Here is a 144179-nt window from a genome sequence, read left to right as displayed (position 1 = left end):
TTATAGCGCTTAACCTGTCACGTGTATGACAGTCTCATCAAATTCTGTCATATTTACAACGATGCGTGAATAAAACAGACATAATAGGTAAAATTTTCAAAATATGGGTACAACAGTCTAATATTAATACTAATCGGTACTAATATTGATTTAACAAAAACACCGCTATGATATTTTAAAAGTATCGCATTGATATTTTAAAAGTATCGTATTGATATTTTAAAAGTATCACATTGTTTATTTATGTATATAAGAAAAACACAGCACTTCAAATTTTACACGGACATAAACTTTAGCTTCTCCCTAACTTCTGAATGTATATTTAGACTCAATTGTTGTTTATATTTGAACAATAAGTTTTAAAGTTAGTATTTTCTTAATTTTTCGTTGCCGAAAACAGCATTTTCCGCATGGAATGTCTGCATATTTACATTTGATATTAGACAATATCGCTATGTGATATAAGAAAAGTTTTTATCGATACGCTTCTTCCATAGACTGAATATGTTAAGTAGCAATTTCATAATAATGTAAAATACATAATGGATTTGGTGGATCCTACATTTATATAGAACTTCTAAGAGTAAAATAGTACACTTTAAAGTAATAATAAAAAAAAATCTTTTTAAATAAGGTGGTTTTGGATGTTACCTGTGAAGATTTTTTTATTTCTTTCATTTTACATATTTAGTTTTTATATTCACTTTATTTAATTATTGCATTAATTATAAAATAATTTGGCATCAGTAGTGAGTTTTAAATGAGATTGAAATAGATTGAAAAATATATGTACTTAATTTTGTTTCTTTTTCTTTTCTTTGTTTGCACATTATGTACATTTATATATTTTATGCTTTATATTTCATATTTCAGACTCGGTGCCGGGCTTAATGTCTATATGTATTATATTAAGGCACTATATTCTGTTGACTGAGTTTCCTCATATTGTCCTGATCTATGAATACTGTTTGTTATGGAATTATTCAAGCAATAAGTAAGTACATGTAATCACTAATTCGACTAGTAATTACAGGTATTTACTGAATTGTTTAGTAATTACGTGTAATTCCCAATTTCACCTATAGATAGATAGATAGATAGATAGATAGATAGATTTACACTATATATTTTGAATATCAAACTAGCAGTTTCAGCCCTCCGTACACATAGAAGACAAGAAGTTTGCTCAAATTCCTTCTAGTGTTGTTTATATCTTTGTATTAAGTTACTATATGCATAATATTAGAAAGATTGAGAGATCAGATGGGTCTCAACGTCTTTCTAGCAGTCTCCTGTAGGTTTTCACTTTACATTTCTTTTCATTTTGGCTTTCCATAATTATTTCTATTTATACTTTAAAGCCGGATACAAGTGTGGACACAGATAAGAGTGGATAGTATGTTTGGATTTTGACAAAGAGAGTTCTGGTTTGCCCATAGAAATCGCATGTTGAAATGTTGAGCGCAGTGACAGCCAGGCTGTACCAAACACTGAAAATAGCAGTGTATTTTATTTGATATTGACTTTTAATGTTCAAGACTGACTGTCATGGAGAAGACATTACTTTAAATCAGCGCCGACCGTTCATAGATTTTATTTAGTTAGACATTGCTTATTATATTTTAATAGCAAATCTACATATTGACCAACGTACTATGAGTGCTTCGTGAATATAATATTAATATTCCTGTAAATAAGTTTTGTGCATGTGCAACGTTTCATCGGAGGATTTCTTTTCAACATTTTAACTTCTAAATAACTTCCATGCGCATGTAAATATATAGACAATATATAAACTGTTTAGTGTCTTTAAATATCAGCTGTATTTGTACGAGGCTAGAAAACAAGGTGTATGCGAGCTTTTAGCGAGCTACTACACCTGTTTCGAGCCGAGTACAAATACAGCTGATATTTAAAGACACTAGACAGTTATTGTCTTTATCCTGCAATTATTTCTGTATATTGGTTGTGTTTTGAAAGACACAAACACTAACATATTTAGCATTTATTTTCGATTTGTAATCCCTTGAGGCCCGCGTAGTAATATCAAAATCACACATTACGCTGAAGACGGGTTCGCAAAAAAGAATCTCGAATGGTCAACAATAATACATCGCTCAAGGTGAATAATTATCTATTTTAACATAACAACTAATTTCAACAGTAAAAAGAAATAACAAAACATTGTCAAATTTGAAACAGAAGTGTACGGGTTGTCCTACGCTTCAGACTTGACATTCACTAAACATGCATGCTGAAATTGACATGGTTGATTTTGTAACACAATCATACACATTCAAGGTTTTGAAATCGACAATTGTCATCGTCATTGGAATGCAACTGGAATACACATTCTGAGGTCACACAGGTTCAAACAATACTCAGTCCGGCAGTGGGCGGAGCTTTAAAGCGATATCTGTATCTGTATAGTATACAGATACAGCATAGCGATATCTGTAGGGCTGTATCTGTATATTAGGACACCCAATTGCAGGATAAACATTTTTAAATGTTTAAAGAGTCATGTTGGTTTTTTTTACATTTCTAGAAAAAGTATATATACAAGTACCTCTTTGATGTCGTTTTGTTGATAAAAATCTATATTTCATAACGATAAATGTGCGATTTATATAAGGGTTTGTATTTGAGGACAACAATAATTTAAGACAGCTTGAAAGAGTGGTATCACAATTTCCTATTAATCTTTTCACTCCTTTTAACTTTGAGTTTCATGCTTTTAATGTTTGTTAATATGATTTTTAATATTGATGATTTTTAACTAAATTTGAATATCGAACCGACTGCTAGTAGCCGGTGAACCCGCTGCTTACTTCACATACATCTCCCCAAGTGACTTAAAAGATTCCGGATGCACAAATACGCATTTAATTCGTCTGTCACAGTACTTAACATGTATAATTGTCAAATCGGATCTCAAATCCTATTATGTTATGTCTTGCGATTTAGGTATTAATAAGTCAATGGATCAACTCTAAATAGTCTACATTGAAGGTAAAAATATTTACATAAATTCAAAATATATCGAAATGATTTTACAGCTCCTTTTAAACAAGGGGAATTCAGGACGTGCAGAGATGCAAATCAATGCTTTAAAAAGATCATTCTATTATTTTTCAGTGGATTTTTCTCTGTAGATTTTATGCTTATGCACAAAATAGATCCACTTGGATTTTTGAATCTGCAACAATCGACTGTTTTATGAAAATTTGTCTATAATTTAAAAATTTACAAATATCTTTAAGCTCCATACTATAATTCAAGTAAAACAACGTATATTAGATGCATAAAATTCTAAATTATGCACCTTTGTGTAACTTTTAAATCTCATAGAAACAGATGTAAACACTTCAAATATATCAATTTTGCTTTTTTACCTACTCTAACAAACAGTTCAATTTCTTTTGTTTAATTTCAACTGGGTTTCCGCCTGGGATATCCTATTATTTGTGGACTGAATTAGTCTTATTTTTTTCTCTCTGGTGGCTCCTCTGTTTCATTTTCAAAAGAAGCGCCTGTTTCTCCTCTACAAGACCTATAGTCATACCCCGTGACACCCCTCATTATTTTTCTCTAGAAGCCCTTGAATAGGCCGACCCCCCTGTTTTTTGCCATTTTTTTCAAATTTGAGCCCTAGTTTCAGATTTTTGAACATAGCGCCCTTCGATATCTTGCGCAAAAGAAGCGCCTGTTTCTCCTTTTCAAGACCTATAACGTCATACACCGTGACCCCCTCATTATTTTTCTCTCAAAGCCCTGAAAAAGGCCGACCCCCCTGTTTTTTTTGCCTTTTTTTTAAAACATTAATCTCGTGACACCTCCCATTATTTTTCTTTAGAAGCCCTTGAATAGGCCGACCCCCCTGTTTTTTGCCATTTTTTTTCAAATTTTGAGCTCCAGTTTCAGATTTTTGAACATAGCGCCTTTCGATATCTTGCGCAAAAGAAGCGCTTGTTTCTCCTCTATAAGACCTATATAGTCATACCCCGTGACATCCCTCATTATTTTTCTCTAGAAGCCCTGAAATAGACCGACCCCCCTGTTTTTTTTGCCATTTTTTTTCAAATTTTTAGCTCCAGTTTCAGATTTATGAACATAGCGCCCTTCTATACCTTGCGCAAAAGAAGCGTCTGTTTCTCCTCTACAAGACCTATATAGTCATACACCGTGACACCCCTTATTATTTTTCTCTAGAAGCGCTGAAATAGGCCGACCCCCCTGTTTTTGCCATTTTTTTCAAATTTTGAGCGCCAGTTTCAGATTTATGAACATAGCGCCATTCGATACCTTGCACAAAAGAAGCGCCTGTTTCTCCTCTACAAGACTTATATAGTTGTTCCGGACCATATGCGTATTTGGACCATACGCGTATGGTCATGACCATATGGGTATATACTCATATGGTCCGACCATACGCGTATGGTCGGGGTAATTAACACTCTGTTACACTCTTTTACAGTTTACTTTTTAAAGTTATAAACTATTCATATGGTATGACAGTTCATTAAAAAGACGCTATCATATAGATGATTTTATTATTATATTATAATAAAAATTAGCTAAATAAAAATTAGAAGTTTCACATAGTTAATTTTATTTTTTTTACTATCCCGTGCGAAAACTATGATAAACACATTTTAAACCAATGGTCAAAACCGATGGTCATTGCCGATGGACATATCGGAATGGCCCAAGACCTCGATGATATCACTGTACGCAGCTACAAAAGGCTAGCTTTTCACTCGCAAACAAAAGGTGTATATGAAAAGGATCGTGCACAACCAAGACTTGCAAATGCAAAAAAGCTATGATACCGTGTGGAAGTAAATATCACCCCAAGCCTACATACAAGAATGTTCTTAGAGATGAAAACTAACTATGGTATCAATGTTTAAATTTTAAAAATAATACACTGTCATATAAGTAAACCATCATTGTTTTTTTAGATAAATTTTTTGTATTATTGAAACTTTTAAATGTAATTAAAAAAAATACCTATATGGTCAAAATACTCATATGGTCCGGCCCGTTAATAACCAAACGAGTATTATACTCATATTGTGCGACCATATGCGTACGATCGGACCATACGCGTATGAGTGATCATATGAGTATACGCATATGGTCATGACCATATGCGTATGGTCCAAATACTCATATGGTCCGGAACATAGTCATACATCGTGACACCCGTCATTATTTTTCTCTTGAAGACCTGAAAAAACCCGATCCCCCTGTTTTTTTTTGGACATTTTTATCAAACATTAAGCTCTAGTTTCAGATTTTTGAACATAGCGCCCTTCGATATCTTGCGCAAAAGAAGCGCCTGTTCCTCCTCTACAAGACCTATATGGTCATACCCCATTACACCCCTCATTATTTTTCTCTAGAAGGTCTTGAAATAGGCCGATCCCCCTGTCTTTTGCCTTTTTTTCAAATTTGAGCTCCAGTTTCAGATTTTTAAACATAGCGCCCTTCGATATCTTGCGCAAAAGAAGCGCCTGTTTCTCCTCTATAAGGCCTATATAGTTATACCCCGTGACACCCCTCATTATTTTTCTCTAAAAGCCCTTGAACAGGCCGACCCCCCTGTTTTTTGCAAATTTTTTTCAAATTGTGAGCTCCATTTTCAGATTTTTAAACATAGCACCCTTCGATATCTTGCGCAAAAGAAGCGACTGTTTACCTCTACAAGACCTATATAGTCATACCCCGTAAAATCCCTCAATATTTTTCTCTAGAAGCCCTGAAATAGGCCGACCCCCTGTTTTTTTGCCATATTTTTCAAATTATTAGCTGTAGTTTCAGATTTTTTAACATAGCGCCCTTCGGTACCTTGCGCAAAAGAAGCGCCTGTTTCTCCTCTACAAGACCTATATAGTCATACCCCGTGACATTCCTCATTATTTTTCTCTAGAAGCCCTGAAATAGGCCGACCCCCTGTTTTTTTGCCATATTTTTCAAATTATTAGCTCTAGTTTCAGATTTTTGAGTATAGCACCCTTCGATACCTTGCGCAAAAAAAGCACCTGTTTCTCCTCGACAAGACCTATATAGCATACGCCGTGACACCCCTCATTATTTTTCTCTAGAAGCCCTGAAATAGGCCGACCCCCTGTTTTTTTGCCATTTTTTTTCCAAATTTTAAGCACTTGTTTTAGATTTTTGAACATAGCGCCCTTTGTTACTAGTGCAAAAAAAGCGCCTGTTTCTCCTCTACAAGACATATATAGTAATACCCCGTGACACCCCTCATTACTTTTCTCTAGAAGCCCTAGAATAGGCCGACCCCCCTGTTTTTTGCCATTTTTTTTTCAAATTTGAGCTCTAGCTTCAGATTTATGAATATAGCACCCTTCGATACCTTGCGCAAAAGAAGCACCTGTTTCTCCTCTACAAGACCTATATAGTCATACCCCGTGACACCCCTCATTGTTTTTCTCTAGAAGCCCTGAAATAGGCCGACCCCCCTGTTTTTTGGCTATTTTTTTCAAATTTTAAGCTCTAGTTTCAAATTTTTGAACAAATCTCACTTCGATATCTTGCGCAAAAGAAGCGCCTGTTTCTCCTCTAAAAGATCTATATAGTCATACCCCGTGACGCCCCTCATTATGTTTCTCTTGAAGCCGTTGAATAGGCCGACCCCCCTGTTTTTTACCAATTTTTTTTCAAATTTTGAGCTCCAGTTTCAGATTTTTGAACACAGCGCCCTTCGATACCTTGTGCAAAAGAAGCGCCTGTTTCTCCTCTACAAGACTTATATAGTCATTCCCCGTGACCCCCCTCATTATTTTTCTCTAGAAGCCCTTGAATAGGCCGACCCCCCCCCCCCCCCCCCCCCCCCCAGTTTTTTGCCATTTTTTTCAAATTTTAAGCTCTAGTTTCAGATTTGTGAATATAGCACCCTTCGATACCTTGCGCAAAAGAAGCGCTTCTTTATCCTCTACAAGACATATATGGTAATACCCCGTAACACCCCTCATTATTTTTCTCTAGAAGCCCTGAAATAGGCCGACCCCCCTGTTTTTTTGGCTATTTTTTTCAAATTTTAAGCTCTAGTTTCAGATTTTTGAACAAAGCTCACTTCGATATCTTGCGCAAAAGAAGCGCCTGTTTCTCCTCTAAAAGATCTATAAGTTCATATCCCGTGACAACCCTCATTATTTTTCTCTAGAAGCCCTTGAATAGGCCGACCCCCCCTGTTTTTTACCCTTTTTTTCAAATTTTGAGCTCTAGTTTCAGATTTTTGAACATAGCGCCCTTTGATACCTTGTGCAAAAGAAGCGCATGTTTCTCCTCTACAAGACCTATACAGTCATACCCCGTGACACTCCTCATTATTTTTCTCTAGAAGCCCTTGAATAGGCCGACCACCCTGTTTTTTTGCCATTTTCTTCAAATTCTGAACTCTTGTTTCAGATTTTTGAATATAGCACCCTTCGATACCTTGCGCAAAAGAAGCACCTGTTTCTCCTCTACAAAACCTATATACCGGTAGTCATACCCCGTGACACCCCTCATTATTTTTCTCTAGAAGCCCTTGAATAGGCCGACCCCCCTGTTTTTTTTTTTGCCATTTTTTTCAAATTTTAAGCTCTAGTTTCAGATTTTTGAACATAGCACCCTTCGATACCTTGCGCAAAAGAAGCACCTGTTTGTCCTCTACAAGACCTATATAGTCATACCCCGTGACACCTCTCATTATTTTTCTTTAGAAGCCCGCCCTGAAATAGGCCGATCCCCCTGTTTATTTGGCCATTTTTTCAAATTTTAAGCTCTAGTTTCAGATTTTTGAACAGAGCGCCCTTCGATATTGTGCGGAAAAGAAGCGCCTGTTTCTCCTCTACAATACTTATAGTCATACCCCGTGACACCGCTCATTATTTTTTCTCTAGAAGCCCTTGAATAGGCCGACCCCCCTGTTTTTTTGCCATTTTTTTTTCAAATTTTAAGCTGTAGTTTCAGATTTTTTAACATAGCGCCGTTTGATATCTTGCGCAAAAGAAGCGCCTGTTTTTATTCTCTCTAAAAGCCCTTGAATAGGCCGATCCCCTTTGTTTTTGCCATTTTTTCAGATTTTGAGCTCTAAATTCAGATTTTTGAACATAGCGCCCTTCGATACCTTGTGCAAAAAACAGGGGGTCGGCCTATTCAAGGGCTTCTAGAGGAAAATGATCAGGGGTCAGTGGTGTAGCTAGGCTATTTTCAAGCGTAGGCCCAAAACCTCAGCGAGGGGTAAGAGTCCCCCATCGGGTCCAGGTTAAAGCATCCACTGGTAGCGGGTTCCAGGTAGGCGAAGCCCCCTGAAGCAAACGAGTCATGGAGAAAGACAAACCCTTTCTGTCATTAAAACCTCATCAATAGCCACATAATTTAGAGTCTGATTTATTTATCTCTTAAGTGTAATTTATTCATAGTGTGTTGATTTTGGAATCTAATGGTCATTGGGTTAAAGAATATGTCCAAACCAGTTACTTTAAAATGTGTATAAAAGGATTACAGAAATCAGGTTTTAAAAAAATCAAACATTTTCTTAAGATATTTTTTTCTGACCTGGAATATTGACTTCTATCCATGTTTTATGAAAATCTCTGAAGGTTTTCAAATTTATCATGTAAAAAAAATCATATTTCCAGACCATCTTCTAATTGCGAAAAGATAAGTCCGTTTGCAACTGAAAAATGAAAAAAAAAAATACTTTCAAATATTCATAAAATTCTATGAAGGCCGGTTTGACAAAGTAATTGATGTGTAACAAACTTTTACCATAGCCTGTATCTACTTGTTAACTTCAAAAGAAATTCCTTTTTATCAGTTAAATAGGGGAAAATTAAAAAAAATATTTCATCATTTTCATCATTATGCTCTGGATATTCTATGTCTTTTGATCACAAAAAGCTCCTGTCCAACTTTTGAAAATTTCATGAAGGTTTGACAAAGTCAACGATATTAAAAAAACATCTTGAAACACATACTTAACCTATGTGGTGACGACGCCAACACAATCTATAATCGCTATGTCTCGCTTTCGCAAAATAATGTTGCAGGCTCGATAAAAATGCAAACTCAGCAGATAATGAACTGCTTTAAACCAAGGGAAAATAAGTACACAGTAGATTCAGACTTTGACAGAAAATGAACAAAATATTACACGGTACCATTTGATTCAGTAACTGTCTGAAGAAAGATTTACAAGAACCATTTTTTTTCAATTTATTTAGATTAAATTATTTTTTTATCAAAATTCAAGTGTACGCCCGGGCGTTTTGACGTAAACATAGCTACGCGTCTGGGGGTGTCACGGGGTATGACTATACAGGTCTTGTAGAGGAGAAACACTTCCACTAGTAACTCAAATTTAGCTTGAACGGACATTTAGAAAAAGATTAATGAAAATTGAATAGAGATTGTCAAAAATTAAAAACTATTTTTAATGCATTTCAATCAATATCAAATCATTTAAATACCAGTCAAGTAGATTTCCTAGCGGTAAAACAAGATAATTTGAGATGTGGTTAAACTGCGTCAAACTAATTAGCCACGGCCCCGTTAAACGGAATCAAACTGATGTTAAGTCCATTAAAACTGTAAAGTGTCCGCTTTCTTGTAAGGTTAATCGTTCAAGCAGAACAGCATCCTCGTGTATCTATCATTAATCCGCCCCGAGCGTTATCGATATTTTTAAACTAGGGGTTAGTTTTATATATGTTTTATATTATTCCGAGATTACTCTGACGTCTAACGGCTGTTTTACCAGACAAGCTGGGGCCGTGGCACGTGGGACGGCCCCAGCTTGTCTGGCAAAACAGCCGTTAGACGTCAGAGTAATCTCGGACGTGGGACGGCCCCAGCTTGTCTGGCAAAACAGCCGTTAGACGTCAGAGTAATCTCGGACTAGTTTTATATATGTTTTCCAATATAATATACGTATATGCATATTGGAATGTATAATGTGATACAAGGGGTAAGACTTTAATAAAATTCTTAATCTGAATACATATAAACGGCCAGCGACATATCAGAAACAGGAGCGATGAGAGATCGGTTTTTAATTAGATTGATAAACGGCATGCTTCACAATTAAAATAAACGAATGAACAATCATGTCAATCTGTTAAAAATAAAATAGCTCTTTATATCAAATTATTCGTTTTCAATATCGCTTACTAAAATGAAAACTCGTGACATGTAAGTAAGGTATGGTCTTTTAAATAGACTTGCGAAAAAAGGTCGTAATTGTGCTCTTACAAACCTATAACTCAGTGGCGTAGCTTGCATGTATGCTCAGATATGTTCGCAGCAGTTAAACTCGGAGGTATAAAGTAAAATCATCGGAGGTATCCATATGTAACAAGGGTTAGAACATGAGGATAACATCCAAATATTTCCGATGAAGTATGCGTGGTCTTTCATTAAGGATAATTTAGTTCATGTAATAAAACAAGATGGATAAATCGCAGAAAAGTGTTCTCGATTTTTTTTCGTAAAAAGACTACGTCGTCGGCTACGGCAAGTGCAGAGGATGATGCACAGATCATCGGACATGTTTCATCTGAATTTGAGCCTAGCGCAGCGATGGCTTCCACAACTGACTAACAACATAACTGACAACTAAACCACCATAATCTGATATCGTTTCCTAAAAGGCTTTGACTTTTAAGTTTAAAGGGAAATTCCGCGATTTTTTACTTATCATCTAATTATGTTCATCTTAACATAAAAAACACATTTGCAAAGTTTTAAATTTATATTCCTTCTAATAACGGAGAAAATCAAGTATTTGAAACTTTTTTGGTTGAATTCTCGAGTGGGTCGTGACGTATTAGCCCGATTTATTGAATTCTGGGAAAAAATAAAATCTGTTTAACTCTTATAGATTATCGACAATATACGTAATTAAAAGCGCACAGCTGACGAATGGTCGTAGTCATTAACCACAATACAAGAATGAACGAAAATGAATATGCATATACCGTTTTGTTTTGATGAATTAAACTCCTATTAAATTATCTCTAGTAAATGTTTTCGAATAAATTTCATTAATTATTGTTGAGAATTTTTTCATAAAATATTTATTGAACATTTTTACTGATATTGAACTGAAATTATTTCAGTTCTATTTACCGTTATTGTTTTGATAATCATTTCAATGCAACTAAAGTGTGAGCAGAGTGTGTATATTATTTTGTAAAGGTCACTGTATATTTCTCGGCTTGAGGTCAATTTGTTTACCTTGTAGCTATTTAGCCGCAGGTGTGAGTTCAAGCGTACACAGGTATAAATGTTGTTATTTGGAAAGGATAAACAGAAAGGGTTAGAAAGAGTATGCTGTCACGATTTTAATACACTAAGAGTTTAATACACGATGAGAATAAAGATACAATAATTAAATTGTGTAAATTAATTGAAAATAAAATTTCAGATTCGTAATTCCGAAAGTGTATAAAAATAAAAGGAAACAATTTTTGATTACTTTCTTGGCGGTAATTGGCGTAAATGAAGTAAAAAATGGTAGTTTTAATCTTTAATAAAAACTAAATGCAATATTACCCAATTTGTTATACCATTGCCAATCTGTTTGATATCATTGACTTTACCGGAATTTTTTAACTTGTATTCAAATCTGGCTGTGTTTAAATTCTTATAAAACTATAGCAATTTTAAAGTTTTTAATTGAAAAATGCATGATTTTTTTGTTTTAGTTTCTTTTTAACATTTTATTCTTGCATAATTAAATTCATTTGACAATCATTTACACGAACTTTTTATGAAAAGAATACCAATTATCTAAGCTAAGGCATTATTTTTTTTGACAATTTTTTTTTTTAAATTCTATGATAATATTTTGTGCAATGTTGAACATGATAGCCGTCATTAATCCAAATAAGTAATACAGTAGTTGTAATAAAACTTATATCTTAGTCATGCATAACTGATATTGACGAATTTAGAATAGTTTGTCCATACATCGTTGTTCTTGCAACAATCATTATTAGTATACATACACGTAAGTTTCCTGACGTATAAGCGCCACTGAGGATGAGCTCCAGAGAAAGCAAAATAGTAGCGTTTCGTTCGTTTGTTTGTTGGGAAAGGAGAGGAAATGCAACCACTTGTACAGATAAACGACAGAATTACCATACAAGCATTTATAGTCAATACAAACAGAAAGAGTTCCCATCGTTGGACAGGGAATATGAAGGCTTCCAAGAATGAACTAGTGACATGTCTAACTCTGAACAGTTAGAAAACGGACTATCGACATCGACCGCTTGTTCTTGATATTTGAAACTGCATGCATATATACGTATACGTTTATGATTGTGATGAGTTCTTGCGACTGACAAAAACTAAATTCCTTCATGGTTATATCTTGCCATACTTTTATATTGGTTTGTAAGGTGATTACTCAAAATCATTATTTGAAAATCCTGTTTGTGAGATGTAGATTCATTTCAATACAGAAATTTCGTCTATGAATTAAGTTCCACAAGTGTATAACACGGAGAAGCTCTGAGGGTCCATTACTCCCATTTTGTTTGGGTGTGAACCATCGATGTTTACAGCAATATCAAAGAATAAGATGATGATGGTAGAAAGATCTATGGGCGTTATGTGGCAAATAGTACATGCATATCGGACCATGAGTTGTCAATTTGTATGAAAAGATTTCCGATACAACCATATTATTGAGAAGCAAGGTTTAAATGCTATACTCTCGTACTAGTATTACAGGGTTCTTGTCTTGTGGCGTTCACCTTAGACACACATCTTTTTAACGATGTTTAAAAAAACGACAGAACCAATTTAATGTCATATTTCCATATTTTTTTTAAATGTAACTAAAAGTCTTTTATCTGACAAGAATACCCCTATTTAGCGGACAAGTAATTTATTCTTTTTTCTGTTATTGAATACAAAGAGAGAAAATAAATCCCGAAATTAATTTGAAACTTTGATACTCAAAAGTTTGCCAGCAAAATATTCACATCCCTTGGGGATAATTAGTGTTCGTCCAGTGGCATATATTACAATTGTGATGACGAATTCCTTCCTTTGTTCGAGAACAATCTTATTGAAATATAAATCTGTGATTTTACTATTTCCCGTGACAACTTCAATGAACCAAAGCAAAAGTTATACATCGACCTTATTTAAATCAAATTGGTTCTCTTCTTCTTCTGGTATACAATAGTCTATCGACATTCGATGATTACCTTCTGTTGGCATACGTGGACTAGTCTATTTACAAAACTTTTATCCCAATTTATTCAAAATATATGTTTTTTTTTCTTATGTTTAATGTATACATGTATATATTTTAAATTGCGCTTTAGTTCCATAACTTTCAACCCAGTCGTATAAACGAATCATCGGCAAGTGCGTACATTTTATAAATCAATATTTCTGGTATGTTCCAATCTGTCCTTCACCATTGACAATGAGTATATATTACATTTTCCCAAATTCACCCTTGGAAAAAATATTTAAATAGATTTTAATTCCATCAAATCTTATTTTTTGGGTATTATTTATATTTTTATGAATAATATTCTTTACACCAGAAATGTTATTTATAAACAAGCGTATGAGTTTAGTAATGACAAGTAAGACAGAGTTGTATATCATACATCTGATAGTTCAAAATGGAAAGTTATAAGTTATCAGCCGTGTACACTGATCAATACATGCAGAAGTGAAACGATGCATGAACTTGCAAGCCCGACAGGAAATCGCTTGAATACCTGGACGTGTCACCTCACACCCCTCCCAATACCTTTGAAAGTAATACCTGTAGCCATGCTGGTGATCAGATGAGGGAAGATTAAAAGTTATTTGAAAAAAGTTTATTACTTTAAAGAATTATGAACAAATTAGATTTTCGAAAACAATTTTCACGGATCACTTATTTATGATTTCAACTTTGACTTTTTACCTAATTCCAATATCAACAGTTTAAAAACAAAAGACCGTGGTAATTTAAAAAAAATAAGAATATTTTCCGTATCAACTTGAAGTTAGTAAGTCGGATAAAACAACCGTACGATTGCCAAGATATCGACATGCAATTACGACTACATCGGTTACTGTAGTTTTGTTCCTTTTGGGTTTATAGACATATCGATTTTATTATCCGGGAACGAAGACAAAATGGCTGAACGGATGGAAATGATTCTCTAAATTTAAAATCGATGGTGATCGCTTATCTAGCGGAATAAAACTATAATATCTATAAATTTGAGCATTTTTATGCCTAATGAACATAATATCAATTTTTGATTTTTTTGCGAAGTTTCCCTTTAATGGAGAAATAAAAGCTTCAGAGAAAATGCAATGGGATTTCCGTGATAATTTATATTTCAAAAGGTCAAAGCTTAGGACTTATTTTCGAAATTGTCATTGCTGATGATATAACAATCTGGCAAGAATTATACACATGAGAGTGCAAACAAGACCGGATGGACGGACACCAGGTATTTCGATTATGTCCCCTGCGACGCGTTAATGGGGTCACTTCAGTTCCTATATTCCGAAGTGCCGCTGTGATGGGGCCGATTTTTGAGAAATGCTAGGAAAGGGGATCACTTCAGTTCCTTTATACAGAAGTGCCGCTGTGATGGGGCCGTTTATGAGATGTCAAATATAAGATTGATTGGAAACTTTTACATCAAATAAATAAACTATGAATTACATTCAATTTCGAGAATTTCGAGAAAAACATTAAAATTTTGTTTGAAATATAATTATATGGATTGGTGGGTATTTTGAAATTAAACAAACATTTAACCAATGTCGGATTCTAGGGGAGTGCATGTGCTTACAGGAGCAATGTCTGAAAAAAATATAATTTTCTGCATAAAATAGTCCAAAAAAATGTTCGCCTCGCTCCGCTCGGCGAAGGCATCCACATCATTTCAACCCTGGCTACGCCAGTGTCTGCCTTGCGTGTCCGATAGTGATATATACTAGTCATTACTAAACTCATACGCTTGTTTATAATTCACATTTCTGGTGAAAAGAATATTATTTATAGTAGTCTCAGACGATAGATACACGGGGATGTTGTTCTGCTTGAGTGATTTACCTGACAAAAAGGCGGACACTTTAAAGTTTAAATGGACTTAACATCAGTTTGATTCCGTTAAACGGGGGCGTGGCTAATTAGTTTGACGCAGTTTAACCACATCTCAAATTATCTTGTTTTACCGCTAGGGAATCTACTTGACTGGTATTAAAATGATTTGATAATGATTGAAATGCATTAAAAATAATTTTTAATTTTTGTCAATCTCTATTCAATTTTCATTAATCTTTTTTAAATGCCGGTAAGGCGTTTTTGTCCGTTCAAGCTAAATTCGAATTACTAGTGGAAGCGCCTGTTTCTCCTCTACAAGACCTATATAGTCATACCACGTGACACCCCTCATTTTTCTCTAGAAGCCGTTGAATAGGCCGACCCCCCTGTTTTTTGCCATTTTTTTTTCAAATTTTGAGCCCTAGTTTCAGATTTTTGAGTATAGCACCCTTCGATACATTGCGCAAAAGAAGCGCCTGTTTCTCCTCTATAAGACCTATATAGTTATACCCCGTGCCACCCCTCATTATTTTTCTCTAGAAGCCCTTGAATAGGCCGATCCCCCTGTTTTTTGCTATTTTTTAAATTTTGAGTTCCAGTTTCAGTTTTTTGAACAAAGTGCCCTTCGATATCTTGCGCAAAAGGAACGCCTGTTTATCCTACAAGACTTATATATTCATACCCTGTGAAACCCCTCATTATTAATTTTCTCTAGAAGTCCTTGAATAGTTCGACCTTCCTGTTTTTTGCCATATTTTTCAAATTTTGAGTTCCAGTTTAAGATTTTTGAACATAGCACCCTTCGATGCCTTGCGCAAAAGAAGCCCCTGTTTCTCGTCTACAAGACCTATATAGTCATACCCCGTGACACCAATCATTAATTTTCTCTAGAAGCCCTGAAATAGGCCGACCCCCTTGTTTTTTTGGCCATTTTTTTCAAATTTTACGCTCTAGTTTGAGATTTTTGAACATAGCGCCCGCCCTTCGATATCTTGCGCAAAAGAAACGCCTATTTCTCTTCAACAAGACTTATATATTCATACCCTGTGACACCCCTCATTATTTTTCTCTAGAAGCCCTTGAATAGGTCGACCCCCCTGTTTTTTGCCATTTTTTTCAAATTTTGAGCTCTAGTTTCAAATTTTTGAACATAGCACCCTTCAATACCTTGCGCAAAATATGCGTCTGTTTCTCCTCTACAAGACCTATATAGTCATACCTCGTGACACCACTCGTTATTTTTCTCTAGAAGCCCTTGAATAGGCTGACCCCCCTGGTTTTTTGCCATTTTTTCAAATTTTAAGCTCTTGTTTTAGATTTTTGAACATAGCGCCCTTCGATACCTTGCGCAAAAGAAGCCACTGTTTCTCCTCTACAAGACCTATATAGTCATACCCCGTGACAACCTCATTATTTTTCTCTAGAAGCCCTGAAATAGGCCAACCCCCCTGTTTTTTTTGCCATTTTTTTCAAATTTTAAGCCCTTATTTCAGATTTTTGATACCAACTACTTTGCTTAGACCAGTAAGGGTTCACTCGATTTAACAAAATTGTCAGATACCAAGAGAACACCTATTCTTTTTATGTCAAAAATGGGGGTTATACTTTTTTTTAGTTAGATTTTTTTTTCGCACAAAGAAATTTATGAATTTATCTTAAGTTTTTCGACGCACTATCAATATTTTTTTTTCTTCAAAATTTAGCACTATAACTATAATTAGGAAAAAAACATACCCCTCCCCTTTTGAAGTTAAATGGTTTCCATAAGTAGTAAGGCAAGTTGACGCTAGATGGAGATGTCGCAACATACACTTACACTGTGACTGTTTTAATAATTATCATTAAATCTGGAAGTCTTTCTGGATCCTTTTCTCAGTACGAGCTTAAAGTTTACATGCAATTTAATACCTTCACTTAGTGGTGCACTTTGCGTTAAACTAAATATGAAGGTGCTGACACAAAACTAATCTTCTGTTAAATATACCCATATTTGCCAATCGTTCCGTTGCAAAATTCTTATATCAAGATAATGATTTTTTTCACTTTTTTTTTTTAGCTTTTATAGGGACGGACCATGTTACCAAGAAAAGGTCTTACTAGGATGGAATTAAAATATATCAAATTTGTCATCGTCCTATTTGCGATCTTGTTTTTATTCCAAATAAGCTTGAAAGTACGAACATTCATGGGAAAACAAATTGTTTCCAATAGAGATACAGAACAGAAGCCTCTTTTTGTAATTGGAATTTTAACAACTGACAACACTGCTGACCGGAGGGCGGCACAAAGGAAGACATGGATTTCGACAATGGTTCAATATGCAGACCAGCTACCTTTCCGTATTGTTTATAAATTTGTTTTTGATTATCCGTCTAATGCATCAATTCATGAAAATTATATGTATAACGATATTGTGTATCTAAATGTGACTACCCATGGATGGGCTGTTAGTTTCGGTGAGAAACTATACAAATGGTTGCAATATATCCATACGAACTACCCCGATGCTTCGATAGCAGCAAAGATGGACGATGACGTATTTTTATGCATTCCTCAAATAACAACGCGGTTGCATGAACTCTTAACACCAACATTATTATATGGTTGGAGACGAACAACGTCGAATGCACCTGAAATTGATGAAATGTTTGTAGTTCTTGGAACAGATTTAGTAAAAAGAATTGTGGAAAGGAAATATTGCGGTAAATCAAACTGCGACAGTCATACAGATTTAATTGGTGACAACTTTGCCCACATAGCGCTGTACGATTGGCTTTCAATATACAATGACGTTGACACACATGCGGATGACAAAAGAATTGTAATGGTATGGAGACGCAAAGATCGAGAACAAGTTTTTGCAAGATACATTAATAAAGATTCTTGTGTAGATAATGTTCTCCTTCACAAAGCTCTCCCGTTAGAAATGTACAAATTGCACGAGCAAACCAGTCCAGTAAAATTCCCACAAAATATAGATCCAATGAATTATATTCAAACAAAAGACGCACACAAGAAAACAGTCTATGATTTTAATGGTACGCTAGCTGGTGCTGTTACTGGTTCCCTATTTTCTGGAAATGTGATCAGAAGTATACCAGTAGTTCCCCTGAAAAATTATTGGTCGATAACTCCTAACCCGACAGAGAAAACATGTAACAACTGGGCAGTAGTCACAACGATATTTCCTCCATCAAAAGCTGTACAATATATAGATAAACTACATGATTGGTGTCTTTTAGTTGTTGCTGATATTAAAACACCACCGAAACACATATATCTCAAACATTTGTCAAATCAGAACACAAAATATTTAACAATAGTCGAACAGAAACATCGTTATCCAATGTTAGCCGAAGCAATACCATTTAATCACTTTGGTAGAAAGAATATTGGTTATATCTATGCCATTCAGCACAAGGCAAAAATGATATGGGATTTTGATGATGATAACATTGGTATAGTAGATACAATGAAGTTTAATTCCATCAGCACTGCTACCGATTATGCCGAGGTATGTACTAAATATGTGACTAAGATTGTTAGTCCATATCCATATTTTGGAGTTAACGAGACATATTCGTGGCCTAGAGGATTTCCATTGCAGTTAATTAAAGACAACAAAACAATACCAAAAGCATGTTATGTAGAAAATCAAAAACAAGTTGGAATAATGCAAGCACTTGCAAACGAACAACCGGATGTTGATGCTATTTATAGACTTACAAGGAAAGTTCCCTTTAATTTCAGTAACAACAATAAACAGGCGTTGTTAATTCCAAGACACTCGTATACACCATTCAATGCACAAGCTACCTTGTGGTTCTCATCGTCATTTGATTTGATGCCGCTTCCGGTTAGTGTAAATGGGCGTGTGAGTGATATTTGGAGAAGCTACATTGCGCAGTTTTTCCTACATAAGAAAAATATTTATCTAGCCTTTTTACCGCCTTGTGTTTTCCAGGAACGAAATCCACATAACATACTCAAAGATTTTAATGCTGAGATGGATTTATACGAAAAAAGCAATCAGCTGATTGAGTTTCTAAGCAGTTCGGAGGCTAAGAATTTAAATACGATCAGAGAAGTTTATGAACAGTTATATGTCAGAAACTATATAGATATAAGTGACCTGCTCTTCATACAAGCCTGGGAAAAGACTTTGTTATCTGTCCAAAATAAAAAATCATAATAACCATATGGTGAATGCATATATCTTGTTTATTAAATAAATATTTATTTTGTTAGTTTACATTTTATTAATCCTTGTCGTTGTACAGTGATTTGAAATTATATTCTCAGCTTTCCTTTCGCCTCCAAGTCCTTTTAGTTTTTTGTTTTTACATAACTGTAGATATATCATAAATCTGCTAAATGAGTATGCAAACGAACGGGTATACATATGGAGTAAACGCCAAGGAGACAACGTCAAATAGCCAAACGGAACAGACCTCAAATTCACAGGAAAGCCGACCTTATCATACAGCAAGCCTTAAATGGCTCTGACAAAAAAAAACCAAGATAATAAATCAACAGACATAATACTAATATAATCATCAAATCTGATTGAGGAACTAAAATATGCAAGAACGGGCATCTGGGACCATTTTTTTAACCGTAGGACAGACTCACAAAAATTACAGTGGGGTAAGATAGTTTCGTTTGATCAAAACTCTTCCTTATGCACGGTGCAAGGCTAATATAAAATATAAACACAAATTAAAACAGAAGAAAAATCAACCGGATTTCCAATACATTCTGTCCATAAGCAAAATACATCAACATTAATTAAAACAAGTAACAAAATGGGATTTATTAAAACATTTGATTGACCATGAACCTAACAATCAAATTGAGAATGGATATCACGAATCAAATTTCATTAACACAGGCTAATATATATAGCATTCAAATTTAGTACATAGATTTAGGAAGATATTTGAGTGTTAATCTCCATCCAAATCACAATTTATAAAAGTAAACCATTATAGGTCAAGGTACAGTCTTCAACACGCAGCCTTGTCTCACACCGAACAGCAAGCTATATAGGGCACCAAAAAATGCTAGTGTAAAACCATTCAAATGGGAAAACCAACGGTGTTCATATATGCATAAAAGCTAATGCATTTTACCTTATTATTAATGAGTGTTTAAATCAGATCAATGATTTCGCAATTTTGCTTATGTGTAAAATGCATCTTTCTGAAAAATAGATTTACCTTCTATCAACTAATATAAAAAAAGAAGATGTGGTATGTTTGCCAATGAGACAACTGTCCACAAAAGACCAAAATGACACATACATTAACAACTATAGGTCACCCTAGTGACGGTACGGCCTTCAACAATGAGCAAAGCCCATACCGCATAGTCAGCTATAAAAGGCCCCGATATGACTTTCGAGTTATGTCCTTCGTCAGAAAAAAGTCTTCAATTATGCGCGCCTTTATGAGTTCGTTCCTTAGACCTGTACTGAATCACATTTCCCTCATGATAGCAGTGCCGATTGTCAATAACATGTATACAAATTTAATTTGCCATTAATTCGCTGTTTTTGTACAAACTTAACTTTATATGACATCATCCTCATTAAATTCGATCCAAAAATAGTTCCTTAAAAGGCATACATATCTAAATAGATGTAATAAAATCCAATCAGTATAAAACTAATCCGAATCAGATTTTATTTATCAGTTGGATATTCTAAAACACATAATATTATATATTTTTATGTCCCACCCTTCCATGTCTTAAAAAAAATTGTTTTTAGTCTCATTACACTCGATGATAGTTTTTTTAATTTCATGGAATTATACACCCCTATCAATATCCAGGGTCCGCTCCTATAGACCAGAGTACTGTTTGAACTGTGCAGTATATCTGAAGTAGTTAATACACACCTTTGGCATTGCTGTGTATTGTCCAGATTATAGCACAGGTAAGAACAAAGAGATTTTATCCATGTCCAATGATGTGTTAAAAATATATTTAAGACTACAAGAGTGTTTTTTTGTAAAGTTTCCTTCCAAAGCATATGGAAGACCAACTGACACTAAGCACTGTTATAAACTTTTGAGTGAAATCTGAAAATAAATTATTAACCGACCCTGCAAGGGCTGTATATCCAGTCAAAGTCGTTAAAAAAACTTCCATCATCATCATCATCATCTGAATTGACAAAAATTATATCACCCTGGTGCGGGATTTTTCTCGCTGCTTTTATGGCCCATTGGTGACCTTGGGCTGTTTTTCTGATCTTTGGTACATTAATGAGGCATATCAAGTGATATAGGCGAGTGACATTTTCAGAAAAGACGCTTAGTTAGTGACTTTAATGCACCCACCTAACACACAGCTGATTTTTTTATATGTTATAGCATAATATCTGAACTTCCTTTTTAGGTCGGTCGTAAAAAATTCGTACGGTGCAATTTTTGTAAAAATTGAATTAAAATCGAGAAATAGTTCCAAATTGAAAAATGACCAACAGTATTGAAGAGTGATAAATTAACATGTAGATATATTTTCTGTTGTCACAATGCAAAAATTATGTACGTTTAACATGTCAATGTATAAAAAAATACTTTTCAAAAATAAAAGAAGTAATTTTTGCGAAAAAAAAAAACAGAAGCTTTTTGTAACAATTTTGGAATTTTTTATAAAAATGGTGCCAATTTTCATATTTTTTTTTTCATTTCTTAGATATTTTCGGTTGAAACCCAAATATATGATGTTCGTATTATTCAAAAGTTCATTACTTGTTTAATACATATCGTTATCACTGTATTATTCTGGATTTTATATATTTTTACACACTCCACCTTTTCAATCAAATTTCCGAAATCGCTTTCTCTGTTAAATTCCCTCAAGTTAACGGACCTAAAGGCTTCGAAAAAGAGTATGAATAACCATGAAGGCATTTTTTTGGGTACAATATTATGCACTTTATATAAAAAAAATTAAAAGGACCATAGAAGCTGAGATGTCAACGTTTTTTTTTTTTTTGGTAGAAAACCAATATCTTATTGTTCTTAGTCAATTTGCACTTACAAAAAACAGAGATTATGAATAACTATTGAAAAATACTTCTTTCTCAATTGGATCAATGCACATTTTAGTTTTGCAACTAAAAGTACGCAAAAATGTGTCAAATCTGATTATCGACTCCTAGGAGTCGATATTGAGTCGATATTTTATTAAAAAGAATTGAACGATGGACAGTCAGTGCGTGAATTTTTCTTGCTACCTGATGTGAAGATATTACGAGACGTGAATAATCAAAGTTTATTGATTGGTTAGGACAATCCAAACCTAGTAAATGTCCTTCAATCCCGTAGAGTATCGAATTTGTCCTCTCTATTTTAGCAATTAGATTTTGCCTGGTCATTAATCATGCATATTCATGATATTGGTACACAGGTAACTTTTATCTATAAATAGTCGAATCTTCTGGAGTTTCGTAAACAACAACGTTAAACGATATATACTACTTCATAACGTGTGACCTCACGTGTGTGGTAAAATTTGTTGATTGATGCACGTGGCTATTCTAGTAAATGAATTAATCTACAAAGCGAGAGCACTTTCCATTTTCATCAGCTAAGAGTCGACTAGCCCTTTTTGAAAGGCTAATGCTTGTATTTTCCCCATGAACTTGAACGTGAGATATGTCCACCTTTTAAATTTCCTACCGTTTTAACCATCGCATACGGTAGACTTATTGATGGTGCAAATTTGATCAATATTTAAGAGGAAGCATAGCGTATGTGCTAGGGCCACGCCAAGAGCCTGTATGTTGACATACTATAAATACTTTAATATATGGGGATATCTATTCATTTTTTGACAATTTTGAAATTTTCGTATAGATATTTGAAATACAATAAATGTTCTACCTCAGGGGGTATATATTACCTAAGTCGTATTTTAAATAGGATTACGTGTTTTTAAATATTCTTCGAAGTTTTACTTGGTTCGAGCGTCACCAATGAGTCTTATGTCGGCGAAACGCGTGTCTAACGTAAACAATCGATCATATGCCTAATATCATTCAAATTGATTTGTTATTCATTATGGTTGTCGTTAGCTGCTTTTTATGATTTTTGCTTTTGTTTGTAGTTTTGAGCATGAATCAAGCTTTTGGGTATCTAATTAAAATTGTTTAAGAACCTTTGTAGCTTATTATACAGTGTTGGCTATTGCTTCTTGTTTTAGGCCATACGATAAGCTTTAGTTGTTTACCTCAACGCATTTAGTGTCTGGTATACAGAGATCATAGTGTCCTTTTAATCATACTTATAAAAGGTACCGGGCTTATAATATAATATCATCAGGCTTCATATTCAAGTACGGAAAAACAATTTAAGAGGAGTAATGTCAGAGGATCAACGATGACCTGACACTTCGTTGTATTCTAGACATGGTACAACTGTGTGCTGTTTACGAGTTCTATAACCAGTGGGAATTATGGTTGGCGATGCACCATGTTTATTGTGCATGTATAGTTTCTTTTATTAAATATATGTACCTTTACCATCAGTTCATGCTCTTACAGGATCTATAGCTCATCATCTATCTTTGTTCCTAAGAAAACTCTCTTTTAACGCTATCGAAATCATCAATAGATGGCGGTTTTATCACATATTAAACAAAATTCATATTGACACGTAGATCGGTGCTGCAAGAAAACTCTAAAGTGTCCGAAACCAAAAATAAGTATGTTTAAGTCTAAGCAAGACGATTTGAGCAAGCTACATAATATCAGACTTCCAACCAAAAAGATTGCCATCGTGTCACGCCTACCACCAAGTGCATCATCATTCAAACTACATTGTTCTGAAAGCTGGCAAACAAAGACCTGGCGTCATAACAAACAAATATGGCAGTAGGTTTACCCAATTATGAATACGGATGACAAAGGTGGTCTTAATACGTCATACTTTCTTCAGGATTTGATAAATTTGTTCTTGTGAAGGAAAAATATATGCATTAGGGAAATTGTACATATACTAAAATCATTGTAAGCATCTGTTACACAGAATTATGTCAGTAACAGCGAAGTATCAGGAATCTTTCCAGTTAAGCAAAAGCTTCACAGGCGCAGTTTTAAAATATGAATTTCGACTGTCTTATATTGTTAAAAATCACAAAACAGAAAATTGCATTATTTGTTATAAATTAGATTTATTTCGTTTCTTTTAAAGAAATTAATTATTCACAGAAACTCCTACAGAATGACAAAAAAAAAAAAAAAACTATATAAAGGTTAAGCCGAACTATATCCCGCAAATTCATATTAGTTGATAAATATCTATATATATCTAACTTTTGAATACTGGTAAGACATTAATGCTTGCATTTTAACTGCAAACCTTTTGACTGCACAAACGTGAGTGAAAGTAAATGCAGTCCTAATAAAAAAACACGTTAAGAAATTAAAGTGTTTGTAAAGTATACAATCCCAAATGTCAAAATAAAGGTCACCGTGGAACCTAACTTTAGTTAATAAATCACCACATTCTAATTTTGCATCTGGGGTCAGTTTCACAACAAATCTTTCGACTAAAGCTGGTCGTAATTCATGAATAGTTCAGTTTACTTACGATTAATCTTTTCTTAAGTTTTTTTTGTGAAACCGACTTCTATATCTGAAGTTTGGTAAACCTTAGTTTTGCAGCTATATATGAGGGTCTGGATGGGGGGGGGGGGGGGGTCTGTTATTCTGTAAACATTTAATTTTCACCCCTTTTTTCTCTAATCTTCAAAAAATAAGTCTATTCTTTAAAAGTGATTTTTTACGCATTATTCTCTAATTTTTTCCCCAGTTTTCTTTAATCTTTAAAAAAAAGAAGTAAAAAACATTCTTTTAAATGAATGAGAACGATGATTTCCAAAAAACAGCAAGGTTTTCATTTGTTTCTGAACAATGACGTGTTGATGTGTATTGTTCTGCATGATTTAAGTGCTAGTTCGAGCTTGAAGTAACAAGTCCAAGTTCTCATCAGTTTTTTCCAGTGATTTTGACTACATATATACAAAAGAAGATGTGGTGTAATTGCCAATGAGACAACTCTTTGGAAGAGACCAAATGACACAGAAATTACCAACTATAGGTCACTGTACGGCATTCAACAATGTTTTAAAACACCGGCTGTCTTCACCTTTACTGCTACGTTAGAAATTTTCTGTTGTAGGAATATCGTTTTAAACCATGTCACTGTAGAGTGACATTATATTCGGCATATGGGCTTCTCTCATTGTTGAAGGCCGTACGGTGACCTATAGCTGTTAAGTTTCTTTGTCGTTTGGTCTCTTGTGAAGAGTTGTCTCATTGGCAATTACACCACATCTTCTTTTTTATATATGCAGTTGTCCCATTGGGTCGATTCAACAGACTGTCATGTGCCTATTTGGGTGTCTCAGTAGCGGATCCAGGAGGGGGTCCCAGGTTTGAAACCCTCCCTTTTTGTTTGACAACTAATGCTTTTGTATGGGACATATGGTTGGAACCCCCTTTTTAATAATGATTCGATCCGACCCTGTGTCCGCTGGTTATGCTGGCTTGAATGGACCCTAGTGCTTCCATTGATGGATGTTCACGGTTATTGTTATTTGATAACCAAAACTTAACCAAATTCACTTGATACAGTTGTTTCCGCACGTTTATTTTTTGTTAGCAATCATCGTGTCTTTTAAAAAAAATATGATCAAATATAAGGTATATGATGTATAACACGCACTGCATATATTGCTGTCTCTATTAATTATCATATTGACGGCTTGACAACAAGACGATTTAATAAAATAAACTTTTAACAGGTCAAGAGCATTGTTTGATCTTAGCCTACTTGACAGGCCCGTAGAAAAACATGCAATAATCCTTGAATTTGTTTATATTTCAGTTTACATTATTGTGTCCCCTCTCACTCAGTAATAAATCTTTCCTTCGGCACAGTGATCACGAACAATAATTATTTTGTCTGTCAGGTTTATAATTTATAACATGCTTATCAATGCCAAATGAAATGTAAATCCTCAATAGATGATCAAAGATGTTTTTTATAATATCTATTTAAATGTCTTAAATTATTCATGTTAATATTAGCTTTAATGTATTTCGGAACACAGTAACATTAACACGGCCGACACTCGGCTAACCGAGAGATTGGTCGGTTAATCTATTTTGAGTATGCGGCTATATCGGCGGTTGGTCTGTTAATCGGGTTGGCTAAAGTCTGTTAATCAGGTGTTATCGAGAAAATCATTGAAAGTTCAACATGTTTCATTGTACAACTTTTTAAATATATTTTTATCATAAAAAATATTCATGTCTAACAAAACAATTCAATGTACTGAATCCAGTGGTATAATTATTATTTTTCTAGCTTCAATGTACGATCTATAAAATGAAAAGGCGGGTTACTCATCAATAAATGTATACACATTTTACACACACAAACTGTACACAAAATGACACGTTGGTTGAATTTACGTGCATGCAATATTTTGAACATCGAGAAAAGACAGGTATTATGTTTGTTAACCATAATGAAATCATTGTGTGAAAAATCTTCACGAAAATCTGTATTTTGGTGACATAAATCAATCTTTATTTAAAACCTGGTCTGTTAATGGGTCGGATGTATAAAACCCAGTCTGTTAAATGGTCTGTTAAGAGTTATGAATGGCAATAAAAGTATAATTTTATTGCTATATGGGGTGTTATCAGATCAAATGGGTAGGCTCAAGACGAGCGGCTAAAATATACGGAAACAACACATGAGCAATGAAACATAAAATATACGGAAACAATACATGAACAATGAACAATTTAAACAATGGAAATTGAAAATTGATAAAAACGGTTTCAAAAAGTGTAATATTAAAGTAATGTTAATTTCACCCAAGAATGGTCGCATATGTCATGTGGATTCTGTTTAATTGTCATGAATGACACCAATTTGTCATCTACATTGGTAACAAGTATATAGATCAGAGATAAACATCGTAATGTAACTAAACATCAGTAAGTAAAATACATTGGGATGCTAAAATATAAAGAATAGAGAAAGAATAATGAGTAAGATAAATAAAAGGTAAAATGAAAAAAAGTCACGAAGGAAACGTGACATAACAATTTAAAGAATACAGAAATAACCCCCCCCCCACCCCCACCCCCCATATCCGAACCCCTCATGGTATACACGATAATCTGGATGAAGTAGCAGAATATAGAATAATAGATAAGGACAGTAGAGAGTGATAAAATTGAGAATGGAAATGGGGAATGTGTCAAAGAGACAACAACCCGACCAAATAAAAAACAACAGCAGAGGGTCACCAACAGGTCTTCAATGTAGCGAGAAATTCCCGCACCCGGAGGCGTCCTTCAGCTGGCCCCTAAACAAATATATACTAGTCCAGTGATAATGAACGCCATACTAATTTCCAAATTGTACACAAGAAACTAAAATTAAAATAATACAAGACTAACAAAGGCCAGAGGCTCCTGACTTGGGACAGGCGCAAAAATGCGGCGGGGTTAAACATGTTTGTGAGATCTCAACCCTCCCCCTATACCTCTAACCAATGTAGTAAAGTAAACGCATAACAATACGCACATTAAAATTCAGTTCAAGAGAAATCCGAGTCTGATGTCAGAAGATGTAACCAAAGAAAATAAACAAAATGACAATAATACATAAATAACAACAGACTACTAGCAGATGCATTGATAAAAAAGAGAGAAAAAATAATAATTGTTTAAGAAACATCCCTGGGTGTTGAAACAGAAACAGATTTCGATGTACTCTATTTGGTGACAAATGCTAGAAGTTTACATGCGGACAACTGCCGTTCTCCTCTACACTTATGAAGAAAGGAACTAAACGGAATAAAATGTATTAAAATTCAAGATGACCAAATTCCATTTACTACTTGAGAATGATTTGTAAACAACATATGATTAAGTAATAGAAATAAAGAACCAATTGGACGATGCTTACAAATTAAGGTTAAACGTCCAGTGACAAATATCATGTGCATATGAGAATGACAACACGTTATATGTACCCTGTGTTGTATTAATAGAAAGACACTTTCAGTCGGATTTGAGAACGTGCTACTTTGAACAGACACAAAAGTTGAGGCTGATTGAAAACGTTAATAATAAATTCATGCGTATTCCAGTGGCCAATCCATATCACACTATATTGAAGTGACACACCCTTCAATAAAATGCAAAGAAAGTCAAAATAAAAATGCTCTTACTAGTAAATCACAACCGAAATGAATGACAGACGGACATTTTTTACAAAACTTAATGAACAATTGAAATCAAGATATTTGAGGTTTGCGTTATTTCGCAAAGGTTTGTGTTATAACGCAAAGGTTTGCGTTACAACGCAAATGTCTGCGTTTTATCGCAAAGGTTTGCATTATAACGCAAAAGGTTTGCGTTGTAACGCAAATATAGGACGAAAAATTTTTAAAAAAATGTGTTGCGCTAAGTTGCATCGTATTATCATTTGTTTTACTCAGGAACATCTCATTCTTAACTTTTTCTATAGGAAAATATAAAGGTAGCAAAAATAACTGTGGCTAAATTACTCTTAACTGACACAATTTCAATTGTCCAACCCATTAACAGACTTTATTCCCATAATTTTCACTAAAACGTGGTAATATTCACTTTTTATTACAATTATGAAATATTTACCAATGTAAATTTATGTTTTAGAACCAAAGTACTATTTTGTGTCCTTTAAATGATATCTAAAATTGTTTGTTCCGACTTTTATTTAAAAAAATGCTATGCGTATAAGCATAAATATTACATACTTGCGCGACGCCTTTTGATTTTACTGAAAACTGCGTAGACTATGAAATGTTTTTACAAGTGGAAAATGTTCTATGATAGATATCATTTTGTCAGACAGTTTTCTTTTTTTGATTTGGTTCTTATAATATGCCAAAAATCTTCATATTTAATACAGTTTAACATTAAATTGTGCGTTTTACTCTTAACAGACGTATAACCAACCCGATTAACAGACCAATCTCCCATATAGCCGCATACTCAATATAGATTAACCGACCAATCTCTCGGTTAGCCGAGTGTCGGCCGTGATTAAGTAAGACTTCTGTATATATACGTATGCCTCTTTAAAACTCAACCTTTTTCTTGTACTTACCCTGCAATTATTCTAACACTAAATACTATTTATTAGCATACTGTCAGAGAGGAGATATGGAATCAGTCTATTATTTCAGGAGCATGTGAAAATGTGAATACGTAATTTTCGGCGCTTGGTAATTATAATGCAGTGCCGGCCCTGGTTTAATTTGAGAGGATGATATGCAAGATATGTTCGGACAGGCAATAATGATCCATACGGTAATTAAATGAACTTGAGAGATTCGCGTTGTCAATGTTATGGAGGTTTATTTGTCACTAACACAAAAGGTGGAAAAAAAAGGGGGGGGGGGTGCAAATGCAGTTGATCGAGTATCTCAAAGTGCTTACCATTTATTTCACTGGGAGAACCTACTAAAAGTGGTCTCTCCAAATCCCACTGACTTTGGGTTTGTATAATGTAGTTTGTATTTGTTTTGGTGTCGAGTCTGTATAATTTTAGTTCAAAAGAACCCACACCTATGGAGGCTGCGTGTTCTTTGATGCCAGCAAAGTCTATTAAATGTTGTTTAAATCCATTCAAAGTGGTGTGCTTCTTAAAGCATATTGGTATTCTAGTTCGGAATCTCTCCTTCACAGATTTTTCATTTGAATAAAAGCTAAACACACTCATCAAATTCGTCTGCTATGACCTCTGACATCTTTAAGATAGACATTAACATTCGAAATAACCCGAGTAGAAGTATGAACCGAAAAGATCCGAAATCCGAGTGGAAGTATCGGAAACCAGTTCACATTGACTGAAAGTCTGTTCAATCGTAACTACTCAGCCATTCTCGCTATGCAATACAATTCTTCGTGCAACCAGAAAGGCCGAGTAGTTCCGATTGATAGTCTGTTATCACGGAACCGAAAAAGGTTTACCAAGTTTGTTTTCACTTTTATATTTTTACAATGATAATTTTGATAATTTTCTTTAAATTTTAAGAAGGGAAAATTCTGTAAACACTTAATTTCTATCGTTTTCTTTTATTAATTATTCAATATTCATTATATTTTTAGACCACGCATTTCTCTAATCTTTATTTTTTTGGCCCGTTATTCTCTAATCTTCATTTTAAGGGCATTATTATCTAATCATTTAACCCCATCCAAACCCTCATATATGTCGCGGACAGGATTCCATTATGATTGGATCCATATCAAAGTGACCTGATTTTAGTTGATGACAATCCCCCTATTATATGATGTGTATGCATACTTAGTTTGGAAAACCAAGGTTCAACGGTTCAAAAGATATGGACCGGACACAAACCAGACAAGGACGAATCAAACAATGTTTGAAAACTTGACGGCTCAAATGTCAATGCCAATGTCAAAATGAACTGATAAAGTTTATGAAGAACCACGTGCCATCCCATAATACATCTCTGAACTAAGTGTGTTTAACATCAGTTCTATAGTTCAAGGCAATGCATTTTATATTTGAAATCATTGGTTTTGGATGAACTGTATACATGTATAAGTTACCTGATTTAATTCGACACGGGCCGCAAACAAGTGGGGACTAACGGACGGACAGATTGAAAATGTGATTCATATATCCTCTTTAATTTTGCTTGTGGTTGTATTAAACATGTAAGATAGTGATTTCCGATCTTGACATGGTTTGTAGGCTGTTAACAAACAGGAGACTATTGTCACTGTTGATGTGACAAAGACGTCTACTTTTTACTATCTTTGTTGCGTTGTTTTCTCTCCCTTTTACTCGTCCAACTTACAAATATTTCATCATGTTTTTTTAAATTTCGCATGGCACACCATCAAATATAGTAAATATTAACACATTAAGGGCAAATATTTGTTATTATACGTCGTTTTTGTAGAAAGTACCGTTTTACCTATAGCAGAGTGAAAACGTCAAAATGACGTCAATTATCGCCAAACCATGAACGATAGGCAACTAAGAATCAGAGAGACGTTATCATAGTATCGTGTAAAGTAAAATTTGAATTAGCTATATTACTAGCTGCTTCAAATAAGACAATAATACTACAAAAGTGTTATTCTTTCAATTTTTTATGGATGACCTTTGACCCCAATTTAAAAAAAATGCACCATATTTCACTTTTACGACCGGGAAAAATGGAATCTACACATTTTTTCCTTTCGAATGATATATAGCTGTGTGTTAGATATATTTTTAGGTCTGAATGTCACTCGCCTAATAGATCTGATTTTATCAGAATAAGGCCAAAACACACACAAAGAAAATTCCTTCAGTATTGGAAACGAAATTCGATCCATGCATTTTAAAATCAAACCTATGAATTATATGCTCGCCGACCACAATATTTTTTTCATTAAATTGGGAATCAGATTTTTTTGTGTGGAAAAACCACAAACCCCTAACCCCTTTTCTCACCCTTTGAAGTTAAATAGTTGCCCCCAAAACATTAGGATATACTCGAACATGATGAGGTTCGCAAAGAAATAATTTCGATAAAACCAATAAAAGCTTATGATAAGCATAAAAATATAGCCGATTTATTTACGTCGACAAAATTGAAATACTATTTTATAGGTTAATTCCTGATGATGGTGGGCTTAGTAGTAAAACCATATATACAAAACTATATTTAAACTGTAAAATGACTTAAAAAGGTCACTTTTACAGTTCTATAACCTTCGCCTTCTAGTTGCTTGCCTTTAATTCCGGGGCACATGAAATCACCCCAAGTTTTTAAAGTTGTTCGTGTTACTTGGTCTTTAGTTTTCTATGTTGTGTCTTGTGGACTATTATTTGTGCAGTGGCGTAGCTAGGTTATTTTTATGTGTACGCCCGAAACTCGGTCTGAACCCTGAAGGCCCAAGCGGGTTCAGGCCAAAGAACCTATACTGGTAATGGATTACAGGGGCCGAAGCCCCTGGAAATATTTAAGAGTTGTCGAGAATGACATAACATTCCTGTCATTGAAAACTCATCAATTACAACATTCTTTGTATTCAAAATGGTTTACTTTTTATGTTTAATCTATCCATTGTGTTTATTTAGAATAAAATGACGGCCATTGGCTGTGGAGTAAACGTCCAAACCAGTTACTTTTAAAAAAATGATTAAATGGAGCCGTTGGGTAAAGCATTCGATAAACAAAACCACATTTTTATGTGCAAACTTCATAAATGAACATGAAATAATTAATTTTCTGAGTTGTTTAGGTGCAATTTTTAGAGGGTTCTCTATAGAACCCTGGTCTTCGCCTGGTATTTCTTCCCTCAGAAAGTATATGCATTTGTCACTCAATTACAGGATTTAAACATATATTTTCAATAGATATTTTTTCTTGGTCTGGAATACTAATTTCTGCACAAGTTTCATGACAAAATATGGAGGTATTTAAATTTATCAATGTAAATCAACTCATCATAGATACCAGGTTTGAAATGGTGTACTTGCGCCAGACGCGTGTTTCCTCTACAAAAGACACATGATCATCAATGGCGCTCGAAACAAACGTGACAAAATTTCTGATTTAAATTGCGTAAACAAGTCCGTCTATCAGTATAAAACTGAAAAATGAACGAAAAAAAAAATCTTCACGAAAGTTTAACAAAGTAATTGATGCGTAATAAATTTTAGCCTTAGACTGTAAATGCAAAAAGAAATTCTTTTTATTCATAAAATACGGGAAAACTCATCATATATAATGTCGCCGGTCATTATGCTCTGAATACTCCTTTGACCATAAACAGTTTTTGTCCAGCTACCATACAATTTTACGAAGGTTGGACAAGTTATTGATATCTTCAAACTTTATCCACATACTGAATTTACATGTACAAAGTTATAACATTGGCATCGCCGACGAAATTTTGGGATCGAAAAGTTTCGTTTCGCGACATAATTGTCATGGCTCGACAAAAATATGCAAACCACAAATCAAATCTTAGCACATAATGAATTACTTTAAAAGTATAAAAATCACGGTAGATTTAGACTTGACAGAAAATGAACAAATATATAATATGATACTAGTTTTCGTCACTTTTATTCAAAATTACAAGCCATTGAAGAAAGACTTCGAAGGTTGATGTAACCAATTCTTTTAATTTTGTTTAGATGATTTTTTTTTTTACCAAATTCAAGTGTACGCCAGGCCGTTTTGACGTAAACGTAGCTACGCGCAAGTTGTGTGTTTATCTTTTTTTTTGTTAGCCATGGCGTTTTCAGTTTATTTCCGATCTATGAGTTTGACTGTCCCTCTGGTATCTTTCACCCCTCTTTTTCAAGGCAACTTTTAGCATTTTTATCTACGCATTATCTCGATAGATCAATACTTGTGTAACGTGTAACCGGACGATCAATGGATCCGTATCTGAATAAATCAGGATTTTAAGTGTTCAGCTCAATTTTTCACCACAACCAGTTGTCCTATTCAAAACAATTAACACATCCTTAAATTGATTCACAACAAAAACTATATACACAGCACAATGCACATGAATTCAAATGCAAGGTGAAGTAACTCATTCACAATGCATAAACACACTGCCTTATTACAGAATATATACACACAATGTCACTTTGCAATCACTATGCAACATGTATCAGACCGATTTATTCACAATGTCACTAATATATAACTATGCAACATGCATACAGCCCTTTATTACACCATGTCACCAACAGATTACTTTGCAACATGCATCAACAAGTAAGTATCACATAAAACGTATGAACACAAAATCACATATATACAACTTCTATTTACAACGTCCACCAATATTTAATATCACCTTGTTAACCTGCAACTAATCACAATAACACAATGACACATTTACACATGCACAAATCCTTCAATTCACAAGGAATATACATATAAACACAGCTGAACTCACGCACTAACTATCTCCTTGAGTTCACACACAATGAATATTATCCAACTGGTAAGGTTTAACACAGTGCACTTTCACGAATACACTTCCACAATATTACAACTTGCAACACCAGCAAGTAAACACCTTGTATTCTCACTAGTACAAATCTATGAAGTATTCACACTTCCACATAGTACAACTTGCAACACCAGCAAGTATACACCTTGTATTCTCATTAATACAAATCACTTATATATATCAGATTCACTTTATACATTGTATCACAATCACTATTGCAACATCCACATATAAATCCGAACACTATTTATATATCCTTTGGAATCACTTAATTCACTCTACTTACCAGTTGGAATATTTAATCCTGATGTTATCACTTTGAACAACGGTCCACATAAAACTGACAAAGTTTCTCTGTCTTGAGCTGGCTTATATACTACCATATGGTACGGTCCATTATACGTGAAGGGGTGAAAATCAAGACTATACCAATTTTAGGGGTGTTTTTAGTAATAGATGGTGCTCCAACTATGGAAAAACTTGTATACATATAGAAGCACAATTAATAAGGAAAGACAACTGGAATTTCACATCGAAATAAATAAACTATGACCAATTTTTGTTACACTACCCACGCCTCAAAAATCATGCGTCCTCGCATGACTCCTTGAATACATCTGACATGCTGATAAAACATCTATCAAATTGGTAATTTTTCATACCCAAACTCTTACCATAGTGCAGTCACTATTTCCATTGGACATATCTTCTGACCACAACGTCAGGCTACCCTTTTGTCCATCAGGTCTTAACTGATGACATCACAAGGCACAACCCGTAGAAACAAAGTCTACATATGTCCTAATTCCTGTCAGCCATATCAAACATATTGAACTTTCTTCTTATGAACAAACACTATTCACAGTATATTTCTCCTTTTGTTCGAATACAACTTTTTAAAACTTCCCACTTCAAAATATCCGTTTCCAACATTAACATCTTTCCTATTAACGTCTGTAATTTTGAGCGTCACTGCCAAAGAATAAATTTAAAAGGTCCCTAACAAATTTTGCCTCTGCAGCGGCCCCAAGGAGCCTACTCTTAACGAAATCTGCAGGAGGGGTCTTTTACATGCACAGGGCGTGACATGTTCCTGTACATGGGGCCTCGGATTTAACGTCCCCATCCGACGGACTCACATTTAACTATGTACACTATATACACTACAAAACTAGAAAACTATCTATATACATATATACATTGATCCTTTACCCCAAAATGCTTCCTCTTTTCAGACTCACGACTACTGTCTTCCAAACACTACAGTATCTCTTATTAATTCAACACCATCTTAAATTCCTGAATCATTTTTCTTTTGTAAAGAATAAGAGGCTGAAATTGCATAAAACAGTGTCTAAAACAATTTTCCAATTTTTCAATTTCACTTGATAAAAGTCAAATTTCCAAATCAAACAGACTTTCTGCCATTTCAATTTCAACGGACAGTCTGACTTAATGTTACTTCTTACTTGACAAAAATTCACAATACTTTGACTACAAACACAATACACAAGTAACTTTGAAAAATTACAACTGGTCCAATCATACATTCATATAAGTATTTACAGTAACGAAATCAACACATGAAATCCCACCGCTTGCCACCAAATTTGTAACGTGTAACCGGACGATCAATGGATCCGTATCTGAATAAATCAGGATTTCAAGTGTTCAGCTCAATTTTTCACCACAACCAGTTGTCCTATTCAAAACAATTAACACATCCTTAAATTGATTAACAAAAACTATATACACAGCACAATGCACATGAATTCAAATGCAAGGTGAAGTAACTCATTCACAATGCATAAACACACTGCCTTATTACAGAATATATACACACAATGTCACTTTGCAATCACTATGCAACATGTATCAGACCGATTTATTCACAATGTCACTAATATATAACTATGCAACATGCATACAGCCCTTTATTACACCATGTCACCAACAGATTACTTTGCAACATGCATCAACAAGTAAGTATCACATAAAACGTATGAACACAAAATCACATATATACAACTTCTATTTACAACGTCCACCAATATTTAATATCACCTTGTTAACCTGCAACTAATCACAATAACACAATGACACATTTACACATGCACAAATCCTTCAATTCACAAGGAATATACATATAAACACAGCTGAACTCACGCACTAACTATCTCCTTGAGTTCACACACAATGAATATTATCCAACTGGTAAGGTTTAACACAGTGCACTTTCACGAATACAACTCCACAATATTACAACTTGCAACACCAGCAAGTAAACACCTTGTATTCTCACTAGTACAAATCTATGAAGTATTCACACTTCCACATAGTACAACTTGCAACACCAGCAAGTATACACCTTGTATTCTCATTAATACAAATCACTTATATATATCAGATTCACTTTATACATTGTATCACAATCACTATTGCAACATCCACATATAAATCCGAACACTATTTATATATCCTTTGGAATCACTTAATTCACTCTACTTACCAGTTGGAATATTTAATCCTGATGTTATCACTTCAACGGTCCACATAAAACTGACAAAGTTTCTCTGTCTTGAGCTGGCTTATATACTACCATATGGTACGGTCCATTATACGTGAAGGGGTGAAAATCAAGACTATACCAATTTTAGGGGTGTTTTTAGTAATAGATGGTGCTCCAACTATGGAAAAACTTGTATACATATAGAAGCACAATTAATAAGGAAAGACAACTGGAATTTCACATCGAAATAAATAAACTATGACCAATTTTTGTTACACATGATACGTTCGTGGGGAAAAATGATAAAAAAAATAATCTTCTTCAAAATAATAACTTCAAATATTATAACATGGTTAAGAAAATCAAAACGTTAAATAAACAATAATTGACGAGTGAAAATACATATAAAAAATGTCTTTACTTTGAAATATCAAGCAAATCAAACACACCTTTTTACCTGCATGCTTTCTAGTTACCGTAATGTAATCCCTTCATATCTGTCTTCCTGTATTCAGCTGTTGGAACCTGTGGATTGGTTGTGTCATTAGCTATATATTTATAGGTTTGTCTTTTCATTTTTGGTAGTTATATTTTCGATAATGACATTCTTTGAATACTTTTAATAAATAGTATATGTAACTATCATTGTATTTAAGGTTCATGTGGACCCTATGGCTAAAATGGCAGTATTTTCACCTCAAAATTCTCTCTGAGTACAGACAAACCTGTGCATCTGGAAAAGTTTTAAGGCATAGCATGCCCTAGATAAATAGAATTCAAATGCATTGTATGATTTAGAAAATGCATAACTTAACTGGATTTTGCCGTACACTTTTTTTCGTCTCTGCAGAAGATGATAAAATTAACAAACAGTTGAGTTTACCTTGATATGGTCCACTCAGGTACACAGTTTAAATAACCAATTATTGTTAGGTATCTATTGTCCATCTAATGTCCATGTCAAGCAATACAGCTCATTTCAATTATTACCTGTGGGGAAGTTCTCAAACCTGTTTCCCAACTTAGTTTATTTTGGCACCTTCTGGAGGAATGAAAAAAAGTGCACGGCAAAATCCTGGTAAGTTTTTATTTTTCTAAAACATAAAACATATTTGAAATTTATTTATCTAGGGCATGCTATGCCTGAAAGTTTTTACAGATGCGCTGGTTTGTCTGTACTCAGAGTAAATTTTGAGGTGAAAATACGGCCATTTTAGCCATCGGGTCCACATGAACCTTAAGGTTCATCATAACCTTTTAGCTAAAATGGCCGTATTTACACCCCAAATTTTACTCTGAGTACAGACTAACCTATACACCTGCAACAGTTTTAAGGGATGGCAGGAACTAGATATATAAATTTTAAATGCATTTTATGTTTCAGAAAATTATAAACTTTTCTAGATTTTGCTATCCATTTTTTTTCGTTCTTGCAGAAGGTGCAAAAATTAATTAAGTAGTGAAAACGATTGAGAAGCTCCCCTCATATAATCAATGTTGTGAGTAGTATTGATTTAAATGGACAATAGATGGACAATAGACACTTGTAAACAATAGGTGATTTAACAGGTTTAAACTGTGTAACTGAGTGGACCGTATCAAATGAAACTCTGGTGTTTGTTTTTTTTTGCTATCTTCTGCAGACTGGAAAAAAATGAACATCAAAATCCAGGTAAGTTTTTAATTTTCTGAAACGTAGACTTCATATAACTTTTATATATATAGTTCCTGCCATGCCTTAAAACTTTCCTGGATGTACCAGTTTGTCTGTACTCATAGTAAAAGTCTAAAAAATGGAAAAGCAGGCGGCATTGATAACATACCACCAGAAGCTATAAAAGTCTTGGATGATACATCTGTCCTTAGCCTGTTACAACCCCTAAATAAGATCTGGGATCTGATTACATACATATGCCCATATATGACACAAACAGTAAGCTTGATATTGCAAAAAAACATAGAAAATGATAGTGCAAATTTCAGGTTAAAGTTTTTGGTCAAGGTAGTTTTTGATAAAGTAGAAGTCCAATCAACTTGAAACTTAGTATACATGTTCCCTTTGATAAGATCATTCTAATTTTAATGCCAAATTAGAGAATTTATTCTAATTTCACGGTCCATTGAACATGGGAAATGATAGTGCGAGTGGGGCATCCGTGTACTTTGGACACATTGTTGTATTATTATAATTTGATGTCATATATTTAATTTGAATTTCACATGAGCAATATGATCGCACTGTGGCCTTTTTACATGTCTCTGCTTTAATGTACAATATCTTATATAACCATGCAGTCATTTGGAAGACGCACCTAGCGCTATTACACACAAGATACACACGAGGGCAAATGCAAATTCGTCAACACAATTATACACTATGTGTTAGTTGGCTCAGCTGACGTGTAAATAAAATACATTATAGTATGAGAGTTCGAAGACAAAGGACAAATTTTGTGGCGGATGACGCTATATATAGCTTTAGAATAAATCCAATCAGAGTCGATGGCTTCGATTATTTACACGTGCAAATTCTTTGAACAGCCTTTAATATTTCATGATACTGTTCGATACACTTTAATCGGCATTACTATTAATAGAAATGTACATAATTTATGCCTACAGTTTTCTCGTTTGATTGTTTAAAATGTTTTATAACATTTTTCTTTTGTGGTTTTTAATTACTCACTAATGCGGTATGGGCTCTGCTCATGGTTGAAGGCAGTACAATGCTTTATTGTTATTAATGCAGTATTGGCCCTGCTCATTATTGAAGGCAGTAAAGTGACTTATTGTTATTAATGCGGCACGGGCTCTGCTAATTGTTGAAGGCAGTAAAATGACTTATTGTTGTTAATGCGGTATGGGCCCTGCTCATTGCTAAAGGCAGTACAATGACTTATTGTTATTAATGCAGTATTGCTCCTACTCATTATTGAAGGCAGTTAAGTGACTTATTGTTCTTAATGCGGCATGGGCTCTGCTCATTGTTGAAGGCAGTAAAAAGACTCATTGTTGTTAATGCGGTATGGGCCCTGCTCATTGTTGAAGGCAATACAATGACTTATTGTTAATGATTTCTTTGCCTTTTGGTCTACTGTGAAGAGTTGTCTCATTGATTCATACCAATTCTTTTTTACATGAGTGAGTTACTCACTTACATGTATATATATATATATATATACATTCAATTTGCGTTTCTATTCTTGTTAGCTTCGCTTACTTTAATTTATTTCACTTTGCCTAGCTATTTCATTATGCATGTGTTATTGTTGTGTAATATGCTTATAATTTGATATCTGATTTTTGTATTAAATATCAAGTCAGTTGAACTTGAGAGAGCTACAGAGCTCATATTTACGTTGATGAAACATACATATCATGCCCGACCCTAAATTTTCTGACTTATGCAAATAGAGTTAATATAGTTTTACAAGCAAATATATTTATACAAGCAAAGCTGAGTTGATATTTTCAACCTCAACATATGATCTGCAGGCTCGTAGCCAGGAATTTCCAAAAGGGGGGGGGGGGTATTTTGACTCATGAACTCGACCTTTACAGTCACAATTTGAACAGAACGTTGACTTTAACAGTGCTTATTTGGTTTCAAGGGGGGGGGGGGGGGTTCGGGTATGATCTGTTGTTACTATTGGTATATGTTATTCAGATAGCTCTCTAAAGCTCATGACCAGGACTATTAGTTTACCAACAAGTCAACTTAGAGCAAACAAGGGAATTATGTGCACTTTTGACAAAATTATCAAATTACTTTATAAACTCACGAAGCAGCAGACAGAGCATGATACACAATATCCTCTTTACTTTGAAGTGTGATAATGTTATTGTATATATACATGTATTGTTTATAATATTTTTGATTGTCATCATCATCTAACACGGATATGTGAACATTAAGGATACCTTTGTTTTTACCATCACATTTTTTTTTACATGTATCACATGTCAGCACGAACTATGGGCTTTCCCACAACTTTTTTTTTTTAGAAACAAAACAAATATATGGTATGTACTTTTAAGGACTTTTACAGACAAACACGTATATTATCCAGATGGGAGACTTCATGAATTTTTAAATTAATTTCAATTACTCGTGATCTATCTCCTTCTATTAAAAGGAACATTTAGCATTCTTGTCTATATACAGAGCTGATTGACACTATCTTTTGAATTCTAGTCGGAATTAATCAACTATGCATCTATATACACCCACATGGAATTTCACTCTAGCACCTAGTTCTTTTAGGTCACAAAATATATTCGAGGTAAAACTATTCAAGTTTGAACTTTTAAAAAAGCTGCACAGACTGCTTAGCTGTATCCGAATTTTAAGTTTTACTAGGAATGCATGTGGCAGGTTGCCGACTTAGTACAGGAAGTGTGGTACGTTCTATTTGTATTGCTTGATACGAATAAATTATTTTTTAAAAGTGTACGTCATACACCCTTGTTTTTAAAATATTTTTCACGTTACTTGTTAAAAATAAAAATATATACAAATGTACTCGACTTCGAAGGGGTGCCTAGAATAGCATAAATTATTTATACAGGTAATGTATTTTCGTAAACTTTGTAGAGGATAATAAAATTGAGAATGGAAAACTAATATTAGTGCGTATTACAGATTAACAAAGCAATTTGGTATACCACTATCTTGCATTGTACTTTTGCAGTGACCAATCAGTCTAATTGTTATCCAAATCTCCGAATATGTACACACATGTTCAATTTTATTGATAAGGATGTTTATTTCTGAAGAAAACTTCCTGATTTATCGCATTATAAATATAAAAAATATTTTAACAAGTACCAAACATATGTGCTTCAAAATAAATTTGTTTAACTAAGCCGGTTAAGGCGAGATAACTCTTTAGTAAACATGGATAATTCATGAGCGGTTTATCAGTGGATGTATTACTGCTAAAATATTGCGTTTTTATGATGATTTAAATATATATAACATGAATAATACAACAAAAGTATGATATCGCCCAAAACAAATCTTGCTGAGGGGATATCATGGAAGGATAACAGCCCCATGATAACAAAGCTATTACAAAAGGAAAAATATGATTGTCCAAGATTCAAACGTATTGACAAAGACTAATGCCTTCTTAGATAGTTCACTTAAATGGACCTTTAGGTTGTGGAAAAGGGGGGGGGATTTTGATGAGTGTGTATAGACACACTCAAGTGGCAAGATTAAGGGGTTATGATCGTTTCCCGTAATTGTACGTCGGATCATATTAGGTTTTTACTTTCCTGCGGTACCGCAGGAAGTTCTGTTGAGACCATCTCATGTCTACCCTGAGTGGCCGGTTCTGAATTGGTACCAGTTCGAGCTTGACTGTTTTATGATACATAGTACGGCCTATGTATTCAGCGTGCATATAGAGTTTTATGATATAGAAACTGTTAATCTTTACTCCCCTGAAACCAGGGGTTGATGCGAATAAGACCCGACGTATGGGGATCATAACCCTCGTTCTCTTTAGGCTGAACCTTGAGGAACTTGAGCATCCATTGCTACCAATGGTGCACAGATTTGTCAGTTAAATCAATCATGTCGGCATTCTGTAATCATGTCAGACCTCGTCATTCTAAGTGAACTGTGGCCGTTATTTCCACATTAGTTATTTGTTTGTTATGTTTTTGCCTGAAACTTGATTCTTTGATTAAAATACAAATAAACAAAATAACACTTTGCCTGTTAAATGCCTTCTCAATGTCCCATTTTATTTTTGCAACAATTGCCAACTAGGTTAAATCCATTTTTTTACATCAGAAAATGCCTGTACCAATTCAGGAATATGACAGTCGTTTTCCATTCGTTTGATGTGTTTGAGCTGTTGATTTTGCCGTTTGATTAGGGACTTCTAAAGAAAAGTTTAATACTCCCTGTTAATACGTACTATTATATACAGTTTTTATTCTGACAACAGTACTGTGAGGGATTCTAAACGATCTTTTTCTATTCAAATACACGGCTCATCTGGTATGACCAACCAAGATTGGCGATTGAACTGGTTGGATCTACTGTTAACCAACTCTCTTTCGAGAGTAGAAAAATAACGCGAAATTTTAATAGCTTTGATCTTTCTTTATCTTACTACATCAAGTTTGAAAATCGCGAAATTAAATCACCGCGAAGTGGTCTAGAAAAGGCCCAACGAGAAATAAAGTACATGCGAAAATAAGTTGGTTTACAATATTTTAAAAGCGCGTTATAATACCAGAATATGTTATTTGATTTTCTCGGATTTACTTTAGAGGTTATATGTCTAAATGTAAAAATCACACCTTTTCCTTTTTAACCGGATTTTTGTGACAAAAATGTCGGTTATTGATTTGGGGATGTACGGCGGGCGGGCGGTCGGTCGGGCGGGCGGGAATCAAATGTTGTCCGTGCATTAACTCATGAACCGTTCAACCAAAGCTTTTAAAATTTTAATATGTTGTTACTGACAACTAAATGAAGGTCAAGTTCAATAATGGCGATTTTGACTTTTACCGTTCAGGAGTTATGGTTCTTGAAAGATTGAAAAATGGAGTTTACAGTCGTGTCCATGCATTTACACATGAACTGTTCTACCTAAGCTTCCCAAATTTTAATATGTTGTTACTGATGACAAAATGGAGGTCAAATTCAATAATGGCGATTTTGACTTTTACTGTTCAGGAGTTATGGTTCTTGAAAGATTGAAAAATGGAGTTTCCAGTCGTGTCCGTGCATTTACGCATGAACTGTTCTACCTAAGCTTCCCAAATTTTAATATGTTGTTACTGATGACAAAATGGAGGTCAAGTTCAATAATGACGATTTTGACTTTTACCGTTCAGGAGTTATGGTTCTTGAAAGATTGAAAAATGGTGTTTCCAGTCGTGTCCGTGCATTTTTTCATGAACCATTCAACCAAAGCTTTTGAAATTTTTATATGTTGTTACTGATGACAAAATGGAGGTCAAATTTGATATTGACGATTTTCACTTTCACCATTCATCAGTAATGGTTCTTGTGATATTGCCAGGACACAAATAAATATTAATAAATCCGGTTTGCTGTCGTTGTGACAGCCTCTTGTTTATATTAGACAATGTCCATTTTGGGGTCATTTTTTTGATAGATATTTGAAAAAAAAGTAACAATAATAGATCTGCAAACACATTATCATGCTCATCCTGTTAACTGTTCAAAATCTTAGCGTCACTAATTAAATTCCGATGGAACGCCGTTGCTGCCTTATGTGTACTTGTTTTTAGATACGCTTATACTTTTCAATATATGCACATAGTTTTTCTATATATGCACATACTTTTTCTCTATATGCACATAATTTACTTAATATGCACATAGTTTACTTTATATGCACATAGTTTTTCTATATATGCACATAGTTTTTCTATATATGCACATAGTTTTACTATATATGCACATAGTTTTTCTCTATACGCACATACTTGTTCTCTATATGCACATAGTTTACTTTATTGCACATAGTTTTTCTCTATATGCGCATAGTTTACTATGTATACACATCGTTTTCCGTGTGTATACTTTTCCCTTATTTTCTTGATAGTTCTTCAAGGATATACTTGTATTCAATATACTTTACTATTTGTTGAATGTCTGGAAGTACCTATCAGCCACGTTTGCCTATTCTCTAGGACCCAACACATCGTGTTTCTGCAGTACAGAATAGGACAAACTCTATAATATTCCGTGGCTCATATGAAGGGTGGGTGCTTCATCAGGGGTCCTGACCCAATCCTTCATATTGTACTAAGCTTTGACTACCGATCTAGTCAGTATTTCTTTTAAGTTCCGATGTCTACTATACGCCACCATTGGTGGTTTTGGAAATAGCTCCCTACATTTCGCATTGCGAACTAGTTATTTATAATGTTTTCGTAAAGCTTTATTTATATTTCCTAACGAGAAGTGATATTTAGTTACAAATACTAGTGGTATCTGCTTGTCAGATTCTTGTTTAAAGCGGAGTAATTCTGGTCGTTCGATATTGAGAGCCGATTCACAGTTACGAAGTATTTCAAGGTCCTTATATCCCCTTTGCTTAAGATGGCCTTTGAATTTACAAAGAGTATCTTTTAAATTTTGCGTGTTGCTGTTGTTTCGGTGGTGGCGAATAGCTTCCCCTTTTATAAATCCGGAGAAGACTGTTGGGTTATGCATAGACGTCCTATCTAAATATTGAAACGTATTTGTAGGTTTGGTGTAGCTCTTAATATCAAGGATACCGGTGTTCCTGAACCTCAACCCTTTATGTACGACTGTATCGAGAAAGATAATTTCTTCGTTTGAAATTTCAAACGTAAACTTTAATAAAGGGTGATGATCATTTGCTATTTTAAAAAAACTCCTCAACTTCTTCTCGTGATGAATGAGCTATTATAAACGCATCATCTCTATACCTTCCGTAAAATAAGATCTTATTTTTATACCAGGCTCAAGCTAGCAGCCACTCGCTAGCAGCCACTTCGCTAGCAGCCAGTTTTCAGATATGTCTAAAAACCCAAAAGTTGCATAAGATTCAAACGTACTAAAAAATGTGTTTATTAAGATATAATCACAAAATAATCTGTTTTAATATATGATTGAGCAGCCAAAGACACTATTCAATGTTTTTTTTTTAATTTACATGTTATTTCCTGTTCATTAATTTAGAGACAACAGTATTCGCTTTCCGTATACCAAACAGCGTGCTGCACGCATTGAATTTTTAACAGTGCTTGTAGAATCGTAAATAGCTATGAAATTATTTAAATGCATGCAAAATTGTTGTTACATGGTATCGACTTTTCCATTGGAAATTAATTTTGTGATATTGTAAGAAATAGCTTTCCACAGTCTCGGCATCCTGTCAAGTAGTTCCTAAAAAGTATCAATAGTTTTGCATTACAAGAATAGAAAATTGCACTCGTGCTTTGCTATTTTTTTTGTCAGACAAATTTGTTTTGACAAAAGATTCTACTTCTGAACAAGCGGAATTCGCTCACATTTGATTATACGAAAGGTTTATTTGTTGTACTTAATGTATGGTGTGCACGGAAAATATAAATTAGGAATTTATAAAAGAAACCTACCTTTGGACCTATGGTGAAGTTGTCCCACCTGGTCCATTTGGCCCATTGGACCTTAGACCATTACCTATCATTTGCACCTAGTGGGTAAAAAAGTATTGCCGTAGGGAATTTTTGACAGACTTTTGAAAATTTGGGGTAGGCATGTTAGACCCTTTAGACCTAAGTTCGGACCTATGGTGAAGACAAACTATGAGTTGTCCCACCTGGACCTTTTGGCCCATTGGACCCTAGCCCATTACCTACCATTTCCACCTAGTGGCTAAAAAAGTATTGCCGTAGGGAATTTTTTACACTCTTTTAAAAATTGGGGTAAGGCATTTTTTGAAATCTAACTTTGGACCCATGGTGAAGACAAACCATGAGTTGTCCCACCTGGGCCATTTGGCCCATTGGACCTTAGACCATTACCTATCATTTGCACCTAGTGGGTAAAAAAGTATTGCCGTAGGGAATTTTTGACAGACTTTTGAAAATTTGGGGTAGGCATGTTAGACCCTTTAGACCTAAGTTCGGACCTATGGTGAAGACAAACTATGAGTTGTCCCACCTGGACCTTTTGGCCCATTGGACCCTAGCCCATTACCTACCATTTCCACCTAGTGGCTAAAAAAGTATTGCCGTAGGGAATTTTTTACACTCTTTTAAAAATTGGGGTAAGGCATTTTTTGAAATCTAACTTTGGACCCATGGTGAAGACAAACCATGAGTTGTCCCACCTGGGCCATTTGGCCCATTGGACCTTAGACCATTACCTATCATTTGCACCTAGTGGGTAAAAAAGTATTGCCGTAGGGAATTTTTGACAGACTTTTGAAAATTTGGGGTAGGCATGTTAGACCCTTTAGACCTAAGTTCGGACCTATGGTGAAGACAAACTATGAGTTGTCCCACCTGGACCTTTTGGCCAATTTTTTACACTCTTTAAAAAATTGGGGTAAGGCATTTTTTGAAATCTAACTTTGGACCCATGGTGAAGACAAACCATGAGTTGTCCCACCTGGGCCATTTGGCCCATTGGACCTTAGACCATTACCTATCATTTGCACCTAGTGGGTAAAAAAGTATTGCCGTAGGGAATTTTTGACAGACTTTTGAAAATTTGGGGTAGGCATGTTAGACCCTTTAGACCTAAGTTCGGACCTATGGTGAAGACAAACTATGAGTTGTCCCACCTGGACCTTTTGGCCCATTGGACCCTAGCCCATTACCTACCATTTCCACCTAGTGGCTAAAAAAGTATTGCCGTAGGGAATTTTTTACACTCTTTTAAAAATTGGGGTAAGGCATTTTTTGAAATCTAACTTTGGACCCATGGTGAAGACAAACCATGAGTTGTCCCACCTGGGCCATTTGGCCCATTGGACCTTAGACCATTACCTATCATTTGCACCTAGTGGGTAAAAAAGTATTGCCGTAGGGAATTTTTGACAGACTTTTGAAAATTTGGGGTAGGCATGTTAGACCCTTTAGACCTAAGTTCGGACCTATGGTGAAGACAAACTATGAGTTGTCCCACCTGGACCTTTTGGCCCATTGGACCCTAGCCCATTACCTACCATTTCCACCTAGTGGCTAAAAAAGTATTGCCGTAGGGAATTTTTTACACTCTTTTAAAAATTGGGGTAAGGCATTTTTTGAAATCTAACTTTGGACCCATGGTGAAGACAAACCATGAGTTGTCGCACCTGGGCCATTTGGCCCATTGGACCTTAGACCATTACCTATCATTTGCACCTAGTGGCTAAAAAAGTATTGCCGTAGGGAATTTTTTACACTCTTTTAAAAATTGGGGTAAGGCATTTTTTGAAATCTAACTTTGGACCCATGGTGAAGACAAACCATGAGTTGTCCCACCTGGGCCATTTGGCCCATTGGACCTTAGACCATTACCTATCATTTGCACCTAGTGGGTAAAAAAGTATTGCCGTAGGGAATTTTTGACAGACTTTTGAAAATTTGGGGTAGGCATGTTAGACCCTTTAGACCTAAGTTCGGACCTATGGTGAAGACAAACTATGAGTTGTCCCACCTGGACCTTTTGGCCCATTGGACCCTAGCCCATTACCTACCATTTCCACCTAGTGGCTAAAAAAGTATTGCCGTAGGGAATTTTTTACACTCTTTTAAAAATTGGGGTAAGGCATTTTTTGAAATCTAACTTTGGACCCATGGTGAAGACAAACCATGAGTTGTCCCACCTGGGCCATTTGGCCCATTGGACCTTAGACCATTACCTATCATTTGCACCTAGTGGGTAAAAAAGTATTGCCGTAGGGAATTTTTGACAGACTTTTGAAAATTTGGGGTAGGCATGTTAGACCCTTTAGACCTAAGTTCGGACCTATGGTGAAGACAAACTATGAGTTGCCCCACCTGGACCTTTTGGCCCATTGGACCCTAGCCCATTACCTACCATTTCCACCTAGTGGCTAAAAAAGTATTGCCGTAGGGAATTTTTTACACTCTTTTAAAAATTGGGGTAAGGCATTTTTTGAAATCTAACTTTGGACCCATGGTGAAGACAAACCATGAGTTGTCCCACCTGGGCCATTTGGCCCATTGGACCTTAGACCATTACCTATCATTTGCACCTAGTGGGTAAAAAAGTATTGCCGTAGGGAATTTTTGACAGACTTTTGAAAATTTGGGGTAGGCATGTTAGACCCTTTAGACCTAAGTTCGGACCTATGGTGAAGACAAACTATGAGTTGTCCCACCTGGACCTTTTGGCCCATTGGACCCTAGCCCATTACCTACCATTTCCACCTAGTGGCTAAAAAAGTATTGCCGTAGGGAATTTTTTACACTCTTTTAAAAATTGGGGTAAGGCATTTTTTGAAATCTAACTTTGGACCCATGGTGAAGACAAACCATGAGTTGTACCACCTGGGCCATTTGGCCCATTGGACCTTAGACCATTACCTATCATTTGCACCTAGTGGGTAAAAAAGTATTGCCGTAGGGAATTTTTGACAGACTTTTGAAAATTTGGGGTAGGCATGTTAGACCCTTTAGACCTAAGTTCGGACCTATGGTGAAGACAAACTATGAGTTGTCCCACCTGGACCTTTTGGCCCATTGGACCCTAGCCCATTACCTACCATTTCCACCTAGTGGCTAAAAAAGTATTGCCGTAGGGAATTTTTTACACTCTTTTAAAAATTGGGGTAAGGCATTTTTTGAAATCTAACTTTGGACCCATGGTGAAGACAAACCATGAGTTTTCCCACCTGGTCCATTTGGCCCATTGGACCTTAGACCATTACCTATCATTTGCACCTAGTGGGTAAAAAAGTATTGCCGTAGGGAATTTTTGACAGACTTTTGAAAATTTGGGGTAGGCATGTTAGACCCTTTAGACCTAAGTTCGGACCTATGGTGAAGACAAACTATGAGTTGTCCCACCTGGACCTTTTGGCCCATTGGACCCTAGCCCATTACCTACCATTTCCACCTAGTGGCTAAAAAAGTATTGCCGTAGGGAATTTTTTACACTCTTTTAAAAATTGGGGTAAGGCATTTTTTGAAATCTAACTTTGGACCCATGGTGAAGACAAACCATGAGTTGTCCCACCTGGGCCATTTGGCCCATTGGACCTTAGACCATTACCTATCATTTGCACCTAGTGGGTAAAAAAGTATTGCCGTAGGGAATTTTTGACAGACTTTTGAAAATTTGGGGTAGGCATGTTAGACCCTTTAGACCTAAGTTCGGACCTATGGTGAAGACAAACTATGAGTTGTCCCACCTGGACCTTTTGGCCCATTGGACCCTAGCCCATTACCTACCATTTCCACTAGTGGCTAAAAAAGTATTGCCGTAGGGAATTTTTTACACTCTTTTAAAAATTGGGGTAAGGCATTTTTTGAAATCTAACTTTGGACCCATGGTGAAGACAAACCATGAGTTGTCCCACCTGGGCCATTTGGCCCATTGGACCTTAGACCATTACCTATCATTTGCACCTAGTGGGTAAAAAAGTATTGCCGTAGGGAATTTTTGACAGACTTTTGAAAATTTGGGGTAGGCATGTTAGACCCTTTAGACCTAAGTTCGGACCTATGGTGAAGACAAACTATGAGTTGTCCCACCTGGACCTTTTGGCCCATTGGACCCTAGCCCATTACCTACCATTTCCACCTAGTGGCTAAAAAAGTATTGCCGTAGGGAATTTTTTACACTCTTTTAAAAATTGGGGTAAGGCATTTTTTGAAATCTAACTTTGGACCCATGGTGAAGACAAACCATGAGTTGTCCCACCTGGGCCATTTGGCCCATTGGACCTTAGACCATTACCTATCATTTGCACCTAGTGGGTAAAAAAGTATTGCCGTAGGGAATTTTTGACAGACTTTTGAAAATTTGGGGTAGGCATGTTAGACCCTTTAGACCTAAGTTCGGACCTATGGTGAAGACAAACTATGAGTTGTCCCACCTGGACCTTTTGGCCCATTGGACCCTAGCCCATTACCTACCATTTCCACCTAGTGGCTAAAAAAGTATTGCCGTAGGGAATTTTTTACACTCTTTTAAAAATTGGGGCAAGGCATTTTTTGAAATCTAACTTTGGACCCATGGTGAAGACAAACCATGAGTTGTCCCACCTGGGCCATTTGGCCCATTGGACCTTAGACCATTACCTATCATTTGCACCTAGTGGGTAAAAAAGTATTGCCGTAGGGAATTTTTGACAGACTTTTGAAAATTTGGGGTAGGCATGTTAGACCCTTTAGACCTAAGTTCGGACCTATGGTGAAGACAAACTATGAGTTGTCCCACCTGGACCTTTTGGCCCATTGGACCCTAGCCCATTACCTACCATTTCCACCTAGTGGCTAAAAAAGTATTGCCGTAGGGAATTTTTTACACTCTTTTAAAAATTGGGGTAAGGCATTTTTTGAAATCTAACTTTGGACCCATGGTGAAGACAAACCATGAGTTGTCGCACCTGGGCCATTTGGCCCATTGGACCTTAGACCATTACCTATCATTTGCACCTAGTGGGTAAAAAAGTATTGCCGTAGGGAATTTTTGACAGACTTTTGAAAATTTGGGGTAGGCATGTTAGACCCTTTAGACCTAAGTTCGGACCTATGGTGAAGACAAACTATGAGTTGTCCCACCTGGACCTTTTGGCCCATTGGACCCTAGCCCATTACCTACCATTTCCACCTAGTGGCTAAAAAAGTATTGCCGTAGGGAATTTTTTACACTCTTTTAAAAATTGGGGTAAGGCATTTTTTGAAATCTAACTTTGGACCCATGGTGAAGACAAACCATGAGTTGTACCACCTGGGCCATTTGGCCCATTGGACCTTAGACCATTACCTATCATTTGCACCTAGTGGGTAAAAAAGTATTGCCGTAGGGAATTTTTGACAGACTTTTGAAAATTTGGGGTAGGCATGTTAGACCCTTTAGACCTAAGTTCGGACCTATGGTGAAGACAAACTATGAGTTGTCCCACCTGGACCTTTTGGCCCATTGGACCCTAGCCCATTACCTACCATTTCCACCTAGTGGCTAAAAAAGTATTGCCGTAGGGAATTTTTTACACTCTTTTAAAAATTGGGGTAAGGCATTTTTTGAAATCTAACTTTGGACCCATGGTGAAGACAAACCATGAGTTTTCCCACCTGGTCCATTTGGCCCATTGGACCTTAGACCATTACCTATCATTTGCACCTAGTGGGTAAAAAAGTATTGCCGTAGGGAATTTTTGACAGACTTTTGAAAATTTGGGGTAGGCATGTTAGACCCTTTAGACCTAAGTTCGGACCTATGGTGAAGACAAACTATGAGTTGTCCCACCTGGACCTTTTGGCCCATTGGACCCTAGCCCATTACCTACCATTTCCACCTAGTGGCTAAAAAAGTATTGCCGTAGGGAATTTTTTACACTCTTTTAAAAATTGGGGTAAGGCATTTTTTGAAATCTAACTTTGGACCCATGGTGAAGACAAACCATGAGTTGTCCCACCTGGGCCATTTGGCCCATTGGACCTTAGACCATTACCTATCATTTGCACCTAGTAGGTAAAAAAGTATTGCCGTAGGGAATTTTTGACAGACTTTTGAAAATTTGGGGTAGGCATGTTAGACCCTTTAGACCTAAGTTCGGACCTATGGTGAAGACAAACTATGAGTTGTCCCACCTGGACCTTTTGGCCCATTGGACCCTAGCCCATTACCTACCATTTCCACTAGTGGCTAAAAAAGTATTGCCGTAGGGAATTTTTTACACTCTTTTAAAAATTGGGGTAAGGCATTTTTTGAAATCTAACTTTGGACCCATGGTGAAGACAAACCATGAGTTGTCCCACCTGGGCCATTTGGCCCATTGGACCTTAGACCATTACCTATCATTTGCACCTAGTGGGTAAAAAAGTATTGCCGTAGGGAATTTTTGACAGACTTTTGAAAATTTGGGGTAGGCATGTTAGACCCTTTAGACCTAAGTTCGGACCTATGGTGAAGACAAACTATGAGTTGTCCCACCTGGACCTTTTGGCCCATTGGACCCTAGCCCATTACCTACCATTTCCACCTAGTGGCTAAAAAAGTATTGCCGTAGGGAATTTTTTACACTCTTTTAAAAATTGGGGTAAGGCATTTTTTGAAATCTAACTTTGGACCCATGGTGAAGACAAACCATGAGTTGTCCCACCTGGGCCATTTGGCCCATTGGACCTTAGACCATTACCTATCATTTGCACCTAGTGGGTAAAAAAGTATTGCCGTAGGGAATTTTTGACAGACTTTTGAAAATTTGGGGTAGGCATGTTAGACCCTTTAGACCTAAGTTCGGACCTATGGTGAAGACAAACTATGAGTTGTCCCACCTGGACCTTTTGGCCCATTGGACCCTAGCCCATTACCTACCATTTCCACCTAGTGGCTAAAAAAGTATTGCCGTAGGGAATTTTTTACACTCTTTTAAAAATTGGGGCAAGGCATTTTTTGAAATCTAACTTTGGACCCATGGTGAAGACAAACCATGAGTTGTCCCACCTGGGCCATTTGGCCCATTGGACCTTAGACCATTACCTATCATTTGCACCTAGTGGGTAAAAAAGTATTGCCGTAGGGAATTTTTGACAGACTTTTGAAAATTTGGGGTAGGCATGTTAGACCCTTTAGACCTAAGTTCGGACCTATGGTGAAGACAAACTATGAGTTGTCCCACCTGGACCTTTTGGCCCATTGGACCCTAGCCCATTACCTACCATTTCCACCTAGTGGCTAAAAAAGTATTGCCGTAGGGAATTTTTTACACTCTTTTAAAAATTGGGGTAAGGCATTTTTTGAAATCTAACTTTGGACCCATGGTGAAGACAAACCATGAGTTGTCGCACCTGGGCCATTTGGCCCATTGGACCTTAGACCATTACCTATCATTTGCACCTAGTGGGTAAAAAAGTATTGCCGTAGGGAATTTTTGACAGACTTTTGAAAATTTGGGGTAGGCATGTTAGACCCTTTAGACCTAAGTTCGGACCTATGGTGAAGACAAACTATGAGTTGTCCCACCTGGACCTTTTGGCCCATTGGACCCTAGCCCATTACCTACCATTTCCACCTAGTGGCTAAAAAAGTATTGCCGTAGGGAATTTGTTACACTCTTTTAAAAATTGGGGTAAGGCATTTTTTGAAATCTAACTTTGGACCCATGGTGAAGACAAACCATGAGTTGTCCCACCTGGGCCATTTGGCCCATTGGACCTTAGACCATTACCTATCATTTGCACCTAGTGGGTAAAAAAGTATTGCCGTAGGGAATTTTTGACAGACTTTTGAAAATTTGGGGTAGGCATGTTAGACCCTTTAGACCTAAGTTCGGACCTATGGTGAAGACAAACTATGAGTTGTCCCATCTGGACCTTTTGGCCCATTGGACCCTAGCCCATTACCTACCATTTCCACCTAGTGGCTAAAAAAAGTATTGCCGTAGGGAATTTTTTACACTCTTTTAAAAATTGGGGTAAGGCATTTTTTGAAATCTAACTTTGGACCCATGGTGAAGACAAACCATGAGTTGTCCCACCTGCTCCATTTGGCCCAATGGTCCTTAGACCATTACCTATTATTTGCACCTAGTGGGTAAAAAAAGAATTGCCGTAGGGAATTTTTGACAGACTTAAAAATTAAGGGCAGGCATATTAGACCCTTTAGACCCAAGTTCGAACCTATGGTGAAGTCAAACCATAAGTTGTCCCACCGGGGCCTTTTGACCCATTGGTTCCTAAACCATTACCTACTATTTCCATCTAGTGACTAAAAAAGTATTGCTGTAGGGAATGTTTTACACTCTTTTTAAAAATTGAGTTTAAGCATTTTTTTTTAAATGTAATTTTGGACCTTTGGTGAAGACAAACCGTGATTTGTCCCAGCTGGACTTTTTGGCCCAATGGACCCTAAACCATTACCTTCCATGTCCACCTAGTGTCTAAAAACGTATTGCCATAGGGAATTTTTGAAAGACTTTTAAAAATTAAGGGTTGGCATGTTAGACACTTTAGACCCAAGTTTGGACCTATGGTGAAGACAAACCACGACTTGTCCCACCTTGGCCTTTTGACCCGTTTGACCCTAGACCATTACTTACCATTTGAACCTAGTGGCTAAAAAAGTATTGCCGTAGGGAAATTTTTACACTCTTTAAAGAATTGAGATTAGGCATTTTTTTTTATCCGACTTTGGACCTATGTTGAAGACAAACCGTGAGTTGTCCCACTTGGGCATTTGGCCAATTTGACCTTAAATAATTACCTACCAATGTGCCGTTGTGGAAGAAAAGAAAAAAAGCCACATAATAAACACAAGTAAGTTTACGAATATGTCTGATCACAGAGAGAATAAGGCTCAGGAGGTAGAAATCTCTAGTTTGCCGGTACCCAGAATCTAAATCATCCATTAATTTATAGGGGCGTATCGAGGAGGGGGTGTCTTTGAAGGAGCTGGTAGCACCTAAGATCAGACCGGCTTCGTCGTTGAATTGCTGACCACGTGCACGCCTCAAGTAAAGTCCATCACCATAGGTGATCCGGGCGTTTGGGGGTTTGATGTAGAGATCGTTATCACTGGGATTCACTGTGCAAATAAACTCACCATAGATACCAGAATTAAAATATCTTAAAATTTCAAACGCATCCACCACGTTTGATGTACAATCCAGATCCCAATATCTTGTTGGCGGGTACTCCACCCAAAGCAATCAAGGCTCCAATACCCAAGGCAGGTAGAATGGTTTTAGCTACCATGTGAAGTGCCCTCATTGCCAACCCTCCCAACATGGGTAGGTATCCACCTACTTTTTGCATGTTTTCCTTTATCTGCGTGGTACTCAGCTCCAGATTCATACCACCAGTACATTTTTGGAGAAGCTTCGTAATCTTTTGATCCTGCCGAGAGGTGAGCCACATCTTGTGTTCGCATTGCAGGTTTGCATGGGACAAACGAACGGAGACTTGACAACCTTTCTTCGCAGCCCATTCTAGTTTATTAACTTGACCTTTTGTCAAGTTCAAACCATGTTCGTGATAAGTCATTTATTTATTCCCTTAGAAGATGAAAATGGATAGTGAGATGTTCGCCGCGGAGATTGATGGGGGTACCATCCTGATTGGTGAGATAAGTGCACATGCGATTGATGGTTTTCAGAGTCACTGGTAAGTACACCAGGTTTTTTTTGGGGTTCTTCATACCAGGATCGACACCGGGAAAGAAACTGTAGATGGTGGATTGCTGGTTTCTATTCACATAGCTCCCATAGATAATATCGCTGTTTGCCAGGATGCTGATGATGTTGATGATACTTACAATGTGTTCCCCTTCTGTATAGCCGTCTAAGACCCTATCGAAGGTGTAAATTTGCCGCTGTAATCCGAAGACGGTGTTGAGGCTATTTGTAAAGTTGAAATCTACTTTGTAGTGCCTGGCGAGAGTTAGTGTTGCTCTTAGGGTTGCCCGATTTGCATCGATAATGATCTTGGCTTTGTGTTTGTTGAGCTGTAGCGGTCGCTGGATTTCATCGGTGATGTCTTCAATACCATAGGAACCTGTGTGAATGTTGGGGATGGAGTAGTAGGTCTCCAGATTTACCAATGACTTCTCATAATCCTTTCCAATTTTTAGTGGATTGAAGCGGGTATGAATTTGGCTATGGTTCCCGGATACTATGAACGAGAACCACTGCTTTGGATCGGTGTTACTTACGAATTGCTGCAAAAGAATGTTGTTCGTTTATTCAGGCTTAAAACACGACGTTCATCTTCTGTCCGTCAGATTCGAAGTAAAGAACTCTGTCGGAGATTACAAGTGCAAATGCTTCGGTGTTGGCGGGAACATTGCGCTCGAATTTGGCTCGTATCTGGATGTCCACCGTGGATTCTTTTAGCCGCTTGGACTGATGACTTGCATAGATGACAAACAGCGGCAATAAGTCTGTGAAATCAGAGGTGTTGATGCCGCCGTTACTGAGGAGGGTGTCCATGTTGTAGAATTTCTTTCTGAAGTCTGCAGCCTCTTTGAACACTCTGGCAACCCTATTTTGGGTGAAACAGGCATTAAATTCGACGGCTGGGTAGCGTTCAGCGTTGAGAGTAACATGGATGTTCCGCAATCGACAGTGATCGCACACGGCGGCGTTATGGGTCTTATCCACATTTTCGTCGGTTTGGAAGGCAACGATGGTATATCTAGGCTTTTTGCGACCACATTTAGCAGATAAGCGCCAGTTGAATTGTGTGTTTTTGGGAACGGTGATAGAATCACACTGCCTCATGCGAAATCCACAGTCGATTTTACTTTTACTTTGTATGTTTTTGTACAGCCTCATCTTGTTTTCGTCTGAAGGGGTGACGTGAGGAACGAACCAAGAGATCTGACTCAGAATAATTTTTGCCACATCGTTGACAGCGGCGGCTCATTGCATGGCATCGGCGTTTGAATCACGCGCACTAGTGACAATGCATGCTTTAATACGTATACGATCTTGTCGTAGACATCTGGAGTTTCGACATTGTAAACGATACTGTCGGTGTCCGTGTAACAGATGGTTGCCTTGTCACGGTAGGTTGGCTTTAGGTACTTGTAAACATAGTCCGTCATTAAGGTCTTAGATATGTCTAGGTAAATTGGCTTGTCAAATTCTATTTGGTCTTACGCATGTGCATGGCTGCAAGATACTCACTGAAGATATCCCGGCGATCAAAGTTTGGTTTGGTTACGAGTTTCATCACTTTTTTGTCGTTGGTAACCAGTCGGACGTCAACCCTCTTGCGGATATTTTCTATTGTCTTTCCGACACCGCATTGTTCATGAGCTTGAAAAACTCTTTTTCAAAGTCAGTGGTGGCGGCGGCTCAGAGCGCGGTGATTAGATCAATATAAATCTTCAGCCATAGGCTCTGGTTAAAACTTATAACCGTGTGGTTTTCTGAGCTTGAGTCTGAGCGCAAGGTACTGTTTTAGGTTGACGTAGTGTACTACATACCTCAGTTTGTCTCCGAGGTTTGGCACCAGTTTCTTTACTTTGTTCAGCTGTACAGTTTCCGGGGCCAGCGGGTAGTCATTGTGGTAGTCATGCAGTTCCTTGAGATATTCGAAGTCTACCTCCAATACAATTCCTTGGTCGTCTTCACTACAAGGGTCTCCAAGGTTGGCATTTCTTCGGTGTTAATCCATTCAAAGCCACCGGTCGGTGGATAGTTGCTCATATTCCATCCATACAGGTTATCGGCATCCGCATACATCAAGTAGTTGGTGGGCTTGTCGGCATTGAATCCTTCGACATAAGGGTTGTTGACTTTGGCATATCGCTGCGTCGCGACTGTTATCCCACCTCTGATCCCTTTTTCAAGCATCAGAAGCATGTCAGGGTACGTGATAAGCTTAAGTTTCACAACTGTTACGGTAGTTTTCAATGTCGCATCATAGGCAAGTATTGGTGCTGTTAGGTACCACGCGGGATCAAGTTCATTATGCCCCGAGCATACATCTCTGAAGTTCTCAAACACATCGCACAGTAAGAGTACATCCGTTTTCAGATACAAGTCATGATACTCTCTCATGCTGGTGATATCCATCTTTTTCCACACTTGCTGCACGTATTCCTAGTCTGCATGGCTTACTCCCTCACCGGTGAGGATATTGTAGGATGCTTCCCTGGGTGGCAACTCGGTCCCCTGGAGTTTTTCAAACCCATCCACATAGTCATAAGGGTACAAACCCTTTCGCAAGAGTAAACTCTCATCAAGATACTTCCCCGGCGCGTCAACAGGTTTATCATTACTTTCATCCATGACTTCCTTAACTCTCTTTGAGCACCCGGCGAGCTCATTGTCCTTGTTGATCGTGCGGCCATTGAACTCCAGCGATCCAAATTCAATACCTTGTCTTGTCGGGTAATGGAACGCTGCCATCAATGCTTCTTCTTGTTGCTCGGTTGCCTCAAGTTGCTTGAACCCATCCATATAATCAACAGGGTACACACTCTGTCGCAAGAGTAAACTTTCGTCCATATCCGGCACCTCAACTGGTATATCATAGCCTTCATCCATGTCTGGTGAAGGTGATTTCACATCACTTGACCTCCTTGACTCTCTGTGAACAAACGGCGAGCACCCAGGAAAGTCGTTCTGGTGGCACGTTGTCCTTGTGAATCACGATACCGTCAATTACAAGTGATCCAACTTCAATGTCCTGTTCTGTCAAGTAATCAAACGCCACCACAAGTGCCTTGTTCTTCAAACTGCAAATTACATATTTCACCGTACTGCCATCGATGTTGTAGTCGGTGCCCCTACGTTCCTTTGAATTTTTCGCCTGCTAATAAAGGTACGGCTGCAGTTTAACAATGGAGTTTGTGATATGTCTCATTCTGTTGTAAAACTACTGATACCATTTCGGATCCTTCAGTGTAAGCTTGGCTTGCCTCCCATTAATGATTGGCTTCGTCCCGGACATTTCCCGTGTATACAATCTTATCTGCCAGGTACTCTTCGCAATGTAGGCGTCGAGCCCGGCGCAGTTGATACCATTGTCGTGACAGTACCAGGATAGCTATGTAGGTTGGGCACTCCTCGTCTCTTAACCTGCGCAAGGTAGCCCTGTATGAGTGTCAGGTGTGCGTTCTTGTCCAGCTTCTTCCTTTTGATAAGCCTGCTTCCCAGCTCAAAATCTTCGGGTGTGACACAATGTATTCTAGCTTACGCCTGTCTATGACCTCGCGCAGTGTGATTTTCCGACCGTTTTCGAACTCCGCGGGTATCACCCGGAACAATTCGGGATCCAACGCTCCTCTACCAAATACCTTTCGAGTATTCTTGAAGGCTGCTGTTGGACTTGAGTTCACCTAGCTATTCAGGCTCGCATTCATAAATTTGAGACTGTCCAAACCTCAAACTCTGGTGGAGGGGTTTCATTTCCCCGTCTTTGATCTTATACTCGCTCACCTGGAATGTCTTGCTAAACGAGATGTACTTTTCCTCCGAATTGGGAATGCATGTGAGCTGCCCCGGTGTCGATCCCAGGTTCTTAGTGAACAGATGACTATCATACCCGGCCATGCCAGATTGTGAAAAAAACACAGGTATATTCTTTGGCACTTTGTTCTTCAGGTTACACTGGTTATGTGCTGCGCCCCTGTATTTTCTGGTAAAGTGGCAGTAATCCCTAACCTTGTCCTTACCAAGCAAACAATCACACAACCAGCACTGCGTGGCCTCCTGGTGGTTTTCTCGTCCGTCAAGACCATATGCTTCATAAGATTTTTTTCGGTGTAAACGGCCTTGATTTCTTTCTCAAGGGATTCAACAAAGACAAGTGCCACATCCGGCGTTTGCATGATATACAGAACCGGTGCCTTGGTATACACGCTGTCGTCAAAGCACTTGATGTGGTAGCAGAATCACGAAGGCATGTGCTGTTGGTAGGCTTTCGTATGTGGTTTATCATTCCTGGTTTCAACCCTCTCGGTTAAACACTAAAAGTCCGCGTACACCACGAAAGGGACTCTCATCGAGTGGGTGTTGTCAAATGTCTGGTAGGTTCCTTCCTTAATTAGCTTGGGCAACTCGATCTTAACGGCCTTGTGGTTGACGCAACACTCCCTGTGGGTCTCCAGGACTTCCTTGCTGTGAACTGGTTCAAGCACCTGTAGCACAGGTGAGTCTCACTATTGTGGTCCGAAGTATGGCTCGACACCAGCTGGGATTTTTTTTATCAGCAGCAAGTTGATGTCTCTCTCCCGCTGTTCGCTAACGTCTGATATGCGCAGCGGGTTTACTTCATTGTCGTTAATACCAAATACATTGACTGTCAGGGTGGAATTGCGTACACCACGAAAGGGACTCTCATCGAGTGGGTGTTGTCAAAGGTCTGGTAGGTCCCTTCCTTAATTAGCTTCGGCAGCTCGATCTTAACCGCCTTGTGGTTGACGCAACACTCTTTGTGGGTTTCCGGGCCTCCCTAATGTGAACTGGTTCACGCACCTGTAGCACAGGTGGGTCTCACAATTGTTGTCCGAAGTCTGGCTCGACACCAGCCGGGACTTTTTTTTATCAGCAGCAAGTTGACGGATGGCGGATGCACTATCGACAGCCTGCTAACACCTTTCAACCCAGGTTGTTTTGCCTGGGTGATAATCGCCTTCCTCGTCTGGGGTTTCGGACGACGCTGACATTTAAGGTTGGTTTCTTCTGTTTCAATCAACTCAACCAACTGATCTTTCCCAAACCGGGAGTCCCTCAAAGGTGGTTCATTTTGGCAATACCTCTCAGGGCTTTGACATTTTCAACAACTAACTCCATGTCCGCTATTGGATCCATGTCTTCATCCTAACAATAAAAAAGATCAATTTAGGTCACCCCAACCACCATCCCCAATTCAATGCTTTTTAGACACAATTTTTTCGGTCCTTAAAAATCATATCTTAACATTTTCAATCCTACCGTCCGTGAAAGTCGTGGTAATCATACCCAGTGCGCCTGGATTTTTTCATACCATAGCTTTCAATTTGCACAGTTCCATTGGTCTCTTTGAAAAGACGGTGGACTAAAATGCCTACCCCTAATCTTTTAAAAGCTGTCTAAAATTCCCTACGGCAATACTTTTTTACCCACTATAATCAAATGATAGGTAATGATCTAAGGTAAAATGGGCCAATAGGCCCAGGTTGGACACCTCATGGTGTGTCTTCACCATGGGACCAAAGTTAAATTAATAAAAAATGCCTTAACCCAATTTTTAGAAAAGTGTAAAAAATTCCCTACGGCAATACTTTTTTAGCCACTAGGTGGAAATGGTAGGTAATGGGCTAGGGTCCAATGGGCCAAAAGGTCCAGGTGGGACAACTCATAGTTTGTCTTCACCATAGGTCCGAACTTAGGTCAAAAGGGTTTAACATGCCTACCCCAAATTTTCAAAAGTCTGTCAAAAATTCCCTACGGCAATACTTTTTTACCCACTAGGTGCAAATGATAGATAATGGTCTAAGGTCCAATGGGCCAAAATGGCCCAGGTGGGACAACTCATGGTTTGTCCTCACCATGGGTCCAAAGTTAGATTTAAAAAAAATGCCTTTCCCCAATTTTTAAAAGAGTGTAAAAAATTCCCTACGGCAATACTTTTTTAGCCACTAGGTGGAAATGGTAGGTAATGGGCTAGGGTCCAATGGGCCAAAAGGTCCAGGTGGGACAACTCATAGTTTGTCTTCACCATAGGTCCGAACTTAGGTCAAAAGGGTCTAACATGCCTACCCCAAATTTTCAAAAGTCTGTCAAAAATTCCCTACGGCAATACTTTTTTACCCACTAGGTGCAAATGATAGATAATGGTCTAAGGTCCAATGGGCCAAAATGGCCCAGGTGGAACAACTCATGGTTTGTCCTCACCATGGGTCCAAAGTTAGATTTAAAAAAAATGCCTTTCCCCAATTTTTAAAAGAGTGTAAAAAATTCCCTACGGCAATACTTTTTTAGCCACTAGGTGGAAATGGTAGGTAATGGGCTAGGGTCCAATGGGCCAAAAGGTCCAGGTGGGACAACTCATAGTTTGTTTTCACCATAGGTCCGAACTTAGGTCAAAAGGGTCTAACATGCCTACCCCAAATTTTCAAAAGTCTGTCAAAAATTCCATACGGCAATACTTTTTTACCCACTAGGTGCAAATGATAGGTAATGGTCTAAGGTCCAATGGGCCAAATGGCCCAGGTGGGACAACTCATGGTTTGTCCTCACCATGGGTCCAAAGTTAGATTTTAAAAAAATGCCTTTCCCCAATTTTTAAAAGAAGTGTAAAAAATTCCCTACGGCAATACTTTTTTAGCCACTAGGTGGAAATGGTAGGTAATGGGCTAGGGTCCAATGGGCCAAAAGGTCCAGGTGGGACAACTCATAGTTTGTCTTCACCATAGGTCCGAACTTAGGTCAAAAGGGTCTAACATGCCTACCCCAAATTTTCAAAAGTCTGTCAAAAATTCCATACGGCAATACTTTTTTACCCACTAGGTGCAAATGATAGATAATGGTCTAAGGTCCAATGGGCCAAAATGGCCCAGGTGGGACAACTCATGGTTTGTCCTCACCATGGGTCCAAAGTTAGATTTAAAAAAAATGCCTTTCCCCAATTTTTAAAAGAGTGTAAAAAATTCCCTACGGCAATACTTTTTTAGCCACTAGGTGGAAATGGTAGGTAATGGGCTAGGGTCCAATGGGCCAAAAGGTCCAGGTGGGACAACTCATAGTTTGTTTTCACCATAGGTCCGAACTTAGGTCAAAAGGGTCTAACATGCCTACCCCAAATTTTCAAAAGTCTGTCAAAAATTCCATACGGCAATACTTTTTTACCCACTAGGTGCAAATGATAGGTAATGGTCTAAGGTCCAATGGGCCAAATGGCCCAGGTGGGACAACTCATGGTTTGTCCTCACCATGGGTCCAAAGTTAGATTTAAAAAAAATGCCTTTCCCCAATTTTTAAAAGAAGTGTAAAAAATTCCCTACGGCAATACTTTTTTAGCCACTAGGTGGAAATGGTAGGTAATGGGCTAGGGTCCAATGGGCCAAAAGGTCCAGGTGGGAAAACTCATAGTTTGTCTTCACCATAGGTCCGAACTTAGGTCAAAAGGGTCTAACATGCCTACCCCAAATTTTCAAAAGTCTGTCAAAAATTCCATACGGCAATACTTTTTTACCCACTAGGTGCAAATGAAAGGTAATGGTCTAAGGTCCAATGGGCCAAAATGGCCCAGGTGGGACAACTCATGGTTTGTCCTCACCATGGGTCCAAAGTTAGATTTAAAAAAATGCCTTTCCCCAATTTTTAAAAGAGTGTAAAAAATTCCCTACGGCAATACTTTTTTAGCCACTAGGTGGAAATGGTAGGTAATAGGCTAGGGTCCAATGGGCCAAAAGGTCCAGGTGGGACAACTCATAGTTTGTCTTCACCATAGGTCCGAACTTAGGTCTAAAGGGTCTAACATGCCTACCCCAAATTTTCAAAAGTCTGTCAAAAATTCCCTACGGCAATACTTTTTTACCCACTAGGTGCAAATGATAGGTAATGGTCTTAGGTCCAATGGGCCAAATGGCCCAGGTGGGACAACTCATGGTTTGTCCTCACCATGGGTCCAAAGTTAGATTTAAAAAAAAAGCCTTTCCCCAATTTTTAAAAGAGTGTAAAAAATTCCCTACGGCAATACTTTTTTAGCCACTAGGTGGAAATGGTAGGTAATGGGCTAGGGTCTAATGGGCCAAAAGGTCCAGGTGGGACAACTCATAGTTTGTCTTCACCATAGGTCCGAACTTAGGTCAAAAGGGTCTAACATGCCTACCCCAAATTTTCAAAAGTCTGTCAAAAATTCCATACGGCAATACTTTTTTACCCACTAGGTGCAAATGATAGGTAATGGTCTAAGGTCCAATGGGCCAAATGGCCCAGGTGGGACAACTCATGGTTTGTCCTCACCATGGGTCCAAAGTTAGATTTAAAAAAAATGCCTTTCCCCAATTTTTAAAAGAAGTGTAAAAAATTCCCTACGGCAATACTTTTTTAGCCACTAGGTGGAAATGGTAGGTAATGGGCTAGGGTCCAATGGGCCAAAAGGTCCAGGTGGGAAAACTCATAGTTTGTCTTCACCATAGGTCCGAACTTAGGTCAAAAGGGTCTAACATGCCTACCCCAAATTTTCAAAAGTCTGTCAAAAATTCCCTACGGCAGTGCTTTCTTACCCACTAGGTGCAAATGATAGGTAATGGTCTAAGGTCCAATGGGCCAAATGGCCCAGGTGGGACAACTCATGGTTTGTCCTCACCATGGGTCCAAAGTTAGATTTAAAAAAAAAGCCTTTCCCCAATTTTTAAAAGAGTGTAAAAAATTCCCTACGGCAATACTTTTTTAGCCACTAGGTGGAAATGGTAGGTAATGGGCTAGGGTCCAATGGGCCAAAAGGTCTAGGTGGGACAACTCATAGTTTGTCTTCACCATAGGTCCGAACTTAGGTCAAAAGGGTCTAACATGCCTACCCCAAATTTTCAAAAGTCTGTCAAAAATTCCATACGGCAATACTTTTTTACCCACTAGGTGCAAATGATAGGTAATGGTCTAAGGTCCAATGGGCCAAAATGGCCCAGGTGGGACAACTCATGGTTTGTCCTCACCATGGGTCCAAAGTTAGATTTTAAAAAAATGCCTTTCCCCAATTTTTAAAAGAAGTGTAAAAAATTCCCTACGGCAATACTTTTTTAGCCACTAGGTGGAAATGGTAGGTAATGGGCTAGGGTCCAATGGGCCAAAAGGTCCAGGTGGGAAAACTCATAGTTTGTCTTCACCATAGGTCCGAACTTAGGTCAAAAGGGTCTAACATGCCTACCCCAAATTTTCAAAAGTCTGTCAAAAATTCCCTACGGCAGTGCTTTCTTACCCACTAGGTGCAAATGATAGGTAATGGTCTAAGGTCCAATGGGCCAAATGGCCCAGGTGGGACAACTCATGGTTTGTCCTCACCATGGGTCCAAAGTTAGATTTAAAAAAAAAGCCTTTCCCCAATTTTTAAAAGAGTGTAAAACATTCCCTACGGCAATACTTTTTTAGCCACTAGGTGGAAATGGTAGGTAATGGGCTAGGGTCCAATGGGCCAAAAGGTCCAGGTGGGACAACTCATAGTTTGTCTTCACCATAGGTCCGAACTTAGGTCAAAAGGGTCTAACATGCCTACCCCAAATTTTCAAAAGTCTGTCAAAAATTCCATACGGCAATACTTTTTTACCCACTAGGTGCAAATGATAGGTAATGGTCTAAGGTCCAATGGGCCAAAATGGCCCAGGTGGGACAACTCATGGTTTGTCCTCACCATGGGTCCAAAGTTAGATTTAAAAAAAATGCCTTTCCCCAATTTTTAAAAGAGTGTAAAAAATTCCCTACGGCAATACTTTTTTAGCCACTAGGTGGAAATGGTAGGTAATAGGCTAGGGTCCAATGGGCCAAAAGGTCCAGGTGGGACAACTCATAGTTTGTCTTCACCATAGGTCCGAACTTAGGTCTAAAGGGTCTAACATGCCTACCCCAAATTTTCAAAAGTCTGTCAAAAATTTCCTACGGCAATACTTTTTTACCCACTAGGTGCAAATGATAGGTAATGGTCTTAGGTCCAATGGGCCAAATGGCCCAGGTGGGACAACTCATGGTTTGTCCTCACCATGGGTCCAAAGTTAGATTTAAAAAAAAAGCCTTTCCCCAATTTTTAAAAGAGTGTAAAAAATTCCCTACGGCAATACTTTTTTAGCCACTAGGTGGAAATGGTAGGTAATGGGCTAGGGTCCAATGGGCCAAAAGGTCCAGGTGGGACAACTCATAGTTTGTCTTCACCATAGGTCGGAACTTAGGTCAAAAGGGTCTAACATGCCTACCCCAAATTTTCAAAAGTCTGTCAAAAATTCCATAAGGCAATACTTTTTTACCCACTAGGTGCAAATGATAGGTAATGGTCTAAGGTCCAATGGGCCAAATGGCCCAGGTGGGACAACTCATGGTTTGTCCTCACCATGGGTCCAAAGTTAGATTTAAAAAAAATGCCTTTCCCCAATTTTTAAAAGAAGTGTAAAAAATTCCCTACGGCAATACTTTTTTAGCCACTAGGTGGAAATGGTAGGTAATGGGCTAGGGTCCAATGGGCCAAAAGGTCCAGGTGGGAAAACTCATAGTTTGTCTTCACCATAGGTCCGAACTTAGGTCAAAAGGGTCTAACATGCCTACCCCAAATTTTCAAAAGTCTGTCAAAAATTCCCTACGGCAGTGCTTTCTTACCCACTAGGTGCAAATGATAGGTAATGGTCTAAGGTCCAATGGGCCAAATGGCCCAGGTGGGACAACTCATGGTTTGTCCTCACCATGGGTCCAAAGTTAGATTTAAAAAAAAAGCCTTTCCCCAATTTTTAAAAGAGTGTAAAAAATTCCCTACGGCAATACTTTTTTAGCCACTAGGTGGAAATGGTAGGTAATGGGCTAGGGTCCAATGGGCCAAAAGGTCCAGGTGGGACAACTCATAGTTTGTCTTCACCATAGGTCCGAACTTAGGTCAAAAGGGTCTAACATGCCTACCCCAAATTTTCAAAAGTCTGTCAAAAATTCCATACGGCAATACTTTTTTACCCACTAGGTGCAAATGATAGGTAATGGTCTAAGGTCCAATGGGCCAAAATGGCCCAGGTGGGACAACTCATGGTTTGTCCTCAACCATTGGTCCAAAGTTAGATTTAAAAAAAATGCCTTTCCCCAATTTTTAAAAGAGTGTAAAAAATTCCCTACGGCAATACTTTTTTAGCCACTAGGTGGAAATGGTAGGTAATAGGCTAGGGTCCAATGGGCCAAAAGGTCCAGGTGGGACAACTCATAGTTTGTCTTCACCATAGGTCCGAACTTAGGTCTAAAGGGTCTAACATGCCTACCCCAAATTTTCAAAAGTCTGTCAAAAATTCCCTACGGCAATACTTTTTTACCCACTAGGTGCAAATGATAGGTAATGGTCTTAGGTCCAATGGGCCAAATGGCCCAGGTGGGACAACTCATGGTTTGTCCTCACCATGGGTCCAAAGTTAGATTTAAAAAAAAAAGCCTTTCCCCAATTTTTAAAAGAGTGTAAAAAATTCCCTACGGCAATGCTTTTTTAGCCACTAGGTGGAAATGGTAGGTAATGGGCTAGGGTCCAATGGGCCAAAAGGTCCAGGTGGGAAAACTCATAGTTTGTCTTCACCATAGGTCCGAACTTAGGTCAAAAGGGTCTAACATGCCTACCCCAAATTTTCAAAAGTCTGTCAAAAATTCCCTACGGCAGTGCTTTCTTACCCACTAGGTGCAAATGATAGGTAATGGTCTAAGGTCCAATGGGCCAAATGGCCCAGGTGGGACAACTCATGGTTTGTCCTCACCATGGGTCCAAAGTTAGATTTAAAAAAAAAGCCTTTCCCCAATTTTTAAAAGAGTGTAAAAAATTCCCTACGGCAATACTTTTTTAGCCACTAGGTGGAAATGGTAGGTAATGGGCTAGGGTCCAATGGGCCAAAAGGTCCAGGTGGGACAACTCATAGTTTGTCTTCACCATAGGTCCGAACTTAGGTCAAAAGGGTCTAACATGCCTACCCCAAATTTTCAAAAGTCTGTCAAAAATTCCATACGGCAATACTTTTTTACCCACTAGGTGCAAATGATAGGTAATGGTCTAAGGTCCAATGGGCCAAAATGGCCCAGGTGGGACAACTCATGGTTTGTCCTCACCATGGGTCCAAAGTTAGATTTTAAAAAAATGCCTTTCCCCAATTTTTAAAAGAAGTGTAAAAAATTCCCTACGGCAATACTTTTTTAGCCACTAGGTGGAAATGGTAGGTAATGGGCTAGGGTCCAATGGGCCAAAAGGTCCAGGTGGGAAAACTCATAGTTTGTCTTCACCATAGGTCCGAACTTAGGTCAAAAGGGTCTAACATGCCTACCCCAAATTTTCAAAAGTCTGTCAAAAATTCCCTACGGCAGTGCTTTCTTACCCACTAGGTGCAAATGATAGGTAATGGTCTAAGGTCCAATGGGCCAAATGGCCCAGGTGGGACAACTCATGGTTTGTCCTCACCATGGGTCCAAAGTTAGATTTAAAAAAAAAGCCTTTCCCCAATTTTTAAAAGAGTGTAAAAAATTCCCTACGGCAATACTTTTTTAGCCACTAGGTGTCAATGGTAGTTAATGGGCTAGGGTCCAATGGGCCAAAAGGTCCAGGTGGGACAACTCATAGTTTGTCTTCACCATAGGTCCGAACTTAGGTCAAAAGGGTCTAACATGCCTACCCCAAATTTTCAAAAGTCTGTCAAAAATTCCATACGGCAATACTTTTTTACCCACTAGGTGCAAATGATAGGTAATGGTCTAAGGTCCAATGGGCCAAAATGGCCCAGGTGGGACAACTCATGGTTTGTCCTCACCGTGGGTCCAAAGTTAGATTTAAAAAAAATGCCTTTCCCCAATTTTTAAAAGAGTGTAAAAAATTCCCTACGGCAATACTTTTTTAGCCACTAGGTGGAAATGGTAGGTAATAGGCTAGGGTCCAATGGGCCAAAAGGTCCAGGTGGGACAACTCATAGTTTGTCTTCACCATAGGTCCGAACTTAGGTCTAAAGGGTCTAACATGCCTACCCCAAATTTTCAAAAGTCTGTCAAAAATTTCCTACGGCAATACTTTTTTACCCACTAGGTGCAAATGATAGGTAATGGTCTTAGGTCCAATGGGCCAAATGGCCCAGGTGGGACAACTCATGGTTTGTCCTCACCATGGGTCCAAAGTTAGATTTAAAAAAAAAGCCTTTCCCCAATTTTTAAAAGAGTGTAAAAAATTCCCTACGGCAATACTTTTTTAGCCACTAGGTGGAAATGGTAGGTAATGGGCTAGGGTCCAATGGGCCAAAAGGTCCAGGTGGGACAACTCATAGTTTGTCTTCACCATAGGTCCGAACTTAGGTCAAAAGGGTCTAACATGCCTACCCCAAAATTTCAAAAGTCTGTCAAAAATTCCATAAGGCAATACTTTTTTACCCACTAGGTGCAAATGATAGGTAATGGTCTAAGGTCCAATGGGCCAAATGGCCCAGGTGGGACAACTCATGGTTTGTCCTCACCATGGGTCCAAAGTTAGATTTAAAAAAAATGCCTTTCCCCAATTTTTAAAAGAAGTGTAAAAAATTCCCTACGGCAATACTTTTTTAGCCACTAGGTGGAAATGGTAGGTAATGGGCTAGGGTCCAATGGGCCAAAAGGTCCAGGTGGGAAAACTCATAGTTTGTCTTCACCATAGGTCCGAACTTAGGTCAAAAGGGTCTAACATGCCTACCCCAAATTTTCAAAAGTCTGTCAAAAATTCCCTACGGCAGTGCTTTCTTACCCACTAGGTGCAAATGATAGGTAATGGTCTACGGTCCAATGGGCCAAATGGCCCAGGTGGACAACTCATGGTTTGTCCTCACCATGGGTCCAAAGTTAGATTTAAAAAAAAAGCCTTTCCCCAATTTTTAAAAGAGTGTAAAAAATTCCCTACGGCAATACTTTTTTAGCCACTAGGTGGAAATGGTAGGTAATGGGCTAGGGTCCAATGGGCCAAAAGGTCCAGGTGGGACAACTCATAGTTTGTCTTCACCATAGGTCCGAACTTAGGTCAAAAGGGTCTAACATGCCTACCCCAAATTTTCAAAAGTCTGTCAAAAATTCCATACGGCAATACTTTTTTACCCACTAGGTGCAAATGATAGGTAATGGTCTAAGGTCCAATGGGCCAAAATGGCCCAGGTGGGACAACTCATGGTTTGTCCTCACCATGGGTCCAAAGTTAGATTTAAAAAAAATGCCTTTCCCCAATTTTTAAAAGAGTGTAAAAAATTCCCTACGGCAATACTTTTTTAGCCACTAGGTGGAAATGGTAGGTAATAGGCTAGGGTCCAATGGGCCAAAAGGTCCAGGTGGGACAACTCATAGTTTGTCTTCACCATAGGTCCGAACTTAGGTCTAAAGGGTCTAACATGCCTACCCCAAATTTTCAAAAGTCTGTCAAAAATTCCCTACGGCAATACTTTTTTACCCACTAGGTGCAAATGATAGGTAATGGTCTTAGGTCCAACGGGCCAAATGGCCCAGGTGGGACAACTCATGGTTTGTCCTCACCATGGGTCCAAAGTTAGATTTAAAAAAAAAGCCTTTCCCCAATTTTTAAAAGAGTGTAAAAAATTCCCTACGGCAATACTTTTTTAGCCACTAGGTGGAAATGGTAGGTAATGGGCTAGGGTCCAATGGGCCAAAAGGTCCAGGTGGGACAACTCATAGTTTGTCTTCACCATAGGTCCGAACTTAGGTCAAAAGGGTCTAACATGCCTACCCCAAATTTTCAAAAGTCTGTCAAAAATTCCATACGGCAATACTTTTTTACCCACTAGGTGCAAATGATAGGTAATGGTCTAAGGTCCAATGGGCCAAATGGCCCAGGTGGGACAACTCATGGTTTGTCCTCACCATGGGTCCAAAGTTAGATTTAAAAAAAATGCCTTTCCCCAATTTTTAAAAGAAGTGTAAAAAATTCCCTACGGCAATACTTTTTTAGCCACTAGGTGGAAATGGTAGGTAATGGGCTAGGGTCCAATGGGCCAAAAGGTCCAGGTGGGAAAATTCATAGTTTGTCTTCACCATAGGTCCGAACTTAGGTCAAAAGGGTCTAACATGCCTACCCCAAATTTTCAAAAGTCTGTCAAAAATTCCCTACGGCAGTGCTTTCTTACCCACTAGGTGCAAATGATAGGTAATGGTCTAAGGTCCAATGGGCCAAATGGCCCAGGTGGGACAACTCATGGTTTGTCCTCACCATGGGTCCAAAGTTAGATTTAAAAAAAAAGCCTTTCCCCAATTTTTAAAAGAGTGTAAAAAATTCCCTACGGCAATACTTTTTTAGCCACTAGGTGGAAATGGTAGGTAATGGGCTAGGGTCCAATGGGCCAAAAGGTCCAGGTGGGACAACTCATAGTTTGTCTTCACCATAGGTCCGAACTTAGGTCAAAAGGGTCTAACATGCCTACCCCAAATTTTCAAAAGTCTGTCAAAAATTCCATACGGCAATACTTTTTTACCCACTAGGTGCAAATGATAGGTAATGGTCTAAGGTCCAATGGGCCAAAATGGCCCAGGTGGGACAACTCATGGTTTGTCCTCACCATTGGTCCAAAGTTAGATTTAAAAAAAATGCCTTTCCCCAATTTTTAAAAGAGTGTAAAAAATTCCCTACGGCAATACTTTTTTAGCCACTAGGTGGAAATGGTAGGTAATAGGCTAGGGTCCAATGGGCCAAAAGGTCCAGGTGGGACAACTCATAGTTTGTCTTCACCATAGGTCCGAACTTAGGTCTAAAGGGTCTAACATGCCTACCCCAAATTTTCAAAAGTCTGTCAAAAATTCCCTACGGCAATACTTTTTTACCCACTAGGTGCAAATGATAGGTAATGGTCTTAGGTCCAATGGGCCAAATGGCCCAGGTGGGACAACTCATGGTTTGTCCTCACCATGGGTCCAAAGTTAGATTTAAAAAAAAAGCCTTTCCCCAATTTTTAAAAGAGTGTAAAAAATTCCCTACGGCAATACTTTTTTAGCCACTAGGTGGAAATGGTAGGTAATGGGCTAGGGTCCAATGGGCCAAAAGGTCCAGGTGGGACAACTCATAGTTTGTCTTCACCATAGGTCCGAACTTAGGTCAAAAGGGTCTAACATGCCTACCCCAAATTTTCAAAAGTCTGTCAAAAATTCCATAAGGCAATACTTTTTTACCCACTAGGTGCAAATGATAGGTAATGGTCTAAGGTCCAATGGGCCAAATGGCCCAGGTGGGACAACTCATGGTTTGTCCTCACCATGGGTCCAAAGTTAGATTTTAAAAAAATGCCTTTCCCCAATTTTTAAAAGAAGTGTAAAAAATTCCCTACGGCAATACTTTTTTAGCCACTAGGTGGAAATGGTAGGTAATGGGCTAGGGTCCAATGGGCCAAAAGGTCCAGGTGGGAAAACTCATAGTTTGTCTTCACCATAGGTCCGAACTTAGGTCAAAAGGGTCTAACATGCCTACCCCAAATTTTCAAAAGTCTGTCAAAAATTCCCTACGGCAGTGCTTTCTTACCCACTAGGTGCAAATGATAGGTAATGGTCTAAGGTCCAATGGGCCAAATGGCCCAAATGGGACAACTCATGGTTTGTCCTCACCATGGGTCCAAAGTTAGATTTAAAAAAAAAAGCCTTTCCCCAATTTTTAAAAGAGTGAAAAAAATTCCCTACGGCAATACTTTTTTAGCCACTAGGTGGAAATGGTAGGTAATGGGCTAGGGTCCAATGGGCCAAAAGGTCCAGGTGGGACAACTCATAGTTTGTCTTCACCATAGGTCCGAACTTAGGTCAAAAGGGTCTAACATGCCTACCCCAAATTTTCAAAAGTCTGTCAAAAATTCCATACGGCAATACTTTTTTACCCACTAGGTGCAAATGATAGGTAATGGTCTAAGGTCCAATGGGCCAAAATGGCCCAGGTGGGACAACTCATGGTTTGTCCTCACCATGGGTCCAAAGTTAGATTTAAAAAAAATGCCTTTCCCCAATTTTTAAAAGAGTGTAAAAAATTCCCTACGGCAATACTTTTTTAGCCACTAGGTGGAAATGGTAGGTAATAGGCTAGGGTCCAATGGGCCAAAAGGTCCAGGTGGGACAACTCATAGTTTGTCTTCACCATAGGTCCGAACTTAGGTCTAAAGGGTCTAACATGCCTACCCCAAATTTTCAAAAGTCTGTCAAAAATTCCCTACGGCAATACTTTTTTACCCACTAGGTGCAAATGATAGGTAATGGTCTTAGGTCCAATGGGCCAAATGGCCCAGGTGGGACAACTCATGGTTTGTCCTCACCATGGGTCCAAAGTTAGATTTAAAAAAAAAGCCTTTCCCCAATTTTTAAAAGAGTGTAAAAAATTCCCTACGGCAATACTTTTTTAGCCACTAGGTGGAAATGGTAGGTAATGGGCTAGGTTCCAATGGGCCAAAAGGTCCAGGTGGGACAACTCATAGTTTGTCTTCACCATAGGTCCGAACTTAGGTCAAAAGGGTCTAACATGCCTACCCCAAATTTTCAAGTCTGTCAAAAATTCCATACGGCAATACTTTTTTACCCACTAGGTGCAAATGATAGGTAATGGTCTAAGGTCCAATGGGCCAAATGGCCCAGGTGGGACAACTTCACCATGGGTCCAAATGTAGGTTTCTTTTATAAATTGCTAATTTATATTTTCCGTGCACACCATACATTAAGTACAACAAATAAACCTTTCGTATAATCAAATGTGAGCGAATTCCGCTTGTTCAGAAGTAGAATCTTTTGTCAAAACAAATTTGTCTTACATAAAAATAGCAAAGCACGAGCACAATTTTCTATTCTTGTAATGCAAAACTATTGATACTTTTTAGGAACTACTTGACAGGATGCCGAGACTATGGAAAGCTATTTCTTACAATATCACAAAATTAATTTCCAATGGAAAAGTAGATACCATGAAACAACAATTTTGCCAGCATTTAAATAATTGCATAGCTATTTGCTATTCTTCATACACTATTAAAAATTGCGCGCAGCACGCTGTTTGGTATATGGAAAGCGAATACTATTGTCTCTAAATTAATGAACAGGAAATTACATGTAAATTTTAAAAAAAAACATTAAATAGTGTCTTCGGCTGCTCAAACATATATAAAAACAGATTATTTTGTGATTATATGATTGATAAAAACATTTAAAGTACGTTTGAATCTTATGCAACTTTTGGGTTTATAGACATATCTGAAAACTGGCTGCTAGCGAAGTGGCTGCTAGCGAGTGGCTGCTAGCTTGAGCTTGGTTATTTTTATACTTATATTTTTCAATAATTTCATTGATAACTTCGAATGCTCTAATATCACAAATTTCTGGGCTGCATTTACTCCCCATACTAGCGCCTATTTTCTGTACAAAGTATCGGTCATTAAATTCAAAATAATTGGGTCAGGACCCCTGATGAAGCACCCACCCTTCATATGAGCCACGGAATATTATAGAGTTTGTCCTATTCTGTACTGCAGAAACACGATGTGTTGGGTCCTAGAGAATAGGCAAACGTGGCTGATAGGTACTTCCAGACATTCAACAAATAGTAAAGTATATTGAATACAAGTATATCCTTGAAGAACTATCAAGAAAATAAGGGAAAAGTATACACACGGAGAACGATGTGTATACATAGTAAACTATGCGCATATAGAGAAAAACTATGTGCATATAAAGTAAACTATGTGCATATAGAGAACAAGTATGTGCGTATAGAGAAAAAGTATGTGCATATATAGTAAAACTATGTGCATATATAGAAAAACTATGTGCATATATAGAAAAACTATGTGCATATAAAGTAAACTATGTGCATATAAAGTAAACTATGTGCATATAGAGAAAAAGTATGTGCATATATAGAAAAACTATGTGCATATATTGAAAAGTATAAGCGTATCTAAAAACAAGTACACATAAGGCAGCTACGGCGTTCCATATAATCCCATAAGGTCATTGACATTGATGATATGAAGTCATTGATGTATGATATATTATAGATATTTTCTATAAAATATAATTAGATTTACTAGATTTGTTTAAATACTATGAATCTGCCTTGGTAACACATGTTGTATCTTAAATGGAAAGTATTTAGATATTAAAAAAAAGCTACTGCAATATGTCTTACGTAACCCAGACTATTCATTTGTTCAACGGCAATTACCATAAGTCTGCTGTTAAAATATTAGGTAAGTTAAATGTCATATTTTTGTTAAAATACATAGACATAGTGCTGTGCTGTCTATTTATTTTGTTCTGTGAAATAATCGTTTTTCAGTCGAATACTTTCGAATTTTCTAACTTTTTCTTATCCCAGGCATAGATTATCTTAGCAGTATTTGGCACAACCTTTTGGAATTTTGGGGAGCGTAGCTATAATCCGACACCCCGAAATTCCGACAGTCCGATAGTCCGACAGTCCGATAGTCCGACAGTCCGTTAATCCGACAATCCGATGGTCCGACACGAAGCCGTGCTGCTGCAAAGGATGATTGTCTTCTTAAAAGCGTATTAGCATACTGCTGAAACGCGAGCAGTGTTTAAAATTTAAAAAGTGGAATGCATCGAAATGGGATATAAATTAAATCCCTTCTTGAGGGAGGGCAATAGGGGGTCCGTTAACATGTTAACAACACCTCGATTTTGGCAAAAACAGTTAACAAAAAATGCAGAAATGCTGATAACAGTTAACAAAGTGCGTTGAAAACTGTTAACAGCTTAAATTGATCTCAGATAGGTGTTATCAACACCTTGAAAAGGGCCATAACAGGTTAACACAAAAAGGTCTATTTATAATACCTTATCATTGCTCTAGCTTGTATGGCAATATAAACCGCTGTACTATCTAGTATTTTTTTGGTTTACTGATTGCCAAAACCTGAACTCTTTGCTGATAAAGGATAACACTTATATGTAAATTATTATAAGGACCTGAGCATCCCTAGTCATAGAATCATCACGGCATGACACCAATTATGTGAAAAAGATTGGAATGAAGATGGGCAATGACATGAAGATGTTGCGAAGTCAAGAAAGTTAACAATACTTGTCAATTAGTATTTATTGCTTAATTTACAAGTATTTAAAAGAGCGATTAAAAGTTCAAATAAATGTTTTTCACAGAGACACTGGCCGAGAAGTGACGAATTCTGGTGTGATCGAATTGTCCTTGTAGTCCATTGAGGGATCTTATATAGTCCAATGGTCCATACAAATGTCTATAGCTGTAGGCCGGTTACATAGTCGTCTGGTTATCGAGTAATAATTATATGTGGTTAATTGTCAAACTATGCAATTAACCCCTGACGGTTACACGTTAGTTCACAGTGACATGGTCATTTATTGGCTTCAGGGTATATATGTCTATAATATACAAACAGATTGTTATTAGTGTCCAAAGGCTTCCTGCTGATTAATATATGGAACACAATTGTGTAACATAATGCCTTCCATACTTTTGGAACGAAAGTTCAATAAAATACGGTATTTTTCTTCCTGTAGGTTATTTTAATAGCTATTGTAAGGTTTTCGGTAACCATCACCACACATCTAAGTTTATAAAGTTCTATAAGTCCAATATCATAATATAATAAGTTCATCACATTCATCTAGTCCAATATCTGGATATATTTACACATAGTTCATTAGAATCATAAGTTCAATATTTCGGTATACATAGTTCATGTTTTATTTCCAACACCATCATAGTAAGTTGTTCCTCAATACTGGTTAGGAACGCGAATGTTTATACAATTCTATTTACACAGTTCATAGGGTCATTTTGAAATTATTTACACGGTTCGTCTTCTGCTAGTGGATTCGGTCGTCTACGTTGTATGGTTTACAATCCAGTCCTTTTACGAAGTAGTCGACGTATCTAGCTCTAGGTACATCTTTCTCAAGAGACTGGTCGCATCGGTCTTTGGTCTTACATCGTCTTTGAGTAATGGTGCAGAGGGAAGCTTCTCTCTGGAATCAGGTACTTCTGTCCCAACCATTTGCGTTGTCACCATTTGGTACCCATCGTTCGTGGCATTAGAACCCGAACTCTCACCTTTCTTTTTGGCTAACCAAGATTTGTTTCTAAAAAACTTACAGTACAAAAATATAGCTATTCCAATGAATATCGCACCCAAACCCATGGATAGACCTACTCCCCAATTTGGAAATTCAACATCATTTTCAATTTCCCTTAAATTTCTAAGTTTTTCAATCAAAGCGTTCATAGGAATTTGTTTAATAGCCGTTAGTTCTCTTGGTAGTTCAAGCTTTGTAAAATTTGGCAAAGCAGAATGAAAGGGTTCCCATAAACTTGTATTCAATACTTGAAAGGTATTTAAGAATCTATCGAACGTTTTTTTCTGTTAAAAATGTACTTTCCATTTGATAAGTAGGTAATAAGGTCAAATGATCACTCGTAGCGGTACAAGTTCGCTTTAAATTAATTATAGTGGTAGGAGGATTAATTATCTGATCCGTCAACATGTTTGTATTGTCATCACATCTAATTGTGATTCTAAATTCATTAATGGTAGTAACTGCCCACATACTATCGGTCAAATAAGTTGCCATAGGCAAAATTGTATTTGGTCGTACTTTCGCTGTACATCTTGTTTTCCAATTTTTTTTATTGGCAAATAGGGCTATGATACATAATTTACTTATATTAACTGGATAAACTGGACTTTTAATTTCACAAAAAAAATAACTAAAGGATTGGAACACTTGTCAATTTCATTGGTATTTAGCAGCATATATTTAGTTGGGTTTTTTTGGGGTTTTTTTTTTGTTTGTTTGCAGCAATGGTCAAAAATTTATAAAAATTTCAAATATCTTTAACTTCGTCACCAGGTATTTTTAATGTCGGTAGTCGTCGTTTTATGTCAGTCAATAGTACTCTTAAATTACCGGGTGATACAAGACTAGGTGACATGTGTCCTAAGGACAACATGTTTAATTGTAATTGCAAAGGTTTAAATAACATATTTTATAAGTTTTAGAATTTCTTAAATGATTTGCATCCTACCTACTACCTATAAAGCCAATTGATACCTACATAATACCTATTAAAGCCCTCACTAAATTTTGTACATGTTCCTTAGTTACCAATTTTGTGTCGTTAGCCCCAATATCATTAGATTTCTGATTATATTCTATTTTAACACTATTCACAGACATGTTATCTTCCATGTCATAATTTTCAGATGTTACTGACGAAGAATGAGTGCTAGACATGTTATCATCAATGTCAGAGACGTCATAATCAGAAGGCGAATTTCCTACTTCTTCTTTCATGACTTGATCATCACTTTCTTATTGACCATTATTGACATTATCTTGTTCTGAGAAAATTTTCTTCCCCCTTAATTTTTTAGATAATTCCATTAATGGTATATCATCTTCATAATCAGAATTTTCCCTTTCTTTCTTATATCTTTTTGCAATTTGATTTAATGGAGTGTCTGAATCTATGCTTTCATCATCAGAGGAGTCTTCTGATTGTGACTCAATGGGAACTACATACGCAGCTTTACGTAATGCCCTACCTTGATTGTTGTTAGGAATTTCCCAATCTAACTTGGCCAAACGAATTTGTTCTGCATGAGCCTTTGTGGTTGTCCCATCTAACTGATTTTTTAAAATAAAACTAACAGGTGAAATTTGTTCTATAATCCTATAGTACGGAGTGCATTTTTTTTTTGAAAGTTTGCTTGCCCTTCTATGATTTTTATAAAAAAAACTGGGTTTCCTACCTCAAACTTAATATCTTTGCTATGTTTGTTTGCGTACTTGGCCTGTTTCTGCTTAGATTTTTTCATAGTTTTATGAACCAACATAAATGATTTATGTTGTTGTTGCAAGGCAATTTTATGATATTCCTCCCCATTGTATTTTCTCCTAGGCTGTAAAATGTTATCTAAAGGTAAAACTGGATCCCTGTTATATAATGCATAAAAAGGTGAAAGTTGGGTGGACTCATTGATATTGAATCTAATTGCTGCTAAAGCTTGGTTTAAGTATAAATCCCAAGTTGTGGAATGATCTTCTATTAATTTTGACAAAACATCATGTAATGTTCTATGAAATCTTTCTATTTTAGCATTACCCTGAGGGTGATAGAATGAAGTTTTAATATGCATAAATATATTAAGTTCTTTACAAACTTCCTCCATAGCCTTAGAACAGTTTTCCCCTCCGTTATCACTTGTTAGAATTTGTATCCCAGAATGCCTTGAAGTAATTTCTTCAATCAAAAGATGTGCAACATTGTCAGTGCTTTTTGTTGCGACACTAAAAGCTTCTGGCCACCCTGAGTATAAATCGATAAATCCTATATGTACCTGTTACCTGACATGGTAGTTGGATACGGTCCACTCAAATCTACCCCTACATGACAAAAAGGATAAGGCGGAATTTTTGTTTCCTGAATTGGCGCTCTAACTTTTTGTAAATTACGTGATTGACAAGGTACACAAGTAGTGACATAACTATACAATTCCTTAAACATGTTTGGCCAAAAATATTTTTGACGAATCGAATCAAATGTTTTGTCAATGCCCATGTGCCCATTCGTATCATGATACTGTTCTACAACTGCTTGTTTTATATGAGAAGGTATGTACAACCTTATAATAGGATCATTATCTACATTTGAGATGTAATAAAGTATGTCATCTATTATGATGTACTTGTTTTGTACTGCCTCGGGTACCTTATCGCCTACAAGTTGTTCCTTTAACTCGCGTAATATTTTGTCTTTCATTTGTTTAATTGACATATCAAATTCTTCAAACTGAAAATTTTCTTTTTCCGGAATATCTTCAACTAATTTGTCATTATTTGCATAATCAGTGAAATGAAATCTATTTGAATTAATCACATTAATTTCGTAAGTATTATCACTAATATCCGGATAAGGATCTGAATTTTCGTTTGTTTTTTCGTCTGAAGGTAATCTAGACATAAAATCTGCACACACGTTTTGGGGCCCTGGAATATACTGAATAGTACAGTTATAACCCGTTATATTCAAAGCCCAAAGTTGGATTTTCTTATTTTGCATGGGAGATTCTAAGATGTATTTCAAAGGTTTGTGATCTGTTTTTATCACAAATTCAGCATTATACAAATAATGATTCAATTTTTGTAACGCATAATGAATAGCAAATGCTTCTTTTTCAATGGTTGACCAACGTGTTTGTGTATCACTCAATTTATGAGATAGGAAGTAAATTGGTCTTTCCACTTCATTTTCGCCCTCGATTGGACTTTTTATACGACCGCAAAATTTGAAAAAATTTTCGTCGTATATTGCTATCACGTTGGCGTCGTCGTCGTCGTCGTCGTCGTCGTCGTCCGAATACTTTTAGTTTTCGCACTCTAACTTTAGTAAAAGTGAATAGAAATTTATGAAATTTTAACACAAGGTTTATGACCACAAAAGGAAGGTTGGTATTGATTTTGGGAGTTTTGGTCCCAACAGTTTAGGAATTAGGAGCCAAAAAGGGCCCAAATAAGCATTTTCTTGGTTTTCGCACTATAACTTTAGTTTATGTTAATAGAAATCTATGAAATTTTGACACAAGGTTTATGACCACAAAAGAAAGGTTGGGATTGATTTTGGGAGTTTTGGTTTCAACAGTTTAGGAATTAATGGCCAAAAAAGGGCCCAAATAAGCATTATTCTTGGTTTTCGCACAATAACTTTAGTTTAAGTAAAAAGAAATCAATGAAATTTAAACACAATGTTTATGTCCACAAAAGGAAGGTTGGTATTGATTTTGGGAGTTTAGGTCCCAACAGTTTAGGAAGTAGGGGCCAAAAAGGGACCCAAATAAGCATTTTTCTTGGTTTTCGCACCATAACGTTAGTATAAGTTAATAGAAATCTATAAAATTTAAACACAAGGTTTATGACCATAAAAGGAAGGTTGGTATTGATTTTGGGAGTTTTGGTCCCAACAGTTTAGGAATAAGGGGCCCAAAGGGTCCAAAATTAAACTTTGTTTAATTTCATCAAAATTGAATAATCGGGGTTCTTTAATATGCCGAATCTAACTGTGTATGTAGATTCTTAACTTTTGGTCCCGTTTTCTTATTCGTCTACATTAAGGTCCAAAGGGTCCAAAATTAAACTTAGTTTGATTTTGACAAAAAATGAATTGGTTGGGTTCTTTGATATGCTGAATCTAAAAATGTACTTAGATTCTTGATTATTGGCCCAGTTTTCAAGTTGGTCCAAATCGGGGTCCAAAATTAAACTTTGTTTGATTTCATCAAAAATTGAATAAATGGGGTTCTTTGATATGCCAAATCTAACTGTGTATGTAGATTCTTCATTTTTGGTCCTGTTTTCAAATTGGTCTACATTAAAGTTCAAAGGGTCTAAAATTCAACTTAGTTTGATTTTAACAAAAATTGAAATCTTGGGGTTCTTTGATATGCTGAATCCAAACATGTACTTAGATTTTTGATTATGGACCCATTTTTCAAGTTGGTCCAAATCAGGATCTAAAATTATTATATTAAGTATTGTGCAATAGCAAGTCTTTTCAATTGCAAAGTATTGCACAATGGCAAGAAATATCTAATTGCACAATATTGTGAAATAGCAATATTTTTTTTTAATTAGAGTTATCTTTCTTTGTCCAGAATAGTAAGCAAGAAATATCTAATTGCAAAATATTGTGCAATAGCAAGATTTTTTTTTAATTGGAGTTATCTTTCTTTGTCTAGAATCAACTTAAATCTTTGTTATATACAATATACAATGTTCACCTTTTACTACCAACTGATAAATTAAAATAATCTTTACCATTCAGTGATAACAAGCATTTTTTTTACATCTTAATATTTTATGATGTATTTAAATGAGTAGTTATTGTTGCAAACTCCATTAGAAATTTTAATTGAGATTAGTTTTGGAATAAGGGAAAGGGGGATGTGATTAAAAAAATTGGGCTCAATTTTTCTCATTTGAAATTTCATAAATAAAAAGAAAATTTCTTCAAACATTTTTTTGAGAGGATTAATATTCAACAGCATAGTGAATTGCTCTAAGAGAAAACAAAAATTTTAAGTTCATTAGAACACATTCATTCTGTGTCAGAAACCTATGCTGTGTCAACTATTTAATCACAATCCAAATTTAGAGCTGAATCCAGCTTGAATGTTGTGTCCATACTTGCCCCAACCGTTCAGGGTTCAACCTCTGCGGTCGTATAAAGCTACGCCCTGCGGAGCATCTGGTTTGTAATTGCGTTAAACAAGCACCTACACAACTATCGCTAGCGTCCGTGTAAAGCACATAGGGTTTATTCAAATCTGGGTATGCCAATAATGGTACTTTCACTAGTTCATCCCTTAACTTTTCAAAAGCTTCCTGACAAGTTGTGGTCCAATTAAAAACCGTGTTTTTCCTAGTTAAAGCAACTATAGGCTCTGCAATTTTTGAAAATGAAGGTACAAATCTTCGATAATAACTCAAACAACCTATTAATCCTCTTACTTCCCTGACATTCGAGGGAGCTTTCATGCCTTGAATGGCCTTAACCTTTTCAGGATCTGGTTTTAATCCATCTTTACTTATTATAAAGCCTAAATAATTGGTTTCATTTTGCAAAAAATTACATTTTTTCAATTTTAACTTCAGTTTGTGCTGTCGTAATCTATCAAAAACTTGTTGAATGTGGCCTAAATGTTCTTCCTCTGTTTCGGAAAATATCAAAATATCATCAATGTAAGCAGTGGAAAAATGCTCTAACCCTTGTAGTACTTCTGTAACTAATTCACTAAATAAACTGGGCCCTGAGGCGAGACCAAATGGTAAGACATTGAACTCAAATAATTCCTTGTGACATACAAAAGCAGTCTTTTCCTTATCCGACTCTTTGACCTTGACCTGATAATATCCTGACTTTAAATCAAGCGAGGTCATTACTTTGGCTTTACCTACTGAAGCAAGCAAGTCATCAATCAGGGGCAAAGGAAAGGAATAAATTTTACTAGCTGCGTTTAGGCTTCTATAATCTACACACATCCTCGAAGTCTTATCCTTTTTTGAAACAATAATGATAGGCGCAGCCCAAGCCGACCTAGATTTCCTAATGATATTAGCCTCTAATAGTTCCTCAATGGTCTTGTCTATTATTTTTTTTGATTGAGAGGGGCCCTATAAGGTTTTAATCTGATAGGTGGGTGATCCCCGGTATCAATAGTCATTTGTACTGTATCAGTGCACCCCAAATCTTTGTCTGAAGTTGCAAAAACATCTTCATTGTCCCTTATCATTCTAAGTATATCCTTTTTAAATTCTTGCGGTACACTTATTTCAGACTCGTCTAACTTTTTGAGTCCCGAAGTTCCTTGAGATTGATTCACATTGACTAAATTTATTTCTTCTAAATGAGAAGCCTTACCTACTACACAACCCCTTTTTAACCTAATTGATTTGTTTGTGTTATTTACAATCATCAAAGGAAACTTCCTATTTTTATTAAAATTAACCACCGTATTACTTATCATTAAGCCTGGTTCTGTACTAACATACCCTGAAGCTACAGGTGAGATTTCTAACAATTTAGTACTTACAAAACTTGGATTGGGCTTAAGGCCTACGGGACAAACATTAATTGTTTGTGGTTTTAATACAGCATTTACGGTTAATCTTACAATTGAAGCCACATTAAAGTCTAATTGAACATAATTTTTTTGACTTCTCAAACATCCTAAATCAAAATATAACCTAACTCCATTTTGTACTAACCAATCTTTTCCTAAAATAACATTTCTGTTCATGTCTCTAACAACATAAAATAATTGAGTAACTTTTGTACTACCTATTTTAAAAGTAAGGTTTGCACAACCTTCTACATGTAAAGACCCCCCATTTACGGACTGTAAATTAGCCGTTTTCTTTAGTAATTTTGGTTTATCCCTCGAAGTTTCAAAAATTCTTTTGCGTATCAAAGAAACACTAGCGCCTGAATCTACGAGAGCTCTATATCTTTGATTTTGAATTTTAATTAAAGTTGAATTTGGAGCTCCTGCAACATTTATAGAATAAGTAGATAATTTATTTTTAATTGTACTCTTATCACTGGCTTCAACGTGACAAGAGCGCTTTAGTTTTCCGGATATACACCCCAGTTTTCTACCATGTTAACAGTCCTAGGTTTTCTATTTGGGCAATTTGGCCTAATATGTCCCCGTTGATTACACTGATAACAAACTATCTCATTATTTCTTCCCGAATTCCCTTGATATTGTTGCGTTTCAACTGCATTTACTTGTCTATAGGTTCCCCTAGAACGACAATCTCGTGCTATATGTCCTACCCTACCACAAGAATAACAATTAATTTCCCTATTTCTACCCGAATTTCCGTGATATGTTTGCATTTCTACGGCATTAATTTGTCTCAAATTACCCCCAGAACGACAATCACGTGATACATGACCTATTTTACCACAAGAATAACAACGTTTTGCATCACGATAATGATCAATTTCCATTGGTTCATGAGAGTTCAAAGGTTCAGTCCGTCTTGGTCTAGTTAATGTCATTGGTCTTATCGTTTTATACCTTGGTTCGTCTACCCTTTCCGTTCTTAAAGTAAATCTTTTTCTCAAATTTTGTTCAGTCATTGCACTTTTAACTGCCAAAGAAAGAGTAGCTGGGTTTTCTCTCATTAATTTCATTTTTAAATAAGAATAATGAGCTAAACCATCTATAAAAATGCCTACGAGTTCCCTTTCTATAGCTTCATTATGTCCATCTAACTCTGAATATGCCTCATTTGCCAAATTCAATAAATTTTCTTCATAAATTTGAACCGACTCGTCCCCTTTTTGTTTTAATTGTCTCAAAAGAGTTGACGCATGTTGAGGGTCAGTAATTTCTCCAAACCTTGAAGTTAATTCTTTTTTTAATTGTTCCCAAGTGGTGTCCCGATGGTCTCTTAAATACCTTTGTATGTAATCTGAACAAGCCCCTTTACATGTTTGAAAAGCTATTTCCTTGATTCGATCCCTATCATTAAAAAGTAAAGCATATTTTTCAATTGACTTAATCCAGGCTTTAAAATCTTTCGTATTACCTTCAAAAGGCGTTATTCCTTGAACTACGTTTTGAGAACAAATGGCTGATTTTAACCCTTTAATTTCCGTGGCTACATCGCCTTGAATAGTACCTACTTCCCTTAAACCATGAAGTTCATTTGCGACATTATTGAAAGCTAATTCTACTTTTTGTGCTGACATAGAAGTATCTTGGTTATCCATCAAAAAAAAGAATGAAAGCTATGGTAATTGCAACTTATGTGGTTCCTTGATCGTATAGTGGTTAGAAGTCCTTAATCCTTGGTCTGAACGGCACCAGTTTGACTTATGTTGCGAAGTCAAGAAAGTTAACAATACTTGTCAATTAGTATTTATTGCTTAATTTACAAGTATTTAAAAGAGCGATTAAAAGTTCAAATAAATGTTTTTCACAGAGACACTGGCCGAGAAGTGACGAATTCTGGTGTGATCGAATTGTCCTTGTAGTCCATTGAGGGATCTTATTTAGTCCAATGGTCCATACAAATGTCTATAGCTGTAGGCCGGTTACATAGTCGTCTGGTTATCGAGTAATTATTATATGTGGTTAATTGTCAAACTATGCAATTAACCCCTGACGGTTACATGTTAGTTCACAATGACATGGTCATTTATTGGCTTCAGGGTATATATGTCTATAATATACGAACAGATTGTTATTAGTGTCCAAAGGCTTCCTGCTGATTAATATATGGAACACAATTGTGTAACAAAGACAGTACGCAGACAAAGCAGATAGCGGTTAAGACCTATGACTGCTGAAGTTTTAAAAATGACAGCACGAAATAAGAGAGGCACTTTATTAAGAAACAATGATTTTTTTGTATAGCAATACAAATACACTAACCAAAACATGATTTAGATTTATTCAACACAAAACCGTTGCCAGAATGCCTCTTTATTTTGAAACAATGAAAAAAATATATAGTCATTGCAAGTCTAACCAAACCATCAACACAAAAAAATGTTTTTAGAATGTCAATTTATTATGAAATAGTGAAAAAAAATCGAGTTTGGTTAGTATATTAATTGGGCAGTAATAGTATTGCTATAAATATGTTTATCATTGTTTTCATAATAAACAAAAGCAAACGTATAGGGTGCAAATGGACTTTTGGTAAGAACGTGTAGGATGTGAAAGGGAAAGGGGGCGAATTTGAATGAGAGCGATCATGTTTTAAGGTGAACGGACCCGGATTCCGTTCATTTCCGATTCGTATGGGATTATTGCTGTCCTGTACAAGACATCATACTGACTGATTTGCTAATTTTCTGTGTGAAAAAATATACCAATTTACAAACGTTCCATGTCTATATAGACATACTTTTCAGAGACAAGTGACCGTGCGTCGGACTATCGGGCTGTCGGATTATAGGACTGTCGGACTATCGGGCTGTCGGATTAAAGGACTGTCGGACTATCGGTCTGTCGGATTATGGGACTATCGGATTATAGGTCTGACCCCGAATTTTGGGTCATCAATGCTCTTCAACTTCGTTTTGTCTTTATAGCTTTTTGGATCTGAGCGTCATTCGTGAGTCTTAGACGAGACGCGCGTCTGGCGTATTAAATTATAATCCTGGTACCTTTGATAACTATTTAATCAATTGGTAATTAACCGATTATGATTTAAAAATTTGCTGTTTCTCAAAACCTATGGACATTAGATACGTATCAAACTGTCACAGACAAATGTTATTCCGCAGTTATCAAGGGTCTAGTTCTAAATTTCGTAAGGGAACCAAACAATTAATACCACAATCGTAATGATCACATATCGGAGTTGTACGGTTTCGTGTTTCAGCGCAATGTTTGAATCAAGGCATACCTCCAAGCAATAAAAGTTTTGACTTGACCTTGGATTTTTGTTATTTGGACGGAATGAATCCTAAATGTTTTATTTGTACAGATTATACTTTTTATTCAATGCTGCATATATAGATTCTCCCACTGCATCGAGTGTGATACGATATTTATCCACTCCAGACAGTAAAATTTTCGAATTTGAAATACGAGGCTTGCCGAGCGTGTTACATATTCAAAATTTAACCGACGTATAATAATCGTATTAGAATACACGATATTTGGTGGTGGAATCTGTTTCTCAAATGATTTTTAAACAACATGCAGGTAAACTTATTCCTACTTTATAAATGATCTGCTAAATGATGTGTTACTTTTTGACGTCATCAGGCATTGTCGCCCTTTTTCATGCCGTCACAATAGAAAATTTAAAGGACGACAAGAAAATTCGACGTCATAATCGAATTTTAACCAATGAAGAACTGAGATCAAACGAACCACATGTTGATTAGATAAAAATAATCACCATGTCAGGAAAAGAATAAAGCGAGTAAGAGTTATAGAGAAATAATATTATCCTGCTATCATGTCTTGATCTGAAGAATATTCATACATGCGCAGCTTATATTCTTTGAACTACATATATGATGTATATTGAATTTGAACATCATTAGTCTATCTGGCTTTAGATTAATGCAAATTATTTCAGCATGTCTGACTGATAATTCATCCCAAATACAATAGGATATCGGTAGATCGAACTCTAAAACAAAGTCCACACATCCCTAACAGGCCATTGTGCAAAATCAAAAAAACAAAATCCAATTTTAGCTCACCTGGACCAAAGGGCCAAGTGAGCTTTTCCCATCACTTGGCGTCCGTCGTCCGTCGTCCGTCGTCGTCGTCGTCCGTCGTCGTTAACTTCTACAAAAATCTTCTCCTCTGAAACTACTGGGTCAAATTAAACCAAACTTGGCCACAATCATCATTGGGGTATCTAGTTTAAAAAATGTGTGGCGTGACCCGGCCAACCAACCAAGATGGCCGCCATGGCTAAAAATAGAACATAGGGGTAAAATGCAGTTTTTGGCTTATAAACTCAAAAACCAAAGCATTTAGAGCAAATCTGACGTTGGGTAAAATTGTTTATCAGGTCAAGATCTATCTGCCCTCAAATTTTCAGATGAATCCGACAACCCGTTGTTGTGTTGCTGCCCCTGAATTGGTAATTTTAGGGAATTTTTGCTGTTTTTGGTTATTATCTTGAATATTATTATAGATAGAGATAAACTGTAAACAGCAATAATGTTCAGCAAAGTAAGATTTACAAATAAGTCAACATGATCAAAATGGTCAGTTGACCCCTTTAGGAGTTATTGAATTTTATAGTCAATTTTTAACCATTTTTCGTAAATCTTAGTAATCTTTTACAAAAATCTTCTCCTCTGAAACTACTGGGCCAAATTAATTCAAACTTGGCCACAATCATCATTGGGGTATCTAGTTTAAAAAATGTGTGGCGTGACCCGGCCAACCAACCAAGATGGCCGCTATTGCTAAAAATAGAACATAGGGGTAAAACGCAGTTTTTGGCTTATAACTCTAAAACCAAAGCATTTAGAGCAAATCTGACATTGGTAAAAGTGTTAATCAGGTCAAGATCTATCTGCCCTCAAATTTTCAGACAAAACAGACAACCTGTTGTTGGGTTGCTGCCCCAGAATTAGTAATTTTAAGGAAATTTTGCAGTTTTTGGTTATTATCTTGAATATTATAATAGATAGAGATAAACTGTAAACAGCAATAATGTTCAGCAAAATTAGATCTACAAATAAGTCAACATGACCAAATTTTTTAGTTTACCCCTTAAGGAGTTATTGCCCTTTATAGTCATTATTTAACAATTTTCATAAATTTTTGTAAATTTTTAGAAAATATTTTCCATTGTAATTACTAGTTCATTATAAATTAAAGCAATAATAATGTCCAGTAAAGTAAGATCTACAAACACATCATGATCACCAAAACACAACTTTGTCATGAATTTATCTGTGTCCATTGTATAATATGCACATAGACCAAGGTGAGCGACACAGGCTCTTGAGAGCCTCTAGTTGAATTTAGGTAGTATTTGGTAATTCATCTATCCTTTTGGTTATTCACATTTTGTTTGCTATTTGCCATTTGATCTAGAAAGATTATTCACCGCAATATCTGCAATACGCCTTATGACGAATAACGAAAAGAAAATTTAATGCTGGAGTCAAAATTAGAATTTCATTCATTCCATATCAACTGCCATGAACTTTGAAAATTTAACGTCCTTGTTGTATGACATGATATAGTAAAATTAAATTCATGCTTGGTAATTCCTGCAGCGTTAATTAATAGGTGTAATTTTCGTCATCATGCGCTCATCCATCGATGAACATATGTCAAACATTAAATATACTTATAGTAAGTGTTTTTCTTTGCGACAACAAGAGATTTTTTGTCGACTTCCAGAAAAAAAATAGTGCGAATTCTGGATCGCTACTATTTGTCTGGATTGAACTGAAATTTTACAGTTGTTGTCCATTCGTTTGATACATGTGTTTTATCATTTGATTTTGTCATTTGATTAGGGACTTTCCGTTTTGAATTTTCCTCGGAGTTCAGTATTTTTGTGATTTTACGTTTTGTTTAATAAGGTCAATGTATCTATAGGCATTTGTTAATCTCAAGTGCTGGTATCGATCGTGTATAGAAACAAGCTTGGTTTTGACCAGTGGGTATGTAATATTTAACTGAGTAATTCGGTGACAATTCAATGCTACTCATTTATTAATAACCTATAACTACTCCATTGGTTGTGTAACATTTCGTGTGTCTATTTGCACGTCAAGCTGGTCCATGACACATTTTGTTGATAACAACTTTTTAAGGAAATGAATAATCCAGTTACATGTAATCAAACGCATCGATCACTACTTGGTCAATACACTTGACCCATGTTCATAGTTCTCAAAGGAGAACTTGTGTGTGTTATTTTATTTTATGAAATGTTTGGCGTTACATCTGACAAACGATCATGTGTGGAATAGTTTTTTTAAGTAGGATTTTCATAAGCAAGATATGATAGCAAGGGGATACCATATTTTAGTCTGTGCGTCCGTCTTGTTCCAAATAAAAAAAATTCTGTGTATATAAAGGGCATTATGCTATAGATTAAAACTAAAACATTTTCTGTTGCAATTAGTTTGAGGTTAACTCTTAGATTTACTTGACTAAATAGGGAAAAAAATCAGATATATCAGCAATACAGTAATGATGTGCAATTTTCTGAATAGACACAAGTATATTCTAGATATGAATATACACTGCAGACCTGTTGAACAAACGGGGCGCCAAACGGGACTTGAACTTTTTGTTATCGAAATCAATTTTGTGTACTCAAAATTCTAATCTGTCACAACAAAATCATTTTTGTCTTTCAAAACTATATGATACAGACTTGTTTTATGAGAACTTAAATTTTTGTAGACAATATTCATTTTTTTGGACAAAATTCATTTTTTTTATCATGATAAAATTCATTTTTATCATGATATGGCAAATTTCAATTTTGTCATCAAGGTATGCAATAATAAACTTATTTGCATATACCATGTATACAATTGACTTTTGTTACCTGATATGGAAATTAAAACACAAAAGTCAATTGTGTCTTATTTGTACGCAATTATAGTGACTTGAGTAACACCAGTATCACTCAGATTACAATTCTACCCTGACAGGTAAGTTTGTATTTAGCCTATAAAATACTTATTTAGCCTTCAGAATTGAAAGGTAAGGCTACCCATTGAACACTAGGAGTTGATAAATTTGGCTTCATGCCATTTACCTTGTCCAAAATTAAGGTCACTCTATTGTTATTGTCATATTGTTAAAGTTCAGAGGAAACCTATATTCTGACCAATACTTAAACTTTGTGCATCTTGAGTTACTTGTTCAAAATCTGTTAATGTTGAAATTTTGAGTTATTTTAGGCCTTTTAATTGCATATTCATTCACATGGTAGTTTGTTTTTTTTTGAAGAAATAAAAAAAATATCTCCTTGACTGTTATAGAAATACACTATACTTGCAGGTTTTTTATTACACTGTCTTTTTTACACCAAAATTTGACAGATAATTATTTAGTTGCAAAATGTTAAATTAGAGCTGAACTTTTGTCTATCTTTATATGTGCATTGAAGGTTAAAATAATCATAATGTGAACAAGAATGAAAAAGACATCCGGGTCCCAAAAACACACCATCAACCAGGATATAAAATTCCATTTTTTTTTATACCAATATCAGTTCATATATAATAAACTTAAAGTCATAATAGGCCAAGTTCGGATGGATATCTAGAGTAGATGGAATTGACATGGTCATATATAACACCTGTTATGATTGGATATAGCTTTCCCGCCATTAACACTCGAGGAACCCTGGATTGTGGCAGGGTTCCTAGAGATCGACTCGATATCCCGGATGTTATGACGTCAATCCAATCGAATTTGAATGTTAACATATTCAGAGTAGGGGCCTTGTATTTTCGGTAATCTAGAGACCTTACCCTTCAAAATTAAACTTCGGCTTCAAAACACGGCATTTAATGAGCAGCCATATTTGTTAAATCATAATAGACAGAGAGAAACAAAATGACGATTATACGATATATTTGCGTAAAAAATGAGAAAATCGTGCACAGAGGACTAAGTTTATGATATATACATGCATTGGTTCAAGAATTGGATAAACATTATTTTTCACCACTCACTCGTTTCATATGACTTTAAAGAAGATATTGATTCCTATCATATTGAAATATCATGTCACTGTTAAAAGAATGTTTAAGTCATTCCCCAACAGAAAATCAATAAGTATTACAGTACAATGTACTCTAAGCACAAACACATAAAGTCACTGTGAAATAGACATTTAGGGCAGGAGCAAACAGTCAGTTATACCAAACCAGTTTGACTAGATGTCTAGTTTAATCTTGGAATAACAATGGTGTGTCCTATATTTTGACAATGTAAGTGACTTGAGGACCTGGATGGGGTTTTCTAATATCTGTATTCTTTAAATATTTAGGGCATTTTTCTTTAGCTTTAAAGATAACTCTCATTCTGTAAAATTCTCATGAAAATGATTTTGCTATTTAGTCTTTCTGCTACAAGATTATTTATTAATTCTGTACATTGATTATTCATTTTATCAGTATTGCATTACGGTTACCCAAGTTTAACTTTTATTTTTGTACAGTTATTCTTTATACTTTTGCACCCTATTATTCTCTATTCTTTATTTTGTTGATTATTTTCTCAATTCAATTTTTTTTTATGCTATTACATATATTCTCTATTCTGTAAACCCCATTCAGACCCTCATAGGTAAACTTTTATTGTATGAATGGGATAAACTGACCTTTCAATTCTCAAGGCTAAATAAGTATTTTATAGGCTAAATACAAACTTAGATGTCAAGGTAGAATTGTAATCTGAGTGGTACTGGTGTTATTCAAGTCACTATAAAATGTTGTCCGTTTTATAAATTTTTAAATTATTATAAAACTAAGGTTTCAACTCCCTCAGGCAAAGTTGGCTTTAGATGAATTTGGCTATTTATTTTAGATATTTTTGACATATAGCTCTTCAACGATTTTCGGTACTTACCCATCTTCGAATTTCAAATGTTTGGCTTTGAGCGTTCCTGATGAAGGTAAATCCAGAAAAGCGCTTCGGACGCAATAAATTATTAAACGTGTTGTTTTCCATTTTTTGATTAAATTAGCATCTTGTGATTTTGAAGTTAAAATATTTTTTTGTTGGACAGAAGTAATAATTTAACACAAAATTGACTTTGTGTTAAATTTTCACTTCTGTTTAACAAAACTAAATTTTGTCTCCACACAAAAAAACACAAAAATAATTTTATGACAAAATCTTAGTCTTGTATACAAAATGGTTCACAGAATCTAAACTTAACTAAGTTGCATACAAAATTTACTTTCGTCGCCCAAATTTCAAATAAGGTAACACAAATAAAGTCTGTGATTCAAACATGAATTTTGTCAAGACAAAAGTAACTTTTGTCAGTAACTTTTGAGCGCTGAATCATAATTTTGTACGGCAAAATTTAAATATGTAGTATACTACAATTTTTTTTTTTATAAACAAAGTCATTTTTGTTGAACAAAACTCACTTTTGTCCGTACAAAACAGAATTTCGAGTACAAAACCACAAGAGTCGAGTTCGGCACCCCATATTACAACAAGATGTTTGTAATAATATATAACTATAATAAACCTTTCGCTATTAAGTATGGATTTTTAAACCGTAAACAATATTTCGAAGTTTTATTCATAGCTGAGTTCCATTGAACTGTATAATAAATTTTCGTATAACAAAAAAGTTGAATTCTGATGTTATGAAAATGCTGTTGACGCTTGATGTGAAAGTGTGGCAGTGCAACAAGTAATGAGCTGTGGTTTTTATAGCAATGTATAAAGAAAGTGTTTTTGATATAATGATGCAGATTAAGGGAGTTCGCTTCTCAGTTTTAAAGTAATTAACTTTTCAAAACACTGGCTTATATTGATAGGGTATTAATAAATGAATCCACGAGCAAATAAAATAAATAAGTCACCGTGCTTGTTTTCGAGATATTAGCCATTGAAATTTTGGCAGGTAAATATTCTCTCTTGACTTTTCATAGATTTATTATTGACAAGTTGAAGATCTCAAAAACTGTTAAAAAGTAATTAAAAAGACATTAACAGATGGCTTATCTTTATACATGTAAAAGATTTACAAAAAGAAAAATGGGGGTCACCTGGCAAAATATTTCAAGGCATTCAAATGGATAAAACCAGATGATTCCGAAAATCTGACAAAAACTCCAAAACATGACAAGCCAGCTTCTTTAAGAGAACTGCATTGCATGCAAATACAAATTGCCAAAAAAAATGGGAATGTATCAAAGAGAAAACAACCTGTTATTTTAATTACCGGCATTTTGTTATAGTTGTCTTTCTGTTTTTGTGTTACATCGCACCCCCTCCCCCTTTCTTGTTAATTTTGTATTTGCATTGTGTCATAGATCATATTTATTCGTTCAGTGTATGTTTACTTGTGTTAAAACGTTTAAACCCACTGCATTTGTTTGCACCTGTCATAAGTCAAGAACCTGTTGTTCAGCGGTTGTCGTTTGTTGGTGTGGTTCATAAGTGTTTCTCGTTGTCGTTTTTTTATATAGGTCAGATCGTTGATTTTCCTGTTTAAATGATTTATACTAGTATTTTGTTATGTCTTTAGTAGCTTCTTATACGGTGTGAGCCAAGGCTCCATACTGAAGGCTGTACTTTGACCTATAATATTTTAGCGCGTCCTGTGTGTCCTTTCATAATTCTGATGATAGCGTCTTCCGTTGGCAGATATGTTATTCCATTATTTGTGTGGAAACCGTTTTTCGGTTCCACAGGCACGGACGTTTTTATTAGTCCTGATGGGGCTACCGATTTGAACGGACTATTTCCAATGACATTTAAACCGTCCAATATTCAATTTAAATCTCATTCTGTAATTCAAATCTTTGTCCTTATTCAAACGACGACTCAGCAAAAAAAAAGTGTGCTGGACGGAAGCAATCATTTTTCTACAAAAGAGAATGAAATGAACACGTAAAAAAGACGGTAACGTCAGATCATGTTAGAAAAACGTTGTTGGGAGATACACATTCATGTTTCGCAGAAGGATCGAAGTCACCTTTACTTGATATGTATTTTTAGGGTGGTATATCCCAAAGTATATTAAATACGAACTCTCTGCATTTTCTATCAGTAGAGGGGGGTTCGGACTGTAGACCAGAAAAGTTCGTCTGAAATATCATTTTGATTTATCGCGAACTCGGCTGGTGTTGAATAATTGGTGATCGGTTATTTGCTGTGAATTATTGTATTTATGATTGAATATTAACCTTTAAATTCTGTTGTTCATAAGCGATAACTATTTTGCAATTTTGGAATCGATCGAGAACAAAAATGCTTACCATTGAGTACACATGAATTCATATTTCAGCGTTTCAGTGTAAAAATTGAAGAATCAAATATACTTATTCTTATACTTATATACTTATATGTACAATTTTAAAAACACTAGTTTATATCATTTCTTGAAATTAATACTTTAGATTTGAAATTATACATACATCCTTCGTTTTTCTGTTATGAAATAAAGATCAGTACTCTTTTAAAGTAACCCATCTCATTATTCTTAAAATAGAATTTATAACATATATATTGACAATCATTTCGACACACTAACCTTTCATAGGCCTAATTGAGTCATACTAGTTGACCCGATGTCAATCGATGTTACTGGTGTCATCAAATAATCGGAGCTCAAGGTATTACGTTATATTCATTGTATCAGCGGTCATTGACGGAAAACACATTTTTCTTGTTGAGATATATTTAAAGACAGAATGCAATGAGCTTTGATTATGTCAATTACTTTTATGTTTGGCTGCTAGTGATGTCCGACTTACCCAAGAAAGTTCAATGTGTCAAGCTGCTTTTATAATAATCCATATTTCATCAAAATATTTTCTAATGAAATGTGCCTTCTTGCATAAGATGTTTTGAAACGCTATGAATCTGTCTTGGTAACACATGTTGTATTTTTAATGTTAAGTACCTGGTAAAAACAACTTAACTAATGCAAGTATATGTTGATAAACTTGGTTATTTCATTTTCGTCAACGGCCATCTCTACAAGTCGGCTGTTAAATATTTACGGGTAAGTTTCATGTCATATTTTGTTGAAATACATAGTCATAATGCTGTCAATCCATTTACTTCTGTGGAGTTATCAGAGATCAGTCAAATGTTTTGAAAAATATCAACTTTAACTTCATGCTTCTTGTTCCACTGATACTCGAATGCGACGATGAATTATGTAAAGAAGATTGAATGAGTAAAATGAAAATGCCAAATTTGTTCCATACAAGACCTTCGATAATGAATGTACAACTCGCAAAGACCACACGAAATGATAGAAAATTAACATAATGTTTTAGAACTGTAAATGTATCGTGTCTTGTTCTAACTACTTGGTAAAAATACCATATTAGTTTTTTCTCGTTAGCTTCGAAAGCTTGATTTTAAACATACCCATTCTTCAACAGTTTAATAACATATATATAATTTATACTGAGTGCGGTGACAAACTTTTACATACGACGCTACAATTTAGTGATTGCAGAGAAAGGTGTTCCATTTCTAGTCTTGTCAATAACTACCGTTATTATGTGCATGTCATTGGTGTTGATTCTAGTAGTTCTGTTAGGATTGTTTATACTGAATGCATCTGTTCGTTTTGATGTGATTATTTTCTTCTTCTGTGTATAAGTACCCCCATTGCATTGTTAACAGAATATGTAGGTTTACTGACGAACAAGTTTCGTATTTAGTAAAAAAAAAAAGAGAATTGTAATTCTTGCTTGTGATTCGAAGACCACGTGTAAGCGGTATTTAAAAGACGATCACCGCAAACTTTTCGAAGAATTTGTATAGATTAACCTTGCCGAAATCGTCATTTTTCACCAATATATCGTATAGTTGTTCAGTTTATAATTGAAACCTGAAAATGTTAATGTTCTTGATAATCATGGACTGAAATTTCAGATAATTTTCCTTAATACACCCTTTATCTAAACGATTCACGTACTTGTCTTAATTTATATATAGCACATCAACACTCATATAGCTTTGAACAGAGCTTGTTCAAATGGTAGTATACGAATATTTGGTACTCTGTTTCAAAATAACAAGCTTTTTAAAGGACTGTTAAAAATTAATAGTATATGAATAAATGAACTAAGATAGCAGAAAAAATGTCCGCGTGCTTGTTTTCGAGATATACGGTATTGAAAATGTGCAGGAAATATTTATCGCTAGACTTTTCATACATTTAAAATTGCCTCCCTTTTTCTTTAGAAAAAAATATGACAAAATATCAAGGATTTTATTGGATTTTCAAATATTGCCTTTAAAACTACAAAATGTATAAGTAATAAAATTATGGCACTACATTGATAAAACGATATGATTACGAATATCTGGCAAAAACAAGAGGCACGAACATGAGTTACGATTAGCCTTTTGCTATTTCTCAAGTCAAATCCTATGGACATAAGATACGCATCAAACTGACATAGAAAAATGATATTCTGAAGATGTCTAGGGTCTAGTTCTAACTGCAAGAGGTGCCAATATAATAGGCAGGCATATAAAACTCTCAAAATCATAATGGGATGATTACCTATCAGAATTGTATGATGTCATGTTTCAGCACTGCATTGTATAGTTCAATGACCGCGTGGCAAAAGTATGTGTCTTTGACAATTAAAAATTTCAGGAACTGTTTTTAAGAATGAACAAAAACTCTGCATGGTCTATACTAAGTAGTCGTCGATTAAAGAATACTTTTGATATACCAATGAAGTTAAAATTAAAAGAAAATAATCGCGAAAGTTTTGTGAAGTATTTGTAATAGGCAATCTTTTGGGTACCTTAATAACAAAACTCCATATACAAACAACGTTATATTGCGTTCAAGTACTTCCTGAAACATTTAAAAAAAAAATTATCCACAAATTTTTAAGCAATCAAAGCCGAGCTCAAAAGTTGTCGTCACCCATTCTACTCTAGAGTCAGCATGAACTAGATGTGAATACTTAAAAAATCCAAAGTTCGTTGGAGAAATTACACTGGCAGTCTCTTTCCTCTTGCAATAGTAGAAAAGTTTGAATAAATCGTTTGAAAATTTTGTGAACCCGTACAAGAGTTGGTTGACAGTAACAAAATATCTGTTTCATAGAGGACGAAGAACATTTTATAATTGTAGTGACTACAATTCCGTCGTCTTCTCCTCGAATGTGACCTTCGGAGTTAGTCTAATCATTAACAACAAGACGAATGCCCCATTTGGAGCATGATCTGCTCACCCTTCGAGATCACACAATATCAATCCAGTTTTTGGTGGGGTCCTTGTTGCTCGCTGTTTAATTTTTTATGTTACATGTATGTGTGCTGTCATTTGTCTTGTTTTTTTAATGTTTATTTTTGGCTAGGACATTATCAGTTCGTTTTCGACTTATAAGTTTGAAAATCCCTTTTGGTATCTTACGCGTCTCTTGATCAACTTGCCATTATGCCAACTTGGAAGAACGTGTTTGTTTGATTGAAAATCCTATGAACAAACTTAAATACGACACAAAACAATTACTAAGTTTTGAAACATTATGCAATATTTTATATATTAGTGTATTACACCTTTTGGTTTGAAAACTAGTGTAATCATTCCGTCTCTCTTGTTTAGTGGCTGTTCATTTTTCGAAAAAGTTTTGAATTTTCAAATATTTTGACCTTTGATCTTGGCTGTCCCTCTGGTATCTTTCGTCCCTCTTTTCTGCATCTGGTGCAGGAAAATTGGTACCGTTAATGTGATAACAAAAGTATACCACTTATACCTTGCATATAAAAACTGTACGAATCATTGTTGGTAAAAAAAAAACTCATTGAAGGATTGAAAAAAATCAGTATACTCAAAAATGACATATCAGAAGTACCTTTATTAAACATCCTTTTTGTTAGTAGTATCTACACCCATTTTAAACAAGTGTGCATCACTACAAATAGAAAAAATAGTTGATACAAGTAAATTTCTTGACAACAAAAGATCGTTTGAAACGAATGACCCGAAAAGAGCTTAAGGTTGCACGCAACGACCTTGTAATTCATGGGATTTTAAGAAAGTTCCTTGATAAAAGTTTAATGAAGTTGTATGAGATGAAATAAAAGATTTTTGGATAAAAAAAAAAACAGATTCTAGTATGTCTGTTGTATTTGCAGCCAGTAGTACGTTGTGACAGATGCTTCAAATAGTATTTTTTTAAATTCAGGTCCGTTGATCGTACAAAGGAGCAGCTATGTAATTGTCCTGCTTTATTGATACCGACAAACCTTTTAATATAGGACATAATAAAACGGATCTTTTATGAAAGATAGCATTTGAAATGAGGTTCAAAATGCACTTGTATTTCAACATTGGGATAAGGGGAGAGGGATTGAATTGGTAGGTTTTTTTTGCTAAATATAGGTGACCTATATATAGAAGTCTATGTCTATGACAGACATGATTATTCTAACTTTCCAACAGTAAAAAAAAACTTTCCATAGTTCAGCGGTATAAATTAGAATCACAAAAACTCCTTTGAAAATTCAAAACAGAAAGTCCCTAATCAAATGGCAAAATCAAAAGCTCAAACACATCTAACGAATGGATAACAACTGTCATATTCCTAACTTGTTCATGCGCCTGGCGTATAATATTGTCTGCCTCGTCGTTTAACATTTACATATCCCAATTGATACGTTAATGTAGTGCATGCTCTAACTAAATGCACTTAATTGACCGTGGTGTGCTCCAACAGAGTAAGGAGATATATCAATTGAAGCCGTCGACACTAATAAATTTTACGATCACCAACACAAATTGATGGACCGAAACGCGGGTCGCGTTTAGGTGTCAGACCACCAATTAAAAATCCCTATCTGTTCAACCAAATTTTGCAATTTAAACAGCTTTTTAAATATTTTACCTTAAGTTTAACTTCATAGAAACCAGGTATATCCTGAATTGTACATGTATCAGCTTTCTACATGCCAATTTTTACCATACCTTTAAAGCTTTCTAACAAAATAACTGATCTTCGAACAGAGGTACTCCAAAAATAACCCCTGGTTTTCTGGAAATCTTAAATTAGTATACTATGGAGCGCATTAATCCTCAATTTTTAATGCAAACTCATAGACAAGTAAATTTTGGCTCAAAATGGTCTAGATGTATTTCTCTTTCACCAAAAGTTTCATTTCTGCAAATTTGTTGCGACTCATATTACAAATTTCACAGCTCAATTTAAACTGACTGTAATGTTAGCCTTTGATAGAAAATACTTGAAAATCTCATTTTGGACTAGAAATACATAAACTTTCAATATCAAGATCAGTTTTTGTTGATTTTTTCTTGTTTGTTCTACTGCTTTAAGGACTTTCTACAGTTTTTACAATGAGTTTAGTAAAAAATCAAAGGTATTGAAGAGTCGAGGAATATTGACCCCCCTTTTTTACACCTGGTGTCAGTAATGGGACTATTAACTGATCAAAAGTGCAGTCATGGTCATTTAACTGTTTTATTTATTATCAGTCAATAAAATTTAAGGTATAAAACTTTCATTTGAGATAATAAATGAGATTTTTGTGAGTTTATGCAGTGTTTATATCAGGCTATGTTATCTGCCATATACATAAACTCATCATAGATACCAGGACTAAATTTAGTATATACGACAGACGCGCGTTGCGTCTACAAAAAACTCATCAGTGACGCTCAAATCCAAAAAAGTTAAAAGGCCAAATAAAGTACGAAGTTGAAGAGCATTGAGGACCAAAATTCCTAAAAGTTTTGCCAAATACAGTTAAGGTAGTCTATGCCTGAGGTAGAAAAGCCTTAGTATTTCAAAAAATTCAAAAATACATGGTATGCCGCAATGATATAAGGGGTAAAAATCAAATAATTTCATTAAATCTTCATGACGACAATTTTTTTTGGGTAGTAATCAACCTATGTTTCAATGTTTAACACCACAGAAACAACTTTCTGTGCGTTTATAACAATTTATAACATTTTTTTATATGATTGCATATTGTCAGGGTGGGAAAAGCTAAAACTAGCACAAATTCAGGTATAAGGCTCTAAATTTGCAATATGTGACTTTTTGCTCCAAAAAAGATTAAAATGTGGCTACTATTATTTCAAATGATCAGTTAAGACCAAAAAATCAAGTGTTTTCTGAATTTTGGGTGTCACCGCATTTCTCTTAAAGGTGTCAGACCACCAATTAAAAATCCCTATCTGTTCAACTAAATTTTGCAATTTTCACAGCTTTCTAAATATTTTACCTTAAGTTTAACTTCATAGAAACGAGGTATATCCTGAATTGTACATGTATCAGCTTTCTACATGTCAATTTTCACCATACCTTTAAAGCCTTCTAACAAAATAACTGACCTTCGAACAGAGGTACTCCAAAAATAACCCCTGGTTTTCTGGAAATCTTAAATTAGTAAACTATGGAGCGCATTAATCCTCAATTTTTAATGCAAACTCATAGACAAGTAAATTTTGGCTCAAAATGGTCTAGATATATTTCTCTTTCACCAAAAGTTTCAAGGACATCAAAAACACAAAAAAACTATTTTGTGTCAGAGTAGGGCTACTTTTACAAACGCTCTAAATTGGAGGGAGTAATTGGTGGTCTGACACCTTTATTGCAGTCTTGAATCTTTATATTTCTGAATAGTCGACTGATCTGTTACGGGTCTAATTTGAAGGTTGATCGTTAAATGACATAACAAGTAGCTTTCTATTTAAATTTAAGAGCAAACATCAAAACAGGAAACAATGTAAAACCACAAATAATCGACAATATGTCGATACATATGTATGTAGTTAGTATATAATCAAGAAGAGTAATATAACGACGAAGTTTTACCAGCCAGTAGTAAATATGAAGATCAGCTTCCAATAATTGAATCGGCAATCGACATATGTGTAAAATCCAATTTGCTGAAAGTCATGTCTCAGTCTTAATTTTTTTTAACACAAATTGATCTGCTTAATTTATCAAATAGAGGCGAAAGATCATTCAAACTCATAAGTCGAAAATAAACGGACAACACAATGACTGAAAAAGAAAAAGATAAACAGAAAAACAACAGTACACAAAACACAACATACAAAACTAAAGACTGTGAAATATAAACCCCTCAAAAACTGGGGGTGATCTCAGGTGCCTCGGAAGGGAAAGCAGATCCTGCTTCACATGTGGCACCCGTCATATTTTTTGTTATAGTCATATGTATGCCTTGTAAGATTGATTCGCCAAATGTGCCGTCGAAGATCCTCATAGCCAATCGTCCTTTCTTCAAGTTAGGGAGGTAAACTCGATTAAAATAATTGCCAGTAAACGCCAGATACAGTTGTTCAGAAAGGTAGATGCTCTGAAACAGTTTAAAAAATTATCTTAAAATGTCTTTTCCTTTTCGAAGTATGCGCTTATTGCCTACAAAAACGTTTAACTAAATATGCTGGTGGTGGTACTCAAATAGTTAACTTATCTAATGCTAAACCAACACAATTTATCAATCAATTCGTTGCACAATTCTTATATTAAGATTATGATTTTTTTCGTTTTTGCAGGGATGATAACAAGTTGTTGAAGATGGTGAGCAAGTTGTTATGTATCAAATGTGTCCTTGTTCCGTTTGGGATCTTGTTTTTGTATCAATTAAACTGGAAAGACGGAATATCAGTGGGGGGAATTATTACTCAAAATAGAAATACAAAAGATAAGCCTCTTTTTGTAATTGGAATTTTAACCTGCGATAGCACTGCTGATCGGAGGGCATCACAAAGGAATACTTGGATTTCAACAATGGTCCAATATGCAGACAAGCTACCGTTCCGTATTGTTTACAAATTTGTTTTTGATCATCCGTCAAATGCCTCAATTTATGAAAATCATATATATAACGATATTGTGTATCTCAATGTGACTCACCATGGATGGGCTGTTAAATTTGGAGAGAAACTATACAAATGGTTGCAATATCTTCATACAAACTACCCAGATGCTTTGATAGCAGCAAAGATGGACGATGATGTATTTTTATGCATTCCCCAAATAACAGCGAGGTTATATGAACTTTTATCACCAACATTGTACTATGGTTGGAGACGATCAAGAGCGAATTCGCCGGAAATTGATGAAATGTTTGTTGTTCTTGGAATGGACCTAATAAAACGAATTATGGAAAGAAAATATTGTGGTGAATCAGACTGCCACAGTCATACAGATTTAATTAACCACAACTTTGCCCACACAGCGCTATACAATTGGCTTTCTATATACAATGATGTTGACTTATATGCTGACCAAAAAATGAAAGTGGTATGGAGAATCAAGGATCGTGAAAAAGTTTTTGCAAGATACATCAATAAAGATTCGTGTGAAGATAATGTGCTTCTCCACAAAGCTCTTCCAAAAGAAATGTACAAATTGTACGAGATAACCAGTCCAGTGAAATTCCCACAGGTTGAAGGATCAACGAGTTTTATTGAAACAAAAAGCTCGAATAAGTCAACTGTCTTTGATTTCAATGGTACGCTAGTTGGCGCTGTAACTGGTTCCCTATTTTCTGGCAATGTCATCAGAAGTATACCAGAAGTTTCCCTGAAAGAGTATTGGTCCATAACACCTAACCCGAAAGAGAAAACATGCGAAAACTGGGCAGTAGTCACAACGATATATCCTCCATCAAAAGCTGTACAGTATATTGCTAAACTACGTAATTGGTGTCTCCTGGTTGTTGCCGATATCAAAACACCCCTCAAAAATAGGTATCTAAAAAATCTGTCAAATCAAAAAACAATAAAATATTTAACAATAGTGGAGCAAAAAGAACGATACCCAATGTTAGCCGAAGCAATTCCGTTTAATCATTTTGGTAGAAAGAATATTGGATATATCTATGCCATTCAGCACAAGGCAAAAAAGATATGGGATTTTGATGATGATAATATTGGAATAGTAGATACAATGAAATTTAATTCCATCAGCACTGCTACCGATTATGCCGAGGTTTGTACTAAATATGTGACTAAGATTGTTAATCCATATCCATATTTTGGAGTTAACGAGACATATACGTGGCCTAGAGGATTTCCATTGCAGTTAATTAAAGACAACAGAACAATACCGAAAGAATGTGATTTAAAAGAACAAAAACAAGTTGGAATAATGCAAGCACTTGCAAACGAACAACCGGATGTTGATGCTATTTATAGACTTACAAGGAACGTTCCCTTTAATTTCAGTAACAACAATAAACGGGCGTTGTTAATTCCAAGACACTCGTATACACCATTCAATGCACAAGCTACCTTGTGGTTCTCATCGTCATTTGATTTGATGCCACTTCCGGTAAGTGTAAATGGGCGTGTTAGTGATATTTGGAGAAGCTACATTGCGCAGTTTTTCCTACATAAGAAAAATATTTATCTAGCCTTTTTACCTCCTTGTGTTTTCCAGGAACGGAATCCACATAACATCCTCAAAGATTTTAATGCTGAGATGGATTTATACGAAAAAAGCAATCAGCTGATTGAGTTTCTAAGCAGTTCGGATGCTAGCAATTTAAATTCGATTAAGGAAGTGTATGAACAGTTATATGCCAGAAACTATATAGATATAAGTGACTTGATCTTCATACAAGCTTGGGAAAAGACTTTGTCAACTATCTTAGAAAAATTGAAATTATAGACACCAAACGGTGAATGTGAAAAGCAAAACATTGTCTGTAAAAAAAAATCATGGATCCGATAAATTTTCACATCTTTTGTCTAATAAAAGGGAGAATATAAAACAATTTGTACAATGATTTCATTACGAGATTTCATTTTTTTTTTATATAACACCAAACATATATTATTAATGATTGTCTGTAATTTCCTTTTAATTGAAAAGTATAAAATAGTACAATCAGCATATTTTACTTGAATCATTATGAGGCAAATTTGAATTTAGATGACACATGATAAAACAACACATTTGTTTGTTAGATATTATACTTCTTTACATAATATTTTCAATCATTAATATAATATGTGCATGCTTGTGTACTATAGATGAAAATTATTTGATACATTTCTCTGTTACATAAATACATCAAGCTTTCACCTCCGGAGCTCCAGAGATCACCGCATGTTTGTGGTGGGGTTCGTGTTGCTCAGTCTTTATTTTTTTACGTTGTGTATTGTGTACTATTGGTCTTTATCTTTGTTAGCCATGGCGTTGTCTGTTTATTTTCGACATATGAGTTTGAATGTCCCTCTGATATCTTTCGCGTGTCTTTTTCAAGGATTTCAGAAGGACTTGCACAATTTCTCGTGATTCCTCAAAGAAGAAATTGACATGTACAGAAAATCACAATGAAATATTGTTCCAAAATAACTAAATGAAGATCAAAAGATAAGACTTACAAAATGCTAATCTTTTAATTACCGTGACAATCAACTAAGCGTTCAAAAGGTAGTGACAGAGTATAATACACATTGCATGTACACAGTACTAGCGGGAAATGTTTACTAGACTGAAGTTGAAGGGGAGAAATCAAATATGCATTGTTTAACACTATCAGCTAAATTTGGTCTTTCAACATATCCGTCGTAAAAACATGTCATTGAAACATTCTATTGTATGATATGCTTTTATTAATATAATGATATCAGAAATCCATAAAATATAAATCGTACATTTTTAATTAATAAACAGCTGCGCCATGAACGCATGATACGCCCGACAACATGTGTGTAAGTCTTATGCAATAATCATAAATAGTTTCTGAGAAAGTTTTAAGCAATAACCATATGTTGTTTTTGAGACACGGCGGGACATGTGAAACCCCCGACCCTGTTTTTTATTTACAAAAAACTAAATATTACTAAAATAAAATTTTTAATCAAACCAAAAAGTATACAGATCTTTAGATTAATATAACAAAGAAGTGTGTAAAGTTTAAAGCAATAATCATAAATTATTTTTGAGATACGGCGAGACATGTAAAAAAAACCTCCCCTGTTTTACAAAATACTCAATAACTCAAAAATAAAATTTTGAATCATCACCAAAAAGTATAAAGAGCTTTAGATTAGATTAATATAACAAAGAAGTGTGTAAAGTTTTAAGCAATAATCATAAATCGTTTTTGAGATACGGCACATGTAAAAAAACCTCCCCCTTTTTTACAAAATACTAATAACTCAAAAATGAAATCTTGAATCATCACCAAAAATTATACAGATCTTTAGATTAATATAACAAAAACATGTGTAAAGTATTAAGCAATAATCATAAATAGTTTTTGAGATATGACGCGACATGTAAAAAAAACGTCCCCTTTTTTTACAAAATACTCAATAACTCAAAAATGAAATTTTGAATCATCACCAAAAAGTATACAGATATTGAGATTAATATAACTAAGAAGTGTTTAAAGTTCTAAGTCATAATCGAGAATCGTTTTTGAGATACAGTGCGACATGTGAAAAAAACACACCCCTGTTTTAGTCATAAAGTGCTGTGACTCAAAAAGTTTAAATCTTATTTTCACCAAAAAGTATACAGATCATTTGACCATCATAAGAAACAACTATATTAAGTTTCATGAAATTTAGATAAGTCGTTCTCAAGTTACGGTGCGACATGTTTACGCCGGACAGACGGACAGACGGACGGACCCCGGACATTTGTATACCATAATACGTCCCGTCAAAATTTTGACGGGCGTATAAAAAGTTGCACGGCTGATCACTTTACTTTCTTCGTTATAAGTTGGTTAATAGCTACGCAAAATGGTCGGCGATGTGCTTTAAATCGTGTTATTTGATGATTAACGAACAAGCCTTAGACATAAAATGAGATTAATTCTACTCCGGCATGCATTTAGACTTAAACTACGTCACAGTAGTCAGGAAGTTCGAATAAATAAAAGTAATAATTCCAAATGTTCTCCTTTATTAGTGTTCATATATGCAGATAAAACTTGATGAATATGTTTTTTTTTATGGTATTATGAACATAATAAGATAAGTAAAAATCGCTGATTGAATGGAAAAATTATTTAAGGTTCATCATAACAAATGAACAAATATGGCTGTATTTTCACCTCAAAAACTACTTTGTGTACAGACTTACCTGTGCTGTTTGGAAAGTTTTAAGGCCTAGCATACGCTAGATATATAAAAGTTAAATTATGCATTTTGTGTTTAAGAAAGAAAAAAATCTTTCTTGGTTTTTGATGGGCATTTTTTTTCCTTTCTGCAGTAGGTGTAAAAATAAACAAACACCCTGAATTACTTTGATACTGTCCACTCACTGACTCAGATAAACTCTTTAACTCACCTATATTTGTGAAGATACCTGTGTCCATGTCAATTAAGGACAATCAAAACAATACAAACCAGTTTTTTACCTGAGGGAGCATCTCAAAGTTATACCACAACTTAGTTAATTTTCACACCTTATGCATGAAGGAAAAAAATGCCCATCAAAATCGAAAAGAGATTTTATCTTTCTGAAACACAAAATGCATTTAACTTTAATATATCTAGTGGATGCCAGGCATTAAAACTTTTCCAACTTCACAGGTAAGTCTGTACACAGAGTAGTTTTTGGCATGTAAATACAGCCATATTTGTCCGTTTGTTATGATGAACCTTAATTGTTCAAATGCATTGATATCATTTAAAAATAATAAGTGATTTGTTATTAAAAAACAACTTTGAATAATTCTCTCTGTTTAGAGTGTTGAAATGAAGTTTCCCTAACAGCTTTTCTATAATTGTTTACGTTCATACAGGTCGGGTTTAACTATTATTGAACGAATATTGTGCGCATATATCTCTTCAGTTGTGGTAAAGGTTCTATATTTTAGTTAATTCGAATTAACATTTAAATCAAAGTTTGACAATACAAACTCATGTTTGTCCGTATGTATTCCATACACCCGATCATTCATTCTTATTGTCGAACCAATTCATCTTTTACTTTCTTTGTTTATTTTGGTTTAGATTCGACTATCGAAAACAATTATAAAATAGATAACACTTCAAACAGATTTTGTTTAGATTTCAAATTCAGTATTTGTGTTGCATAATAAAAATACATTTGTTGTGTTCGTTCAGAAAAATCTAGAATTTGAGATTGCATATCGTGTATTTTTACCAAACGATGAATTTTGGTCCATTGATTACATTAAAAATGTTTGATAATAGTTCCAAATACATAACACAAACGACATGAATGAACAACATTATGATGGCCCTTTAGACAAGTTACCTAAAGCTCTGAAGTATCTAAACTTGTTCATTTTTACATCACGATATATTGTTACCAGAGAGATTTCTACTTACGTAACTTTTGTTTTTGACTGGTAATCGATCTATAAATACGCGGACATTATCGAGTGCAAAATAATATTCCTTTTTGCTTGTTATAAATTCATTGCTTCAATGAATATCATAAAAATATTTTTTATAACAAATTAATGATAAGGAAATGTTTTGCAGCAAGAAGTATGTATATAAGTAAAAAATCAAAAAATCATTAATATGTATGCACACGTAAAAAAAATCTGTTAACGCATGCGGAAGAATATCTCAAGAACGTTTTGCGGGAAAATATGAATGCCTTCTCAAATTCAATCGATTTGAAAAATCAAATTATTGCAGAAGATGTCAACCATGCACTTGCACTGCTTTATTATCAGAAGATATATTGATTTTTATCATTACAATATAATAGTAATTACGGTTAGGTTGAATTCCTTGTCATTTATTTGCACGAACTTGTATTATACAAAAAAATATCTCTGTTAATCTCACTTTCAGGTATTGAGATGTGACTTTTTTTCTGAGACAAATACTTTTGACCATGTTTTTTTCGATGTTTAGAACTTCAGTTCTTTGATAAATCATTCTTATAAAATATATAGATACAAAGCTATCACAATATAATTCATGATCAGATTGAAGGTAATCAACATTCATTTCATCATATAAACTTGGAACCCCTTAATTTTCTGAACCCCTTCGCAAGAAATTTCAAACTTCTGATACAAACTACACTGTCCATCCACTCTGGAAATAATGAACACTTTACAACTGACAAGCTTGGAACAATACCAGGCGCATTGAATTTTACTTCTTGGTGTCATGACTTTAGTGGCCGGTGCAGTGAGTATCATGTTGTTTGCCACAAGCATAAACCGTGTTAGTTTTTGTTCATGTTGTTTAAAAGGTATAAGCCCTGGAAAAAAATAAGTCGAAATTACAAGTTTAATATATGAAATCATGGTAATTTTAGATAGAGATGTTGTGTTATGTCATAGATAATGCACATTTAAGTACTTTGTGTTGTTGTTTGTTCAAAGCCTTAAAACATTAAAACCATATTAATAACATAGTAACACGTTTTTTTTATAGACGAGTGACTCGGAGAAAAAATATACTTGTCTTTCATGCGTATAAAATTATAAGCCTGATACCTTTTTGAATTTGATGCGACTGTCATACAAGTGAGATGTTTAGCGCTATAAAACCAGGTTCAATCCACCATTTTCTACATTTGAAAATGCCTGTACCAAGTCAGAAATTTACAGTTGTTGCCCATTCGTTTGATGTGTTTTATCATTTGATTTTGGCATTTGATTAGGGACTTTCCGTTTTGAATATTCCTCGGAGTTCAGTATTTTTGTGATTTTTCTTTTTAATAACTATGAATGGTATACGTATAGTCAACTAAAAATACATTAATTGAATAGTTTAGATGAATAAGAATGCTAACAATTTGAAATCATTTTACTCATTAAAACTAAAGGATTATATAAAAACCACGGGTGTCATTCGGTTTATCGAAATAATTAATCTTGAAAGAATACCTAACGGTGGTCAAGTATTGCGATTGGATCGTGAAAACTCTGGTACCGGATCCTGAATTAAATCTTATGGAGAAGACAAATGCAGGGTCAATTACTAATTTATTTTCTTTGTTTACACGAACATATTTAAAACAAAATAAAACTGTCAAAATGGTTCAAAATTATCATCATTGTGTGAGAAAATCCAGGTTTAAATTACATCGTTTTTACAAAACTACAAAAGGCAGATTGCTCCTCGACATTACAATGGCATTAAAAATGTAAACAAACATGATTTTTTTCATAATTTGAATGACTAAACTACTTTTCTCCCAAAAGGTAATTTCATTTGAATGAATCGAATGGTTATCAAAGCTGTTTTGTGTAAGCATTATCAGAAACTGGGTAAAAAAAGAAATATTTACACAAAATTGATATTTCGGATCGTGAAAGATCATGTAGCGCTTTTTAAAGATTGTGAAAAGAGTCGTGAAATATCTGATGCTACAAATATAAAAAAGAAGATCTGGTATGATTCCCAATGAGACAAATCTCCACAAGAGACCAAATGACACAGAAATTTACAACTATAGGTCATCGTACGGACTTCAACAATGAGCAAAGCCCATACCGTATTATTAGCTGTAAAAGGTCCCGAAATGACAATTGTAAAACACTTCTTACGTAAAACTAACGGCCTAATTTATGTACAAAAAATGAACGAAAAACAAATATGTAACACATCAACAAGCGACAACCACTGAATTACACGCTCATGGCTTGGGACAGCCCCAATGCATACAGAATGTGGCGGGGTAAAACATGTTAGCTGGATCCCAACCCTCCCTTAACCTTAGACAGTGGTGTAGCAGTACAACATAAGAACGAACTATAAAACTATGTTGAAATGGGCTGAACTCATCAGATGGATACAAACAGAATACATCTAACAAAATCACATAGCGGAGGTGGCGGGGTACTCGTATATCCCAACAACAAAAAGACACTAAGTACTGATCTTAGGGTACTCACAGTTACTGACAGCTAGTTCAAAACCAATAACAACTACTAAAAAAATTCATGCATCTAAGACTTTTAATTATCAATCACTTCACATCCAACATATAATTGATTTAGTGTAAAGACGTCATAAGCAGTCAGAGAAAAACATGATATTGTACAATGCCAAGATACAAGTATCGACAGATTGTTGATCCATGAATGTGTATATGTATAAACAATAAGATTTACGTTTTTCTGATAAAAAAATCAATATTAATAACAATAAAAAGTATATTCAATAATTTAATTACAGTGTTGAATCTTTTAGAATTCTATTTAAAGGATCGATAAGTTTACCCAATCTCATTAAAATCCGATGTTCTGATACGCTACACTCCCCTAACATCTGAACCAACTCGATATTGGGTCATGTCCCGATGAACTTTTTTGGTCTTAAAATATAGATATAAGATTATATAAGACAAGAGGCTCTCAAGAGCCTGAATCGCTCACCTTAAATTTTTTGCTTAAATCTTCCATCAATGATTATTTTGGGTTTTCAATTTATATAAATGGTTCTTCGATTCTGTCATATCTTCTTCAAAAGCAAAAACAAGAGTGGACACACTGAAATGTCTCGTTTGTCTCGTGTTCATAATATAATTTATGATGAAAGTATAAAAAAACATTGTAAACCCCAAGCATTACATTATTGCTGTTTACAGTTTATCTACATCTATAATAATATTCAAGATAATAACCAAAAACAGCAAAATTTCCTTAAAATTACCAATTCAGGGGCGGCAACCCAACAACGGGTTGTCCGATTCATCTGAAAATTTCAGGGCAGATAGATCTTGACCTGGTAAACAATTTTACCCCATGTCAGATTTGCTCTAAATGCTTTGGTTTTTGAATTATAAGCTAAAAACTGCATTTTACCCCTATGTTCTATTTTTAGCCATGGCGGCCATCTTGGTTGGTTAGCCCGGTCACCAGACACAATTTTTAAACTAGATACCCTAATAATGATTTTAGCCATGTTTGGTTAAATTTAGCCCGGTAGTTTCAGAGGAGAAGATTTTTGTAAAAGATAACTAAGATTTACGGAAAATGGTGAAAAATTGACTGTAAAGGGCCATAACTCCTAAAGGGGTCAACTGACCATTTCGGTCATGCTGACTTATTTGTAAATTTTACTTTGCTGAACATTTTTGCTGTAAACAGTTTATCTCTATCTATAATAATATTCATGATAATAACCAAAAACAGCAAAATTTCCTTAAAATAACCAATTCAGAGGCAGCAACCTAACAATCGGTTGTCTGATTCATCTGAAAATTTCAGGGAAGATAGATCTTGACCTGATAAACAATTTTACACCTGTCAGGTTTGCTCTAAATGCTTTGGTTTTTGAGTTATAAGCCAAAAACTGATTTTACCCCTATGTTCTATTTTTAGCCATGGCCGCCATCTTGGTTGGTTGGCCGCATCACCGGACACAATTTTTAAACTAGTTACCCCAATGATGATTGTTGCCAGTTTGGTTCAATTTGGCCCAGTAGTTTCAGAGGAGAAGATTTTTGTAAAGATAACCAAGATTTACGGAAAATGGTTAAAAATTGACTATAAAGGGCCATAACTCCTAAAGGGGTCAAATGACCATTTCGGTCACGTTGACTTATTTGTAAATCTTACTTTGCTGAACATTTTTGCTGTTTACAGTTTATCTCTATCTATAATAATATTCATGAAAATAACCAAAAACAGCAAAATTTCCTTAAAATTACCAATTCAGGGGCAGCAACCTAACAACGGGTTGTCCGATTCATCTGAAAATTTCAGGGCAGATAGATCTTGACCTGATAAACAATTTCATATCTGGTCAGATTTGCTCTAAATGCTTTGGTTTTTGAGTTATAAGCTAAAAACTGCATTTTACCCCCATGTTCTATTTTTAGCCATGGCGGCCATGTTTTTTGATGAAATGGGAATTAAAACACAAACTTTATTCTAGATACCCTAGGAATCAATCAGATGAAGTTTGGTTTGAATTGGTTCAGTAGTTTCAGAGGAGAAGATCTTTGAAATAGTTTACGACGGACGGACGATGACGGACGGACGACGACGGACGCCAAGTGATGGCATAAGCTCACATTTTCTTTTGGAAAGGTGAGCTAATAAGAAAACTTTATTTGGATTCGGCACGGCATAAAACATACAAACATAAGCTGTGGGGAGCTTTTTACCGAATATAAAATATAAAAACGTATACAAAACACATAAAGCAAAGTATCATGCATGAAAGCTACATGTACCGGGACATGTACCTTCTTCAGAAATTTGATATTGTGTTATGACCAAAAACGCAATACTTGTTAAGAAGGATAATCAAGCTAAGGTCATATATGAAACATGCAGACAGACATGTACACAATACACCAAATACAGTGGCCCTATATCATACAGTATATAAGCAAAAGACCAAACCTCATAAAATAAACATTGCACAGTGATGCATGATAATTAGGCCAAGGTTAGTTGAAACTTTTCTATTCGAAAATGTTCACCTTACAATCATAACTTACATTAAATATAGTCGCCCTATAGATAAAAATATCCGTGATACGGACTTGACCACAAAACTAAACCTTACTTCATGAAATAAGGCACAGTCGAGGTCTGAAAATATTCATACTTTAAAATGCTTAATAAGGATCTTCGCTTTATAAATATAATTGGCATAAAAATGAGCAATGAAAATTATAAATACTAAATAAAACAATCTTAAATTTGATTAAGAAAATAAAACTTATAAAGGACGGACAAAAATACTGATATTGCTATAATTCACCTAGTTTGTGTGATATTATAAGTTAACACATGACATAGTTGAAAATCACATTTCAAATGTATTCTAATCTTTTGGGGCGATTCCTGGATTTTGAAATTGGTGTTTTCTATAAACGAGACTAAAAACAATTTTGCTAAACACGATACGTTATACTCTCCAAGGGTGGACGACCTATCCGCCCTAACCCCTGAATCCGCCATCTGCCTTGAAGTAACGAAACGTTGATTAATTAACAAGTTTGTACAAACGTGGTACGGTAGTTTTAAAATAGAAAAAAAGACAGGTTTCTCATTCCGTTTTTTTTTTTTTTTTTTTTTTTATCTAAACTGGGACATAAAATATTAAATCATATTTGTGTACAATGTAAATCTAAAATCAGTGTTTTAAAGTCAAAACAGATAATAAAGATTTGTGGTAAATTTCTGCCAAAAAAGAAATGTATATTAGAATATCCAAATAAATGAAATCTGATTTGGATTAGTCTTAGACTCAATGGATTTTTTTAGGCTTTTTTAAATATTTATTCCTATAAAGTGACTATTTTGGGATCGAATTTAATGAGGATCATATTTTAGTTTGTGTCAAAACAGTGGGGATTAGCTGCAGATCAATCAGACTTCGTTTAAATGGACATGTCTTCAAAAAATTAATACAGTAGAAAAAAAATTGAGGGGTTGGGGGAGTAAAAGATTGGAAAGAGAAACGTTTTTTTCTATATATTTAACATTCTGAATTAAGGTACTGACATCTTCCTCGGTTCATCTTTCTCAAAGCATATCATTGAGGGAAAGAAAAGCAATTAATCTATACTCAATTACCCTTTCAGTTATGATTTTTCAAACACCGATTTGAAAAGTTCACAATTTGTCAAAGGCTTGATCGTCACTAATTTAAAAATAAAGATTGTGAATTTTAACAGAAACGATAAAAATAAGATCTACCATTAAATCGCAATTCTTCAAATAATGTAGCATTTAAGAAGAAGCCTAAATATAAAAAAGGTCAGTTAATAATCTAAAGCTTACCAACCGATCTTTACCCTACAAAAAACTTTCCCAGGAGCCGTGGATTGTGAAATATCGTACGCATATTTCCAAAACGTTCACGTAAATTGATGTCGTCATGTGTTAAAACAGTTATTGACCAATCAAATCGGAATATATGATTTAATCTGCACGGCTCGGGTGACCTTTTTACCCGAACTACTTCGTCGTTTGGGTTAATTAGGGTCATCTGAGCCGTGCATGATTTAATCTGCACGGCTCGGGTGACGCTTTAACCCAAACTTCTACGTCGTTTGGATTAATTAGGGTCACCCGAGCCGTGCAGATTAAATAAACAAAAGAAACCAGAGATAGTCATGAAATTCTAGTTTTTACTATACCAAATTGAATAACAAATATAAATTATCATATAATTGAAGAATGATTAGAACATTTTCTTAGCATCAGATCTTTAACGATTCTTTTAACGGTCTTCAAAAAGCGGTGCATGATCACTCACGATCCGAAATATCAATTTTGTGTTAATATTTCATTTTGTACCTAGTTTCTGATTATGCTTACTCAAAATATCTTTGAGAACCATATTATTCACTCAGATGAAATTACCTTTATTTTGTAAGTAGTTTAGACATTCGAATAATGAAAAAAAATCATGTTTGTTTATATTTTCAATGTCATTGTAATGTCGAAGAGCAATCTGCCTTTTGTAGCTTTGTAAAAACGATGTACGTTTAAACCTGGATTTTGTCACATACTGATCATAATGTTGAACCATTTTGACAGACAGTTTTATTTTGTTGTAAATATGTCCGTGTAATTAATTAAATTAAATTAGTAATTGACCTTGCATATGTCTTCTCGGTGAAATTGAATTCACGATCCGGTACTAGAGCTTTCACGATCCAATCGTAATACTTGACCATCGTTAGGTATTCTTTCACGATCTTTCTCTCCATAAACTAAATGACACCCGTGAATATGATATAGAAGTATCAATACAGTAAAACTACTATGATGATAGTCAAAATATACTGTGTGAAGAGTCTATTACACTGGAATTTTTAACCTTATGATCTGCATTTCTACATTTAAACTTATGATTTACAACAGTAAACATACTTGTTTCATACACTGATAACCTCCAGTCACCCCCACATATCTGTTCAGAATCGCCGATACACGTTTTATCACAATCATAACTCATTGTGTAGTAGTCGGCAACATCTGCTGGTCCGTACATATAAAATGGATAAGGGTCATCACCACAAAAACATGAATTTGCATTCTACAAAATATTGACAAATATGTAGTTTGGCATTTTTTACATTATTTCCGAACGGTTTTTAAGCATTCAAAAAGATCAGTTTGTAAAACAAAGATAACATTTTTACAACAAATCTCACATAAACTTAATATTTTTGAATATCCATGATAATGAGGTCATGGTCAGATAAAACTGTCACAGAAACAGTCACACCTTTATTCCATACACCAAATATAGTTGGTTCATTGCTTGTGATAATTGAGCATGAGTTCACACAATAAAATGTATTGACTGCTTTACTGACAGTTGAATTTATGTTGAAAGTCTTAAAGAAAAAGGTTTAACTGAAGACATCACAGAAACTCAGGTTAGATAAATGCTGTCAGACAGACATATACACCTTAAAATTTTGTTATTCACAAACTATAATTGACGAATTATGATCATGATGATAATTGAAAAACAAACCAAAACAAAAAAACTTCACATAGACCAGTGAACCATGAAAATCAGGTCAAGGTCAGATGATAACTGCCAGACAGACATGTACACCTTATAGTGAAGTAACAATCATTCCATACACCACTTTATTATTATTATTATTATTATTATTATTATTATTATTATTATTATTATTATTATTATTATTATTATTATTATTATTATTATTATTATTATTATTTTTATTTTTATTATTATTTTAAAAAGTAAAATTGAGAAAGGAAATGGAGAATGTGTCAAAGCGACAACAACCCGAGCATAGAGCAAACAAGGCATTTTTAAAGCGCATTATATAACACTACAATTACTCTTAGCTCTTTACATGTTAAAACAAATATACACAAATTCGTACATACACGAAAAAACAAAGTTGTAAATAGACTAAAATACGTTTAAAAGCATACAACATCAAATCACCTATAAAATGTTAAGGTTAAAAATGAATGGAAAGAATTAGTAATGAATTGGTAAAAATTTCAAAACTTTTTATCTGTCCTACATATTTTTGAAATTACTGAATGCTATTACTATTTTGTATTTATAAGATATGTTTCTGAAAGATATCAGCTTATAATAAAATGTTATATCAAAGTATACAGAAACGCATCAAATCAGTAAGCTGACCTGTTGCTCATAGTACTTGAAAAACAGACCAAAACACAAATAAACTTAACATCAAACATGAACCATGAAAATGAGATCAGGGTCAGATGAAACCCTCCAGACTGACATTTTTCTATTACAGTCATTCCATACATCACATATAGTTGACCTATCGTAGGGTGCCCAATCAACAAATTTGATCGATTTGCCTTAACGGAATAACACACGGCTATATTTTATATCATTTGAAAGAGAAGAACAAGCCTCATCGAAATACAGTTGTCGTCGTTGTCTGCCATGGTCACGTTTTTTTTAAATCAGAGTCAAATGTCAAAGCAAAAATTCCAGAAAAATGCACAGTCACATTTAGATAGCTTGTTTATCCTTCATATATGCGTTTGGAGCAAAATAAAAAAAACTTCTTTATAGAAAAATATCTTTTGTATCTACATTTAGAACTTATTTTATATTTTTATCACCAAAAATGACTTTAGATTGACTTTCTTGCAAATAGGGTACAAATTTGAAATGTTCAAACAGCTGTTAAATAACAGTGACCTTCACCTATTTCAATTTCTAAATTGAAAATTTGTGTATTCAATTCATTACAAGTAAGGTCTAAAGATGTTTTTTATAGCTTAACTTTAATAATTTGTCGAAAACAAAATGTCTTTTTCTTGTCTTTTGATTGTAAGGTGTTCGTCAATTTCTGTTATTGGGTGTGTAAGAGTATATATAAATGATTTGTTTCGAAATTTGTTTAACTTTAACGTCGAACTTAGATGAATATAAAGCTCTGTTTATAGCTTTGCGTTACAGAAGTAAACAATACTGCAAACGGAGAAAGTGGAGGGGGATTAAAGTTATGAAAAAAAGGTCTATTAGTAACAGGTAAAACACCCCATTCTACATATAGAGATGACTAAATGAGCAACAATTGGCTTTAATGCAAGTATTCCAAAAATATAACTAGAGGCTCTAAAGAGCCTGTGTCGCTCACCTTGGTCTATGTGAATACTAAACAAAGGACACAGATGGATTCAAGACACAATTGTGGTTTGTTGATGGTGATGTGTTTGTAGATCTTACTTTACTGGACATTCTTGCTGCTTACAATTATCTCTATCTATAATGAACTTGACCCACTAGTTACAGTGGAAAATGTTAGTAAAATTTTACAAATTTTGTGAAAATTGTTAAAAAAAAATGACTATATAAAGGGCAATAACTCCTTAGGGGTCAATTGACCATTTCGGTCATGTTGACTTCTTTTTAGGTCTTACTTTGCTGTACATTATTGCTGTTTACAGTTTATCTCTATCTATAATAATATTCAAGATAATAACCAAAAACAGCAAAATTTCCTTAAAATTACAAATGCAGGGGCAGCAACCCAACAACAGGTTGTCCGATTCATCTGAAAATTTCAGGGCAGATAAATTATGACCTGATGAACAATTTTCCTCACGTCAGATTTGCTCTGAATGCTTTGGTTTTTGAGTTATAAGCCAAAAACTGAATTTTACCCCCATGTTCTATTTTTAGCCATGGCGGCCATCTTGGTTGGTTGACCGGGTCACCGGACACATTTTAAAAACTAGATACCCCAATGATGATTGTGGCCATGTTTGGTTTAATTTGGCCCAGAAGTTTCAGAGGAGAAGATTTTTCTAAAAGATGACTAAGATTTACGAAAAATGGTTAAAAATTGACTATAAAGGGCAATAACTCCTAAAGGGGTCAATTGACCATTTTGGTCATGTTGACTTATAATTATCTGTAAATCTTACTTTGCTGAACATTATTGCTGTTTACAGTTTATCTTTATCTATAATGTTATTCAAGATAATAACCAAAAACAGCAAAATTTCCTTAAAATAACCAATTCAGAGGCAGCAACCTAACAATCGGTTGTCTGATTCATCTGAAAATTTCAGGGCAGATATATATTGACCTGATAAACAATTTTACCTCATGTCAGATTTGCTCAAAATTCTTTGGTTTTTGAGTTATAAGCCAAAAACTGCATTTTACCCCTATGTTCTATTTTTTAGGCATGGCGGCCATCTTGGTTGGTAGGCGGGGTCACCCACACATTTTTTAAACTACATACCCCAATGATGATTGTGGCCAAGATTGGTTTAATTTGGCCTAGCAGTTTCAGAGGAGAAGATTTTTGTAAAAGTTAACGACGACGGACGACGACGACGACGGACGCCGGACGCAAAGTGATGGGAAAAGCTCACTTGGCCCTTCCGGCCTGGTGAGCTAATAAGGGAGAGGGTTATGTACAGCACCAATGTATTTTACAAACAATTGCAAACAAAAAAAGCACGAGAAACCAAAGGGACATTAAAAACTTATAAAATAAGGACAAGCTGACAATAGCATGGCAAAAACACGAAAAAGAAAAGAATAAATGCAAAAAGAAAAATTTTATCGAAGCTATTATTACCTACTACGTTCTATGGTCTCCTTTAGTTTAAGCCCACCAACCACGTCAAGGTCAGTGACCATCTGGCAGGGTTTTTTTTCAATAGTGCTTAATTTTCATCCGATAGCTAACAATGATTCATAAGGTACAAACAGAAAAATGAAATCTTATACATCGTCATCTTCGTCGTCATCGATGTTTCTAACTGCAACCAGACGAGTTTTTACATTTTGTCATTTGTCATATTTGCGAGATAGAAAGGAACAAGTCATTCTTCTTTTACCATCCGAACTGTCTGGAGCGAAGATCTTATTACTTATTATTTAAAAGTAGATTCACAAGTTGGAAGTTTGACAAAGGAAAATTTTAAATTGAAGCCAATTTTACGCTCAATTTGTTTAGGTCACAATGATATATTTTCAGTTCTCAATTGAGATAATTCAACCTAACAAAAACCACGAGCTGCATCTATAATTCATCGATGTCACAATTAGAAAGGTTTGGCAAATCGGTGAAATCATCTGGGTTGTCCTTCAAGACTAAAAACAGTGCGTTTACCGACACTAAACAGGGATGACGTTGTATCGCATCATTTTACAGCATGTGCGGCTGGTAGAATGTTACAGATGGCAAACCCGAGACTTTTACATATTTCGTGGACAGGTATATAGGGGCGCAAATCTTGTGTGCAAGTTATAGTTCCTGTTTGAAACCATAGATCATGCTAATGAATGGAGGGGAAGTAATGAACGCATAAGATCAGAACATCTGTATCTTGTGACTTTATTATTATCCTACCCTTGATTCCTTTCACACCGAACTCTTTGTCCTCATACATAGCATGTAAAATCATGCAAGTATCTACTTCATCGGGAGTACAAAATCATTCTTAAAACCTGAATAATTCTGTTGAGCAGATTTAGGGTCATTGGAAGTGCTAGCCAGATAAATGACTTCCTCATGTAGCATAGTAACTGTTGATCTACCATGATGTTGACAATCGATTCGCAACGAAATTTGATTCAGGCCTGCTGAATTTCACTGACTCAAAGGAACTTTTTCCAGTCAGGAATTTGCCGACCATCTATAAATGATCTGAAACACTTTTACAGACGAACAAGAACTTGATTCAGCTTTAAAATAACTGCAGTTATGTCTGTTAGTGTAAGATTTATAGCAAGAATGGTGGTACAATATTTTGTAATCATTAGTACGAAGATGGTCTAGGTCTAGGTCTGAAGCATCATGCAATATACTAAAATAAACATGATCTTTCCGTGTTCCCATAGCCTCGATAAAGCTGCTGTTTGTGCTAATTCCTCGCACATTAATAAGCAATTCAATAGAAGAACCCTGACATATAACACACTTATCCCATTGTATTTCATTCCTACTTCGTTTAGAGCCTGATGGGCATAGTTTAACAGGACTGTGAATGTGTGCCATATTCCGGGTCTGAAACATGACCAAAGGATTTGATTTGTATATTACAATTATAACAAAACTATCAATTAAAAAAAAAAAACAATTGAAGTTATAAAAAACAAACAAAAAAATATTTCCTAAAACAAAACAACAATCTTCTACGGAAGCCGATAAGGGCCATTCAAAACAAAATTATGTCTTAATTACGACATAGCATGTCGTAATAACGACATCACTATGTCGTAATTTCGACATAACATATCGCTATAACGACATCGCTATGTCGTTATTTCGACATAGCTATGCCGTAATAACGACATCGCTATATATATAAAAGAATATGTATTATGATTGCCTAGAGACTAAATGACACAGAAATTAACAACTATAGGTCATCATAATGCCCTCAATAATGAGAAAAATCCCCTGCATAGTCAGCTATAAAAGAGGGACGAACGATACCAGAGGGAGAGTCCCCGAAATGACACCTGTTTAACAATTTAATTCAAACGAGTAAAAATAACGGTTTAAATAATGTACAAACAAAGACTGAAAACGAATATGTAACACAGCAACAAATGGTAACCTATGAACTACAGACTCCTGACCGCTATGCGATAATAACGACAAACTTATAGTGTAACTTTTCACTTTTTGAGGCGATAGGAATTTCAAAATGGTCGTCCGTAAAGGCAAAGTTTGAAGCGTAAACAAATTCATCTTTTTTTTTAAGAATAATACACACTATATGTAATCAAGCTTAACTAAAGTTATTCACTTGCACCTCAGACTTGCACATACTAGAACTTTATTTATAATCAAGTCAAATGAGATCCATTGAATATGGGGCAATTCAAGCTCCTTGGAGCCTCTAATTATGTTTGGCAACATACAACAACATGACAAAAATTGTGAATCGATCCCTTAAAGAGTGTTTGTCCTTTATAGTCAAATTTTACAATTTTTCATAAATTTATTTTTGTAATCATTTATAAAAAGCTTCTCCTCTTAAACTCCTTAGAAAAATATAACCAAACTTGGCCATAATAATCCTTAGGGTAATTATGATTTCAATCTCATTTTACATGATTTAAAAAAAAAACCAGCTTGTATGTTCTTTTAACTCTGAACCGAAGAAGTGATTATATACCAAGAGTATATCAAAGGACCAAAGGGACGTCACCGTTTAATAAACCAAAACCAACAAGAGGACACCAACATATTATTATTATTTGTCGAACATTTTTGTGAAGATGCCCTTGCAATGCTGGAATATCTAAATCAGAAAGCGACATATGTTGAACATGTATCTTAGATAAGTTCCTTTTGTTTATTTCCGCAGTTTAATCGTCATTGTAACGGTAAGAATACTCAATTAGATATAACTCGTGTGTTTTATTAGTTTTGCATCAGTTCTCTCCTCGTTGGCTTTTTAAAAGTCATTGTATTTAACATCCTCATTATTTCTTATTTCTAAAGATTATGTACAACATTACCTCTGTGCCAGAATACTTGTATCCCTGATCTTTACAGTAGAGCAGACACCTGTTATTTTCCATATCTGTGTGATATCCGTTCCCATTTATCTTATATTGGTGTGGTAACAGTCTCCTTGTTGAATCAACAAAACATCCAACATAATCATCGCTGTCTGCTCAAATGAAAATAGAAATAAAGTTATGGTTTGCCTTATTCAAATGAGACAACCTTAGACATAATCAGAAAATGACTGTTTCCGTTTTCTGTTCGTGAAATATTTCGGCAATTGTTGTTTTGGAAGTCTACTGAATATTCGAATTAACATGACAATTTTATGATTTTGATATAAATTATTTCTCTGTACCAGAATTACGTAAAACAAAAAGTGTAATAATATTACTAATGATACCGGATTATGCCTCACATAGTACAAATATATCATCGAGCTGTTTGTAAGTTCTTGAATACTATCACATCTGTATACACTGTGTATCATCGCCACCGGAAATTGGGTACTAACGAAGCGGAGAGAAATAGAAAACTAGAGGCTCTAAAGAGCCTGTGTCGCTCACCTTGGTCTATGTGACTATTAAACAAAGGAAGCAGATGGATTCATGACAAAATTGTATTTTGGTGATGGTGATGTGTTTGTACATCTTACTTTACTGAACATCCTTGCAGCTTACAATTATCTCTATCTATAATGAAGTTGGCCCAGTAGTTTCAGTGGAAAATGTTAGTAAAAATTTACAAATTTTATAAAAATTGTTGAAAATTGACTATAAAGGACAATAACTCCTAAGGGGGTCAATTGACCATTTCGGTCATGTTGACTTATTTGTAAATCTTACTTTGCTGAACATTATTGCTGTTTACAGTTTATTTCTATCTATAATAATTTTCAAGATAATAACCAAAAACAGTAAAATTTCCTTAAAATTACCAATTCAGGGGCAGGAACCCAACAACATGTTGTCCGATTTATCTGAAAATTTCAGGGCAGATAGATCTTGACCTGATAAACAATTTATCCCCCTGTCAGATTTGCTCTAAAGGCTTTGGTTTTTGAGTTATAAGCCAAAAACTGCATTTTACCCCTATCTTCTATTTTTAGCCATGGCGGCCATCTTGGTTGGATGGCCGGGTCATCGGACATATTTTTTAAACTAGATACCCAAAAGATGATTGTGGATAAGTTTGGATTAATTTGGCCCAGTAGTTTCAGAGGAGAAGATTTTTGTAAAAGATTACTAAGATTTACGAAAAATGGTTAAAAATTGACTATAAAGGACAATAACTCCTATATGGGTCAACTGACCATTTCGGTCATGTTGACTTATTTGTAAATCTTACTTTGCTGAACATTATTGCTGTTTACAGTTTATTTCTATCTATAATAATTTTCAAGATAATAACCAAAAACAGTAAAATTTCCTTAAAATTACCAATTCAGGGGCAGGAACCCAACAACATGTTGTCCGATTTATCTGAAAATTTCAGGGCAGATAGATCTTGACCTGATAAACAATTTATCCCCCTGTCAGATTTGCTCTAAAGGCTTTGGTTTTTGAGTTATAAGCCAAAAACTGCATTTTACCCCTATCTTCTATTTTTAGCCATGGCGGCCATCTTGGTTGGATGGCCGGGTCATCGGACATATTTTTTTAACTAGATACCCAAAAGATGATTGTGGATAAGTTTGGATAAATTTGGCCCAGTGGTTTCAGAGGAGAAAATTTTTGTAAAAGATTACTAAGATTTACAAAAAATGGTTAAAAATTGACTATAAAGGGCAATAACTCCTATATGGGTCAACTGACCATTTCGGTCATGTTGACTTATTTGTAGATCTTACTTTGCTGAACATTATTGCTGTTTACAGTTTATCTCTATCTATAATAATATTCAAGATAATAACCATATAACGGCAAAATTTCCTTAAAATTGCCAATTCAGGGGCAGCAACCCAACAACCGGTTGTCCGATTCGTCTGAAAATTTTAGGGCAGATAGATCTTGACTTAATAAACAATTTAACCCCATGTCAGATTTGCTCTAAATGCTTCGGTTTCAGAGTTATAAGCCAAAAACTGCATTTGACCCCTATGTTCTATTTTTAGCCATGGCGGCCATCTTGGTTGGTTGGCCGGGTAACCGAACACATTTTTTAAACTAGATACCCCAATGATGATTGTGGCCAAGTTTGGTTAAATTTGGCCCAGTAGTTTCAGAGGAGAAGATTTTTGTAAAAGTTAACGACGACGACGGACGACGGACGACGGACGACGGACGACGGACGACGACGGACGACGGACGCCAAGTGATGAGAAAAGCTCACTTGGCCCTTCGGGCCAGGTGAGCTAAAAAAGTAAACAAGTTAAACAATCATTCAATTTAAAGCATTTCCACTCATTTGATGAGGGTGCCGCTTAAAAAATGATTTTCTGATATATAATTCTTTAAATTATTCGACCGATAAGTACAAAATTAATACAAGATTTTGTGTAATACTCCAAAACTTGCCACTTAGTACCGGGAATTTTGAGGTCGATCGTCTTCTGTCGCCCCATTCTCAAGATATTTAACTGTTTTTCATTATTTTTCCAGACACGTTTTTAGATTATTATAGTGTGACATCATATTTACTGAAATTTGTTGTCAAAAAGATGTATTTTAAAGAATATAGACCATAAAAAATAAAGTCTAGGGTACGGCAACTTGCTAGTGTTGACAAATTTACTGTATGGCAACTTGTTTTCAACTGTATGGCAACTTGCTAATTTTAGAATAGTTATTTACCGTCCTTTTAAAGAAAATAAAGTATTAAGTTCAAATATCTAAGGTGTTTTTTTGGTGGGGTACCTTTAATACGTTTTCCTATTTATTTATATTGTAGTCCTGTAATATTATGTTGTCATTTCTATGTTATATTTAACATTGCCATTAAAGTGCGAGGTTTGACATGCCACAAAACCAGGTTCAACCCACCATTTTTTCCTTTAAAAATGTCCTGTACCAAGTCAGGAATATGGCCATGATTGTTATATTATAGTTCGTTTCTGTGTGTGTTACAATTTAACGTTGCGTCGTTTGTTTTCTCTTATTTTTGAGTGTAAATTGACATTGCGATAAGACGTGTCACGGTACTTGTCTATCCCAAATTCATGTATTTGGTTTTGATGTTATATTTGTTATTCTCGTGGGATTTTGTCTGATGCTTGGTCCGTTTCTGTGTGTGTTAGTTACATTGTAGTGTTGTGTCGTTGTTCTCCTCTTATATTTATGCGTTTCCGTCAGTTTTGGTTTGTTACCCCGATTTTGTTTTTTTTCCATGGATTTATGAGTTTGAACAGCGGTATACTACTGTTGCCTTTATTTATGTTAAACTGTTTTTGTCCTTTCAAGGTTTAAATTTGTTTAAAATTGTTATTTGACTGATAAATTTTAAAAACTATTAACTGTTTTCGACCCATTATCTGTAATCTGTTTTGTTCAAATTTGCAATGTTGTTAACTGTTTATTTGAAATTGAGATTCCTGTTATCTGTTACTTAATACTAAAGTGTTCACTGTTTTTGACATTATTTTTCTCTGTTAACTGATCTTAACAGTTATTTACAAGAATCACATTACAATTTGCTGTCCATCTCTTTCTTTACGTTGCTTCCGCAAAGGAGGGACATAAACAACATATATGTAACTGTACATGTCTTTAAAAAATCTTTGAGTATAGTAAATCCTTGATAAAATTGAGAATGGAAATGAGGAAAATGTCAAAGAAACAGAAGGCCGACCAAATAGAAGAAACAGCCCAACGCAGCGAGAACATTATGCACTAGGGTGGGGTGTCAATTCACAGATAGGAAAAAACTTAGAATTGACACTCATAATTTTTTAAACACCCTCTTTTCCGTCCTTCCTAATAAATAAGGCTTAATATTTGAGTTATGCATGTGTATATTTATGGAAAGAGAATCGTCCATAGATTTGATTTCCAATAGTAATAATGGTGAAATATAATCTTTTTTTTTTTGTGTGACCATGGCAACAATCAGCATTTATTTGATACCATATGTTGCAAAATAGGGGGTTGAACATGTCACAAAGATCTCAAAAAATTGGTCCAAAGGAAAATTTCAATCAATAAGAGTTATAATTTTCCTGAAACCATAGATCGACATATATCTATCAAGAGGTAAAAAAAATCATATGCATTTCTGCTGTTTTTCCATAAAATTGAATTGAAAAGATCGAGCCTCATATCTTTGTTGAAAAACAATACAAAATTTCTAAATCTATGGCGGTACGGATAGGAACGTATGGAAGGTCAAACTGAAAAATGGCTTATAAAACATGCTAAAAAAAAACTAAAGGTTCATATAAACCCACTAGGAAGGCTATATTATTATTCAACTATCTACAAATCAATTCAATTGTACAAAATTTATTTAGAAAATTCACCATGGCTATAATGCGAAACTAAACTTGTAACTGTGTTTAATGAATGGCTGTTATTTATTTTGAATTTATTGAACCATAAAATGAATTTTTGACTCTTCACATTGAATAATCCGCGAAGCTGATTATGTTAAATGTGAAGAGTCAAAAATTCATTTTATGGTTCAATAAATTCAAAATAAATTATTGCCATTCATTATAAATAAATTTCTATCAAAAATAAGGTTCAAAGATGTTTGCGTATGAATACACAACGTTAGAGTGGGCGTGTCGCCATAAAAATTGATAACATTGAAAATAAAGCTAATTCTTTTAACCAATCAGAAGACAGTAAATACACCAAATTTATTTATATTGGTATACCTGAAACTGTCTCCTAAGTGAGTAATCATTTAACTACAAAAAGGGGGTAGAAGTTCAATGTTTGTTTCTTGAAACATATAAATGAACCAAAAAATTTAAAATGAAATAAATACAAGACTATAAAGCAAAGGTTACGGACTCAAGTTGGGTCATGCAGGTGCAACAAATGCGACAGTGTTAAACATGTTAAGGGATATCTCATGCCCCCCTTTATACGTCTAACAAATGTAGTTATTTCTGGCTTCTATTTGTAATGTATCCAAAACGTGAAAAGGAAAGGCCACTTCTTATCCAGCTAAAACCCTGGTCAATCCTATGATGAAAATAATTCAGATGTATATGGAATGTTTGATAAGTTATATTGACCAAAAGTACCTAGACGGAATTTTCAAAAATAAAGTACCTTTTCAATTTGCAATGCGTAAAATAACTGAACAGTGTGGCCTGGTAGAAGAGGTCGAAAACATGAGGACTTGGTTCTCAAATTGATGTCAAATTTGCTAGTCTAAGACTTCAGAAATGTAAAGATGGACCAAGGCTTTTTTTTATATCAGCTCAGAGTTCTTAATTGGGACTTGGAGATGAAAGGGTGCTTCAACTTGTGACACCTTACATGTTACTTTCTGATTTATACACTGGTTTTGATGATTTAATTTTTTTTTTAGTAAACCTTCGTAATTCCTTTTAATAAAATCATGTAAGCAATGAGTCGTATGAATACCCTGACTGAGTGTAACCATAATTTATAAGAGCCACCGCCATAAAAAAAATAATGTTCACGCCCTATAGTATTCACTCATTCTATCTGTTTGTTACACTTTCCTACGTCATGACGATAACCCAAGTTTGCTACGACTGAGGCCGTGTTCACACCAAACTCCGTGTACAGTAAACTTGTTTACAATTAGTTTAATGGACTGGACATTGGTTTCACATTAAATGTGTTCACATCTATACACCTTGTTTAATTACCTGTACATAAGATTTGTTCACATTTGTAAACTCTATGTCATTTAAATGTTCATTACGTAGAATCGAATGAAACGTTTTCGGACAACTTTTCTAGCAGTAAGGGAACGACCATTTGACTCTAAATAGGGGGAATGGAAATATTCCGAACCCCAGTTGGATAAAGAAAACTGGTTCTACCGATTATAAAAAATATTATGAATCGCGAGTTTCCCCATACATTATAGTTTTAAATGTTGAAGAAAAAAAATTGATTACCAGCATCGAAAAAAAACGGAATAAAACGTTTGCGCGGAAAAAATTCTGACTCAGATAAATAAAAAAAATACCCCCCCCCTTTTTTTTTGACGTTAAGTGGTTGCTTCTTTATGAAAGCCATTTTGATGATTTGCAGTAGTTAAAAGATACTAAAGATGTCTCGATTAAGCATTAGAAAACGTAGGCTGTAATAGTGTGCTTACAGACGAAGAAGGATTGATATATTAGGGATCACTATATTTCTATCTTTTCTGTTTGTTCAAATGGTATTTCTTCTCCAAGAAGTATTTGGCAAGTGTAATTTCACGGATCCGAGATATAAGACAAACAATACATTTGCCTCACACTTTTTAAGTAATGTATTTATGAGTGAATCGTTGTTTGAGTAAAGACCAGTGGCAAATATTTCTGTGTAAGTCAGGTCGATTCGGAAAGACCTTAATTTTCAAATGAATTATGTGTTCGGCAATGATGCTGCTTTGAGTATTGATAAGGGTTTAACAAAGCTACGTTAAATTTTATTTCTAAACAAAACAAATAAATATATCAAGTTTAGACAAATATTTCTGTAAAGAACTTTTTTAAATAATTGCTATAAATATCAATTTAATTCAAAAATCGTTTCTTCCTTAAATATGCACGGTCAAACTAATGTTTTAAATGCCTAGTTGTGTGTACACTTAATCTACACAAGGCCTACATCGAGTATCGACTGCATGTAGACAAAACATGATTTACACTACATGTAAACATTGAGTTTTATCAATGGGAACGTAATTTTGTTTAGTTTACGTGTGAGTTACACTTACACAACACCGAGTTTAGGTCAATGTGAACACGGCCTGATTGATATAAACATTTACTCAACAATATACATAACCAGAAAAAAGCCATCTTTTGCTGTTTAAAGCATTTTCGATTATTCATGACATAGCCCTTTTTCTTGGAGTCAATTACTCTGTCTGATTTTCCATCCGTTGAATTGTCTGTCCATGTGTCAATAAAAACATATGGTACTTGCGTGTGTATTCTGAAAATTAGTCAGCTTTATAAAAGATTCCTTGGGATTTCTGCGACTTTGTACAGTGGTTTTCAAATTTTTTAATACATTGAAGATATGCACTTCCCCTTTTCATTGCTTTCGGGTTCGTTTGGAAAAAGGGTAAATTAAAGTTGCAGTTAACTCTTATCAGCATTTAAAATTTGTTGTTAACTGTTTTTGCCAAAATCGAGGTTATGCATTATATAAAATGCATTAGATAGAAATACCATTTGCTTGACAGCGTTTAAGATGTATACAAATTATGTATTTTCAAAAAGAAACTGAAAAGAAAATAATTCGAAATGCAATTCACGATTGGTTTCTCCTAACTTTCGGTGAAAACAAAGTATTTTCTTAATTTTTCTTTTTACAAACGAATCATTTCAGAAATTAAATAATTAAACAATTTTATGTGTCTGTCCGAATTCTGTGGTTGACGTTACTTCATCTCTATCTTATTTGTTGTTTTCATAAATTGTTTTGTTATGAGTTAGGCCGTTAGTTTTCTTGAGTCCTTTCACATTTTTCGGTCGATGCTTTTTATAGCCGACTATAAGGTACGAGTTTTCGTTGTTGAAGGCCTTACGATAGCATATAAGTGCTTACATACACTTTATTTGATCCTGATGGATAGTTATCTTATTTGCTATCATACCACATCTCCACTGTTTTTATCTAAAAACAGCTAGCACCAACAAAAGATGAATGGACGGTTTATTTTATTGAACTTACAAAATTTCACCCTAACAACAAATAAGACAACAGTCGTTAGTAGTATAACAATCTATGGATGTATTTAGGATAATATGGTTGAAAAAAAAACTTTTTGTACAAAATCGAAAGGCAAAGAGGCCTTCTGAACTGCATTAACGGAATATATTTCATAATAGTTGATAAGCAAGACATTTTGTATATTTGTAAGCCTATATATCACTTGATATTATCTAAACAGTGATTAATTTCCTCTTAAAACTATAATATATTGCAAGACGCCGTACAGACAAAAGTTGTTATTTTGCAATTCGCAGTAAAACGTTCTGCAATTCGCCGTACAACAAACAAACAATGTTTTTGTCCATATTCTTTAAAAAACATGTTTTTGACAACAACTTTCAGTAAATATGATGTCACACTATAATAATCTAAAAACGTGTCTGGAAAAATAATGAAAAACAGTTAAATATCTTGAGAATGGGGCGACAGAGGACGATCGACATCGAAATTTTCAGGTACTAAGTGACAAGTTTTGGAGTATTACACAAAATCTTGTATTAATTTTGTACTTATCGGCCTAATAATTTAAAGAATTATATATCAGAAAATCATTTCTTAAGCGGCACCCTCATCAAATGAGTGGAAATGCTTTAAATTGAATGAATTCTTAACTTGTTTACTTTTTTTCTATTTCTCTCCGCTTCGTTAGTACCCAATTTCCGGTGGTGATGATACACAGTGGTATAGTTACGTTTTAATTATTAAGGTTTATGTACCCTTCTGTAGCCATTTTTGTACGAACTTTTCAAACTTCAATTGTATCAAAACTACAGATATTATGAATAATAGAGATAGGCCATTTTGTACATATTCCAAGGGGAAACTTGATGCAAAGCATTATTTTTCACTGTTCCATTACATTTAATAGAAAAAGAGGACTTTGTGGCAAATAAATCAAGATTTTTATAGAAAATCCACCGCTTTTATCCTTGTACTCTCATATTTGGCAATTTGATGACTGATAGATATAGGATTATTGCATGCAGTGCTAGCATTGATTTCCTTAAAACAAGTTTATAAATGTAGTTATTGGTTAAGACAAGTATAAATATGGCCAAAATCAAGTACACCTTTTAGGGTGCGCTCGACTTTAGTGACTCAGCACGAGGTGTTTTGGAATTTTCAGGTTACTTAGAACTTTTTGTAAAAAATAAACACTAGCACATCATAGAAAATCAAGTGAGTAATTTATGTTTCAAATTTTATAACAAAAAACTCTGTATTAAAGGCTGTGGATTTTCTATAAAAATCTTGATTTATTTGCCACAAAGTCCTCTTTTTCTATCAAATGCAATGAAACAGTAAAAAATAATGCTTTGCATCAAGTTTCCCCTTGGAACATGTACTAAATGGCCTATCTCTATTATTTATTATATCTTTAGTTTTGATACAATTGAGGTTTGAAAAATTTGTACAAAAATGGCTACAGAAGGGTACATAAACCTTAACTGTAATTTGAAGTTTTATGCTGAACATTTTGTCCAAGAATATGGTATATAATTTCAAAAATCATAGCATGCTTTTTAAGTATACCATAAGAAAGAAAAAAATATTGCTTATAAAAAAGTGTAGTACTTTTCAAAACAAAAACTTACCAAAAACTTGTACTGGACACTGTAAAGAAATGTTAATGAAATATGAAATATAAGCCTTTGTAAATTTTCGGAGTATCTTAAATCACTCTGGGTTTATGGGAAGGTTTTTGTTGCTTAGTCAGTTTTTTATGTTGTGTTTGTATACTTTCGTTTGTCTTTTTGCTTTTTGTCAAGGCCTTGTCAGTATATTTTCAGCAGATGCGTTTGAATGCCCTAAAATCACCAGAAAAACGATGAAAAAACTGAGACTTAGACAATATGTGACGTAGTAGCCCGTCTTTGTTTTGCTTTTGAAAACTTTGTTCAATATTTTAATTTTATTTTTCATTTGAATATAGGATAAGAATAACAACCAAATATTGTTTTTGGGGAGGTGGGTGGGGGTGGGGGGGGGGGGGGGACTTTTATATTTGCAGTAAGCTGGTGATATCTTTAAACGGTTTGAAAGTATTGAAAGTCCAAGCTGTTACGTGTAACCCCTTGTGTTGATGGAACGTTACGACTCCTAAAACTCGCTTTATTCAGTTGTCATTATTTTAGCATACTGTACAAGATCTGAAATGTTAACGAAAAAGAATGCGCTTTGAGGAACCTTTCCATTGTAACTAAAGAAGATAGATTAAGCAATATTTAAACGTCGGATTTGCCGAAATTTGTTTTTCAATTTTGTCATTTATTTAGTAGTATATCAGAGTTTTGTTGTAAAAACTTGCAATATTGACTGCTGTTATTAACTTTAATTAATTGATGTTCTTTTCATAATACTTTTAACATGCTAATTAAACTATAATAAACGTCAGATGATGCTGCTGCTTGGATATAACTTTATAAAGGACATGCATAACCCAAAAATGGTAAAAGTGACTCAGATTTGTAGTTGATATAAGTTTCATAGTAATAAGCGTTGTGTAAATGTTTTATACAGACGGACAGGGGTAAAAATTAAAGGGCCCTCCGCTACGCGACGTTTGGGGCATAAATTACAACTGCAAACTAAGTGCACAGCCGCAATCGTTTGAAACTATACCCTTTCTATATCAATATCACGTGATTTGCACTTTGTTATTATCTATCAAGACTGCCTTTAACTTAATATAACGATTGAATGTATGTTTAATGTTCTTAGGATCACGGTCTTACTACATTGATTAAATAAGAATTACGATATTATTAATAATATCCATGAAAAAGAGGAATATATAAACCCTTTTAAACGGGCTCATACACCTTCTTTTTAATATATTATGACCAATGAAGTGCTGTATCTTAGAAACAACCATAATCATAAAACAAGTGAAAAGTTAGCTTTGACTAATAAGTCATGAAAGTGATGTCAGGGTCAATTGGACGATAGCAAACAGATATCAAGGCCACCTTTCCAATATTTTACACATGCTGTTATGATATTGTAATTATTATGTTCATTTATGTTGGCCTAATTTGTGTTGTATGGCCTGATAGTTGTTTACCAAATAATCTTATAACTGTGCAGTTTAGGAATCACTGGAACAATCACAGAATGATTGGAACTTTCTAGAATGATCCTTATAAAAGATGCGTAATTTAAACTTCTACGTTATTCCAGAAACTTCCGTTGTAACTTTCCAGGATTTTCCACAATGTTCCATTATAGAGTGTTCTAGAATTTTCCATGACAACACTATATATACAGACACTAAAGTTAAACTCTCATAATTAAACTTGGACATAGACATTGATAGACATTAGTATTCACAGCATTTGGATTGACACTTTTGGGTGCTATAAACAGTTTCGTATAAAAAACTAGGGGTTATTCCCTGACTAAAAATAACCATGGAGGGAAACCCCTGTTTATTAACTCAATTGGTGCAAAAGTATCATGTTTTTTGTGTTTGATTGTAAAAAATAGTTAATTAGCTTTCAATTAAAACAGGTTGAATGATTGAAATATTTTTAAAAATTAAATTAACTTTACATGTTTTGAGGGGAGACAACTTTGTAAACATCCTGTTTTTTTGGCAGTGAAAATTGAAAACTTATTTGCAGCCACTGTAGCTCCTTTCGGAGCAGGAAACCGTACCCTGAAACAAGATTTTTTTGAAAGGCCAGGTAAAAACCTACAAATTTCATACAGTTTTGATTATGAAAAATGTGCATGGATCATGTCTTCATGTCTGTGCACATGACCTGGTTTCAAGTTTTTTCTGTCAAAATTAGAGCTTTTTTCCCCCATGTTCATTGGATGGAATGTTTTTAATATATTAAAAGTACACATTATTTTTATTTCATTATAAACTAGAGAACATTCTGATTCCAGTGATATCAAGTTTTATACAAGTATCTTTATTAATCAGTCTACCACTAAGGGTCACTTATGCATGGTCCCTAAAAATGTGACGTCATAGAAAAAAACTGTTGATTGCACCCTTTATTCTACAAACAACATCATACTGGATTGTGACATTAGTAGTGAACGTAATATTCAAATTGGATTCCGAAAGATTTCCGGATACAGATAAAGATAACAGATTGGACTCATATTTTGACAGTTAAGTTAACAGTAATATTTGTGTAATACCTTTTGTAAACTTTTGTATATTAAATGTTGTTAAATTTTACTATTGATTTGTGTCTTTTGTTGGCTACAATTTAAAGGCGATTTCTGGCCGTAACAATGCAGACTATAGTTCTATATCTAAGTAGCTGTAAACGGCTCTATCACGATTATCGACGAAACGTGAAAAATTTTACATATGAAGCGTGAATATTTAAGAAAGATTTGATATACTTAACAGATTACCCTAACAAGCTGTCATATGTCACACTGAAACGCAAGATTTGTATCTTTGGTGTTTCATTGGAAAATCTAGGTATGACTAGTATATGGACATTAATATCAGTGAAATATTTTTGCCTTAATCTGGGGTAGTCAGCACTTCGGTGTTGACATGAATATCAATTATATGGTCATTTTTATAAATTTTCTGTTTACAAAACTTTTGAATTTTTCGAAAAACTAAGGATTTTCTTACCCCATGAGTAGATAACCTTAGCCGTATTTGGCACAACTTTTGGGAATTTGGGTCCTCAATGCTCTTCAACTTTGTATTTGTTTGGCTTTTTAACTATTTTGATCTGAGCGTCACTGATGAGTCTTATGTAGACGAAACGCGCGTCTGGCGTATAAAATTATAATCCTGGTACTTTTGATAACTATTAAGCGTCTTTCAAAATTACAAATAGAAAAGCAAAATATTACCTTTAGTGAGTTGACATCAAACACAAACACCAACAAGCAAGCAAGATTAATGTGCATGGTTTTCTTTACTACAATTGCGATTTCAGAAACAAAGTCCCTGTTTGAATTGAAAAATAATGCTGAACTTTAAAACATTAATGTCTCTATGGATATAACAACTTAATATTCAATAGCAGAATAGTGATTGGTCAAAAAGTCAAACGAAAAAAATATTAATAATAAAGAATAATAAATATACTTATCATACAGTACTTAAGAACAAATCAGTAATTTTCATATACTGCGCATCCTGTTACATTGGAAATGCAAATAAACGATTAAAATTGGATGACGTAATTACTTCTACATTCCAAATTTAAAAAGAAAACGTTTTACACAACTTTAAAACACTTTTGTCACTATGGATACAACAACTGGATATCCAATAGCAGAAAAGTGATCTGTCAGGAAGTCAAACGGAAAGAATTGTTAATAATAAAGAATAATAGATATACTAATCATACAGTACTTTAGAACAAATCTATAATGTTCATATACTGTGCATCCTGTTTCATTGGAATGGCATCTAAACGATTAGAATTGGATGACTAACTACTTCTTCATTCCAAAGGAGTAGGGGCATTAAGGCCTAGTTTTGGCCCAAGAAAATAAAATGTTTGATAAATGTTTCAAATTAGCACATAATGTTTAGAAATGCATAGGGTCAAGAAATATAAATGAAAATCATTAAGATTTTTATCTGATGACGTCACAATTACGACATAATATGTACTGTTTTCACAAAGACGATGAAAAATACAGAATTTATGCAGTTTTCTATATTTTTTTTGGTTGTTGAAACATCGTGCGCAGCCAAGAAACAACAAAACAATTTAACAGAAGCTTTACTATAACTATTGACATCATCTCACCAAATATAAAGTTGTTTCTTAGGTACGCGCATACTTTTCCATCTAAATTATACTTAAAAATTTTTGAAAAAACTAGGTAAATCAAGAAATTTTACAAAATATGCAAATTATGTTATGATTTGTTGCCATGGTAATTTGTTCAATGCCAAATTTATTTGTTTTTTTCGGAAACCTTGTACCTTAGTCAAGTTTTCAGTAATTTAAGAGTAAATATGTTAACTTTTAAAGGTGTAGGTCAAGTAAGACCCTTTTTTGACCCCAAAATATAGCATTGTTACAAAATTGTTACAATGTAAACTTTTAGTTATATATTGGAAAGTAGAATGCTTCTGCTACATAAATATGGGCTGTTTTTGACAATACAATGCACATATATCGGGTACTAGCATCATTAAGTCATATTAAATTACTGAAATCTTCACAATTTTAGCACTTCAGTTAAAATTTTGACAGTTTCCTTCTGATATGAAAGTGGCCGCAATTGTGTTCATTCTATATATTAAAATGTAGGTTGTATTTGATGATAATACATAACGTTTATAAAGGTTGAGGATGAACACGGATGCGGCCACTTTCATTTTTGACAAAAAAACATCTGAAAAGTGACATTTTTTGGCATATTTGATAGATTTTTTATATTTAAGTTTGAATCGGAGCGTTTTTAATGACTTAATCAGTTTAAATCTTTCACATACACTAATTGAATCAACTGAAATAGACACTTAAGGCCCTTACCGGACCTACTCCTTTGCAGTAATTTTTTGGCCAAAAACAACCCAACGTTTTACACAAATTGAAAATAATGTTCAGTATACTTTAAAACACTATTGTCTCTATGGATATAACAACTGGATATTTAATAGCAGAAAAGTGATCGGTCAGGAAGTCAAAGGAACAAAAAATATTAATTATAAAGAATAATAGATATACTTATCATACACAAGTTAGAACAAATCAATAATGTTTATATACTGCACATCCTGTTTCATTGGAATTGCATCGAAACGATTAAAGTTGGATAACTTAATTACTTCTTCATTACAAATTGAAATGGGCAGTCACATTAAAAACATGATAATGATATATCAAAAACCTGCAAGAGAAAATTAAAACTCATAAAACAGCCTTAAACGAGGGATAGCGTTGAAACAGTAGATTTGTATACTCCCTTTTACGAAATGAATTATGGTTTTCCGTAGCCCGTTCATTTTCACATGTATCACAGTTACTCTGCAAAAGGCTTCAATTTTGAAACTTTATTAATTTTTCAATTTTCATGAAATTTCGGATTTAACTTTTCTGCGGTATTGGATATTCGGACAATAACTCAAAAATTGCATTAACAAAATCTGATCAAACTTGAGGAAATTGTTTATATCGATTTATCTGTTCATGCAAGCATTGTTTCGATTGTATAAATTCTAGACTATTAAATATTTCCGAGTTATTGGTTGCTATTATACTTTTTGTTTTCTGATATTTCATTGAGGAATTACAGAACTTTATTTTTTTGAAATTTGCGACGAAAGGTATCATGCGCTGACAGATATTTTTATGATTATCATTATGAACCATGGATTGACAATGCAGACCTTTAGAATTGATTACTTTTAGTCATATTTCGTTGGATAAATAATTTTAAGAGGTCAATGAGTTTCTGCTTGGTGAAGGACAATAGCGTATACTATATGTTACAAGCATTTACTAAATTAAGGCATTTTGTAAAATGCTCGAAAACTTTAAGCACTTTCTAAAATGCCTGCAATATTACAAAATGCCTGGAAAAAATTGAAAGGCATTTTACAAAATGCCTAGAAAAATTGAAAGGCATTTTAATGGGATTTTACAAAATGCCTGAAATTATTATTCAGAGTGCAATGTAAAAAAAAAGTTAAAGATTTGAACATCGGAGCAGTTTTATTTATGATAATAACTGAATAAAAAGAAAGAAATGATAAAGAATAAATTTTAATGAACTATTCCAAATTCACATAAGCACAGAAGTCGACAATCATTTATTTACATTTGAAGTCGACAACCATTTTCTACATTTGAAAATGTCTGTACCAAGTCAGGAATATGACAGTTCTTGTCCATTCGTTTTTGAAGCGTTTTGTTATTTGATTTTGCCATGTGATTATGGACTTTCCCAATTGATCTTCCTCTAAGTTCAGTATTTTTGTGATTTTACTTTTTATTATTTCTCAAAATGTTTGGATGACAGAACTGTTTCACAATATTTGTCCTAAATATTTGGAAATACATTGTTTGGCTCAAAATCTGGTTTTAGCACTTCGATCATATTTGAAGAAACCTGAATCATGACAAATTTAACTCATTCATAACCTTAGGGACGACATCAAAAGTTCAATGTAGGATAAAAAAAAACTTAATTCATATATTTTTTCACTGACTCCCTCCTCCCCCTTCTCTCTTAACTTAATTTGGGGAAAATTGATTGACCAATTAGGATATATATACATGGAAAAAAGTATTGCAACACCAAATTGAAAATCAAATTAAAAAAAACACTTTTTATTTCTTTGTTAAATAATTTGTTGAAATAGACCTATTTAAACATTATTTAAATATCACCTGAGTTTAACAAAAAAATATCGACTCTATCAGTTCTTATCTGCACATGCAGCTACTGTACTCGTAAACACTAAAACAGATGTTTTTATCCTCATTGTTTTCAACACTTAAAATAACCAAGTTTATAAATTTATGACACCTTGTAATTGGTCATCCACAACTCATAACTGCAGCAAGATGACAGATATCTAGCATGAGGGAAGCAAGTATGTCGCTGTGATAATTGCACGTATTGTTGGTCATCACCATTCCACTATAAGTCGGTTTTTGAATAAAAAATCAGGCATGAAACGATGTTGAAGACCTTCCGAGGTCAAGAAGACCCCCTATAACATCTGCTAGGGAAAATAAAGCATAATGAAGGTTGGTCAGAAGGAAACCCATTGCAAACAATACAATCCCAAAAAGAGAATGATGACCATACAGGAGCCTTTAAACAAGAACTGTTAGAGATCGGCTCATCGCTACTGGTTATCGTGCGATAATACCTTTGCGGGAACCTTTGCCTACGAACAGACACACAGACGCCCGTATCCAATATAGTGCAGAGCTCGCTAAAGTTGGAAATTAGGGTCGTGGGGGAAGATCCATTGTTCCAATGAAATTCGGTTTATCTCCCTTGGCCCCCTCGTAGCCCAGATTTGAACCATATCGAGCACATATGGGACACTGTTGGGCGTAAAGTGCATGAACGGACACCCCAGTTCAAACAAGTCATGAAATAAACAATACCCTTCGTCAAGAATGGTTGCTGCTAGCTTAGCAACAAATCAGTCGACTTATGCCAGGAATCAGAAGACGTTAGGATGCGGTTATCCGTTTGGATAGAGGCTGCGCACAAAGTACTAATTCTTTGGCGTATAACGATCAACCATGATGTGAATAATCATCTAAAGATTAATTTTGAAATGTCTGACATTGTAAAGTTCGACTACAGTAAAAGTTGTAAAATGCATTTTTTTGTACAAAAAACCCTTCATTTTGTTATAAAAATTTTGGTTAAATAAAACTTTTTTTTTCACTCATTCACACGTCCCGCAGAATTGGATTTCGTGATAAGCACACACGTCACAGATGGATATTTTCTTTTTTAAATTTTCTAAAAAAAAAATCAAAGTACATTATCATGATTAGTTTGACTTAAAGCTTTAACGGACTGAAGCATATATGCCCATGACGGATAATGCATTGTTAGCATGTGATGCTTACCCTGTCAAAGCAATGTTATGTGTCCTTTCGTGACTTCAAGATTTAAACCACAGTGAACTACTGTCTCATTCATTCATCAATGAGATTACAGAAACAAAGGAATTCCTTTAAGACAGTTAAGATTAAGATACTCATATCTTTGCATTAAAACCAAACATGGTCTTGTATGGCGAAATCCATGCTATAGATGGAATTCGTTTGGATGTTGATGCATAAATTCTCATTATTTTTTAAAGGAAACATTAAATAGATATTGCCACATGTTAGTAAAGTGCAACAGTGTCTGCACGCTATGAACTCTGGCTGTCGGTGGAATTTCTGTCCCTATCCAAATTATACCTTCATTTCATTTACAAGCGGCAGTCGAAATTTCTGTCCTTTTTTTAAATACATATATAAGTAAGCAATACAGTGGTTGTTAAATTTATATATTCTTTTTTGTGCTTTTATGTTAAATATTTGTTTGTTTTTACTTTGATTGAGAATGTGACATAGTGATGATTGCTGTATCCCTATTTTGACAATTTTACCTATTGTGTCTGTTTTGTTCACGCATCGTTATAAATATAATAGAATTTGATGCGAATGTCAAACAAGTGAGAGGTTTAGCGCTATAAAACCAGGTTCAATATACCATTTTCTACATTTTAAATGCTTGTACCAAGTCAGTTTTGAATTTTCGTCGGAGTTCAGTATTTTTGTGATTTTACTTTTTACACAGGTCAATCCACTGCAGAAAAAAAAACCATACGAATTATAAACAAAAATACAAACAGCAATCAGTCATTTAAAAACATTTATTTTTCTATGCTTCATATGTTTCACTTTACTGTTTCAAATCTAGATTTTCTAAAAATTAATTTGTTAATGTTGTTCTATTGACAGAACAATTTGTCCTTGTGTCAATGTAACAAAATAATCACAGATTTACTACTAGCATGTAGAAAGAGTACATACTTAGTATAGTTTCACTTAAAAGGAAATTTCATATTATGACAACGAAACCTTCCCAGATGGTTTTTGGAGAATACATTTATTCTACCAAACGTTTAGTTATTTTTTAAACAAGATGTTTTGTTTTTGTCCACTTTTACAAGGTTCAACCCACCATTTTTTTCTTTAAAAATGTCCTGTACCAAGTCAGGAATATGGCCATTGTTATATTATAGTTCGTTTCTGTGTGTGTTACATTTTTACGTTGTGTTTCCGTTGTGTCGTTTGTTTTCTCTTCTTTTTGAGTGTGAATTCACATTACTATAAGACGTGTCACGGTGCTTATCTATCCCAAATTCATGTATTTGGGTTTGATGTTATATTTATTATTCTCATAGGATTCTGTCTAATGCTTAGTCCGTTTCTCTGTGTGTGTGTGTGTGTGTGTGTGTGTTACATTTTAATATTGTGTCGTTGTTCTCCTCTTATATTTAATGCGTTTCCCTTATTTTTAGTTTGTTACCCCAATTTTGTTTTTGTCCATGGATTTATGAGTTTTGAACAGCGGTATACTACTGTTGCCTTTATTTGTCATATGCATCTGAATGATCAATCTCTGGAGGCATTAAAGACAGCACTACCAAAATTCAGCAAATTGCCTGTTCAGTTTCAGGTAATTAATAATTGTAGAAGAAGGATATCATTGAGCAATTTCCGGCGCAAGTTCAAATCCGTTCAATACATGCTCCGCAATTATACTACACTGATACTGAGTGTGGTGTTACGAAGTACTGAACGGACCTGATATGATCTCTGCGCCGGAGATTGCTCAATGATATCCTTCTTCTGCAATTATTAATTACCAGAAACTAAACAGGCAATTTGCTGAATTTTGGTAGTTCTGTCTTCAATGCCTCCAGAGAAATTAACCAGTCATTAAAACTTTTATAGGGTCTTATTTTGACATCTGGTTAGATTACAGGAAAACTCACTTCTAGCAAAGCATAATGAATTATCAATTGCAAATCAATTATTAATTACAAATCAATACAGGGGAACTTCTTAGGAAGAAAGATAAGAAGTAACAAATATCCTTTAACTTCACTTTCCGCTATATAGATGATGTTCTCTCACTTAGTAATACAACATTTGATGACTATGTTGAACGAATCTATCCCATCGAACTAGAGATAAAGGATACTACAGATACAGTCAAGTCTGACTTACATCTAGAAATTGACAATAAGGTTCGGTTGAAAACAAAACTTTAAGACAAAAGTGATGATTGCAGCTTACCAATTGTGAACTTTCCATTTCTACGTAGCAACATTCTAGCAGCGCCTGCATATGGAATATATATCCCTAGATATTCCAGGGCTTGTTTTTCCTACCATGACTTCCTTGATCGAGGATTGCTGCTCACAAGGTAGCTATTAAACCAAGGATTCCAAATAGTGAAGTTGAAATCATCCCTTCGTAAATTTTACGGACGCCATAACGAGTTGGTTGACCGTTATGGAATAACAGTCTCATAGATGATATCGGATATGTTCCTTAGTTCGTAACTGCAATACCCTTCCATTTCAATGAATGTGACCTACCGAGTTATACTTTTTACCGGGTTTGTAATGAAATGAGCAACACGACGGGTGTCACATAGAGTAGGATCTTGTCTCCCATACCGGAGCACCTGATATCACCTGGTGGGGTTCGTGTTGCTAAGTTTTTATTTTTTCTATGTTGTGTCTTTTGTACTATTATTTGTCTGTTTGTCTTTTTTATTTTTAGCCATGGCGTTGTCAGTTTATTTTCAATCTGTGAGTTTGACTGTATTTCTGTTATCTTTCGTCACCTTTTAATGTGCAGTTTTTTATATCGACACCTGAAACAATATTTCAGAAGCTTCGTTCAAATCTTCGTTCGGAAACACTATGCTCCACATGAGGATTTCGTTGCATTCATACAAAAAAAACATTTGAATTCCAATAACAAATTGCCGCGTCATTGAAAATATACATTATTGGTGAAATAACATGATAAAGTTGTGATTCTTTGAAAAAGAAAATTGGATAAAATTTTATTTTCTGCACTTTTTATACTCAGTTATAGAATAAAAATTAACAGGTCACGTTTTAGTTTCTTCTTGACGAAAGATTTTTACTGATGTATTGGGTACTTTTTTATGATGAAATCAATTGATCCGGTCTTAAAAAGTATATTGAATTAAGTTATCGTACAGAAAATTACTTTTAGTTTAAAAAAAATACATTAGGGGTTGGGTCTGGTCAACAGTTATCAGTTATGCCCGCGTCTTTAAATGAATATTTTAGAATGGCCTAATAATTGTGATAAGATGAAAATTCACTTTAACATAAGTATCAACATACTACAATATAGAAGGAAAAAACAAAAAAGCAAATGCGAATGAAAAAAAGGAAAATTAAAATATATCCTGTGACACTCTTAACAAGAACTATCTTTAAAAAAGATATCCGACGTATTTAAATTTGAGTATATGTTTAAAACTATCATTTCGATAACCTTCAGAAGCACAAAGATACCATTTCAATAACGTTTTGTCTGTTTGTGTTCAGTATTCTCGGTCCTCGTATCTTTCTGTTTACATTCACCAAAACCCCTCGGTAATCTCACATGCGTAGGTGCGTTCTAAAAGTCATGTACGTTCGTACAACAAAGTTAACATTAAAAATTTATATAATTGTCCCGAATGAACAACTGTCACGGATTCAAAAGAGCTATTGGAGAAACAATTATTTTAATAAAAATATAAATCTTTGTAAGATCTAGTTCAAATATTTATAGTTTTTCACTTGCTTTCCATCACGATATATTTAACGAGACGTTTTTTCAAACACAACCAAATCACCCACCATGACAGCATTTTGTCCAATCACAGAAAGGATTTTCGAGCATGCGTACTCTGTTGCCATAGTTAAGCGTCCTTAAGTTCAAAGGACACAAACCGAAACTATACCGACTACGTCAGAAAAAGTAAAATCACAAAAATACTGAACTTAAAGGAAAGTTTAAAACGGAAAGTCCCTAATCAAATTGCAAAATTAATTGATAAAACACTTTACACAAATGGACAACAACTGTCATATTCCTGACTTGGTACAGGCATTTTCATATGTAAAAAATGGTGGATTGAACCTGGTTTTGCATTTGGAAGTAATATACAATGAAGAATAATCAATACCACACAATTTTTCATTTTGATATTGGGCAAAAACCTTTCCCGGTTCCTTGTGCTTTGTATGGTTTTGTTTAACATTCGAAAAACGGAAACAAGAAATTTGATATTCCTACACATCTTCTTACTTTTTTTTTTATTTATAATCTTGGCTTCACTAAAATCGGTAATGCTTGCAGCGTAAATACCTTGTTATCGTCTTCATTATATTCCTAGTCAAAGCTCACCTGTTATGCAGGTCAGAATTGTTTTTTTTTGGTACATATTTATAAAGTTGTTTAATCTGATTAATCAGATTATTTTTTTTTATCATTTAACACTATATTAAACATGTTAAAGGTATTGGGGGAACTAGCATTCAGAATATTTTTTTATGTCATCTACTTGAACAGAACATTTTTTCATCAAATTAGGGGAGTAAAATGGTCGTTCCCTTATATAAAGTGGTTGTACCGTCTTTTACGGGAAGCATTACCCGATTCCGGACAAAACAAAGTCGATGATACCAAGGGCTGATAGATCAACCATTTCTCTATTCGCTAATTGATACCTATTACTAAGATTATAAATAACGCAGATTACATTAAATCTGTTTTTATGATCGCCTCAACTTTTAAATCACAATTTATTCCAAATATAAATAAAGAATAGCGTTCTAATGTCCTCCGTTTTTGGTAGTTTCGATGCAAATAATATCTTACCAGAAATTATGGCATGATATGTTTGACAATGTTAACATATAATTTCTATTTCTACGGGAATACTGCAAAATAAAGTTAGTCAGAACTCTTTCAAAACTTTATTGACAAAACTTTATTATCAATTCAAAAAAACATTTAGGCATACGTGTAGATAACCTAAGCTGGTATTTGGCACAACGATTTGGAATTTTGGGTCATCAATGCTCTTCACCTTTGTACTTGTTTTGCTTTCTAGCTATTTTGATCTGAGCGTCACTGATGAGTCTTGTATGACATGAATATCAATATATTTTCATTTTTATAATTTCCTGTTTACCAAACT

General features: G+C 35.1%; 2 protein-coding genes across 2 annotated transcripts in view; both read left to right on the top strand.

Annotated features, from left to right (window-relative positions):
• The window catches only part of LOC139524286 (uncharacterized), a gene marked incomplete at its 5' end in the record, with an annotated part of 22910 nt that extends 3616 nt beyond the window's left edge, over positions 1-19294 (top strand). Inside the window, 1 exon segment of the mRNA XM_071319024.1 lies at positions 17151-19294. Coding sequence (XP_071175125.1) covers positions 17169-19286 — 2118 coding nt within the window. The 3' untranslated portion in view covers positions 19287-19294.
• A 17829-nt stretch (positions 19295-37123) lies between these two features.
• On the top strand, positions 37124-103981 carry LOC139524285 (uncharacterized). Its single transcript, XM_071319023.1, has 2 exons — positions 37124-37255; positions 101754-103981. The coding sequence occupies exon 2, from the start codon at positions 101776-101778 to the stop codon at positions 103873-103875; it is 2100 nt and encodes a 699-aa protein (XP_071175124.1). The 5' UTR covers positions 37124-37255; positions 101754-101775; the 3' UTR covers positions 103876-103981.
• Positions 103982-144179: the final 40198 nt, after the last annotated feature.

The sequence above is a fragment of the Mytilus edulis genome, chromosome 5, assembly GCF_963676685.1.
Source record: "Mytilus edulis chromosome 5, xbMytEdul2.2, whole genome shotgun sequence".
Lineage (NCBI taxonomy): Eukaryota > Metazoa > Mollusca > Bivalvia > Mytilida > Mytilidae > Mytilus > Mytilus edulis.
Note: the sequence above shows the minus strand (reverse complement) of the source record. Positions and strands in the feature narration are given on the sequence as shown.

What these genes read in the sequence shown, in the direction of transcription:
- LOC139524285 (XM_071319023.1), top strand. Translation starts at nt 101,776, where the DNA reads ATGGTGAGCAAGTTGTTATGTATCAAATGTGTCCTTGTTCCGTTTGGG.